General features: G+C 48.4%; 7 protein-coding genes across 23 annotated transcripts in view; 4 read left to right on the top strand and 3 right to left on the bottom strand.

The window, feature by feature from the left end:
• Positions 1–10,298, top strand: part of LOC308221180 (uncharacterized protein) — a gene marked incomplete at its 5' end in the record, with an annotated part of 19,648 nt that extends 9,350 nt beyond the window's left edge. The window contains 2 exons of the mRNA XM_080618142.1: positions 1–158; positions 2,009–10,298. The exon at positions 1–158 is cut by the window's left edge and continues 30 nt beyond it. The remainder of the gene's footprint in view (positions 159–2,008) is intronic.
• A 166-nt stretch (positions 10,299–10,464) lies between these two features.
• On the top strand, positions 10,465–28,636 carry LOC308221724 (uncharacterized protein). Of its 5 annotated transcripts, none has more exons than XM_080618916.1 (5): positions 10,465–10,767; positions 15,048–16,878; positions 21,509–21,616; positions 24,756–27,155; positions 28,512–28,636. In XM_080618916.1, the coding sequence occupies exons 1-3, from the start codon at positions 10,680–10,682 to the stop codon at positions 21,528–21,530; spliced, it is 1,941 nt and encodes a 646-aa protein (XP_080475042.1). In that variant the 5' UTR covers positions 10,465–10,679; the 3' UTR covers positions 21,531–21,616; positions 24,756–27,155; positions 28,512–28,636. The 5 variants fall into 5 exon arrangements, 4 of the variants coding, with proteins under 4 accessions (XP_080475042.1, XP_080475043.1, XP_080475041.1 ...); XM_080618917.1 differs by lacking the exon at positions 28,512–28,636 and having other exon boundaries at positions 24,756–26,791; positions 27,008–28,424; XM_080618915.1 differs by lacking the exon at positions 28,512–28,636 and having other exon boundaries at positions 24,756–28,424.
• LOC308221726 (uncharacterized protein) lies at positions 23,966–40,617 on the bottom strand. Of its 4 annotated transcripts, none has more exons than XM_080618925.1 (5): positions 40,479–40,617; positions 33,604–36,198; positions 32,410–32,603; positions 29,630–29,737; positions 23,966–24,101 (listed from the first exon to the last, which is right to left on the bottom strand). In XM_080618925.1, the coding sequence occupies exons 1-2, from the start codon at positions 40,564–40,566 to the stop codon at positions 34,364–34,366; spliced, it is 1,923 nt and encodes a 640-aa protein (XP_080475051.1). In that variant the 5' UTR covers positions 40,567–40,617; the 3' UTR covers positions 23,966–24,101; positions 29,630–29,737; positions 32,410–32,603; positions 33,604–34,363. The 4 variants fall into 4 exon arrangements, with proteins under 4 accessions (XP_080475051.1, XP_080475050.1, XP_080475049.1 ...); XM_080618923.1 differs by lacking the exon at positions 23,966–24,101 and adding an exon at positions 28,652–28,861; XM_080618924.1 differs by lacking the exon at positions 32,410–32,603.
• A 10,517-nt stretch (positions 40,618–51,134) lies between these two features.
• On the bottom strand, positions 51,135–67,611 carry LOC308221723 (uncharacterized protein). Of its 5 annotated transcripts, none has more exons than XM_080618911.1 (5): positions 67,376–67,611; positions 57,012–58,926; positions 52,272–52,379; positions 51,405–51,503; positions 51,135–51,270 (listed from the first exon to the last, which is right to left on the bottom strand). In XM_080618911.1, the coding sequence occupies exons 1-3, from the start codon at positions 67,461–67,463 to the stop codon at positions 52,358–52,360; spliced, it is 2,025 nt and encodes a 674-aa protein (XP_080475037.1). In that variant the 5' UTR covers positions 67,464–67,611; the 3' UTR covers positions 51,135–51,270; positions 51,405–51,503; positions 52,272–52,357. The 5 variants fall into 5 exon arrangements, with proteins under 5 accessions (XP_080475037.1, XP_080475038.1, XP_080475039.1 ...); XM_080618912.1 differs by having other exon boundaries at positions 51,153–51,286; XM_080618913.1 differs by lacking the exon at positions 51,135–51,270 and having other exon boundaries at positions 51,305–51,503; positions 56,248–58,926.
• Positions 67,612–73,500: 5,889 nt separating this feature from the next.
• Positions 73,501–77,504, bottom strand: LOC308221525 (uncharacterized protein; the record flags this gene model as incomplete). Its single annotated transcript, XM_080618558.1, has 2 exons — positions 76,973–77,504; positions 73,501–74,660 (listed from the first exon to the last, which is right to left on the bottom strand). Exon 2 carries the CDS (start codon positions 74,638–74,640, stop codon positions 73,501–73,503), a length of 1,140 nt encoding a protein of 379 aa, XP_080474684.1. The 5' UTR covers positions 74,641–74,660; positions 76,973–77,504.
• A 4,261-nt stretch (positions 77,505–81,765) lies between these two features.
• On the top strand, positions 81,766–131,430 carry LOC308221522 (uncharacterized protein). Of its 6 annotated transcripts, XM_080618550.1 has the most exons (8): positions 81,766–82,147; positions 86,855–86,962; positions 98,279–98,417; positions 107,485–108,014; positions 112,296–114,210; positions 118,843–118,950; positions 119,922–120,107; positions 123,454–131,430. In XM_080618550.1, exons 4-6 carry the CDS (start codon positions 107,927–107,929, stop codon positions 118,862–118,864), a joined length of 2,025 nt encoding a protein of 674 aa, XP_080474676.1. In that variant the 5' UTR covers positions 81,766–82,147; positions 86,855–86,962; positions 98,279–98,417; positions 107,485–107,926; the 3' UTR covers positions 118,865–118,950; positions 119,922–120,107; positions 123,454–131,430. The 6 variants fall into 6 exon arrangements, with proteins under 6 accessions (XP_080474676.1, XP_080474675.1, XP_080474677.1 ...); XM_080618549.1 differs by having other exon boundaries at positions 119,922–131,430; XM_080618551.1 differs by lacking the exon at positions 98,279–98,417 and adding an exon at positions 87,964–88,151 and having other exon boundaries at positions 119,922–131,430.
• Positions 131,431–131,915: 485 nt separating this feature from the next.
• On the top strand, positions 131,916–138,813 carry LOC308221523 (uncharacterized protein). Its single transcript, XM_080618555.1, has 2 exons — positions 131,916–132,820; positions 137,102–138,813. The coding sequence occupies exons 1-2, from the start codon at positions 132,733–132,735 to the stop codon at positions 138,673–138,675; spliced, it is 1,662 nt and encodes a 553-aa protein (XP_080474681.1). The 5' UTR covers positions 131,916–132,732; the 3' UTR covers positions 138,676–138,813.
• Positions 138,814–140,188: the final 1,375 nt, after the last annotated feature.

Below are 140,188 nucleotides of genomic sequence, written 5' to 3'. Positions count from 1 at the left end.
GGTCTAGTGGAGAGCAGTAGAGTCTGTGCCTGTACTAACTGAAACCCCAGGCAGAGAACTGGAGGAAGAGGAGCTGACATGGGCACCCTGCAGGAAGGAGAGGTGGGAGAGATCAGCCAGGGAGAGAGCCCAGTTCATGTAGGCTGTGCAGCCCCAAGGTAAGAGAGACCTGGGGAAAAGGGGGGGTGTCTACTGGGAGGATGGGCTGTGGGAAGGATCTGGTCTGGCCTCAGAGGGAGGGCTCCTGGTGGAGGGGAAAGGGGTGGCCAGTGATGAACCTCTTGTCTGTCAGGTCTATGGCAGGTATAGGGTGTGTGGGGGGACCTCTTAGGAAAGCCTTCTGCCACATGTGGTGAATTGTCAGGAATTTGGGATAGTTTTCTTCCCTGGCTTTCACATCACTTTTCCTCACCCACCTTTTTGTACATGAGCCGACTTCGTTATGTGAAAAGGACCAGGCTTGCCTCAAGTGGCATTCTAGTAGATGTTGTTACCCTCAGCGTACCGTGTATTTCTCTCTCAAGTACACACTTTATCCCTGAAAAATCTTCAGTCCTACTCACCAGTCTTAATATGGGAAAATAAGTAAGATCCCTTCCCTGCTTTTTTATTCTCTTTTAGGTACGACTTGCAGTTACAATCAAAGCATTTGTACTCAATTATTACGTCTTCAGTTAATGCGGCGTCACAGTTCAGTGCATGTAAATTACAGTCATTCAAATAACACTGTGTCATAAATACTGTTTAGTATGTTACGAAAAAATGTGAGGATGGAAGGCACGGACCCTGTGGTACAGTACAAGCTGGATCATTTACTACAAGGATCACACGATATTTATATGCTTCCAAGCAATTAACCAAGCACATCTATGTCTGCCTTGTGGTTACATTTACAACTTTGGGTCATGAATTATTTCTTACCATCCTTCTAATGAGTGAATTATTTCTTACCATCCTTCTAATTATTAGTTAGGTTGGCGACAGTGACTCCCGAACATCTGCTAGCTTAGAATACTCCTTGTCTGCCCATCCTGTTTGTCGTGGTTTAAGCCAGTCGGCAAGTCAGCCACGCAGTTTCTATCCGCCCCCCCTCCCGAAGGGATGGGGAGGAGAATCGAAAGAATGTAACTCCCATGGGTTGAGATAAGAACAGTCCAGTAACTAAGATACAACACAAATCACTACTGCTACCACCAATAATAATAATGACAGAGAAATAACAAGGGAAGAGTATATGATACCACCTGAAGAAACGAGCCTGACTGAGCAGAGAGTGCCCTTCCGGATAACTCCCAGTTACATCCCAGGCATGACGTGCTGTGGTATGGAATACCTCTTTGGCTAGTTTGGGTCAGGTGTCCTGTCCCTGCTTCCTCCCGGCTTCCCCTCCTCCCTGGCAGAGCATGAGACTCAGAAAGTCCTTGGTCAGGCTAAACATTTGAGCGGTAACTAAAAACATCGGTGTTATCAGCGCTGTTCCCAGGCCGAAAGTCAAAACCACAGCACTGCACCAGCTACCAAGAAGGAGAAAAAAATGACTGCTACTGCTGAACCCAGGACACTGTTCTGCTTGCAATGAATTTTGTACAAAGGTCACATTGGTCTAAATCTTTGCCAACAATCAGAAACTTACAGACAGGGCTGGTTTCAGCTGGTTTTGTGATTACTGGGGCATCCCACTGTGCCAAAGGTGAAAAGTGAGGAAGACTGCTTACTTGATCTTGAAGAGCCCTGCCCACAACCATCGGAGGGCAGTGTGCAAGCACCAAAAGGGAGGAGACTTATGATAATGAGTACCTAAAGTAATTGTAATATCACCGCCTGCTCTCTCTGGGGAACCTAATGAATATGCATGTTTGTGTGTAATAAATAGCTGCTTGCTTAACCCCTCGGTGTGCAAGTTAGGAGGAGCGGTCCCCCTTTCACCCGGTGCCCTAATAAACATACCTGCTTTATAACTCTCTTTGAGTTGTAGAGTCTGATTCTGTGCTTCTATTTGGCACCCCAGATGGGACAATCTCTGCCCGGCTGCGGGACCTACTGAGGACGGGACTCCTCTGGGCACCCCCGAGATTTCTTGGGAGGACTCCCCCACTCACTCAGATCACCGCAGGGGCAGACAAGGACCATCACCAGTGAATCATCAGGTATGTCTGCACCAGGTAAAGGGGATACCTATAAGTCGTAAGGAGACGTCCTACGTGAGGTAAAGAGCGCGGGTGCTAGCCCCAAGGGTTTGGTGTATCGATATGCAGGTGGTAGCTAAAGGCATATACCTGGCTGCTGGTGTACACCCGCAAGAAGCAGGGAGCATCTTGTGGTTTGGGTCCTACAACACACAGAGGGTGTCTTGTGGAAATGGTTTTGGGTCTTACTGGTTTTCGACTTATTTTGTGGCTTGTTACAGTAATGATTTTGGTCTTGTGACTTTGGTATTGGTGACAGGATGTTATAAGTGTGTTATTAATTGTTGTTTGATTGAATTTTAGTCTCTGTCTCAAGGGTTGTAAATGTGTGGAGTGTGTCTGTGGGATCCTGTGTGTGTGTGAATGTGAGACTGATAATGGGAAATCAGCAGAGTGGAGAGATCTTGAAAAAGAGTCCTTTAGGGTGCATTTGGGCACATTGGAAAGAACTGGGAGGGACTCCTGGGGGCTCAGTAAACAAGAAAACATTGGTAAAATATTGTAACCAATGGTGGCCTTTGTATACTTTGGAAGATCAGGAAAAATTGCCTAAAAATGGAATTCTGAACTATAATACATTGTTGCAATTAATGTTTTGAGGAGGCAAGGAAAATGAGATGAAGTAATGTATGCAGATATGGTTTTCACTTTAAGAAATCACCTGGTGTGACAGGTGGAATAAGAAATTAATATAGCTCCATCAGATCCCTTAATTTTGGCTTTAGAAAAGGACAGGGAAAACCAGAAAGCTAAGGTGGAGAGATGTTGTCCAGCCTGTGATATTGGGGGAATGATGTTTAAAGTTAGGAAAAAAAACAGAGCAATCAGGAAGATAGGTTGGAAAATTCTGTATCACAGGTACCTCTGAGGGAAGCACCCTCTGCATCTGTCCTATCTGATATTGATAAGAAGGAAGAGGTTGCTGTCACTGGCAACAAGCAGCAGATTCACATTCAGAGTTAAGAAAGGGTTAAAGCAGAAGTGCTGTTGCAGAGGCAGGCATCTGGAGCCCCTGCAGAGCAGGGTGAGCAACTGTGAGAGAAAAAAAGAGGGAAAACCAAGGGGGAAAGGAGGGGAGCTCGAGCAGCTCCTGTGTTTGAGCACAGGATGGGTGCTGGGGCAGGCAGACAAGTGGGAACAGACATGTTGACAGATGGGACTGAGGGGTTGTTGGATAAATGTGGACAGAAGTGAAGGAGGAAGCATGGAGGGCGCATAAGAGTCGGGAACAGGTAGAAAAGAAAAAGCTGAATCATGCTATAGCCATGGCTACCATGGTTGCTTTGAAACTGGTGGAGGAGGAATGTCAGGCAGAGGTGGGGGAGTGGGTTCTCCTCCTGTGGGACTGGGTCGGTGTGTGTGCTATAGGGAGTTTGAACATTGGAAGTGAGGCTGCCCGGGGGGAAGTGCCATGGGGTGGCCCCGGTGACTGAATTGGAACTAGACTGACAGGGACCTGGGGAATCTACCCCAGCAGATCCACTGGTTAAATTAAAACTAGGGACTAGAGGAAATAAAGTGGAATTTTAGTGGATACAGGAGCAACTTATTCAGTGTTAAACCAGAGGGAGAAGAATTTGTTACAGTTGTGGCCGCTACTCGCTGCCAAGGAAAAAAAAAAAAGGGCATTCTTTCTGAAACCTTTAGAGTACAAAAAGGGAAAACAAATAGGAATGCATAAATTCTTATGCATGCCAAATTCTCCAAAATCTTTATTAGGGCGAGAAGCAACATTTAAAGAAGGCAAAATGGAATTAAGAGTTAAAACCAATCAATTAATTACAGTTTTGAGTTTAATTCAACAGAAAAGCAAACAGGAGGACCTCCCTGAAATAGAATAAGTCCTTAATCAGGTATATCTGGGAATATGGGCATCTGAAGTTCCATCTGAAGTGGAAATAAAAGAGCGGGGCCTGCCCAATTAGAATACAACAATATCCCTTAAAATTAGAAGGTCAAAGGGAATCAAAGAAATCATTGATAAATTTTAAAATATGGATTATTAATTGAATGTGAATTGGAATATAAATACTTCTATCTTGCCAGTAAAGAAATATGATGGGAGAAGTTGCAGATTGGTTCAAGATCTTAGAGTAATCAGCAAAATTGAAGAGGATATTCATCCACTAGTAACTAATCTGTATACCTGATTGACTAAATTGAATAATAATCAGAAATAGTTTGCCATCTTGTATTTAAAGGACTCTCTCTTTTGCTTATCATTGGCCAAAGAAAGCCAGAATTTATTTGCCTTTGAATGGGACAATCCTGACACGGGAAGGAAAACTCAATTAACTTGGATGGTATTACCTCAAGGGTTTAAAAACAGTCCAACGATTTTTGGATATCAGCACTGGAAGTAGAATCACGGAACCCACCCACTCAGACAGGGACTCTGTTACAATATGTGGATGACCTATTAACTGCCACAGAAACAAAGGAAGAATGTGTCCAGTGGATGGTGGCATTATTGAATTTCCTGGGACTGACTGGTTATCAGGTATCCAGACAAAAGGCCCAACTAATTCAAACCTGAGTTTCCTGCCTAGGATATGAAATAACAGGAGGACAGAGAGAACATGGAGCTGCTAGAAAAGAAGCCATTTGCCAAACTCCACGACCATCAACTGTCAAGGAGCTCTGGATGTTCCTCGGAATGACTGTATGTCGCAGACTTTCGATCCATGATTATGGTGTTCTGGTAAGACCACTATATGAACTGTTGAAGAGAAACCCTCCCTCTTGAGAATGGACTGATTCAGCAGAGGTGGCTTTTAGAAATTTAAAAACAGAGCTAATGAGAGCTGCAGCTCTGGGACTTCCGGATATAAACAAACCCTTTGGGCTATATTCCTATGAAGAACAAGGAATAGCTTTGGGGGTCCTTGCTCAGAAACTAGGACCCTACAGAAGGGCAGTGGTGTATTTTTCAAAACAGCTGGATGAAGCGAGCAAAGGATGGCCCGAATGCCTAAGGGCTGTGGCGGCGATTATCACGAATACTGAAGAGGCTCGCAAATTCACCTTGGGACAAAAGATTACTGTACTAGTGTTCCATGTTGTATCAGCAGAATACAGATTCTGGAGCAGAAAGGAGCCCACGTTTGTTAAAATACCAGGCCACCCTTGTGGAACACGATGATATAGAAATTGCGGTCACTAATGTTGTGAATCCAGCATCCTTTTTGCAGGAACAACCAACAGAACCACTAACACACGACTGCTTGACCACCATAGAGACTGTCTATTCAAGCCGACCAGACTTGGAAGAAAAACCTCTGGAAGATGCTGATTCTTGGTTTACTGATGGTAGTATCTTCATGAAAAATGGTGAATGAAAGGCAGGATATGCCGTTAGCACCACTTCACAGGCAGTAGAAGCTAAACCTTTACCCGCGAACACCTCTGCCCAGAAGGCAGAAATAATAGCATTAACGAGAGCCCTGGAATTGGGTAAACAAAACAGGATAAATATTTGGACTGATTCTAAATATGCATTTGGTGTGGTCCACGCACATGGTGCTATCTGGAAAGAACGAGGACTTTTGAACACACAAGGAAAAAGATTAAGCATGCTACAGAAATTCTACAGCTACTGGAAGCTGTTCAGCTACTGCCCCCTACTGTAGAGGGCATCAGCAAGGTGACTCTGATCAGGAAATTGGAAACAATTTGGCGGATTTTGAAGCCAAACAAGCAGCTGAACAATCTAAAATCATGTCCTTAATCCCTGATGGCAAACTAACAATTGAGAACTCTAAACCTAGGTATTCAAAAGAGGATAGAAAATTAATTGAAGATCTAAAAGGACAGGAAAACAAAGAGGGTGTGGTTCAGATACCTGATGGGCGAATTGTAATCCCCTATAACCAACTCTGGAAGTTAGTTCAAGAGGAACATAATAAAACTCATTGGGGTAGTAACTCTTTGTATAAATACTTAAACAAACAAATTGTAGGAACAAATCTATATACTATAGTTCAATTAGTTACAAAACAGTGTCAGCTATGTCTTAAGAATAATCCTAAAACTGAAAATAGAAATCAAATTGGGACAATTGGGAGAGGAAGTTATCCGGGACAGCAGTGGCAAATAGATTTTTCTGAATTACCGGGAAAAGGAGGTTATCGATATTTGTTGGTGTTAACGGACACTTTTTCAGGCTGGCCAAAAGCATTCCCTTGTAGGATAAATAATGCAACACAAGTGATTAAAACATTATTTAATGAGATAATACCTCGTTTTGGGGTACCAGAGGCAATTTCTTCTGACCGGGCCTCGCATTTTAGTGCAAAATTGTTACAAGAAAATAGCAAAAAATTAGAAATTGATTGGCAACTACATGTTCTATACAGGCCTCAGGCCAGTGGGCAAGTAGAAAAGGTGAACCATTTGATCAAACAACAGATTAGTAAAATATGTCAGGAAATGAATTTATATTGGTACCAAGCTTTACCACTGGCTCTATTAAGAATTTGAACTAAACCTTGGTCGAAAGAAGGGGTTAGCCCATTTGAAATTTTATATGGAAGACCATATCAGTCCCAGTTTAAAGGAGAAAGTCTTCAGGAAGTGAGGGAAGGCTATCTCCGACAGTTTCTGATCAATCTGGGAAAACAATTAGCGGAAATAAATAAGAGAACATTAGGGACAAGAGCAATATATTTGGATTATCTGCCTCACCCTGTCAGATCTGGAGACTGGGTTTATGTTAAGAATTTTTCGGGAGATCCTCTACAGGAGAAGTGGAGCAGACCGTACCAGATATTATTGATCACCTTTACAGCAGCTAAGATAAAAGAACAAGCTGCTTGGATACATTATTCAAGAATAAAGAAAGCCCCCGAGCCAGAGAAGACATGGCAGATGGAACCTTCAGGACCCTTACGTATGAAATTGCATCGGTCATAATTTGGACTTATATGATAACTGGCATACAAGCTTGGGACCAAAACTTATACCTGAAATTAGTGCAGAATGTTACTAACATTTTTAATCATAGTGACTGTATGTGCACAGTTGCCTAAATCAGGAGGAAATCTGCACCTTCCGTTAATTGGAGTTCCAGTTCCTAATACTATCTCATGGACAAATTTTTGGGTGAACACTAGCAATCTACATCCAAGGGAAAGGTTAAAATTTGGGATAGTTAATCCTAATCCAGGTAATAAATATTATACCTGCGCACAAATATGTATTACTCTCATACTCTGGTTCCTGATGTATGCTTGTTTAAATGCCACAGGTGTAGATCACTATTCAAATTATAATTATGCTATTAATATAGATGGTATCATAGTTCAGTGGTGGCCCGTTCCTAAAGGGAAAGTATGGTATTGATTATGTGGAGAAAATGCTTATAAGACTCTACCCCTCAATTGGAAGGGGGCATGCACCTTAGGTGCTGTGATACCCAATCTTACCGTTATTGACATGTATTCTTCTGGAACCTGGGTTAGAAGTTTTGCTAAATGGATTAAGCAAGGGTTTAACCCTATTGCTGAGTGGAACACCGCATTTCATAGTTTTGTGAGATGGCTAATTCTATCTTTGTGAGTAAGTGAATTAGAGAAGGCAATTGTAAATATCACAGCAGCCATAGAGGAAATAAGAAGTAAAACCATTGATATAATCCAGGCGGAACAAAAAGAGATAACTAGCCTATCTAAAGTGGTATTACAAAACCGAATGGCTCTAGGGCATGTTACTGGCTTCACAAGGAGGGGTTTGTTCCATAATCAATGAACATTGTTGTTCCTATATAGATCAAAGTGGCAGAATTGAAACAGATCTGGAGGATATTTGGAAACAAACTAAAGTATTTCATGAAATGGCCATGGATGATACCTCCTGGGGTTTTGAAGAAATACGGAAAAAGTTAACTTCATGGTTACCTAATCTCTCGTGATTGAGGCAACTGGTTGCAGGAATATTGATATTAATGGTTTTAATATTGATTACTTGTGGTATGATACAATGTTCCTTTTGGTATTGTAAACAATCTATGATAAATTATGAAGATTGGAAGAGAAATGAAATCAAGCATCCAGTAGAAACGGGAAAGTATTTCAAAAAGACTTTAGACAGTAATGGTAGTATATAAAATGTTGCAAAAGAATTTGCAAAAGGACAGAAAAAGGGGGGATTTGAGACAAGGGGTGCACAAAATTACAAAATGGAATATATAAACTTTTACAATCAGTTTTCAGTAATGTTAAGTTTGACGGCTTTGTAACAGTAGCACTGGAAAATTACTGAGGTGCATGATACATAGAGGAAAGAAAAAGTAGAGTACAGCTAGAGAACATACTGAGAATTCTTGCATAAGATAAACTGTTAATGTAGTTTTAGGCCCTATGACCTTAGTACAAAATGAATGTAAGAAAAATAGGCTAGAAGAACAGGATGCAAGGATAAGGAGTATCTGGGAATGGCAGGTGTCCAGGATGGGCTGCAGTTAAACTAACTGATAAGTATGACAGGAGGACTGTTATGTCTGTGGTGTTAAGGAACCAATTAAGCTGGTATAAGCATCTACTGCGCATGCTGCAAAGTCTGCCAGAAGTGATGGATTACTGGAAGAAGTAAGCGACCCTCAGAGACCACAACCACAATTTTGTACGCAGGCGGGGAACTCTGGAAAATGCTGTAATCTATACGTAGCCTCATGAATATGTATGACTGCCCAGTGGCTATATAAGGACGGACTGTGTAGCAATACGGGAACACACCCGAGACACACGTGTCTCCCGGCGCCGCAATAAAGAATACCTGCTTGTCAACTTGAAAACTTTGCTCGAGAGTTTGTTCCTGGAGTTTTCTCCGAATCACCCCCGAGGTGGGCATTTGCTGTAGGCCTGGCACGGATGAGCCTTCCCAGCACGCAGAGCTGAAGCCTTCCACAGGTACCCCGAGAGAGACCCTTCTCCTGTGGGGACACCCTCCGGCAGCGCCGGCGCCTCATCCCGCTCCGGACACCCCGCCCGGGAGAGCAGACAGAGCTTCAGGGGCTCTGGCAGCAGGTGACCCACCTGCGGGGGGAGGCCGCGCCGGTGTCCGAGCGCGGGGGGAGCTGCCCTCGGTGATATAAGGAAAGCAAGTGCCTGGAAAACATAGGGTTAAAATACTTTTAACTTAATTTAGGTCTCAGATAGAGAACAACGTTTGTGTTGTAAGCCTGTGGTGTCATAACAGAATTTAATAGTCTTACTAACAAGAGTGAATTATTTCTTACCATCCTTCTAATTATCAGATTGGAGACAGTGACTCCCAAACATCTGCTAGCTTAGGATACTCCTTGTCTGCCCATCCTGTTCTGCTTGCAGTAGATTTTGTACGAAGGCCACACTGGTCTGAATCTTTGCCAGCAATCAGAAACTTACAGATAGGGCTGGTTTCAGCTGGTTTTGTGATTACTGGGGCATCCCACTGTGCCAAAGGTGAAAAGTGAGGAAGCCTGCTTACTTCATCTTGAAGAGCCCTGCCCACAACCATCGGAGGGCAGTGTGCAAGCGCCAAAAGGGAGGAGACTTATGATAATGAGTACCTAAAGTAATTGTAATATGTATATCCGCAAGACCCGATGGTGTTGGCTCTGGAGAAGGGTAATAGAAATGGAAGTTAAAGAGATGTTGTTCGGCATGTAGTATAGGGCAGAGCTGTACCAGACTGGAAGAGGCAGGGGACCCTGGAGCTGGGGATTTACCAGAACATTACAAAGCACCCGTGAGACAGGAACCACCACAAGAGGAAGGTGGGGATTCCGAATCAGACATCCCTCCAGGCAGTCCAGTATCCTCTCATACCCGAGGAAGGCAAGGGCAGGAAATACTGCAAGCAGAACAGGATGGGCAGACAACGAATATCCTAAGCTAGCAGATGTTCGGGAGCCAGTGTCTCCAAACTAACTGATAATTAGAAGGATGGTAAGAAATAATTCACTCATGTTAGTAAGACTACTAAATTGTGTTATGACACCACAGGCTTACAATGCAAACATTGTTCTCTAGCTTAGACCTACGTTAAAAGTATTTTAACCCTATGTTTTCCAGGCACTTGCTTTCCTTATAGCACTCGGTACCGACAGGCCAGCGGGGCCCCGCCGTAGGACGGCACCGTAGCCACCGGCAGCCCAGCGCCGCCATCTTCCTCCCTTCTCGGACGCGAAGGCACCGCCCGCCGCTGGTCGCTGCCGTCACGTGGCAGCGCCCCCTGGTGCGCCGGTCCAGCCGCTGAGGGCGGGCCTGGCCGGGCCGCAGGGACGGGGGCCTGACCCGGTAGGGCTTGGCCCGGAAGCCCGCCCCCCGCGGCCGCGTGAGCTTCCGTGGCAGGGGAGTGCTGCGGGGCCCGGTGCTCTCCGCTGCACGCGCCCTGGAGCCGGGGTCCCTGCTCGGCGCGGAGCCGGTGGCTCCCGAGCCGCGCCGCTGGTAGCGGGCGGTGAAAGCCCAGCTCGCCTGACCCTCTTGGTTTGTTTCCCCGGAGCTGGAGCCGGAGATGATCATCCACATGGATCAGAAGGAGGAACTGCGGTTGTGCCGTCTCCGCTCCTGCGAAGGGAAGACTGCTGTGAGCGGCAGCTCAGGTAAGGGCCATCAGCGTGAACCCGTCATGAGAAACGGTGCTCCAGGAGCACCAGCGCCCACAGGATGTACAAGGGCGGCGGTGCTGGGTTGGAGCAGGGCCCGTGCAGCTTCACCTGCTGCCTGTGACGAGGGTATTCATAGCGCCACAGGCCACCAGGCTGGGAGGGATCTCAAGGATCATCCGGTGCAACTTTTCCAGGCAGAGCATGCCCTGGACTGGATGTCGCAGTGCCCTGCCCAGCTGAGTCTTTAAAGTGTCCAGCACTGGGGAGTGCACCGCTTCCCTGGGGAGATTATTCCAATGGCTGGTTGTTCTCACTGGGAGAAATTTTCCTCTTGTGTCCAACCAGAATCTCCCCAGGAGTAACTTGTGCCCCTTGTCTTTTGCATGTGACTCCTTGTGGAAAAGGAGCCTCCGTCTTCTTCATAGCCACCCTTAAATACTGGACTGTGGTGGTCAGGTCTCCCCTGAGCCTTCTTTTCTGTAGGCAGAACAAGCCCAGCTCTCTCAGCCTTTCCTCATACAGCAGGCTGCCCAGCCTTTGATCAAGACCCAGAGAAGGGCAGACAAGCAGTGATGTGTCCCTGTATCCTTTCACAGGCCTGCGCCGTCTGTGGCTTCAGAAGCTCCTGAACTAGACACGTAATGTCTCAAGATCTGTCTTCTTGCCTTCTCAAGCTGCGCCCATTGTAGCATCCGTGGCAGCTTGCAGCAAGGAGTTTCACAGCTTATTTAGGTGCTTGATGAATTGCTGCCTCCTTCAGTTTGCTTTGAAAGTGCCTTTTACTGCTGCCAGGAGTTCTTAATTTAGAAGAGATGGTGCAGGATAGATGCCAAACCACCCCACAGGCCACTTGTGTTTTTATAGTCCTCTGTGATACCCCCTATCAGCTGTACCTTTTCCCAGCAGAATGGGCAGTTCACTCATCTCCTATACAGAAGCTGTTCTGTGCCTCTGATGGTTCCTGTCATGCCTCTATCTTCCTCAGCTCTATCAGAGTGTCTCTGACATGGGGGATCCGTCCTCCCCCTTGCACACAGTCAGAATGTGGGTTTTGAGCAGCAAGGCAGAATTACGTTCTCTTTTCTTCCCTATTTTTTCCCCCCGGCACTCATTGATGCTTGACTGGCTGTGTTGTGTGCCTAGGAGCTGCAGTTTTCACCCAGCTGCTCAGACTCCAAGGTGCTAATGCTGGATGATATGAAGAACATTCTAGGCCCATCGTGGTGTAAGTGCAAGCTGTAGAGGCTGTTCTCCTCTGAAGGTCTTTGTTTGCCTGCAGTGAACATCCCTGTCACCTGGTTGGTCAGTATCTTAAGGCTCTGCCACAGTTTGTAGTCAGCCTTTGTGTCTTTAACCCTGAGGAACACAAAATCATCAGCAAATGTTTCCACCTCCCTTTTCCCTTCCTTACTGCCCTGTGAGCTTCATTCATCCTACAGCAGCTTAGTTTCTTTACCAGTTGTGGTGAAGAACGAATGTCTTTTGGGATGCCTTTGGACCCCACATGTCCCTTTTGATAAAACTGGGGCCATCTCTGAAGAACTCCGAGTGGTTTGTGAAGTGAGACATCTCTTTCCAAAGGCCGTGCCAGGTCTTCCCCAGGCTGTCCTCTCGCCATCTGTCCATTAAGTCTTTTACTCAGATTTCTGTTTGTTTGCTCAGAATGTTGGGCCCCAGATCTCCCCTCCACCCCTTTCTGTGGCATCACATCAGCCACCTCCAGTCCCAACAGTGAGGTACCGGAGTCAGAAGTCCAGCAGCTTACTCTGCTTACCTGGAGCTTGCCTTGTAGCTATAGCACTGGCACTCTTGGGAATATCAGAGGTCTTGCCATCAACTCAAATTGGCATGTGCTGAGGAACAACCACATTCTTCATGTCTCTCTTGCTTATTCATTTTTGCCAGTTCAGCCTTATGCTTCTAGTATTAATTCCTCCTCATTGTGAACTTGCTCTCCTTCCACTTGAAATACTTCCAGTGAGTTCGTGTCTTGGTTTAGTTCAAACCCTTTACAGACAGCGTGTCCTAGTTGCCAGTGAAGGTACCTAGTAGCTCAGAAGTAACAGAAATGATTGTAGAAGCACTAGAGCCGTGACAATAATTGTAAAAAGAAGCTTGACACTCCTCATCTTCCCCCAAAAGTATAGAACACCATAGAAAACTTAATTGTCACGTACTTCTGAAGGCTTTTTCAAGGTCTATGTAAAGAACCAAAATTCTGTTTGAGTGCCAAAGTTAGCATCTCTTTGGGCACAACGGCAACAGAACAACTTTGCTAGCTCCACTGTCTACTCAGTACGTCTGACGAACTTGTCAAGAGCTTCATGCTGGCCTGCCAGGAACATCTTCTTTCCATCCTGTCTGTGGATATCACCTTTCTCTTTTCCTCGAGTCCTGGCTGGAGTAGCTGCAGAGAAATGGAAATGCCTTTGTGGTAACTAGCAAAATTGCATTTTCTGTTCCTCTCAAGGGATGGTTTTAATGAAAACTGTGTGAGGGAAGAAGTGGCATCACTGCCACAGCAAGCTGCCGGAGAAGGTATCTTAGGAGTTCACTGTGAAATCATATTGTGATGTTTTCTTGTGCTTCCCAGAAAGAGGAAGATGAAATATGTACATATATCAGTCTGGGGTTGAACTCCTAGACTCTCCTTCCTTTATTGCACACTTATGGTTCAGTAGCAACTCACGTCTTCCATGGCCTGCACTTCCTTATCACAGCTCTGCCAGACCACAGGAGGTGCCTGTGGTTTGTACAGCAATCCCATGTGACCGATATGGTACTGGTTTATTTCATAAGAGTGTTCAGAGACCCACAAGATATCTGTTGAATCTTTAAGCAGATCTGGAGATGTGCTTTGTGTGCATGTCACGCAGGTGCTGTCTTGCTCATTCAGCCTGCAAAGAGCTGTGTTTCCTGTGGACAGCAAAAGGCACAGCATTGTTGGGGGCACATGGTTCTGGACCTGCTACATGCTCATCAAACCACATTCAGAGCAGTGGGCTGGAAGGAGTCGCTGCTCTCTGTGAACACCCTAGAAACCAGCACAAGCCCCTTGTCTTGAACAGGCTTTCAGGTGAGCTTGGGTCTGCGCAGCGAACATTCATAGCAGTAACGCTTCTGCAAGACTTTATATACATAAGAGGGCAGGGATTTGTTCATTGCCTGTGTCCCAGGAGCCTCATAACTGTTCAGCTAGCGTTAATTTGACTTGCACCTACCTTCATCTTCTACCTGTGTTAGATTTCCTCAGTGCATAATCTGGAACCAGCCATGGGGGATCTTCAGTTCACCCACCACGTTGCACAACGGATTTGTTCTGCACCAGTGAAAGCATAAGGTTAATTTGCTTCTGCTCCAAGACTGGCATAAGCCAGGCTCCAGGCGGTCTCCGTGTCTCATGCCTCGTGCATCTTCTCTTTCTCTGCAGTACCAGCAGCACAAGAGCACGGAGATTACTGTTGCAACCCAAGTAATGTTCTGCTGAACAAAGCAGTTCTTTATGGCCTAACTCTGGCTCCCAGTTCAACTTTTAGTAACATCCTGTGGAGACAAGCAGAGAGAGCTGGGCTTGTTGAGCCTGGAGAAGAGAAGGCTCTGGGGAGATCATAGAGCAGCTTCCAGCACCTAAAGGGCCCAACAAGAAATGTGGAGAGGGGCTTTTGACAGGAGCAGGTAGGGACAGGACAAGGCGGAATGGCTTTAAACTGAGAGAGGGGAGATTTAGGCAAGGTGAAAGAAGTTCTTCCCTGTGAGGATGCTGAGGCGCTGGCACAGGTTGCCCAGAGGAGCTGTGGCTGTCCCATTCCGGGCAGTGTTCAAGGCCAGGTTGGATGGGGCTTGCAGCAACCTGGTCTAGTGCAAGGTGCCTGTGCACATGGCAGGAGGCTGGAACTGGGTGTGATCTGTAAGGTCCATTCCAGCTAAAACCGTCCTGTGGTTCTGTGATTTTCAGATACAACATCCTGGAAGAGCAAGCATCTTTCCCATTCAAGCAGTAAACCTTTGCCTCTAATATGCCAGTGATTCCAGGAGACTGAGGTTCTGGTGAAGCATGCAGGGCAATTTACAGCATTTGCTCCTGTGAACACTCTGAAAAATCCACTGTGTAGTTTGGAGGGAAATACCATGTCCTGAAGGCAGGATATAGCAGAATGTTTTATACTTAAAGTCAATCTGTCTGCTGAATTTTTAGAATTTGTCCCCTTGGGATTTGCCCTGTCCAAAGCTTCCAGTCCTGCCTGTGACTTGTCTGGATTCTCATTTTATTGCAGGTGAAGATGGGATTGTGAGCAAGAATGAAGACAATGCCCATCAAGGCATCTCCAGGCCAGTGGAGCCCAAGGGTTTATGCTCAGGACTCTCTGAGGAGAACAGTTCCCAGGGTCCTGCGCAGGACCCTGTTCTCCCACGCAGGTCAGAAAGGATTGAGAGATCCAAGAGCTTCCAGGTGAGCTCCAACCTCATCCAGCATCGGAGAATCCACACCGGAGAAAAACCCTTGACCTGCACCGAATGTGGGGAGAGTTTCTGGCAGCGGTCACGTCTCATCCAGCACCAGGGGATCCACACAGGGGAGCGGCCCTACAAGTGCTCTGAGTGTGGGAAGAGCTTCAGCGTGAGCTCGAAGCTGATCCTACACCAGGTAATCCACACGGGGGAGAAGCCCTACAAGTGTGCTGAGTGCGGGAAGAGCTTCTCCAAGAACTCGAAGCTCGTCCTGCACCAGCGCGTGCACACCGGGGAGAAACCCTATGAGTGTACAGAGTGTGGGAGGAGCTTCAGCGTGAGTTCAGAGCTGAGACGACACCAGCGGGTGCACACTGGGGAGAAGCCCTGCGAGTGCAGGACCTGCGGGAAGAGCTTCAGCGTGAGAGTGTCCCTGACACGACACGAGTGGATCCACACAGGGGAGAAGCCCTACAAATGTGCTGAGTGTGGGAAGAGCTTCTCTGAGAACTCGAAGCTCCTCTTGCACCAGCGCGTGCACACTGGGGAGAAACCCTACGAGTGCGGGACCTGCGGGAAGAGCTTCAGCTTGAGCACTGCCCTGATACGTCACCAGCGGGTCCACACCGGGGAGAAGCCCTACAGTTGTGCCGAGTGCGGGAAGTGCTTCACCGCGAGCTCCTCCCTGACACAACACCAGCGGGTCCACACTGGGGAGAAACCCTACGAGTGCTCCGAGTGTGGGAAGAGCTTCAGCGTGAGCTCGAAGCTGATCCGGCACCAGGTAACCCACACCGGGGAGAAGCCCTACAAGTGTGCCGAGTGCGGGAAGAGCTTCTGCGAGAACTTGCAGCTTGTCCGGCACCAGCGCGTGCACACTGGGGAGAACCGCTATGAGTGCACGGATTGTGGGAAGATCTTTGGCCGGAGCTCCACACTCATGAAACACCAGCGGATCCACACTAGGGAGAAGCCCTACAGGTGTTCTAAGTGCGGGAAGAGCTTCTCCAGGAATGCACACCTCATCCTGCACCAGCAGATGCACACCGGGGAGAAACCCTACAAGTGCTCCGTGTGTGGGAAGAGCTTCAGCGTGAGCTCACAGCTGATCCGGCACCAGGTAACCCACACCAGGGAGAAGCCCTTCAAGTGTGCCGAGTGCGGGAGGAGCTTCACCGGGAAGTCGCATCTCATCCAGCACAAGCGGGTGCACACTGGGGAGAAACCTTACGAGTGCAGGACCTGCGGGAAGAGCTTCAGCGTCAGCACAGGCCTGAAACGACACCTGCGGATCCACACTGGGGAGAAGCCCTACAAGTGTGCAGATTGCGGGAAGAGCTTCTCTGACAACTTGCAGCTCATCCGGCACCAGCGGATCCACACAGGGGAGAAGCCATACAAGTGCTCTGAGTGTGAGAAGAGATTCAGGGTGAGGTCAGCCCTGCTACAGCACCAGCGGGTCCATACGGGGGAGAGGCCCTATGCCTGTGCCTACTGCGGGAACAGCTTTCGGCGGAGTTCCCACCTCGTCCAGCACCTACGCATCCACACTGGGGAGCGTCCATACGTCTGTGCTGAGTGTGGGAAGGGCTTCCCCATGTGCTCAGCGCTCTTCCGGCACCAGCAGACCCACAGGGGTGGAGAGCCCCAGGTGGGGTGAGTGTGGGGAGCAGTGAGGTCTGATGCCCTGTGAGCAAAGCCCGGTGTCTCCCCCTCCCATTGACCACCCTGCTTGTGGAGGGTGAAAGAAGTTTCTTCCCCTAGGAATGAGCCCTCAGAGAGGAAGAAGGGGGGGGGCCGGTGGAGGGAGCTGATTGGAGGTTTGGGGCAAGTGCCAGGAGGAAGGTGCCAGACTCTTTTCAGTGGTGGCCACCCCAGGATGAGCAGCAGTGGCCATGAACTGAAACACCAGAGGTTTCACCTCGACAGGAGGAAGAACTTGTTCCGTTGCAGTGGCAGAGCACTGAACCGGCTGCGCAGGGGGATGTGGAGGCTCCGTCTCTGGGCACATCCAAGCCCCGGCTGGACACGTTCGGGTGTCCCTGCCCCGGCAGGGCTGGGACCGGGTGACCCCGGGGTCGGCTCCCACGGCTCGTGCCGCTCGCACTGACCCCGCGCAATAAACGTTCGTTGAACACCGCCGGGTTGCCTTCTCCGGACTGCGGCTGCGCGGGGACTCGCGCCGGCCGCCCGCCCGCCGGGATCTCGGTGGTAGCCGTTGGAGGGGGCGGGGACTTAGGGCCGCTGTGTGGCGTCTCGGCCTCCTCCAGCAATCGGCGGCTCGGGCTCGTGCCGCGGGCGGTTCCTGATTGGCTGCGCGGTCCCCACCCTGGGTGATAAATTCGGGGCGGCCGGGCCGGGCCTTTGTGTCACGTCGCGGGTCTGAGGGCGGGTCTCGGGGTCTGCGGCAGAGGCGGAGGGTGAGTGTTCGCGGCGCGTGTCCATGGCAACGCGGCGGGTCCGGCCCCGGGCTGAGGCCCTCGGGGTTACCCCCGGATTAACCCCTCACCTCCCGGGGGGCTCTGCTCCGCTGGGCCCGCCGCCTCTTCCCGTTCCCGCGGACATGTAGGCCCGGGACCTACGGCGCTCAACCGGCAAAGCCGTGTAGGCCGTATGAGGGCCGCGTCCGTGTGCCTTTGCCTCTCGAGGCCTGGGCCGTCGGTCCCGGGAGCAGCCTCCAGCCCGTGGCTCTGGCCTGGGCCTCAAGCTGTTCTGGGTCAGGTGCTGCCGTCTGCCAGCCGTGTGCTCGGGAGCAGCGGGGCTGTGTGCGGCTGTGCTGGGCCAGTGCTTGTCAGGCCTCCCACATCTCTTCCCTCGGCTCCTGCGGGCGAGCGTCCGCACAGCAGCTGGTGCCAGAGTGGCTGCCTCACACCCTGCAGTGGTTCCTGCACACAGCTCCTCCAGGAGGATGTCTGAGTGTTTCAGGACAGGAGCTGCACCCGGTTCTGCTGGTGCCCTGGGGGCACTTGGCTCTTCTCTGTCCTTGGCGGTGTTCAAGGCCAGGTTGGATGCGCCTTGGAGCAACCTCTGCTAGTGGAAGGCGTCCCTGCCCGTGCCAGGGTCTGGGAACTGGATGAGCTTTAAGGTCCCTTCCAACCCCAGCCATTCTATGGTTCTGTAACTCTTGATGCTGCTGAGCTCAATAAAGAGCTGGAAGGATGAAGGCCTATGAAGCCTATTGCTGTCCCAGCTCTTCCTTTGTTGGGTGACACAGATATCTTATTCAAGCCTCATAGAGCCTAGCCCAGCACTGCTTTACATACATCAGCTATAAGTGCCTGTCACTGGCCCTGCTTGGGGTGTCCTAGGCACAGCTGACTGCATGCTGGGATGGGCAGGGCAAGTAGTGGCTCTCCCCAGAGCAAAGGCTGTTCACCAAGTTCATGTGTGCCTGTCATACTCCTTTTCTGCTCTCCCCAGGTGTAAAGCTGGTTGACTGATGTGCCTCTTGTGCTGTTCTCCCAGGCAGACTGAGAAAACAGATTCTGGATGCACTGCCTGGCACAAGGGCTGATTACCGAAGTGCAGAACTGGACAAGATCTGTGAACTTACCAGGAGTTTCCCTCCTTGGTCACTTTGTTGAGGTGCTGGACAGTGGCTCTGGGGGACAGAGGTAGGGTTTACGTGGGCACCTCTAAAAGTGCCTTAGACTTGAATTATTTCCTAGATGTAGGCAACGTCCAGGTGAAGTCTTGACCCCACCTGGGATCAGGCAGTGTAAAAATTATTCTGTGAGGCTCCATTGGATTGTTGGGATTAAGTGTCTTCCTACCCTGAGAAGAATGGCTGTGCATCTTGAGTGTGAAACTTGCTGTGGAAATGTGTCTGGGGCAAACTAAGTGCTGGCTAGATGAGATAGGGATGTTTTCTCAGAGGGTTTGAACGCTGTTATTGGGAAAGAAATGTTTGGAGTGCTGAGGTGTTTTGTACTAAGCCTTGTCTCCTATTTCCCGCCTCACTACCTGCCTCGTGTAGCTGTTGGATTCTCCCAGGAGGCTGCTGGTAGGGCCCTGGGAAGGTATGTGTTTACGCTGAACATCAGCCAGGTCTTGATGAGCAGAGCTCATGAAGCAAATGAAATGACATTGCAGCCTCTGCAGTGGAAGTGGGCAGCTGCTCGAGCTGCCTGCTTGGTGAGTAGGACACTGCCTCTTCCAGGGGAGCAAAACCGTGAGAAATGAGGGCCCTGACCAGTGACCGTGTGGTGGGTTTTCAGCTACCAGATTTGGAGTAAAAGGGATGTGTAATGGTAAGAGATACAATGATTCTTACTTCCCTTCCTCCGAGTTCTCATGCGATACCCTAGTACTGAAAAGGACAGGGGTTTGATTTGTGCTGACTTGTCTCCTGAATTCACGGCTCATCCTGTCTATGCTGGATGGTATTGGGAAAGATCTCAGTTTCCATGTTGTCCTGTGTATGTACTGTCATCAGTACTGTCTGGAAGTATAAGATAAATTGGAACCAGTTTCTCCAGTTTAGTTTTGGAATCTGCATTTCTTGAGGAGTGCCTGACTTGAAGCCAGCTGCGCAGGAAGCCAGGATGCCATCAGGACTTGTGCAGCTGTGCTGGCAGGAGGCTGGCTGTGCTGTGAGGCAGACAGGCTGTTCCCCTGGGCCCGTGACCAGGTGCTGGCTCAGGCTGGGCAGGTTCTGCCCCTTTGCTTCAGTTTCCCTTCCCCATGGTGGGTGTTTGGAGCTGTGACAAGTTTGCTGAGCTGGTGTGGTGCTGCTGTCCAGTGAGTGATCAAAATGAAAATAGCGCCCTTGAACCTGGCTTCCCCTACCCTCTGGTTGGGGAGGCTGTGCTGTGTCCTATCCTGTGGTGCAGGGCCCTGGGGATGTGGGGCTGCTTCCCCTGTGACTTCTGTTACTGCAGTGGGCTGGCTGGCATGACAAAGTACTGTGTTGTGGTCAGTCTTTGCCCTGGGAAAGGCTCTGTCCCAGTGGACCCCAGGACTGTGTGATCACAGGGGAAACCTTCACCCTGGTGATGTGTCCTCCAAACTGGGTGCTCAGACCCAGCTCCCAGCGCTCCTGGCCGGGTCCTGTGCTGGAGTGTGGAAGGGCAGTGAAAGTGGCTGTAGAACAGGGCTTCAGAAAGTCGGGCTGAGGAGCCAGAGGGCAGTTAATTTATAGCTGGGGTGCTCCATGTGAGCTGGGAGCCAGCAGCTGCTGTGCTGGTGCTGGCCCTGTGCTGAGCTTGGTGAACCTGCAGCTGCCTGCCTGCTCTTCTAGCCCTGAGGAGGCTGACGTCGAATGGGAGAGTGTGAGGGATGGCTCTCTTTCAGTGAGTGCTTTCCAAGAGCCAGGAAGCAGCTTAGTTCCTTGTTCATCTGGCAAGGCTGCCTGTAGGGTGATGGTGCTGCTCTGCACAAAGCTGATTACAGGTCCATTTTGTAAATGAGGTGCCTGGATTTCTGCTTAAGAGGAAACTCAGCTATAAGCCAGGTGTCTCACTCCTGCTTCTGGGTAGGTCTTTGGGTGTCCTGCTACATCTCTGGAGATTTTTCTGTTTGTTTCCTTTTGCAGAAGAGGAGGGAGAACTCAGTTACTTCTGGGGGTTGAAGTAAACCCTGCTATGCATGAGGGGAGAGTGTGAGTGGTAGCAGGAACCATCTGCAGCAGCCGTTTTGACTCTTCCCATGCAGTACAGCCCAGAAAAGGCAGAGCAGTGAACTCTGTCCCTGCTTTGGAAGTTCCTCTGCATATACTCCGTTGCAGGGAAGGTGTTTGTCTCCCTGTGAGCTGCCTGACTCCTGCCCCAATTCACCACTGCTTTCCTCTAGGGAAAGCTCCGTATCACTGTGAAAATGAAGTAGCTCATTGTTCTCCATCGCGATTGAAGGAGAGGTGTTTCCCTTTGCTTCTGCCCAGCTCAGAGTCTGGCATTGGATGAAATGTTTGATAGCACCAGTGGCAAGCAGCTTGCTCACAGTCTCAGTGCAGCTAGCTAGTGTGGAGGTCTCTGATCATTTTCAGCCAGGAGCTATCCTGAAGTGGGAAACCAAATGCAGCGTGCTGTGTTGTAGGTCTCCTCTGAGGCCAACATTTGGTGAGCTGGGTGGTGGTAGTGTTGAGGTTCACTGGGGTAATTGAACTGAACAAGCAAGATTGCTTCCTTGAAAGAGCCTGCTGTGCCATGGAAATGGCCAGTGGCTGTTCCTCACCACCCTGCTTGGTGGAGCAGCTCAGAGGCTGCTTGCTGTATGGCTCAGCATTTCAGACCCATCCCTTCGTGAAGGCAGCTTCCCTCTAAAACCCCTCTCTGATTTTGCCTTTCAGGTTGTCTAATCTCCAGCGCTAACCAGCAATGCCACCTGCAATGGAGAGCGCAGAGAGGGGAGAAGGGGAAATGTTGTGCTATGAGGAAACAGAAGATGATAATGTCAGGTGAGTCCTGTCTCACAATGTGGCACAGACAGTATTGGGTAAGGCAGGAGACCTTCCAGGTTAAAGGGTGATCTTTCTCCTCATCTGAAAAGGGGTGGGGGACTCCAATAGCTGATTAATCAAATGTGTATGTGCCGTAAATCTGTTTAAATCAAAGTGTACCAGCAGGGATGGGAAGGAGCAGTGTGGCTAAAGCTGGCAGCAAGCAGTTGGGGTTTTTTGCCTTTACTATCACCTTGCACTTCAGAAATGCTTTGACCATTTGGCAGTTGTGTTTGTGCCTTCCTGGCCAAGGCGAGGCAGTTTTCCATGGTTTGCTGGGCAGACTCATGTGATAGCAGCTTCTTGTTTGGAAAGATGACCCTAGAGGTGAACTATGCTCTATGCCTCTCTTGCCTTTGAAGAATGCCCACCGGTTTAGGCAGGACTATTGTCTTGGAGGTTAGGTTAAACAACAAATTCACACACATGCTCTGAAAGTCGAGGCTTCAGACTTGGGAAGAGTGAGCAGGGTGCCTCCCAGAATACCTAGGTATTCCGTGCTGGTTGACTTCTCTTTGACTTGAGCCAGTTTCATGGTGCCTGGCTGCATGCCCACTCGGTGGGTCTGGAGTGCCTGTGTCTCTTGCAGCTATCTGTAGCAGACTAGTCAGAAAACCTGATCAGTGTCCTTTCCAAAGTGTTTTTAATATTAATTATATTAATATTAATTGTTTCTCCGTTTCTGTCATTGCTTCTAGCAGCAACTGTATGTCATTCCAATCTGGATTGTGTTGTTTCACTAGAAATTGCAAATGCCTTGTAACACCGACAGGGTCATTACGGTAATCTTTTGCAACCTTTTTCCATGCTTCTAGATCCAGGGTAGAAAAGGGTACTCTAATTAGCATTGTGGTTCCTTCAGGTCCTATTGCCTCTCTAAGAGGTGCCTGCAGGACAGGCTTCTGCCGGGTTCGCGAGGAGACCGGACTGCCTGGAGAAGTAACAGCATCATCCGAATCCATACTCTCCCGTCTTTTTGGTGGGGGTTTGACTATATCTACTAATTCCTGCTCTGTATCGTGGTGAATTTTATCCTGTTTAGTGCACCTTTGACCAATATCGCATGATGAACAACATCGTTTGGGCTTGTTTTGGCCCCAGCCCACATTCTGTCTGCCATTCAGGATGATTCCGAAGGGTAAAGAACATATCAGCATATGAAACTTCATCCCATTTTCCTTGTCGTCTCAAAAATAACATTAATTGTAATAAGGTAGTATAATTCAAAGTTCCATTAAAGGGACACTTTTCCCCATCTTCCAATTTACATAAAGGCCACCACTGATTACAACATTTGATCAGGGTTTTCTTACTCACAATTCCTCCCGGTGGCACCCCTATATCTTTCTAATGAGCTAAAATGCAACCTAACGGGCTCTTTCTGAGAATTCCCCCACTCTGTTGTCCTGTTGTCCTCCCATTGTAGTCCTTTAAAGATATACGACACGGTTAGCCTACAACAATAACATCTTACCCAGAGGAAAAGGTGTAACGGAGTGCGGCACCCACAACGGATACACCCAAATTCCAAACAGTTCTGTATAGAAACTGCTTGTCTCCCACCAAAAGGGATAATATATTTTGAACAAGCACGACACTTAGCTTGGATATACAAACAACAGTGATGACAGATAGGGCAAGGGCTAGTTCCAGCCCCGCGCCAGCGAGCTTGAACACTACTCTGACAATTAACCCCCATATTGCTCTACTGGCTCTTTAGTTCTCCCAGATTTCCACAAACTGCTCGTACTAATTCACACGAACGTTCAATCCGGTCCCAGTCGGACCAATTTCCCGGGCAATTAACACACGAAAAATCCCAACCAAATTTCACTGACACTTTATCCTCACAAACAAACCATTCAAAGACGAAAACTGGTTCACACACAATATCACGGTGGATAGGACACCAAAACTCAACAATAGGTTCAATTTCATGAGACATACACACTTTGTCTGTCTCCGGCCGCTCTCCTCACAGAGAACATGGAACCGCGGATCAGGACTCCACACTCGCTTCGTAGCTATGCCACGTCTCACTCACACAAAACACTCATTCACACAAGGGCCCGTCTCTCAGTCACCCACTTCACACAGAATGTCGTCTAAGCCAATAATTGTAAGACAGAAACCTTAAGCCAGTGTTTACTTGCCAAAGGCTCATAAAGCCGTTAGTACAGTTACCCTTGGATCGATAACCTATCAAACCAAACTAACCCATGGGGCGAGCACCCGTGCTCTTTACCTCACGTAGGACGTCTCAGTATGACTTACGGGTATCCCCTTTACCTGGTTTAAACATACCTGATGATTCACTGGTGATGGTCCTTGTCTGCCCCTGCGGTGATCTGAGTGAGTGGGGGAGTCCTCCCAAGAAATCTCGGGGGTGCCCAGAGGAGTCCCGTCCTCAGTAGGTCCCGCAGCCGGGCAGAGATTGTCCCATCTGGGGTGCCAAATAGAAGCACAGAATCAGACTCTACAACTCAAAGAGAGTTATAAAGCAGGTATGTTTATTAGGGCACCGGGTGAAAGGGGGACCGCTCCTCCTAACTTGCACACCGAGGGGTTAAGCAAGCAGATATTTATTACACACAAACATGCATATTCATTAGGTTCCCCAGAGAGAGCAGGCGGTGATATTACAATTACTTTAGGTACTCATTATCATAAGTCTCCTCCCTTTTGGTGCTTGCACACTGCCCTCCGATGGTTGTGGGCAGGGCTCTTCAAGATGAAGTAAGCAGTCTTCCTCACTTTTCACCTTTGGCACAGTGGGATGCCCCAGTAATCACAAAACCAGCTGAAACCAGCCCTATCTGTAAGTTTCTGATTGCTGGCAAAGATTTAGACCAGTGTGGCCTTCGTACAAAATCTACTGCAAGCAGAACAGGATGGGCAGACAAGGAGTATCCTAAGCTAGCAGATGTTTGGGAGTCACTGTCTCCAATCTGATAATTAGAAGGATGGTAAGAAATAATTCACTCTTGTTAGTAAGACTATTAAATTCTGTTATGACACCACAGGCTTACAACACAAACGTTGTTCTCTATCTGAGACCTAAATTAAGTTAAAAGTATTTTAACCCTATGTTTTCCAGGCACTTGCTTTCCTTATATCACCGAGGGCAGCTCCCCCCGCGCTCGGACACCGGCGCGGCCTCCCCCCGCAGGTGGGTCACCTGCTGCCAGAGCCCCTGAAGCTCTGTCTGCTCTCCCGGGCGGGGTGTCCGGAGCGGGATGAGGCGCCGGCGCTGCCGGAGGGTGTCCCCACAGGAGAAGGGTCTCTCTCGGGGTACCTGTGGAAGGCTTCAGCTCTGCGTGCTGGGAAGGCTCATCCGTGCCAGACCTACAGCAAATGCCCACCTCGGGGGTAATGTAGACCCTTCATGGCAGGAGGTCGATGAAGAAGACACGGCAGCAGCCAGCGCTTTCTAAGGAGAAAGCATCCAGAGGACACAAAGCAGAGCTCTGGAGATTGTAGGTAGACTGCCTGCGTTTCCAAGAGATGGGGACCCCGACAGGGCACTGCCAGGCTGCTGGAGCCTCCCAGGTCCCAAGAGTGGAGGCAGGCTGAGCTTAGGCACAAACTTAAACCTTCAGCGATCACTTAAATCCATAGGGAGAGAGCGTTCCTGAGCCATCTAAGCTTACAAGACTGCATCAGGGCAGCTGGAGAGGCAGGGAACCTGAGCAGAGAAACACTGCGGGTACCTCTGACTCCCTATGCAGGCAGGCCACGGCTCAAACGTGGTTTTGCTCAAGGCTGCATCACCTCTCCCATGTGCTTCATGTTTCATTACACAACAAGCAGCATATATGCAATGCCTCTGAAAGGAATTTTATGTGGGAATGATACTAAAACCATACAGGCACATTTGAAAGCCACTTCCAGAGCAGCTCCAGTCCCCTTGAAGAAGCACAGCAAGGATTGCTCTTGGATTTACCCCTTGGATACCTAAAAGCTGGCTCTCTAAGTGTAATCTGGTAGAAGGGGAAGGTGCATAAGTCACAACTCTGCTTTACAGCATTCCTGAACACTGCAGTTACACCGGCCCCTCCATGGGGCTTGGCCACAGCAGAGACCCTGGTGATGGATCGCACCCACTCAAGAAATGGCATTAAGACAGGGAATATGTTCTGAAATACGTGTACGCACGGAACTGTGCCTGCGTAAGAAAACAGCTCTCTTTTCAGATGCAAGATGCGAGAACATAGCTAAACATGTGAGCACAGCTTTTCAGAATAAACCTACAGAGGCTATTTTTTCAGGCAGCAAACATGACAGCACACAAATCAGCGTGGTGGTAGCTGCAAAGGATGACCCATAGGGCCGCTGATCATTTCACTGTCACAGTGAATTTATAAGCAGTGTGTTCCGAAGCTCACTCAGGGCTCACATGGTGTATATTGGCAAGACAAGCTTTGTACAATGCCGGTAACATACCTGCTCCTTTCTTTAGCTTGAAAAGCAATCAGTACCTGAGTTGAAAAGTTGGGTTTGGTTTGCTTTTTCTGCAGCCTTGGAAGTGTTAAACAGAAGTATCAAAATATTTTTGATAGCTGTTACTACACACTGGAAATAAAAATGAAAGCAATGTGTTTTCCAAGACAAATGAGCCTGCATTAGGAAGGCAAGAAAACACATGAATGTATACAAACAGAACTGGCTGGCAACACATCATCCCTGGCACATGGCAACACCGGTCCTAGCTTGGGAAGGCTGCCTTTGCTTACGGAGTAATGAAGCAGGGGATTGAATGATTTCTGTCAGGGAATTTGCAGTGCATGTCAGAAACGTCCTTGTGGTCTTTAAGGCCATAAAAGATTTTTAATCCTTTTCTCAGCATCTGAGGAAAGTTTTAGAATTACAAGAGACATCTCAGTTTGTCAGTGGCAGCACCAAGGAAGCACCAAGCCAAGCCCCCGCAAAGTAGTTACCTGCAAACCCTGACAGCACAGATGCGGTATTTAAGTCATCTTTCTGCATTAGGCAGAGACTGCCCTGGTGCAACGTTTAAGGGTGACAAAGACAGGAGGATGGAGACACTTTCAGTGATTAAAATTCACCATTATCTTGTGGGGCTTGGAATGCATCGCAACTGTCAGAGATCATGGGAAGGAGGAACTACAGCAGGTAAGTAAGAGTGACCCGTCCCTGACTGGTACTTGGAAGATGTTGGAACTGGCAAGGAATAAGGATGTCAGAACTTGATAGAGGATGTTGATGAGAAAAATCAGACAGACCTTTTGCCCGAAGTCGTAAATGTAACCGCAAGGCAGACACAGATGTGCTTGGCTAATTGCTTGGAAGCATATAAATATCGTGTAATCCTTGTCATAAACGATCCAGCTTGTACTCTACCTCTGGGTCCCTGCCTTCCATCCTCACAAATGGCGCCCGAACGGGGACTTGCTGAAGAGTGGTGACTCCGCGATCTGTGAGGACACCCAGCCGAACTCCAAAAGGCTGCAGCAATTAACCGATACCTCTGACTGAGGTAAGAGGCAGGGAACGGGAACATGGGAAACTCAGTATCCCCCGAGCACAAGTCAGTGTACAGAATACTAGTAAAATTCCTAGCGAAGAAGGGGGTTACTGTGAATGAAGACAGACTGAAAGACTTGTTAATATGGGTCTCGAGCCATGCCATTGAGGCGATATCAACTAATATTTAGCAGAAGGCAATATGGGACAAGATTGGGGTCTGCCTCTGGGATGCAGCCACAGGGGATGACGCGGCAGCCCCCAAACTGCTGGCCGTATGGCACTCAGTCTATGAGACACTTCACAGGGCAGCACAGGAGGCATCGGCACCATCAGTCCCTCCTGTCCCAACAAACGCCACTCCGGACCCTCTCGACCCAGGGCCAGTAGACCCAGAAATTGAGCCAGATCTATTCCCGCCTGATCCTGGCATTAGCTGTTGTGAGACACAAGCTTTGCCAGTGCTCATGCACCCTCCCACGCGTACTGATCGGTGGGAAGATATTCGCCGGCAGGATAGAGGATGTTGATGAGAAAAATCAGATAGACCTTTTGCCCGAAGTCGTAAATGTACCCGCAATGCAGACACAGATGTGCTTGGTTAATAGCTTGGAAGCATATAAATATCGTGTAATCCTTGTCATAAACGATCCAGCTTGTACTGTACCTCAGGGTCCGTGCCTTCCATCCTCACATTTTTTCATAACATACTAAACACTTCTTTATGACACAGTGTTATTTGAATGACTGTAATTTACATGCACTGAACTGTGACACCACATTAAGTCAAGATGTAATAATTGAGTACAAAAGCTTTGATTGTAAATACAAGGCGTACCTAAGAGAATAAAAAAGCTGGGAAGGGATCTTACTTATTTTCCCATATTAAGACTGGTGAGTAGGACTGAAGATTTTTCAGGGATAAAGTGTGTACTTGAGAGAGAAATACACGGTACGCTGAGGGTAACAACATCTGCTAGAATGCCACTTGAGGCAAGCCTTGTCCTTTTCACATAACAAAGTCTGCTCATGTACAAAAAGGTGGGTGAGGAAAAGTGATGTGAAAGCCAGGGAAGAAAACTATCCCAAATTCCTGACAATTCATCACATGTGGCAGAAGGCTTTCCTAAGAGGTCCCCCCACACACCCTATACCTGCCATAGACCTGACAGACAAGAGGTTCATCACTGGCCACCCCTTTCCCCTCCACCAGGAGCCCTCCCTCTGAGGCCAGACCAGACCCTTCCCACAGCCCATCCTCCCAGCTGACACCCCCCTTTTCCCCAGGTCTCTCTTACCTTGGGGCTGCACAGCCTACATGAACTGGGCTCTCTCCCTGACTGATCTCTCCCACCTCTCCTTCCTGCAGGGTGCCCATGTCAGCTCCTCTTCCTCCAGTTCTCTGCCTGGGGTTTCAGTTAGTACAGGCACAGACTCTACTGCTCTCCACTAGACCCAGTGGGGATGCTTAGAATGCACCCCCGACCTGTCATAAGACATTACTTATAATTTATCATTGGTACCTTTCAAATTGTTTATTGTATGTTATATAAATCAAATAAACTCAAAGATATATGGTATAAAAATAAAAATATTGACATGTTCCAAATATATAAATACTTTTAGAAATCCGGCTTCTTATTTTGAAGTGTTGAGTCCATTTTGTTCAGTAACACTCTGCAGACTCAGAACTGCCAGAACGACAAAAGTCAGAAGATGCTGTGAAAATAAATACGTAAAAGACGACAGTTTAGGGTCCAAGACTTCCCCGAGAGTCCCAGACAGTTTACAGCCTAACATCAGTCCACTTTGGAAAGGACACTGATCAGGTTTTCTGACTAGTCTGCTACAGATAGCTGCAAGAGACACAGGCACTCCAGACCCACCGAGTGGGCATGCAGCCAGGCACCATGAAACTGGCTCAAGTCAAAGAGAAGTCAACCAGCACGGAATACCTAGGTATTCTGGGAGGCACCCTGCTCACTCTTCCCAAGTCTGAAGCCTCGACTTTCAGAGCATGTGTGTGAATTTGTTGTTTAACCTAACCTCCAAGACAATAGTCCTGCCTAAACCGGTGGGCATTCTTCAAAGGCAAGAGAGGCATAGAGCATAGTTCACCTCTAGGGTCATCTTTCCAAACAAGAAGCTGCTATCACATGAGTCTGCCCAGCAAACCATGGAAAACTGCCTCGCCTTGGCCAGGAAGGCACAAACACAACTGCCAAATGGTCAAAGCATTTCTGAAGTGCAAGGTGATAGTAAAGGCAAAAAACCCCAACTGCTTGCTGCCAGCTTTAGCCACACTGCTCCTTCCCATCCCTGCTGGTACACTTTGATTTAAACAGATTTACCGCACATACACATTTGATTAATCAGCTATTGGAGTCCCCCACCCCTTTTCAGATGAGGAGAAAGATCACCCTTTAACCTGGAAGGTCTCCTGCCTTACCCAATACTGTCTGTGCCACATTGTGAGACAGGACTCACCTGACATTATCATCTTCTGTTTCCTCATAGCACAACATTTCCCCTTCTCCCCTCTCTGCGCTCTCCATTGCAGGTGGCATTGCTGGTTAGCGCTGGAGATTAGACAACCTGAAAGGCAAAATCAGAGAGGGGTTTTAGAGGGAAGCTGCCTTCACGAAGGGATGGGTCTGAAATGCTGAGCCATACAGCAAGCAGCTTCTGAGCTGCTCCACCAAGCAGGGTGGTGAGGAACAGCCACTGGCCATTTCCATGGCACAGCAGGCTCTTTCAAGGAAGCAATCTTGCTTGTTCAGTTCAATTACCCCAGTGAACCTCAACACTACCACCACCCAGCTCACCAAATGTTGGCCTCAGAGGAGACCTACAACACAGCACGCTGCATTTGGTTTCCCACTTCAGGATAGCTCCTGGCTGAAAATGATCAGAGACCTCCACACTAGCTAGCTGCACTGAGATTGTGAGCAAGCTGCTTGCCACTGGTGCTATCAAACATTTCATCCAATGCCAGACTCTGAGCTGGGCAGAAGCAAAGGGAAACACCTCTCCTTCAATCGCGATGGAGAACAATGAGCTACTTCATTTTCACAGTGATACGGAGCTTTCCCTAGAGGAAAGCAGTGGTGAATTGGGGCAGGAGTCAGGCAGCTCACAGGGAGACAAACACCTTCCCTGCAATGGAGTATATGCAGAGGAACTTCCAAAGCAGGGACAGAGTTCACTGCTCTGCCTTTTCTGGGCTGTACTGCATGGGAAGAGTCAAAACGGCTGCTGCAGATGGTTCCTGCTACCACTCACACTCTCCCCTCATGCATAGCAGGGTTTACTTCAACCCCCAGAAGTAACTGAGTTCTCCCTCCTCTTCTGCAAAAGGAAACAAACAGAAAAATCTCCAGAGATGTAGCAGGACACCCAAAGACCTACCCAGAAGCAGGAGTGAGACACCTGGCTTATAGCTGAGTTTCCTCTTAAGCAGAAATCCAGGCACCTCATTTACAAAATGGACCTGTAATCAGCTTTGTGCAGAGCAGCACCATCACCCTACAGGCAGCCTTGCCAGATGAACAAGGAACTAAGCTGCTTCCTGGCTCTTGGAAAGCACTCACTGAAAGAGAGCCATCCCTCACACTCTCCCATTCGACGTCAGCCTCCTCAGGGCTAGAAGAGCAGGCAGGCAGCTGCAGGTTCACCAAGCTCAGCACAGGGCCAGCACCAGCACAGCAGCTGCTGGCTCCCAGCTCACATGGAGCACCCCAGCTATAAATTAACTGCCCTCTGGCTCCTCAGCCCGACTTTCTGAAGCCCTGTTCTACAGCCACTTTCACTGCCCTTCCACACTCCAGCACAGGACCCGGCCAGGAGCGCTGGGAGCTGGGTCTGAGCACCCAGTTTGGAGGACACATCACCAGGGTGAAGGTTTCCCCTGTGATCACACAGTCCTGGGGTCCACTGGGACAGAGCCTTTCCCAGGGCAAAGACTGACCACAACACAGTACTTTGTCATGCCAGCCAGCCCACTGCAGTAACAGAAGTCACAGGGGAAGCAGCCCCACATCCCCAGGGCCCTGCACCACAGGATAGGACACAGCACAGCCTCCCCAACCAGAGGGTAGGGGAAGCCAGGTTCAAGGGCGCTATTTTCATTTTGATCACTCACTGGACAGCAGCACCACACCAGCTCAGCAAACTTGTCACAGCTCCAAACACCCACCATGGGGAAGGGAAACTGAAGCAAAGGGGCAGAACCTGCCCAGCCTGAGCCAGCACCTGGTCACGGGCCCAGGGGAACAGCCTGTCTGCCTCACAGCACAGCCAGCCTCCTGCCAGCACAGCTGCACAAGTCCTGATGGCATCCTGGCTTCCTGCGCAGCTGGCTTCAAGTCAGGCACTCCTCAAGAAATGCAGATTCCAAAACTAAACTGGAGAAACTGGTTCCAATTTATCTTATACTTCCAGACAGTACTGATGACAGTACATACACAGGACAACATGGAAACTGAGATCTTTCCCAATACCATCCAGCATAGACAGGATGAGCCGTGAATTCAGGAGACAAGTCAGCACAAATCAAACCCCTGTCCTTTTCAGTACTAGGGTATCGCATGAGAACTCGGAGGAAGGGAAGTAAGAATCATTGTATCTCTTACCATTACACATCCCTTTTACTCCAAATCTGGTAGCTGAAAACCCACCACACGGTCACTGGTCAGGGCCCTCATTTCTCACGGTTTTGCTCCCCTGGAAGAGGCAGTGTCCTACTCACCAAGCAGGCAGCTCGAGCAGCTGCCCACTTCCACTGCAGAGGCTGCAATGTCATTTCATTTGCTTCATGAGCTCTGCTCATCAAGACCTGGCTGATGTTCAGCGTAAACACATACCTTCCCAGGGCCCTACCAGCAGCCTCCTGGGAGAATCCAACAGCTACACGAGGCAGGTAGTGAGGCGGGAAATAGGAGACAAGGCTTAGTACAAAACACCTCAGCACTCCAAACATTTCTTTCCCAATAACAGCGTTCAAACCCTCTGAGAAAACATCCCTATCTCATCTAGCCAGCACTTAGTTTGCCCCAGACACATTTCCACAGCAAGTTTCACACTCAAGATGCACAGCCATTCTTCTCAGGGTAGGAAGACACTTAATCCCAACAATCCAATGGAGCCTCACAGAATAATTTTTACACTGCCTGATCCCAGGTGGGGTCAAGACTTCACCTGGACGTTGCCTACATCTAGGAAATAATTCAAGTCTAAGGCACTTTTAGAGGTGCCCACGTAAACCCTACCTCTGTCCCCCAGAGCCACTGTCCAGCACCTCAACAAAGTGACCAAGGAGGGAAACTCCTGGTAAGTTCACAGATCTTGTCCAGTTCTGCACTTCGGTAATCAGCCCTTGTGCCAGGCAGTGCATCCAGAATCTGTTTTCTCAGTCTGCCTGGGAGAACAGCACAAGAGGCACATCAGTCAACCAGCTTTACACCTGGGGAGAGCAGAAAAGGAGTATGACAGGCACACATGAACTTGGTGAACAGCCTTTGCTCTGGGGAGAGCCACTACTTGCCCTGCCCATCCCAGCATGCAGTCAGCTGTGCCTAGGACACCCCAAGCAGGGCCAGTGACAGGCACTTATAGCTGATGTATGTAAAGCAGTGCTGGGCTAGGCTCTATGAGGCTTGAATAAGATATCTGTGTCACCCAACAAAGGAAGAGCTGGGACAGCAATAGGCTTCATAGGCCTTCATCCTTCCAGCTCTTTATTGAGCTCAGCAGCATCAAGAGTTACAGAACCATAGAATGGCTGGGGTTGGAAGGGACCTTAAAGCTCATCCAGTTCCCAGACCCTGGCACGGGCAGGGACGCCTTCCACTAGCAGAGGTTGCTCCAAGGCCCATCCAACCTGGCCTTGAACACCGCCAAGGACAGAGAAGAGCCAAGTGCCCCCAGGGCACCAGCAGAACCGGGTGCAGCTCCTGTCCTGAAACACTCAGACATCCTCCTGGAGGAGCTGTGTGCAGGAACCACTGCAGGGTATGAGGCAGCCACTCTGGCACCAGCTGCTGTGCGGACACTCGCCCGCAGGAGCCGAGGGAAGAGATGTGGGAGGCCTGACAAGCACTGGCCCAGCACAGCCGCACACAGCCCCGCTGCTCCCGAGCACACGGCTGGCAGACGGCAGCACCTGACCCAGAACAGCTTGAGGCCCAGGCCAGAGCCACGGGCTGGAGGCTGCTCCCGGGACCGACGGCCCAGGCCTCGAGAGGCAAAGGCACACGGACGCGGCCCTCATACGGCCTACACGGCTTTGCCGGTTGAGCGCCGTAGGTCCCGGGCCTACACGTCCGCGGGAACGGGAAGAAGCGGCGGGCCCAGCGGAGCAGAGCCCCCCGGGAGGTGGGGGGTTAATCCGGGGGTAACCCCGAGGGCCTCAGCCCGGGGCCGGACCCGCCGCGTTGCCATGGACACGCGCCGCGAACACTCACCCTCCGCCTCTGCCGCAGACCCCGAGACCCGCCCTCAGACCCGCGACGTGACACAAAGGCCCGGCCCGGCCGCCCCGAATTTATCACCCAGGGTGGGGACCGCGCAGCCAATCAGGAACCGCCCGCGGCACGAGCCCGAGCCGCCGAGTGCTGGAGGAGGCCCGGACGCCACACAGCGGCCCTAAGTCCCCGCCCCCTCCAACGGCTACCACCGAGATCCCGGCGGGCGGGCGGCCGGCGCGAGTCCCCGCGCAGCCGCAGTCCGGAGAAGGCAACCCGGCGGCGTTCAACGAACGTTTATTGCGCGGGGTCAGTGCGAGCGGCACGAGCCGTGGGAGCCGACCCCGGGGTCACCCGGTCCCAGCCCTGCCGGGGCAGGGACACCCGAACGTGTCCAGCCGGGGCTTGGATGTGCCCAGAGATGGAGCCTCCACATCCCCCTGCGCAGCCGGTTCAGTGCTCTGCCACTGCAACGGAACAAGTTCTTCCTCATGTCGAGGTGAAACCTCTGGTGTTTCAGTTCATGGCCACTGCTGCTCATCCTGGGGTGGCCACCACTGAAAAGAGTCTGGCACCTTCCTCCTGGCACTTGCCCCAAACCTCCAATCAGCTCCCTCCACCGGCCCCCCCCCTTCTTCCTCTCTGAGGGCTCATTCCTAGGGGAAGAAACTTCTTTCACCCTCCACAAGCAGGGTGGTCAATGGGAGGGGGAGACACCGGGCTTTGCTCACAGGGCATCAGACCTCACTGCTCCCCACACTCACCCCACCTGGGGCTCTCCACCCCTGTGGGTCTGCTGGTGCCGGAAGAGCGCTGAGCACATGGGGAAGCCCTTCCCACACTCAGCACAGACGTATGGACGCTCCCCAGTGTGGATGCGTAGGTGCTGGACGAGGTGGGAACTCCGCCGAAAGCTGTTCCCGCAGTAGGCACAGGCATAGGGCCTCTCCCCCGTATGGACCCGCTGGTGCTGTAGCAGGGCTGACCTCACCCTGAATCTCTTCTCACACTCAGAGCACTTGTATGGCTTCTCCCCTGTGTGGATCCGCTGGTGCCGGATGAGCTGCAAGTTGTCAGAGAAGCTCTTCCCGCAATCTGCACACTTGTAGGGCTTCTTCCCAGTGTGGATCCGCAGGTGTCGTTTCAGGCCTGTGCTGACGCTGAAGCTCTTCCCGCAGGTCCTGCACTCGTAAGGTTTCTCCCCAGTGTGCACCCGCTTGTGCTGGATGAGATGCGACTTCCCGATGAAGCTCCTCCCGCACTCGGCACACTTGAAGGGCTTCTCCCTGGTGTGGGTTACCTGGTGCCGGATCAGCTGTGAGCTCACGCTGAAGCTCTTCCCACACTCGGAGCACTTGTAGGGTTTCTCCCCGGTGTGCATCTGCTGGTGCAGGATGAGGTGTGCATTCCTGGAGAAGCTCTTCCCGCACTTAGAACACCTGTAGGGCTTCTCCCTAGTGTGGATCCGCTGGTGTTTCATGAGTGCGGAGCTCCGGCCAAAGATCTTCCCACAATCCGTGCACTCATAGCGGTTCTCCCCAGTGTGCACGCGCTGGTGCCGGACAAGCTGCAAGTTCTCGCAGAAGCTCTTCCCGCACTCGGCACACTTGTAGGGCTTCTCCCCGGTGTGGGTTACCTGGTGCCGGATCAGCTTCGAGCTCACGCTGAAGCTCTTCCCACACTCGGAGCACTCGTAGGGTTTCTCCCCAGTGTGGACCCGCTGGTGTTGTGTCAGGGAGGAGCTCGCGGTGAAGCACTTCCCGCACTCGGCACAACTGTAGGGCTTCTCCCCGGTGTGGACCCGCTGGTGACGTATCAGGGCAGTGCTCAAGCTGAAGCTCTTCCCGCAGGTCCCGCACTCGTAGGGTTTCTCCCCAGTGTGCACGCGCTGGTGCAGGAGGAGCTTCGAGTTCTCAGAGAAGCTCTTCCCACACTCAGCACATTTGTAGGGCTTCTCCCCTGTGTGGATCCACTCGTATCGTGTCAGGGACACTCTCACGCTGAAGCTCTTCCCGCAGGTCCTGCACTCGTAGGGCTTCTCCCCAGTGTGCACCCGCTGGTGTCGTCTCAGCTCTGAACTCACGCTGAAGCTCCTCCCACACTCTGTACACTCATAGGGTTTCTCCCCGGTGTGCACGCGCTGGTGCAGGACGAGCTTCGAGTTCTTGGAGAAGCTCTTCCCGCACTCAGCACACTTGTAGGGCTTCTCCCCCGTGTGGATTACCTGGTGTAGGATCAGCTTCGAGCTCACGCTGAAGCTCTTCCCACACTCAGAGCACTTGTAGGGCCGCTCCCCTGTGTGGATCCCCTGGTGCTGGATGAGACGTGACCGCTGCCAGAAACTCTCCCCACATTCGGTGCAGGTCAAGGGTTTTTCTCCGGTGTGGATTCTCCAATGCTGGATGAGGTTGGAGCTCACCTGGAAGCTCTTGGATCTCTCAATCCTTTCTGACCTGCGTGGGAGAACAGGGTCCTGCGCAGGACCCTGGGAACTGTTCTCCTCAGAGAGTCCTGAGCATAAACCCTTGGGCTCCACTGGCCTGGAGATGCCTTGATGGGCATTGTCTTCATTCTTGCTCACAATCCCATCTTCACCTGCAATAAAATGAGAATCCAGACAAGTCACAGGCAGGACTGGAAGCTTTGGACAGGGCAAATCCCAAGGGGACAAATTCTAAAAATTCAGCAGACAGACTGACTTTAAGTATAAAACATTCTGCTATATCCTGCCTTCAGGACATGGTATTTCCCTCCAAACTACACAGTGGATTTTTCAGAGTGTTCACAGGAGCAAATGCTGTAAATTGCCCTGCATGCTTCACCAGAACCTCAGTCTCCTGGAATCACTGGCATATTAGAGGCAAAGGTTTACTGCTTGAATGGGAAAGATGCTTGCTCTTCCAGGATGTTGTATCTGAAAATCACAGAACCACAGGACGGTTTTAGCTGGAATGGACCTTACAGATCACACCCAGTTCCAGCCTCCTGCCATGTGCACAGGCACCTTGCACTAGACCAGGTTGCTGCAAGCCCCATCCAACCTGGCCTTGAACACTGCCCGGAATGGGGCAGCCACAGCTCCTCTGGGCAACCTGTGCCAGCGCCTCAGCATCCTCACAGGGAAGAACTTCTTTCACCTTGCCTAAATCTCCCCTCTCTCAGTTTAAAGCCATTCCGCCTTGTCCTGTCCCTACCTGCTCCTGTCAAAAGCCCCTCTCCACATTTCTTGTTGGGCCCTTTAGGTGCTGGAAGCTGCTCTATGATCTCCCCAGAGCCTTCTCTTCTCCAGGCTCAACAAGCCCAGCTCTCTCTGCTTGTCTCCACAGGATGTTACTAAAAGTTGAACTGGGAGCCAGAGTTAGGCCATAAAGAACTGCTTTGTTCAGCAGAACATTACTTGGGTTGCAACAGTAATCTCCGTGCTCTTGTGCTGCTGGTACTGCAGAGAAAGAGAAGATGCACGAGGCATGAGACACGGAGACCGCCTGGAGCCTGGCTTATGCCAGTCTTGGAGCAGAAGCAAATTAACCTTATGCTTTCACTGGTGCAGAACAAATCCGTTGTGCAACGTGGTGGGTGAACTGAAGATCCCCCATGGCTGGTTCCAGATTATGCACTGAGGAAATCTAACACAGGTAGAAGATGAAGGTAGGTGCAAGTCAAATTAACGCTAGCTGAACAGTTATGAGGCTCCTGGGACACAGGCAATGAACAAATCCCTGCCCTCTTATGTATATAAAGTCTTGCAGAAGCGTTACTGCTATGAATGTTCGCTGCGCAGACCCAAGCTCACCTGAAAGCCTGTTCAAGACAAGGGGCTTGTGCTGGTTTCTAGGGTGTTCACAGAGAGCAGCGACTCCTTCCAGCCCACTGCTCTGAATGTGGTTTGATGAGCATGTAGCAGGTCCAGAACCACGTGCCCCCAACAATGCTGTGCCTTTTGCTGTCCACAAGAAACACAGCTCTTTGCAGGCTGAATGAGCAAGACAGCACCTGCGTGACATGCACACAAAGCACATCTCCAGATCTGCTTAAAGATTCAACAGATATCTTGTGGGTCTCTGAACACTCTTATGAAATAAACCAGTACCATATCGGTCACATGGGATTGCTGTACAAACCACAGGCACCTCCTGTGGTCTGGCAGAGCTGAGATAAGGAAGTGCAGGCCATGGAAGACGTGAGTTGCTACTGAACCATAAGTGTGCAATAAAGGAAGGAGAGTCTAGAAGTTCAACCCCAGACTGATATATGTACATATTTCATCTTCCTCTTTCTGGGAAGCACAAGAAAACATCACAATATGATTTCACAGTGAACTCCTAAGATACCTTCTCCGGCAGCTTGCTGTGGCAGTGATGCCACTTCTTCCCTCACACAGTTTTCATTAAAACCATCCCTTGAGAGGAACAGAAAATGCAATTTTGCTAGTTACCACAAAGGCATTTCCATTTCTCTGCAGCTACTCCAGCCAGGACTCGAGGAAAAGAGAAAGGTGATATCCACAGACAGGATGGAAAGAAGATGTTCCTGGCAGGCCAGCATGAAGCTCTTGACAAGTTCGTCAGACGTACTGAGTAGACAGTGGAGCTAGCAAAGTTGTTCTGTTGCCGTTGTGCCCAAAGAGATGCTAACTTTGGCACTCAAACAGAATTTTGGTTCTTTACATAGACCTTGAAAAAGCCTTCAGAAGTACGTGACAATTAAGTTTTCTATGGTGTTCTATACTTTTGGGGGAAGATGAGGAGTGTCAAGCTTCTTTTTACAATTATTGTCACGGCTCTAGTGCTTCTACAATCATTTCTGTTACTTCTGAGCTACTAGGTACCTTCACTGGCAACTAGGACACGCTGTCTGTAAAGGGTTTGAACTAAACCAAGACACGAACTCACTGGAAGTATTTCAAGTGGAAGGAGAGCAAGTTCACAATGAGGAGGAATTAATACTAGAAGCATAAGGCTGAACTGGCAAAAATGAATAAGCAAGAGAGACATGAAGAATGTGGTTGTTCCTCAGCACATGCCAATTTGAGTTGATGGCAAGACCTCTGATATTCCCAAGAGTGCCAGTGCTATAGCTACAAGGCAAGCTCCAGGTAAGCAGAGTAAGCTGCTGGACTTCTGACTCCGGTACCTCACTGTTGGGACTGGAGGTGGCTGATGTGATGCCACAGAAAGGGGTGGAGGGGAGATCTGGGGCCCAACATTCTGAGCAAACAAACAGAAATCTGAGTAAAAGACTTAATGGACAGATGGCGAGAGGACAGCCTGGGGAAGACCTGGCACGGCCTTTGGAAAGAGATGTCTCACTTCACAAACCACTCGGAGTTCTTCAGAGATGGCCCCAGTTTTATCAAAAGGGACATGTGGGGTCCAAAGGCATCCCAAAAGACATTCGTTCTTCACCAAAACTGGTAAAGAAACTAAGCTGCTGTAGGATGAATGAAGCTCACAGGGCAGTAAGGAAGGGAAAAGGGAGGTGGAAACATTTGCTGATGATTTTGTGTTCCTCAGGGTTAAAGACACAAAGGCTGACTACAAACTGTGGCAGAGCCTTAAGATACTGACCAACCAGGTGACAGGGATGTTCACTGCAGGCAAACAAAGACCTTCAGAGGAGAACAGCCTCTACAGCTTGCACTTACACCACGATGGGCCTAGAATGTTCTTCATATCATCCAGCATTAGCACCTTGGAGTCTGAGGAGCTGGGTGAAAACTGCAGCTCCTAGGCACACAACACAGCCAGTCAAGCATCAATGAGTGCCGGGGGGAAAAAATAGGGAAGAAAAGAGAACGTAATTCTGCCTTGCTGCTCAAAACCCACATTCTGACTGTGTGCAAGGGGGAGGACGGATCCCCCATGTCAGAGACACTCTGATAGAGCTGAGGAAGATAGAGGCATGACGGGAACCATCAGAGGCACAGAACAGCTTCTGTATAGGAGATGAGTGAACTGCCCATTCTGCTGGGAAAAGGTACAGCTGATAGGGGGTATCACAGAGGACTATAAAAACACAAGTGGCCTGTGGGGTGGTTTGGCATCTATCCTGCACCATCTCTTCTAAATTAAGAACTCCTGGCAGCAGTAAAAGGCACTTTCAAAGCAAACTAAAGGAGGCAGCAATTCATCAAGCACCTAAATAAGCTGTGAAACTCCTTGCTGCAAGCTGCCACGGATGCTACAATGGGCGCAGCTTGAGAAGGCAAGAAGACAGATCTTGAGACATTACGTGTCTAGTTCAGGAGCTTCTGAAGCCACAGACGGCGCAGGCCTGTGAAAGGATACAGGGACACATCACTGCTTGTCTGCCCTTCTCTGGGTCTTGATCAAAGGCTGGGCAGCCTGCTGTATGAGGAAAGGCTGAGAGAGCTGGGCTTGTTCTGCCTACAGAAAAGAAGGCTCAGGGGAGACCTGACCACCACAGTCCAGTATTTAAGGGTGGCTATGAAGAAGACGGAGGCTCCCTTTCCACAAGGAGTCACATGGAAAAGACAAGGGGCACAACTTACTCCTGGGGAGATTCTGGTTGGACACAAGAGGAAAATTTCTCCCAGTGAGAACAACCAGCCATTGGAATAATCTCCCCAGGGAAGCGGTGCACTCCCCAGTGCTGGACACTTTAAAGACTCAGCTGGACAGGGCACTGCGACATCCAGTCCAGGGCATGCTCTGCCTGGAAAAGTTGCACCGGATGATCCTTGAGATCCCTCCCAGCCTGGTGGCCTGTGGCGCTATGAATACCCTCGTCACAGGCAGCAGGTGAAGCTGCACGGGCCCTGCTCCAACCCAGCACCGCCGCCCTTGTACATCCTGTGGGCGCTGGTGCTCCTGGAGCACTGTTTCTCATGACGGGTTCACGCTGATGGCCCTTACCTGAGCTGCCGCTGACAGCAGTCTTCCCTTCGCAGGAGCGGAGACGGCACAACCGCAGTTCCTCCTTCTGATCCATGTGGATGATCATCTCCGGCTCCAGCTCCGGGGAAACAAACCAAGAGGGTCAGGCGAGCTGGGCTTTCACCGCCCGCTACCAGCGGCGCGGCTCGGGAGCCACCGGCTCCGCGCCGAGCAGGGACCCCGGCTCCAGGGCGCGTGCAGCGGAGAGCACCGGGCCCCGCAGCACTCCCCTGCCACGGAAGCTCACGCGGCCGCGGGGGGCGGGCTTCCGGGCCAAGCCCTACCGGGTCAGGCCCCGGTCCCTGCGGCCCGGCCAGGCCCGCCCTCAGCGGCTGGACCGGCGCACCAGGGGGCGCTGCCACGTGACGGCAGCGACCAGCGGCGGGCGGTGCCTTCGCGTCCGAGAAGGGAGGAAGATGGCGGCGCTGGGCTGCCGGTGGCGATGGTGCCGTCCTACGGCGGGGCCCCGCTGGCCTGTCGGTACCGAGTGCTATAAGGAAAGCAAGTGCCTGGAAAACATAGGGTTAAAATACTTTTAACGTAGGTCTAAGCTAGAGAACAATGTTTGCATTGTAAGCCTGTGGTGTCATAACACAATTTAGTAGTCTTACTAACATGAGTGAATTATTTCTTACCATCCTTCTAATTATCAGTTAGTTTGGAGACACTGGCTCCCGAACATCTGCTAGCTTAGGATATTCGTTGTCTGCCCATCCTGTTCTGCTTGCAGTATTTCCTGCCCTTGCCTTCCTCGGGTATGAGAGGATACTGGACTGCCTGGAGGGATGTCTGATTCGGAATCCCCACCTTCCTCTTGTGGTGGTTCCTGTCTCACGGGTGCTTTGTAATGTTCTGGTAAATCCCCAGCTCCAGGGTCCCCTGCCTCTCCCAGTCTGGTACAGCTCTGCCCTATAGTACATGCCGAACAACATCTCTTTAACTTCCATTTCTATTACCCTTCTCCAGAGCCAACACCATCGGGTCTTGCGGATATACATATTACAATTACTTTAGGTACTCATTATCATAAGTCTCCTCCCTTTTGGCGCTTGCACACTGCCCTCCGATGGTTGTGGGCAGGGCTCTTCAAGATGAAGTAAGCAGTCTTCCTCACTTTTCACCTTTGGCACAGTGGGATGCCCCAGTAATCACAAAACCAGCTGAAACCAGCCCTATCTGTAAGTTTCTGATTGCTGGCAAAGATTCAGACCAGTGTGGCCTTCGTACAAAATCTACTGCAAGCAGAACAGGATGGGCAGACAAGGAGTATCCTAAGCTAGCAGATGTTTGGGAGTCACTGTCTCCAATCTGATAATTAGAAGGATGGTAAGAAATAATTCACTCTTGTTAGTAAGACTATTAAATTCTGTTATGACACCACAGGCTTACAACACAAACGTTGTTCTCTATCTGAGACCTAAATTAAGTTAAAAGTATTTTAACCCTATGTTTTCCAGGCACTTGCTTTCCTTATATCACCGAGGGCAGCTCCCCCTGCGCTCGGACACCGGCGCGGCCTCCCCCCGCAGGTGGGTCACCTGCTGCCAGAGCCCCTGAAGCTCTGTCTGCTCTCCCGGGCGGGGTGTCCGGAGCGGGATGAGGCGCCGGCGCTGCCGGAGGGTGTCCCCACAGGAGAAGGGTCTCTCTCGGGGTACCTGTGGAAGGCTTCAGCTCTGCGTGCTGGGAAGGCTCATCCGTGCCAGGCCTACAGCAAATGCCCACCTCGGGGGTGATTCGGAGAAAACTCCAGGAACAAACTCTCGAGCAAAGTTTTCAAGTTGACAAGCAGGTATTCTTTATTGCGGCGCCGGGAGACACGTGTGTCTCGGGTGTGTTCCCGTATTGCTACACAGTCCGTCCTTATATAGCCACTGGGCAGTCATACATATTCATGAGGCTACATATAGATTACAGCATTTTCCAGAGTTCCCCGCCTGCGTACAAAATTGTGGTTGTGGTCTCTGAGGGTCGCTTACTTCTTCCAGTAATCCATCACTTCTGGCAGACTTTGCAGCACGCGCAGTAGATGCTTATACCAGCTTAATTGGTTCGTTAACACCACAGACATAACAGTCCTCCTGTCATACTTATCAGTTAGTTTAACTGCAGCCCATCCTGGACACCTGCCATTCCCAGATACTCCTTATCCTTGCATCCTGTTCTTCTAGCCTATTTTTCTTACATTCATTTTGTACTAAGGTCATAGGGCCTAAAACTACATTAACAGTTTATCTTATGCAAGAATTCTCAGTATGTTCTCTAGCTGTACCCTACTTTTTCTTTCCTCTATGTATCATGCACCTCAGTAATTTTCCAGTGCTACTGTTACAAAGCCGTCAAACTTAACATTACTGAAAACTGATTGTAAAAGTTTATATATTCCATTTTGTAATTTTGTGCACCCCTTGTCTCAAATCCCCCCTTTTTCTGTCCTTTTGCAAATTCTTTTGCAACATTTTATATACTACCATTACTGTCTAAAGTCTTTTTGAAATACTTTCCCGTTTCTACTGGATGCTTGATTTCTCTTCCAATCTTCATAATTTATCATAGATTGTTTACAATACCAAAAGGAACATTGTATCATACCACAAGTAATCAATATTAAAACCATTAATATCAATATTCCTGCAACCAGTTGCCTCAATCACGAGAGATTAGGTAACCATGAAGTTAACTTTTTCCGTATTTCTTCAAAACCCCAGGAGGTATCATCCATGGCCATTTCATGAAATACTTTAGTTTGTTTCCAAATATCCTCCAGATCTGTTTCAATTCTGCCACTTTGATCTATATAGGAACAACAATGTTCATTGATTATGGAACAAACCCCTCCTTGTGAAGCCAGTAACATGCCCTAGAGCCATTCGGTTTTGTAATACCACTTTAGATAGGCTAGTTATCTCTTTTTGTTCCGCCTGGATTATATCAATGGTTTTACTTCTTATTTCCTCTATGGCTGCTGTGATATTTACAATTGCCTTCTCTAATTCACTTACTCACAAAGATAGAATTAGCCATCTCACAAAACTATGAAATGCGGTGTTCCACTCAGCAATAGGGTTAAACCCTTGCTTAATCCATTTAGCAAAACTTCTAACCCAGGTTCCAGAAGAATACATGTCAATAACGGTAAGATTGGGTATCACAGCACCTAAGGTGCATGCCCCCTTCCAATTGAGGGGTAGAGTCTTATAAGCATTTTCTCCACATAATCAATACCATACTTTCCCTTTAGGAACGGGCCACCACTGAACTATGATACCATCTATATTAATAGCATAATTATAATTTGAATAGTGATCTACACCTGTGGCATTTAAACAAGCATACATCAGGAACCAGAGTATGAGAGTAATACATATTTGTGCGCAGGTATAATATTTATTACCTGGATTAGGATTAACTATCCCAAATTTTAACCTTTCCCTTGGATGTAGATTGCTAGTGTTCACCCAAAAATTTGTCCATGAGATAGTATTAGGAACTGGAACTCCAATTAACGGAAGGTGCAGATTTCCTCCTGATTTAGGCAACTGTGCACATACAGTCACTATGATTAAAAATGTTAGTAACATTCTGCACTAATTTCAGGTATAAGTTTTGGTCCCAAGCTTGTATGCCAGTTATCATATAAGTCCAAATTATGACCGATGCAATTTCATACGTAAGGGTCCTGAAGGTTCCATCTGCCATGTCTTCTCTGGCTCGGGGGCTTTCTTTATTCTTGAATAATGTATCCAAGCAGCTTGTTCTTTTATCTTAGCTGCTGTAAAGGTGATCAATAATATCTGGTACGGTCTGCTCCACTTCTCCTGTAGAGGATCTCCCGAAAAATTCTTAACATAAACCCAGTCTCCAGATCTGACAGGGTGAGGCAGATAATCCAAATATATTGCTCTTGTCCCTAATGTTCTCTTATTTATTTCCGCTAATTGTTTTCCCAGATTGATCAGAAACTGTCGGAGATAGCCTTCCCTCACTTCCTGAAGACTTTCTCCTTTAAACTGGGACTGATATGGTCTTCCATATAAAATTTCAAATGGGCTAACCCCTTCTTTCGACCAAGGTTTAGTTCAAATTCTTAATAGAGCCAGTGGTAAAGCTTGGTACCAATATAAATTCATTTCCTGACATATTTTACTAATCTGTTGTTTGATCAAATGGTTCACCTTTTCTACTTGCCCACTGGCCTGAGGCCTGTATAGAACATGTAGTTGCCAATCAATTTCTAATTTTTTGCTATTTTCTTGTAACAATTTTGCACTAAAATGCGAGGCCCGGTCAGAAGAAATTGCCTCTGGTACCCCAAAACGAGGTATTATCTCATTAAATAATGTTTTAATCACTTGTGTTGCATTATTTATCCTACAAGGGAATGCTTTTGGCCAGCCTGAAAAAGTGTCCGTTAACACCAACAAATATCGATAACCTCCTTTTCCCGGTAATTCAGAAAAATCTATTTGCCACTGCTGTCCCGGATAACTTCCTCTCCCAATTGTCCCAATTTGATTTCTATTTTCAGTTTTAGGATTATTCTTAAGACATAGCTGACACTGTTTTGTAACTAATTGAACTATAGTATATAGATTTGTTCCTACAATTTGTTTGTTTAAGTATTTATACAAAGAGTTACTACCCCAATGAGTTTTATTATGTTCCTCTTGAACTAACTTCCAGAGTTGGTTATAGGGGATTACAATTCGCCCATCAGGTATCTGAACCACACCCTCTTTGTTTTCCTGTCCTTTTAGATCTTCAATTAATTTTCTATCCTCTTTTGAATACCTAGGTTTAGAGTTCTCAATTGTTAGTTTGCCATCAGGGATTAAGGACATGATTTTAGATTGTTCAGCTGCTTGTTTGGCTTCAAAATCCGCCAAATTGTTTCCAATTTCCTGATCAGAGTCACCTTGCTGATGCCCTCTACAGTAGGGGGCAGTAGCTGAACAGCTTCCAGTAGCTGTAGAATTTCTGTAGCATGCTTAATCTTTTTCCTTGTGTGTTCAAAAGTCCTCGTTCTTTCCAGATAGCACCATGTGCGTGGACCACACCAAATGCATATTTAGAATCAGTCCAAATATTTATCCTATTATGTTTACCCAATTCCAGGGCTCTCGTTAATGCTATTATTTCTGCCTTCTGGGCAGAGGTGTTCGCGGGTAAAGGTTTAGCTTCTACTGCCTGTGAAGTGGTGCTAACGGCATATCCTGCCTTTCATTCACCATTTTTCATGAAGATACTACCATCAGTAAACCAAGAATCAGCATCTTCCAGAGGTTTTTCTTCCAAGTCTGGTCGGCTTGAATAGACAGTCTCTATGGTGGTCAAGCAGTCGTGTGTTAGTGGTTCTGTTGGTTGTTCCTGCAAAAAGGATGCTGGATTCACAACATTAGTGACCGCAATTTCTATATCATCGTGTTCCACAAGGGTGGCCTGGTATTTTAACAAACGTGGGCTCCTTTCTGCTCCAGAATCTGTATTCTGCTGATACAACATGGAACACTAGTACAGTAATCTTTTGTCCCAAGGTGAATTTGCGAGCCTCTTCAGTATTCGTGATAATCGCCGCCACAGCCCTTAGGCATTCGGGCCATCCTTTGCTCGCTTCATCCAGCTGTTTTGAAAAATACGCCACTGCCCTTCTGTAGGGTCCTAGTTTCTGAGCAAGGACCCCCAAAGCTATTCCTTGTTCTTCATAGGAATATAGCCCAAAGGGTTTGTTTATATCCAGAAGTCCCAGAGCTGCAGCTCTCATTAGCTCTGTTTTTAAATTTCTAAAAGCCACCTCTGCTGAATCAGTCCATTCTCAAGAGGGAGGGTTTCTCTTCAACAGTTCATATAGTGGTCTTACCAGAACACCATAATCATGGATCGAAAGTCTGCGACATACAGTCATTCCGAGGAACATCCAGAGCTCCTTGACAGTTGATGGTCGTGGAGTTTGGCAAATGGCTTCTTTTCTAGCAGCTCCATGTTCTCTCTGTCCTCCTGTTATTTCATATCCTAGGCAGGAAACTCAGGTTTGAATTAGTTGGGCCTTTTGTCTGGATACCTGATAACCAGTCAGTCCCAGGAAATTCAATAATGCCACCATCCACTGGACACATTCTTCCTTTGTTTCTGTGGCAGTTAATAGGTCATCCACATATTGTAACAGAGTCCCTGTCTGAGTGGGTGGGTTCCGTGATTCTACTTCCAGTGCTGATATCCAAAAATCGTTGGACTGTTTTTAAACCCTTGAGGTAATACCATCCAAGTTAATTGAGTTTTCCTTCCCGTGTCAGGATTGTCCCATTCAAAGGCAAATAAATTCTGGCTTTCTTTGGCCAATGATAAGCAAAAGAGAGAGTCCTTTAAATACAAGATGGCAAACTATTTCTGATTATTATTCAATTTAGTCAATCAGGTATACAGATTAGTTACTAGTGGATGAATATCCTCTTCAATTTTGCTGATTACTCTAAGATCTTGAACCAATCTGCAACTTCTCCCATCATATTTCTTTACTGGCAAGATAGAAGTATTTATATTCCAATTCACATTCAATTAATAATCCATATTTTAAAATTTATCAATGATTTCTTTGATTCCCTTTGACCTTCTAATTTTAAGGGATATTGTTGTATTCTAATTGGGCAGGCCCCGCTCTTTTATTTCCACTTCAGATGGAACTTCAGATGCCCATATTCCCAGATATACCTGATTAAGGACTTATTCTATTTCAGGGAGGTCCTCCTGTTTGCTTTTCTGTTGAATTAAACTCAAAACTGTAATTAATTGATTGGTTTTAACTCTTAATTCCATTTTGCCTTCTTTAAATGTTGCTTCTCGCCCTAATAAAGATTTTGGAGAATTTGGCATGCATAAGAATTTATGCATTCCTATTTGTTTTCCCTTTTTGTACTCTAAAGGTTTCAGAAAGAATGCCCTTTTTTTTTTTTCCTTGGCAGCGAGTAGCGCCCACAACTGTAACAAATTCTTCTCCCTCTGGTTTAACACTGAATAAGTTGCTCCTGTATCCACTAAAATTCCACTTTATTTCCTCTAGTCCCTAGTTTTAATTTAACCAGTGGATCTGCTGGGGTAGATTCCCCAGGTCCCTGTCAGTCTAGTTCCAATTCAGTCACCGGGGCCACCCCATGGCACTTCCCCCCGGGCAGCCTCACTTCCAATGTTCAAACTCCCTATAGCACACACACCGACCCAGTCCCACAGGAGAAGAACCCACTCCCCCACCTCTGCCTGACATTCCTCCTCCACCAGTTTCAAAGCAACCATGGTAGCCATGGCTATAGCATGATTCAGCTTTTTCTTTTCTACCTGTTCCCGACTCTTATGCGCCCTCCATGCTTCCTCCTTCACTTCTGTCCACATTTATCCAACAACCCCTCAGTCCCATCTGTCAACATGTCTGTTCCCACTTGTCTGCCTGCCCCAGCACCCATCCTGTGCTCAAACACAGGAGCTGCTCGAGCTCCCCTCCTTTCCCCCTTGGTTTTCCCTCTTTTTTTCTCTCACAGTTGCTCACCCTGCTCTGCAGGGGCTCCAGATGCCTGCCTCTGCAACAGCACTTCTGCTTTAACCCTTTCTTAACTCTGAATGTGAATCTGCTGCTTGTTGCCAGTGACAGCAACCTCTTCCTTCTTATCAATATCAGATAGGACAGATGCAGAGGGTGCTTCCCTCAGAGGTACCTGTGATACAGAATTTTCCAACCTATCTTCCTGATTGCTCTGTTTTTTTTCCTAACTTTAAACATCATTCCCCCAATATCACAGGCTGGACAACATCTCTCCACCTTAGCTTTCTGGTTTTCCCTGTCCTTTTCTAAAGCCAAAATTAAGGGATCTGATGGAGCTATATTAATTTCTTATTCCACCTGTCACACCAGGTGATTTCTTAAAGTGAAAACCATATCTGCATACATTACTTCATCTCATTTTCCTTGCCTCCTCAAAACATTAATTGCAACAATGTATTATAGTTCAGAATTCCATTTTTAGGCAATTTTTCCTGATCTTCCAAAGTATACAAAGGCCACCATTGGTTACAATATTTTACCAATGTTTTCTTGTTTACTGAGCCCCCAGGAGTCCCTCCCAGTTCTTTCCAATGTGCCCAAATGCACCCTAAAGGACTCTTTTTCAAGATCTCTCCACTCTGCTGATTTCCCATTATCAGTCTCACATTCACACACACACAGGATCCCACAGACACACTCCACACATTTACAACCCTTGAGACAGAGACTAAAATTCAATCAAACAACAATTAATAACACACTTATAACATCCTGTCACCAATACCAAAGTCACAAGACCAAAATCATTACTGTAACAAGCCACAAAATAAGTCGAAAACCAGTAAGACCCAAAACCATTTCCACAAGACACCCTCTGTGTGTTGTAGGACCCAAACCACAAGATGCTCCCTGCTTCTTGCGGGTGTACACCAGCAGCCAGGTATATGCCTTTAGCTACCACCTGCATATCGATACACCAAACCCTTGGGGCTAGCACCCGCGCTCTTTACCTCACGTAGGACGTCTCCTTACGACTTATAGGTATCCCCTTTACCTGGTGCAGACATACCTGATGATTCACTGGTGATGGTCCTTGTCTGCCCCTGCGGTGATCTGAGTGAGTGGGGGAGTCCTCCCAAGAAATCTCGGGGGTGCCCAGAGGAGTCCCGTCCTCAGTAGGTCCCACAGCCGGGCAGAGATTGTCCCATCTGGGGTGCCAAATAGAAGCACAGAATCAGACTCTACAACTCAAAGAGAGTTATAAAGCAGGTATGTTTATTAGGGCACCGGGTGAAAGGGGGACCGCTCCTCCTAACTTGCACACCGAGGGGTTAAGCAAGCAGCTATTTATTACACACAAACATGCATATTCATTAGGTTCCCCAGAGAGAGCAGGCGGTGATATTACAATTACTTTAGGTACTCATTATCATAAGTCTCCTCCCTTTTGGTGCTTGCACACTGCCCTCCGATGGTTGTGGGCAGGGCTCTTCAAGATGAAGTAAGCAGTCTTCCTCACTTTTCACCTTTGGCACAGTGGGATGCCCCAGTAATCACAAAACCAGCTGAAACCAGCCCTATCTGTAAGTTTCTGATTGTTGGCAAAGATTTAGACCAATGTGACCTTTGTACAAAATTCATTGCAAGCAGAACAGTGTCCTGGGTTCAGCAGTAGCAGTCATTTTTTTCTCCTTCTTGGTAGCTGGTGCAGTGCTGTGGTTTTGACTTTTGGCCTGGGAACAGCGCTGATAACACCGATGTTTTTAGTTACCGCTCAAATGTTTAGCCTGACCAAGGACTTTCTGAGTCTCATGCTCTGCCAGGGAGGAGGGGAAGCCGGGAGGAAGCAGGGACAGGACACCTGACCCAAACTAGCCAAAGAGGTATTCCATACCACAGCACGTCATGCCTGGGATGTAACTGGGAGTTATCCGGAAGGGCACTCTCTGCTCAGTCAGGCTCGTTTCTTCAGGTGGTATCATATACTCTTCCCTTGTTATTTCTCTGTCATTATTATTATTGGTGGTAGCAGTAGTGATTTGTGTTGTATCTTAGTTACTGGACTGTTCTTATCTCAACCCATGGGAGTTACATTCTTTCGATTCTCCTCCCCATCCCTTCGGGAGGGGGGGCGGATAGAAACTGCGTGGCTGACTTGCCGACTGGCTTAAACCACGACAAACAGGATGGGCAGACAAGGAGTATTCTAAGCTAGCAGATGTTCGGGAGTCACTGTCGCCAACCTAACTAATAATTAGAAGGATGGTAAGAAATAATTCACTCATTAGAAGGATGGTAAGAAATAATTCATGACCCAAAGTTGTAAATGTAACCACAAGGCAGACATAGATGTGCTTGGTTAATTGCTTGGAAGCATATAAATATCGTGTGATCCTTGTAGTAAATGATCCAGCTTGTACTGTACCACAGGGTCCGTGCCTTCCATCCTCACATTTTTTCGTAACATACTAAACAGTATTTATGACACAGTGTTATTTGAATGACTGTAATTTACATGCACTGAACTGTGACGCCGCATTAACTGAAGACGTAATAATTGAGTACAAATGCTTTGATTGTAACTGCAAGTCATACCTAAAAGAGAATAAAAAAGCAGGGAAGGGATCTTACTTATTTTCCCATATTAAGACTGGTGAGTAGGACTGAAGATTTTTCAGGGATAAAGTGTGTACTTGAGAGAGAAATACACGGTACGCTGAGGGTAACAACATCTACTAGAATGCCACTTGAGGCAAGCCTGGTCCTTTTCACATAACGAAGTCGGCTCATGTACAAAAAGGTGGGTGAGGAAAAGTGATGTGAAAGCCAGGGAAGAAAACTATCCCAAATTCCTGACAATTCACCACATGTGGCAGAAGGCTTTCCTAAGAGGTCCCCCCACACACCCTATACCTGCCATAGACCTGACAGACAAGAGGTTCATCACTGGCCACCCCTTTCCCCTCCACCAGGAGCCCTCCCTCTGAGGCCAGACCAGATCCTTCCCACAGCCCATCCTCCCAGCAGACACCCCCCCTTTTCCCCAGGTCTCTCTTACCTTGGGGCTGCACAGCCTACATGAACTGGGCTCTCTCCCTGGCTGATCTCTCCCACCTCTCCTTCCTGCAGGGTGCCCATGTCAGCTCCTCTTCCTCCAGTTCTCTGCCTGGGGTTTCAGTTAGTACAGGCACAGACTCTACTGCTCTCCACTAGACCCAGTGCGGATGCTTAGAATGCACCCCCGACCTGTCATAAGACATTACTTACAATTTATCATTGGTACCTTTCAAATTGTTTATTGTATGTTATATAAATCAAATAGACTCAAAGATATATGGTATAAAAATAAAAATATTGACATGTTCCAAATATATAAATACTTTTAGAAATCCGGCTTCTTATTTTGAAGTGTTGAGTCCATTTTGTTCAGTAACACTCTGCAGACTCAGAACTGCCAGAACGACAAAAGTCAGAAGATGCTGTGAAAATAAATACGTAAAAGATGACAGTTTAGGGTCCAAGACTTCCCCGAGAGTCCCAGACAGTTTACAGCCTAACATCAGTCCACTTTGGAAAGGACACTGATCAGGTTTTCTGACTAGTCTGCTACAGATAGCTGCAAGAGACACAGGCACTCCAGACCCACCGAGTGGGCATGCAGCCAGGCACCATGAAACTGGCTCAAGTCAAAGAGAAGTCAACCAGCACGGAATACCTAGGTATTCTGGGAAGCACCCTGCTCACTCTTCCCAAGTCTGAAGCCTCGACTTTCAGAGCATGTGTGTGAATTTGTTGTTTAACCTAACCTCCAAGACAATAGTCTTGCCTAAACCGGTGGGCATTCTTCAAAGGCAAGAGAGGCATAGAGCATAGTTCACCTCTAGGGTCATCTTTCCAAACAAGAAGCTGCTATCACATGAGTCTGCCCAGCAAACCATGGAAAACTGCCTCGCCTTGGCCAGGAAGGCACAAACACAACTGCCAAATGGTCAAAGCATTTCTGAAGTGCAAGTGATAGTAGAGACTAAAAAACCCCAACTGCTTGCTGCCAGCTTTAGCCACACTGCTCCTTCCCATCCCTGCTGGTACACTTTGATTTAAACAGATTTACCGCACATACACATTTGATTAATCAGCTATTGGAGTCCCCCACCCCTTTTCAGATGAGGAGAAAGATCACCCTTTAACCTGGAAGGTCTCCTGCCTTACCCAATACTGTCTGTGCCACATTGTGAGACAGGACTCACCTGACATTATCATCTTCTGTTTCCTCATAGCACAACATTTCCCCTTCTCCCCTCTCTGCGCTCTCCATTGCAGGTGGTATTGCTGGTTAGCACTGGAGATTAGACAACCTGAAAGGCAAAATCAGAGAGGGGTTTTAGAGGGAAGCTGCCTTCACGAAGGGATGGGTCTGAAATGCTGAGCCATACAGCAAGCAGCCTCTGAGCTGCTCCACCAGGCACGGTGGTGAGGAGCAGGCACTGGCCATTTCCACGGCACAGCAGGCTCTTTCAAGGAAGCAATCTTGCTTGTTCAGTTCAATTACCCCAGTGAACATCAACACTAACACCACCCAGCTCACCAAATGTTAGCCTCAGAGGAGACCTACAACACAGCACGCTGCATTTGGTTTCCCACTTCAGGACAACTCCTGGCTGAAAATGATCAGAGACCTCCACACTAGCTAGCTGCACTGAGATTGTGAGCAAGCTGCTTGCCACTGGTGCTATCAAACATTTCATCCAATGCCAGACTCTGAGCAGGGCAGAAGCATTGGGAAACACCTCTCCTTCAATCGCGATGGAGAACAACAAGCTACTTCATTTTCACAGTGATACAGAGCTTTCCCTAGAGGAAAGCAGTGGTGAATTGGGGCAGGAGTCAGGCAGCTCACAGGGAGACAAACACCTTCCCTGCAACGGACTATATGCAGAGGAACTTCCAAAGCAGGGACAGAGTTCACTGCTCTGCCTTTTCTGGGCTGTACTGCATGGGAAGAGTCAAAACGGCTGCTGCAGATGGCTCCTGCTACCTCTAACACTCCTCTCCTGCCTAGCAGGGTTTACTTCAACCCCCAGAAGTAACTGAGTTCTCCCTCCTCTTCTGCAAAAGGAAACAAACAGAAAAATCTCCAGGGATGTAGCAAGACACCCAAAGACCTACCCAGAAGCAGGAGTGAGACACCTGGCTTATAGCTGAGTTTCCTCTTAAGCAGAAATCCAGGCACCTCATTTACAAAATGGACCTGTAATCAGCTTTGTGCAGAGCAGCACCATCACCTTACAGGCAGCCTTGCCAGATGAACAAGGAACTAAGCTGCTTCCTGGCTCTTGGAAAGCACTCACTGAAAGAGAGCCATCCCTCACACTCTCCCATTCGACGTCAGCCTCCTCAGGGCTAGAAGAGCAGGCAGGCAGCTGCAGGTTCACCAAGCTCAGCACAGGGCCAGCACCAGCACAGCAGCTGCTGGCTCCCAGCTCACATGGAGCACCCCAGCTATAAATTAACTGCCCTCTGGCTCCTCAGCCCGATTTTCTGAAGCCCTGTTCTACAGCCACTTCCACTGCCCTCCACACTCCAGCACAGGACTCCGCCAGGAGCGCTGGGAGCTGGGTCTGAGCACCCAGTTTGGAGAACACATCACCAGGGTGAAGGTTTCTCCTGTGATCACACAGTCCTGGGGTCCACTGGGACAGAGCCTTTCCCAGGGCAAAGACTGACCACAACACAGTACTTTGTCATGCCAGCCAGCCCACTGCAGTAACAGAAGTCACAGGGGAAGCAGCCCCACATCCCCAGGGCCCTGCACCACAGGATAGGACACAGCACAGCCTCCCCAACCAGAGGGCAGGGGAAGCCAGGTTCAAGGGCGCTATTTTCATTTTGATCACTCACTGGACAGCAGCACCACACCAGCTCAGCAAACTTGTCACAGCTCCAAACACCCACCATGGGGAAGGGAAACTGAAGCAAAGGGGCAGAACCTGCCCAGCCTGAGCCAGCACCTGGTCACGGGCCCAGGGGAACAGCCTGCCTGCCTCACAGCACAGACAGCCTCCTGCCAGCACAGCTGCACAAGTCCTGATGGCATCCTGGCTTCCTGCGCAGCTGGCTTCAAGTCAGGCACTCCTCAAGAAATGCAGATTCCAAAACTAAACTAGAGAAACTGGTTCCAATTTATCTTATACTTCCAGACAGTACTGATGACAGTACATACACAGGACAACATGGAAACTGAGATTTTTCCCAATACCATCCAGCATAGACAGGATGAGCCGTGAATTCAGGAGACAAGTCAGCACAAATCAAACCCCTGTCCTTTTCAGTACTAGCGTACCACATGAGAACTCGGAGGAAGGGAAATTAGAATCATTGTATCTCTTACCATTACACATCCCTTTTACTCCAAATCTGGTAGCTGAAAGCCCACCACACGGTCACTGGTCAGGGCCCTCATTTCTCACGGTTTTGCTCCCCTGGAAGAGTCAGCATCCTACTCACCAAGCAGGCAGCTCGAGCAGCTGCCCACTTCCACTGCAGAGGCTGCAACGTCATTTCATTTGCTTCATGAGCTCTGCTCATCAAGACCTGGCTGATGTTCAGCGTAAACACATACCTTCCCAGTGCCCTACCAGCAGCCTCCTGGGAGAATCCAACAGCTACAAGAGGCAGGTAGTGAGGCGGGAAATAGGAGACAAGGCTTAGTACAAAACACCTCAGCACTCCAAACATTTCTTTCCCAATAACAGTGTTCAAACCCTCTGAGAAACATCCCTATCTCATCTAGCCAGCACTTAGTTTGCCCCAGACACATTGCCACAGCAAGTTTCACACTCAAGATGCACAGCCATTCTTCTCAGGGTAGGAAGACACTTAATCCCAACAATCCAATGGAGCCTCACAGAATAATTTTTACACTGCCTGATCCCAGGTGGGTTCAAGACTTCACCTGGACGTTGCCTACATCTGGGAAATAATTCAAGTCTAAGGCACTTTTAGAGGTGCCCACGTAAATGCTACCTCTGTCCCCCAGAGCCACTGTCCAGCACCTCAACAAAGTGACCAAGGAGGGAACTCCTGGTAAGTTCACAGATCTTGTCCAGTTCTGCACTTCGGTAATCAGCCCTTGTGCCAGGCAGTGCATCCAGAATCTGTTTTCTCAGTCTGCCTGGGAGAACAGCACAAGGGGCACATCAGTCAACCAGCTTTACACCTGGGGAGAGTAGGAAAGGAGTGTGACAGGCACACATGAACTTGGTGAACAGCCTTTGCTCTGGGGAGAGCCACTACTTGCCCTGCCCATCCCAGCATGCAGTCAGCTGTGCCTAGGACACCCCAAGCAGGGCCAGTGACAGGCACTTATAGCTGATGTATGTAAAGCAGTGCTGGGCTAGTCTCTATGAGGCTTGAATAAGATATCTGTGTCACCCAACAAAGGAAGGGCTTGGACAGCAATAGGCTTCACAGGCCTTCATCCTTCCAGCTCTTTATTGAGCTCAGCAGCATCAAGAGTTACAGAACCATAGAATGGCTGGGGTTGGAAGGGACCTTAAAGCTCATCCAGTTCCCAGACCCTGGCACGGGCAGGGACACCTTCCACTAGCAGAGGTTGCTCCAAGGCCCATCCAACCTGGCCTTGAACACCGCCAGGGACAGAGAAGAGCCAAGTGCCCCCAGGGCACCAGCAGAACCGGGTGCAGCTCCTGTCCTGAAACACTCAGACATCCTCCTGGAGGAGATGTGTGCAGGAACCACTGCAGGGTATGAGGCAGCCACTCTGGCACGCTCCCTCAGCTGCTGTGCGGACGCTCGCCCGCAGGAGCCGAGGGAAGAGATGCGGGAGGCCTGACAAGCACTGGCCCAGCACAGCCGCACACAGCCCCGCTGCTCCCGAGCACACGGCTGGCAGACGGCAGCACCGGACCCAGAACAGCTTGACACCCAGGCCAGAGCCACGTGTCGGGCGCTGCCCTCAGGACCGGCCGCCCAGGCCTCGCGGGGCAAAGGCACACGGACGCGGCCCTCATACGGCCTACACGACTTTGCCAGTTGAGCGCCGTAGGTCCCGGGCCTACATGTCCGCGGGAACGGGAAGAGGCGGCGGGCCCAGCGGAGCAGAGCCCCCCGGGAGGTGGGGGGTTAATCCGGGGGTAACCCCGAGGGCCTCAGCCCGGGGCCGGACCCGCCGCGTTGCCATGGACACGCGCCGCGAACACTCACCCTCCGCCTCTGCCGCAGACCCCGAGACCCGCCCTCAGACCCGCGACGTGACACAAAGGCCCGGCCCGGCCGCCCCGAATTTATCACCCAGGGTGGGGACCGCGCAGCCAATCAGGAACCGCCCGCGGCACGAGCCCGAGCCGCCGAGTGCTGGAGGAGGCCCGGACGCCATACAGCGGCCCTAAGTCCCCGCCCCCTCCAACGGCTACCACCGAGATCCCGGCGGGCGGGCGGCCGGCGCGAGTCCCCGCGCAGCCGCAGTCCGGAGAAGGCAACCCGGCGGCGTTCAACGAACGTTTATTGCGCGGGGTCAGTGCGAGCGGCACGAGCCGTGGGAGCCGACCCCGGGGTCACCCGGTCCCAGCCCTGCCGGGGCAGGGACACCCGAACGTGTCCAGCCGGGGCTTGGATGTGCCCAGAGACGGAGCCTCCACATCCCCCTGCGCAGCCGGTTCAGTGCTCTGCCACTGCAACGGAACAAGTTCTTCCTCATGTCGAGGTGAAACCTCTGGTGTTTCAGTTCATGGCCACTGCTGCTCATCCTGGGGCTGGCCACCACTGAAAAGAGTCTGGCACCTTCCTCCTGGCACCTGCCCCAAACCTCCAATCAGCTCCCTCCACCGGCCCCCCCCTTCTTCCTCCCTGAGGGCTCATTCCTAGGGGAAGAAACTTCTTTCACCCTCCACAAGCAGGGTGGTCAATGGGAGGGGGAGACACCGGGATTTGCTCACAGGGCATCAGACCTCACTGCTCCCCACACTCACCCCACCTGGGGCTCTCCACCCCTGTGGGTCTGCTGGTGCCGGAAGAGTGCCGAGCTTATGGTGAAGGCCTTCCCACACTCAGCACAGACGTATGGACGCTCCCCAGTGTGGATGCGTAGGTGCTGGACGAGGTGGGAACTCCGCCGAAAGCTGTTCCCGCAGAAGGCACAGGCATAGGGCCTCTCCCCCGTATGGACCCGCTGGTGCTGTAGCAGGGCTGACCTCACCCTGAATCTCTTCTCACACTCAGAGCACTTGTACGGCTTCTCCCCTGTGTGGATCCGCTGGTGCCGGATGAGCTGCAAGCTGTCAGAGAAGCTCTTCCCGCAATCTGCACACTTGTAGGGCTTCTCCCCAGTGTGGATCCGCAGGTGTCGTTTCAGGGCTGTGCTCACGCTGAAGCTCTTCCCGCAGGTCCTGCACTCATAAGGTTTCTCCCCAGTGTGCACCCGCTGGTGCTGGACGAGATGCGACTTCCCGATGAAGCTCTTCCCGCACTCGGCACACTTGTAGGGCTTCTCCCCGGTGTGGGTTACCTGGTGCCGGATCAGCTGTGAGCTCACGCTGAAGCTCTTCCCACACTCGGAGCACTTGTAGGGTTTCTCCCCGGTGTGCATCTGCTGGTGCAGGATGAGGTGTGCATTCCTGGAGAAGCTCTTCCCGCACTTAGAACACCTGTAGGGCTTCTCCCCAGTGTGGATCCGCTGGTGTTTCATGAGTGCAGAGCTCCGGCCAAAGATCTTCCCACAATCCGTGCACTCATAGCGGTTCTCCCCAGTGTGCACGCGCTGGTGCCGGACAAGCTGCAAGTTCTCGCAGAAGCTCTTCCCGCACTCAGCACACTTGTAGGGCTTCTCCCCGGTGTGGGTTACCTGGTGCCGGATCAGCTTCGAGCTCACGCTGAAGCTCTTGCCACACTCGGAGCACTCATAGGGTTTCTCCCCAGTGTGGACCCGCTGGTGTTGTGTCAGGGAGGAGCTCACGCTGAAGCACTTCCCGCACTCGGCACAACTGTAGGGCTTCTCCCCGGTGTGGACCCGCTGGTGACGTATCAGGGCAGTGCTCAAGCTGAAGCTCTTCCCACAGGTCCCGCACTCGTAGGGTTTCTCCCCAGTGTGCACGCGCTGGTGCAGGAGGAGCTTCGAGTTCTCAGAGAAGCTCTTCCCACACTCGGCACATTTGTAGGGCTTCTCCCCTGTGTGGATCCACTCGTGTCGTGTCAGGGATACTCTCACGCTGAAGCTCTTCCCGCAGGTCCTGCACTCGTAGGGCTTCTCCCCAGTGTGCACCCGCTGGTGTCGTGTCAGGGCTGAGCTCAAGCTGAAGCTCTTCCCGCAGGTCCTGCACTCGTACGGTTTCTCCCCAGTGTGCACCCGCTGGTGTCGTCTCAGCTCTGAACTCACGCTGAAGCTCCTCCCACACTCTGTACACTCATAGGGTTTCTCCCCGGTGTGCACGCGCTGGTGCAGAACGAGCTTCGAGTTCTTGGAGAAGCTCTTCCCGCACTCAGCACACTTGTAGGGCTTCTCCCCCGTGTGGATTACCTGGTGTCGGATCAGCTTCAAGCTCACGCTGAAGCTCTTCCCACACTCGGAGCACTTGTAGGGCCGCTCCCCTGTGTGGATCCCCTGGTGCTGGATGAGACGTGACCGCTGCCAGAAACTCTCCCCACATTCAGTGCAGGTCAAGGGTTTTTCTCCGGTGTGGATTCTCCGATGCTGGATGAGGTTGGAGCTCACCTGGAAGCTCTTGGATCTCTCAATCCTTTCTGACCTGCGTGGGAGAACAGGGTCCTGCGCAGGACCCTGGGAACTGTTCTCCTCGGAGAGTCCTGAGCATAAACCCTTGGGCTCCACTGGCCTGGGGATGCCTTGATGGGCATTGTCTTCATTCTTGCTCACAATCCCATCTTCACCTGCAATAAAATGAGAATCCAGACAAGTCACAGGCAGGACTGGAAGCTTTGGACAGGGCAAATCCCAAGGGGACAAATTCTAAAAATTCAGCAGACAGATTGACTTTAAGTATAAAACATTCTGCTATATCCTGCCTTCAGGACATGGTATTTCCCTCCAAACTACACAGTGGATTTTTCAGAGTGTTCACAGGAGCAAATGCTGTAAATTGCCCTGCATGCTTCACCAGAACCTCAGTCTCCTGGAATCACTGGCATATTAGAGGCAAAGGTTTACTGCTTGAATGGGAAAGATGCTTGCTCTTCCAGGATGTTGTATCTGAAAATCACAGAACCACAGGACGGTTTTAGCTGGAATGGACCTTACAGATCACATCCAGTTCCAGCCTCCTGCCATGTGCACAGGCACCTTGCACTAGACCAGGTTGCTGCAAGCCCCATCCAACCTGGCCTTGAACACTGTCAGGAATGGGGCAGCCACAGCTCCTCTGGGCAACCTGTGCCAGCGCCTCAGCATCCTCACAGGGAAGAACTTCTTTCACCTTGCCTAAATCTCCCCTCTCTCAGTTTAAAGCCATTCCGCCTTGTCCTGTCCCTACCTGCTCCTGTCAAAAGCCCCTCTCCACATTTCTTGTTGGGCCCTTTAGGTGCTGGAAGCTGCTCTATGATGTCCCCAGAGCCTTCTCTTCTCCAGGCTCAACAAGCCCAGCTCTCTCTGCTTGTCTCCACAGGATGTTACTAAAAGTTGAACTGGGAGCCAGAGTTAGGCCATAAAGAACTGCCTTGTTCAGCAGAACATTACTTGGGTTGCAACAGTAATCTCCGTGCTCTTGTGCTGCTGGTACTGCAGAGAAAGAGAAGATGCACGAGGCATGAGACACAGAGACCGCCTGGAGCCTGGCTTATGCCAGTCTTGGAGCAGAAGCAAATTAACCTTATGCTTTCACTGGTACAGAACAAATCCGTTGTGCAACATGGTGGGTGAACTGAAGATCCCCCATGGCTGGTTCCCGATTATGCACTGAGGAAATCCAATACATGAAAAAGATTAAGGTAGGTGCAAGTTGGATTAACGCTAGCTGAACAGTTATGAATGGCTCCTGGGACACAGGCAATTGTCGTTGCGCACGGAGGGAACACATGCACAATCAATATGATTGATAAAAGTGATCCGTTTATTGTGCTCAAATAATGGGTATATATAGTGTCAAACTGCCATGTACACACAGCTTCCCATAGTGATTGGTTGGCATATACAGCATTGGGTACATTCCAGGTGCATTTCGGTGATTTTCCCCTGCTCATATACACATCCTCCTCTCAAGGTCTCTGCTCCTAGTTCACAGACAATTTTTAGCTACAAGGTAGGCCAGCTGGTCTTCTATCTCTATTGGTTAACTTCCAGGGTTTTTCCACTGCTGGCAACTGTACACAACTGGTGTTTTTTCTCACTTTCACAGAATCTGTGCTTAATTTAACTCAGACATGGGAACGTGACCTTTGCTTGCTAACCATGTCTCCACAATTCCCCCTTTTTCTTTTTTAGCAAGCCAAATGGACGCTACACTTTTCTTAGGCATTGATATCACACATCTCAGCATACAACTTGCTATGAATACGAATAAGACTACTGCACATAGTATAGTTGCACCTCGCAGAAGCAAATCTTTAAGCCATCCAGAAATTCCCCATCCTCTAAAGAGTTTTGTCAGCCAATCCAATCCATCATCCTTTATTAGTCGTTTGACCCCTTCTCTTAATTGTTTTATACTTTTATAGATTGATTCCAAATGATCTGACAAATTCATACAACACATCCCTTCAAACTCTGCGCAACCATGTCCTTGTGCCAACAACAAAAAATCTATTGCTGCTCAATTCTGTAAGGTGGCATGACGAATACTATTGATATCAGTCAAGAGTCCACTTAGTGCAAGCATAGTAGCATTTGTCTGTTTCGCAAGTCAACAACCTAGTTTATTTAAGGTTGCTAAAGCTTGAGCTCTAGCTACTTTGGGAGCTAAAGATGAGGCAGCTATTATTTCACCCATGTTCCAAAAATTTACTTTGTCATCACAGCTCAAATGAAAAGCATGCTTTGACCTTCAAGAACACAATCCTCTTTTGTATATTATCATAGTGCTATTAGGGATAAACATGCCTAAGATATCTACTGTACATGGGCAATTATATGGGACTTTATATGGGACGGCACCCCCTGCCAGGCCCAATCCTGTGGCAACTAAGGCACTGACTCCGTTTCTGGCTACAAACAAAATCCCTTATTGAGTGAGCTTACAGGCTTTTATAGTATTCTGCCTAGTGGTTAGCAGTGGTTAGTTCCTTTGGTACTTTTCCATCACGAAACAATCTTATTGATCACGCACTTTCTCAGCTAATCACATTACTGTCCACGCACTTTTGCTTGACCAATTATTTCTAAACATAGTTCTTTGCCATCACTACTCATTATATCGAAACTTTCACTTCCCCTTGACTACACATTCTTTATCATGTCTTAAGCATCCTCCTGTTTCCAAATTTACAGTCCTCAGAAATTATCTTGCTGTTCTCTCTTCGGTTCCACCCGATGTTCTTTCTCCGGTTCTTCCCACCTTGTCCCTTTCACTTCTTTCAAGGTTTATGGTTGATAAGAGTCCAAATGTTCAGGCTCTTGTCCAGGTCTACTGGTGCAGCTTCTTGTGCAGCGTGTTGAAGACGGCTTTTTTTTTTTTTTTTTTTTCCTCCACCCTCTTTATTTGTTCCATTACCTGCTTTATAACACTACCATTGTATAACAATCTTTCTAGTTTTTGTCTTAGCATTTTCTAGTAGCTAATGCAAATTTGCATATTCTAACATCTTTTACAAGTAACAAATCCACACAGTACAAGGTATAGTTTCTCATTAGTAACTGGCTAGTAAATACAGGTGGTTTTATACACAAAATCACAGCCTCTAATAATAGCTACGTTACAAGCACACATATTCAAGTTGTTACTTTTCAGTTACCCCCAAGTGATGTCCTGCAATCATTTATTTTTCTCTTCCTCTATCTCATTCTGCTCGGGGTATTCACTGTCAGCTCCTATAGCTGAAGTATCAGGTTTCTCCAGTTGTCTGTCCAGCTTATGGTAAGGGTTAACAAACTTTGCAGGTAGCCACCATGGATCTTTAGGTAGGAGGATACAAACATACCCCCTATCCTACACTATCATCTCCTGAGAAGGAGCTGGGTTAAAGTGATTCAAAGGCATTCTGATGGGAAAAGAATGTGAAGCTACAGCTGCCTGCCTGTTTAGCAGCAGCCATAAATACCTGCCAGCAACAGCACTCTGCATTAACCCTTTCTTGTCCAAAATGTTCATCTGCTACCCATTAAAGCTTTTATACAAACCCAACAACAAAAAATACACAGAACACTGTCTGCCCTCAACACACACACACACACACACACGGGATCCCACAAGCACACTCCATACAACTACAATATTCAAAACACAAAGCCCAGACAATCATTACTTCCACTACACAGTCCCTCATATGGAACGTGGCGTAAGGACCCTGTGAAGACAATCAAAAATCAGCTCCAAGCAGCATCATCGCAGTGTGAGGCTGCAGGCTCAACTTTAGCGGGCATCCCCGCAGAGGCTCCGCCTCCCCACATCGCATGAGCCTTGGGCTTTTACACTGACCAAAATGCACACTCATTCCGATGCAGGTGGCCAGCCTACATTGGAAGAAGTGGTCAGCAATATCCTTAAAAAGCCTCCAAAGGCTAATAGAAACACAAATATACATGGATATATATTTCCCAACTTCTAATACATGTGGATAACAAAGAGACTATCAAATGAGTTGTATATGGGGTTTCAAGTCCACAGCCTGCCACAGTACTCATATAACATATTCAAAAGGCTATAAGGGTACTTTTTCTTTATTTTTTTTTCGTTTCTTTTTTTTTTTTTTTTTCTGTAGGGGCCAATTTGTCGTCAGCAGGGAGGATTCCCCCAGGGTAGGCTTTGAGGGTTGCTGTCGCTCGTTGTGGGGAACCCCCCCTGTCCCTCGCCCTGTTGCACAAAGGGGGAGTGTTACCAGGGCTCACAACGCTCCACTTCCCGTTTTCCTGCTGCTGCCGTTGTTGCTGTTGCCGTTGCCGCGGTTTCTGACAGCCGCGCTGCAGCTCTGGCACTGCCCGCTCGGCCGCGCGGCCCGAGAGCTCCGGCCGTGCCTCCCGGGGCACCTTCCTCCACAGCTCCCACACTTGCACCCGCGGCTCCTCCACTCGCAGCGCCTCAGTGTCTCGCAGCCGCTCCAGCAGCTCGTCTCCTAGAGATAACTTTCTCGATAGCACCCCACGTCTCCTTCCATAATCAAAGAGGGCAGTAAGCCCTTTTCCTAGATCCCGCTTCTCTAAGAAGCACTTAAATAAATCAAAGGCCACTTGTCTTTTCATTTTTCACTACTCTCTCTTTTTTAAGTTTTGGTACCAATGCAGCTCACCAGCAAGCAGGCCAACTCAGCGGGCGGCAGAGGCTCCTTCTTCGTCCTCCAGGGTCAGAGGCTCAATTCTCTTTCAGGATTGACCTCTGTCTCTTCTCCGGGCTTTACCTTAGGACTACTTAGTAGAACGATTCTTTTTTTTTTTTTTTATCATAGGCTCCTGTTCTCTTTCAGGATTGGCCTCTTTTTTCTTCTTTCACTGCCCGTTCTCTGCCCGGCATCTTCGACCAGCAAAACAGAGTATTTTTTCTTCTTTCAGCCCTCCGAATGCTGCTTCTCCGGTGCTTTCCCGCTCCGTGCGCAATTCTCCCAGCCACTACGGGTACCCGGGTTCCTCTGTTGGTCGCTGTTCGGGCGCCAATATGTCATTGCGCACGGAGGGAACACATGCACAATCAATATGATTGATAAAAGTGATCCGTTTATTGTGTTCAAATAATGGGTATATATAGTGTCAAACTGCCATGTACACACAGCTTCCCGCAGTGATTGGTTGGCATATACAGCATTGGGTACATTCCAGGTGCATTTCGGTGATTTTCCCCTGCTCATATACACATCCTCCTCTCAAGGTCTCTGCTCCTAGTTCACAGACAACTTTTAGCTACAAGGTAGGCCAGCTGGTCTTCTATCTCTATTGGTTAACTTCCAGGGTTTTTCAACTGCTGGCAACTGTACACAACTGGTGTTTTTTCTCACTTTCACAGAATCTGTGCTTAATTTAACTCAGACATGGGAACATGACCTTTGCTTCCTAACCATGTCTCCACAGGCAATGAACAAATCCATGCCCTCTTATGTATATAAAGTCTTGCAGAAGCGTTACTGCTATGAATGTTCGCTGCGCAGACCCAAGCTCACCTGAAAGCCTGTTCAAGACAAGGGGCTTGTGCTGGTTTCTACGGTGTTCACAGAGAGCAGCGACTCCTTCCAGCCCACTGCTCTGAATGTGGTTTGATGAGCATGTAGCAGGTCCAGAACCACGTGCCCCCAACAACGCTGTGCCTTTTGCTGTCCACAGGAAACACAGCTCTTTCAGGCTGAATGAGCAAGACAGGACCTGCGTGACATGCACACAAAGCACATCTCCAGATCTGCTTAAAGATTCAACAGATATCTTGTGGGTCTCTGAACACTCTTATGAAATAAACCAGTACCATATCGGTCACATGGGATTGCTGTACAAACCACAGGCACCTCCTGTGGTCTGGCAGAGCTGTGATAAGGAAGTGCAGGCCATGGAAGACGTGAGTTGCTACTGAACCATAAGTGTGCAATAAAGGAAGGAGAGTCTAGAAGTTCAACCCCAGACTGATATATGTACATATTTCATCTTCCTCTTTCTGGGAAGCACAAGAAAACATCACAATATGATTTCACAGTGAACTCCTAAGATACCTTCTCCGGCAGCTTGCTGTGGCAGTGATGCCACTTCTTCCCTCACACAGTTTTCATTAAAACCATCCCTTGAGAGGAACAGAAAATGCAATTTTGCTAGTTACCACAAAGGCATTTCCATTTCTCTGCAGCTACTCCAGCCAGGACTCGAGGAAAAGAGAAAGGTGATATCCACAGACAGGATGGAAAGAGGATGTTCCTGGCAGGCCAGCATGAAGCTCTTGACAAGTTCGTCAGACGTACTGAGTAGACAGTGGAGCTAGCAAAGTTGTTCTGTTGCCGTTGTGCCCAAAGAGATGCTAACTTTGGCACTTACACAGAATTTTGTTCTTTACATAGACCTTGAAAAAGCCTTCAGAAGTACGTGACAATTAAGTTTTCTATGGTGTTCTATACTTTTGGGGGAAGATGAGGAGTGTCAAGCTTCTTTTTACAATTATTGTCACGGCTCTAGTGCTTCTACAATCATTTCTGTTACTTCTGAGCTACCAGGTACCTTCACTGGCAACTAGGACACACTGTCTGTAAAGGGTTTGATCTAAACCAAGACACGAACTCACTGGAAGTATTTCAAGTGGAAGGAGAGCAAGTTCACAATGAAGAGGAATTAACACTAGAAGCATAAGGCTGAACTGGCAAAAATGAATAAGCAAGAGAGACATGAAGAATGTGGTTGTTTCTCAGCACATGCCAATTTGGGTTGACCCCAAAGGGTTAAATCTCTGATATTCCCAAGAGTGCCAGTGCTATAGCTACAAGGCAAGCTCCAGGTAAGCAGAGTAAGCTGCTGGACTTCTGACTCCGGTACCTCACTGTTGGGACTGGAGGTGGCTGATGTGATGCCACAGAAAGGGGTGGAGGGGAGATCTGGGGCCCAACATTCTGAGCAAACAAACAGAGATCTGAGTAAAAGACTTAATGGACAGATGGCGAGAGGACAGCCTGGGGAAGACCTGGCACGGCCTTTGGAAAGAGATGTCTCACTTCACAAACCACTCGGAGTTCTTCAGAGATGGCCCCAGTTTTATCAAAAGGGACATGTGGGGTCCAAAGGCATCCCAAAAGACATTCATTCTTCACCAAAACTGGTAAAGAAACTAAGCTGCTGTAGGATGAATGAAGCTCACAGGGCAGTAAGGAAGGGAAAAGGGAGGTGGAAACATTTGCTGATGATTTTGTGTTCCTCAGGGTTAAAGACACAAAGGCTGACTAAAACTATGGCAGAAACTTAAGATACTGACCAACCAGGTGACAGGGATGTTCACAGCAGGCAAACAAAGACCTTCAGAGGAGAACAGCCTCTACAGCTTGCACTTACACCACGATGGGCCTAGAATGTTCTTCATATCATCCAGCATTAGCACCTTGGAGTCTGAGCAGCTGGGTGAAAACTGCAGCTCCTAGGCACACAACACAGCCAGTCAAGCATCAATGAGTGCCGGGGGGAAAAATAGGGAAGAAAAGAGAACGTAATTCTGCCTTGCTGCTCAAACCTCACATTCTGACTGTGTGCAAGGGGGAGGACGGATCCCCCATGTCAGAGACACTCTGATAGAGCTGAGGAAGATAGAGGCATGACAGGAACCATCAGAGGCACAGAACAGCTTCTGTATAGGAGATGAGTGAACTGCCCATTCTGCTGGGAAAAGGTACAGCTGATAGGGGGTATCACAGAGGACTATAAAAACACAAGTGGCCTGTGGGGTGGTTTGGCATCTATCCTGCACCATCTCTTCTAAATTAAGAACTCCTGGCAGCAGTAAAAGGCACTTTCAAAGCAAACTAAAGGAGGCAGCAATTCATCAAGCACCTAAATAAGCTGTGGAACTCCTTGCTGCAAGCTGCCACGGATGCTACAATGGGCGCAGCTTGAAAAGGCAAGAAGACAGATCTTGAGACATTACGTGTCTAGTTCAGGAGCTTCTGAAGCCACAGACGGCGCAGGCCTGTGAAAGGATACAGGGACACATCACTGCTTGTCTGCCCTTCTCTGGGTCTTGATCAAAGGCTGGGCAGCCTGCTGTATGAGGAAAGGCTGAGAGAGCTGGGCTTGTTCTGCCTACAGAAAAGAAGGCTCAGGGGAGACCTGACCACCACAGTCCAGTATTTAAGGGTGGCTATGAAGAAGACGGAGGCTCCCTTTCCACAAGGAGTCACATGGAAAAGACGAGGGGCACAACTTACTCCTGGGGAGATTCTGGTTGGACACAAGAGGAAAATTTCTCCCAGTGAGAACAACCAGCCATTGGAATAATCTCCCCAGGGAAGCGGTGCACTCCCCAGTGCTGGACACTTTAAAGACTCAGCTGGGCAGGGCACTGCGACATCCAGTCCAGGGCATGCTCTGCCTGGAAAAGTTGCACCGGATGATCCTTGAGATCCCTCCCAGCCTGGTGGCCTGTGGCGCTATGAATACCCTCGTCACAGGCAGCAGGTGAAGCTGCACGGGCCCTGCTCCAACCCAGCACCGCCGCCCTTGTACATCCTGTGGGCGCTGGTGCTCCTGGAGCACCGTTTCTCATGACGGGTTCACGCTGATGGCCCTTACCTGAGCTGCCGCTCACAGCAGTCTTCCCTTCGCAGGAGCGGAGACGGCACAACCGCAGTTCCTCCTTCTGATCCATGTGGATGATCATCTCCGGCTCCAGCTCCGGGGAAACAAACCAAGAGGGTCAGGCGAGCTGGGCTTTCACCGCCCGCTACCAGCGGCGCGGCTCGGGAGCCACCGGCTCCGCGCCGAGCAGGGACCCCGGCTCCAGGGCGCGTGCAGCGGAGAGCACCGGGCCCCGCGGCACTCCCCTGCCACGGAAGCTCACGCGGCCGCGAGGGGCGGGCTTCCGGGCCAAGCCCTACCGGGTCAGGCCCCGGTCCCTGCGGCCCGGCCAGGCCCGCCCTCAGCGGCTGGACCGGCGCACCAGGGGGCGCTGCCACGTGACGGCAGCGACCAGCGGCGGGCGGTGCCTTCGCGTCCGAGAAGGGAGGAAGATGGCGGCGCTGGGCTGCCGGTGGCGATGGTGCCGTCCTACGGCGGGGCCCCGCGGGCCTGTCGGTACCGAGTGCTGTAAGGAAAGCAAGTGCCTGGAAAACATAGGGTTAAAATACTTTTAACTTAGGTCTAAGCTAGAGAACAATGTTTGCATTGTAAGCCTGTGGTGTCATAATGATACGCGGAGAGACTCGACAACTCGTAAAACTTGTAAAGTAGGTATGCTTTTATTCAGCGCTGAGGTGCATCGGGATCGCTCCTTCAAAGTATGCACACCTCAGTGTCGTTTTCCCGCTACATTTATCCTCCAAAGTTACACGCCTATACATATTCATGATCTATCCCCGCTTCGTATTATAATGAGCTAAAAAGTCCTTTGCACATGCGCAGTGCCTCCCCATGGTCATGGGTGAGGGTCTCAGGATGAAGTAAATGAGTCTTCCTCTTGTGGGCAGGGGTCTTCAGGATGAAGTAAACGAGTCTTCCTCTTCTTAAACTTTTCACCTTTGTCACATCTGGATGCCCCAGTGATTACACAAGTAGCTGAAACCAGCCATATCTGTCTGTCTTTGGATTAACTGATAAGTAGAGAAGAATGAGCAACTGATATGTAGATGTGGTGAGGAGAAGGAGAAGAATGGTTAACTGATAAGGAGGATGTAGAAGACAATTCATGTTTAGTGGGACCCCTAAATTCCACAGACTTCCAGGCGCTAGCGTTTCTTATATCAAGCCCCCTGTATCAGTCCCCCCTTTTCTATAAAGTGAGTAAATTCTTTTACTATTTAATGATTATTATTTACAACAGAGCTATCCATGTTCCTTCTATTGATTTATGGAATAACTTCAATATATATTGTATTACACACGGTACAATCATTAAAATGAATAATACTATCACTAAGATTAGAAGACCTTGTTTAAGTATGTCCTTGAACCATCCAGTAATTCCTAGGCTATTTAGCCATTTATCCAGTCCGCCTCCAACAATTCTAAGCTCTTGCATATTTTCCTGTAATTTTCGTAGCTTAGCATGAATTGATTCAGAATGATCAGATAAGTTCATGCAGCACATACCTTCGAAATCCTCACACCCATGTCCATGGGCTAATAATAAGAAATCAATTGCTGCTCGATTTTGTAAAGATGCGTGTCTCACGCTATCTAGGTCTGTGGCAAGTGAGGATATCACGTCTGAAGTTATATTTAACTGTTTAGCTGCCCAGCATGCTAAGTGATGTATGTCTGCCAGTGCTTTTCCGGCAGCTAAATTTGGTACAAATAACGCTGCCAAAAATCTTGCTGTGTGGTTCCAAAGGTTTAAAGTAGAATCACAATTCGGGCCTAATTGCTCAATGGATCGTTTGTCTCTACGGAGGCTGTTTTTTATGTCTTGGACTAAATGTCTTTTGGAGGCTGCAAACAGGGACAATTTACCTAGATAACATAGTCCCCCAAAAGGTTTGGAAGGAATTCCTGGCCATGCACGGCCTCCACATATCAAGAAATATCCTGGGGTAGAGCTTTGGGTATTTCATCATTGTATCGTAACACTGGAGATGATCCTGAGCAGTAAGCGGTTATATTATGATACCATGTCTTCCCGGTAGTTACCTTAGTCTCAGGGACTTCGTTTGACCATGTACTAAAAGTTATGCAGCTCTGATTGGTTCTGTCAGATCCCAGGAGTTGGAGTTCTTGCATCGGGATAGTGGAATGGTTTAAGTATTTTATTATTCCACCCGTTTGGGCTGACGCAACTGTCCAACTGGTTCCTCGAGCCCTTTTGACCGTTTCAGTCACCTTGGTAAAATTTAGAATCGAGTCATCCCTTACCCATCCCCGAAAATCAAAGGGACTCAGGTATGGTACACCAATTAAGCATGTTTGAAAAGGATTTCCCACCCGTGCCAAGGTCAAACAGAAATCAGTAACCCCCATTTTGTTTGCGCATGTGAGCCAAATATTTGTGTTTGACCCCAGTATTGATGTTTCTTTTTCTATGGCTTGGACCATGGTATGGATATAAGGGGTTAATATAAATAGCAATTTCATTTTAACTAGCTATGCAAGCTTATCCAGGTAGTAAGTGATACCCAGGCGTATATTCTGATTACAATCATAACATTATACTAACATCCATAGAACACTCTATTTTTCACGAGTTAGTTTTAGTTTCAGTCCGTTATTACCACTTGATGTAATTTTCCAAGGAGCCTTTGGAGCCTTCTTGACTCGAGTATGATGAATCCAGGCGTTTTGTTCTTTAATTTTGATAGCTGTGAAAGCTGTGAGTAGTACTTGGAATGGCCCTTTCCACCTTGGCTCGAGATCTTCTTCCCCCGTGGGTCTGAAAGATTTTATATACACATAGTCTCCAGGTTGTATGTTATGTACGGGACTATCCAGTCCTCTGCTTCGAGTTCCAGCCACATGTTTTTCAATTTTTCTGAGTTGTTTTCCTAGCTCTATTACATAGTTATTCATAGTTTCTTCTCCCACTTGGGGAGACGTTCCCTGTTGAACCCCATATGGTCTTCCATACAGAATTTCGAAAGGACTTAATCCTTCTCGAGTTCTTGGTTTAGTTTGAATTCTCAGCAGAGCTAATGGAAGTGCCTGGGCCAAGGTAGACTGGCCTCCTGACCCAATTTCACAATTTGTTGTTTAATTAAATGGTTCATTTTCTCCACCTGACCACTTGACTGAGGGTGGTAGGGAGTATGAAGTTGCCAATCGATACCTAAATGTTTGTTAATTTGTTGTACCACATTTGAAATAAAATGTGGTCCTCTGTCTGAAGATATAGTGGCTGGAACTCCGTATCGTGGTATTATCTCCTGTAACAATATCTTAGTTACCTCCCGAGCCTTTGCACTTCTTGTTGGAAAGGCTTCTGGCCAACCTGAAAAGGTGTCTGTTAGGACTAACAAATGTCTATACCCCCCTTTTCGTGGCAGTTCTGTGAAGCCGATCTGCCATTGTTGACCTGGTCCATTACCTCTTCCAATTTGACCTATTTTAAGTTTGGGGGTATTTTGGGGGTTTGTTTGAAGGCAAAGGTCACATTGTTGAGTTACTTGTTGAATGGTAGCATACAAATTTCTAGCCATGATTTTGTTTAGTAGATACTTATGTAAGGCATCCACTCCCCAGTGTGTTTTCTGATGCTCATTTCTTACTAATGCCCATAACAAAGAAGAGGGGACAACTATTTTCCCTTCCGGTGTGCGAGCCCACCCCTCCTTATTTAGTATTCCATCCTGATCTGTAATTAGTTTCTGATCCTCCTTACTGTAATTTGGCTTACCTTCCAAAGGAATTTTCCCATCAGAAATTAGGGCTCCTTCAATAATTACCTCTCCTTTTGCTGCCTTTGCCTCTCTGTCCGCCAGCTCATTTCCTTCTTCCTGCTTCGAACTCACCTTCTGGTGTGCCTTAATGTGCATAATTGCTACCTTCTCAGGTAGTTGGACTGCTTCCAACAATCTCACTACCTCTTATGCATGTTTGATGTTTTTTCCGTGCGAATTCAACAGTCCTCTTTCTTTCCAGATGGCTCCATGTGCATGCACAACTCCAAATGCGTATCTTGAGTCTGTATAGATGTTTATATCCTTTCCTTTTGCTAGTTCTAAAGCTCTAATTAGTGCGATCAGTTCTGCCTCTTGTGCGGAAGTGTTCATTGGTAGTGGTCCAGATTCTATTACTTCTCTGCAAGTGGTGATCGCATATCCAGCGTGTCGTTTCCCACTGATGACATAGCTGCTTCCATCAGTAAACCAGGTTTCTGCGTTGTCCAAAGGGGTATCTTTCAGGTCTGGACGGCTGGAGTATGTGTCCTCAGTGGTTTTCAGACAGTCATGATGTATAGGTTCTCCTTCGTTTCTGCTGAGAAAAGAAGCTGGATTGACAATGTTAGTTGTTACTATTTCTATATCATCTTGTTCCACCAGGATGGCTTGATATCTCAGGAACCTCTGATGGGAGAGCCAATGTCCGCCTTTTACTTCCAGTACTGCAGACACTGTATGGGACACTAACACTGTTATTTTCTGGCCCAGGGTGAATTTGCGTGCTTCTTGGACATTCAGCACGACTGCCGCCACTGCTCTAAGGCACCCAGGCCACCCTTTAGCCGTAGAGTCCAATTGCTTAGAAAAATAAGCAACTGCTCGCCGATATGGGCCCAAGTCCTGAGCTAGTGTTCCCAAGGCAATTCCCTGTTTCTCGTGAGAAAACAAAAAGAATGGTTTACTCACGTCTGGAAGTCCTAGGGCCGGAGCTGACATGAGAGCATTCTTTAGTTGGTTGAAGGCTTGAGTAGCCTCTTTTGTCCATTGAAGATCTCTGTTACCATCAGCAATGAGTGCATATAGAGGCTTTACATGTAACCCATAGTTGTAAATCCACAGCCTACACCATCCTGTCATTCCCAGGAAGGTTCGTAGTTCTTTTATTGTCTGAGGTTTTGGGGTCTGGCATATTGCCTCTTTACGGCTCCGTCCCAAAGTTCGCTGTCCAGCACTTATCTCATAGCCCAAATAAATTACCTTTTGTTTCACTATTTGGGCCTTTTTCTTGGATACTCTGTATCCCTGAAGTCCCAAAAAGTTTAAAAGGCTTACCGTCCAGGCCACACAGGCTTTTTCTGTTTGGGTAGCGATTAAGATGTCATCTACGTACTGCAATAGTTTTCCTTCTTCAGGTGGGGCCTCCCAGGATTCTAGATCTTTTGCCAGTTGTTCTCCAAACAGAGTGGGGCTGTTTTTGAATCCCTGAGGCAGCACCGTCCATGTGAGGTGAGTTCTGCGTCCACTCCTAGGGTTTTCCCATTCAAATGCAAAGATTTTCTGGCTGGCTTCGTGGAGAGGGAGGCAAAAGAAGGCATCTTTCAAATCTAAAACAGTAAACCAAGTTAGCTCTGGTGCTAGGCATGTTAACAAGGTATATGGATTTGCTACCACAGGGTAAAGATCTTCGGTTACTTTGTTGACAGCTCTTAAGTCCTGTACTATCCGGTATGTCCCGTCAGGTTTACGGACTGGTAAAATAGGGGTGTTAAAATCAGACTGGCACTCCTTTAATAGCCCTATCTGCAAGAAGTTTTCAATTATCGGGCAGATTCCTTCCCTGTCTTCCTTTTTCAAAGGGTATTGTTTGATCCTAACTGCCTGTTTCCCTTTCTTGAGCTTGACCTGTATCGGGGGTGCGTTTTTGGCTTTTCCAGGTATATCTGTAGCCCATACACCTGGAAATACTTGGTCTAATACATCCTCTCTAATCTTTTCCTCTGTTTGGTGTGTAACTAAAGTTAAACTTAGTACTTCTATGTATTGCTGGTCATTTACCTTTAAGGTGATCTCACCTTCATTGAAGGTGATAACTGCCCCCAATTGTTCTAATAAATCCCTTCCCAAGAGGGCTTTTGGGGAGTTGGGCATATATAAAAATTTGTGAATGCCCCATTGTTTCCCTAATTGGTATTTTAATGGTTTACAAAAATACGCCTTTTCACTTTGGCCAGTTGCCCCTTTTACAGTAATATATTCATTCCCTAAAGGTATCAGGGCTTTATTTAAAACCGAATATGTTGCGCCCGTGTCAATCAAAAATTCCACTTCCTCTTCATCCCCTAGCTTCATTATAACCAGTGGATCTGCTAGGGAAGATTCCCCCGGTTCCCGTCATTCTTCTTTCACATGTGCAATCATTCTCCCCTTTCTGATTTTGTTTGTACGGCAGTTTCTTTTATTTTCCGGACACTCACTTTTCCAATGTCCAAATTTCTTGCACAATGCACACTGATCTTTGCCTAGTCGAGGCCCTTGTTTTTGTTCCCTTCTTCCCCCTTCTTCCACCACTGCCACTAATCTCCGCATTCCTTGTTTGTAACTTTCCTCTCGATTACTAAATACTCGCCATGCTTCATCCAAGGGAACTTCTAAATTTCTTCCCTCCGTTGGTCGTAGTTTTGGAAGTTTTTTCCTAATATCCCCCGTAGATTGTCCCAAAAAGAGAGATACTAATTGCTGTATTCCCACCTCTGAGCCCGGATCTAGTGGTGTATTACGGCGCATTGTTTCCCTTAAGCGATCTAGGAATTCGGATGGCGATTCTGAAGGGCCCTGTTTTACCTCATACAAGACTGACCAATTTATAGTTTTCGGGATGGCCCTTTCTACCCCTTTAACAATCCATTCTTGGTATGCCTGCAGTTTTTCCCGCTCTGCTGATCGATTTGGGTCCCACTTAGGATCTTGGAGCGGAAAAAATTCCTTTACATCCTGTCGTTTCGCTCGATAGTAGTCCTCAGCTAGATCCCCTGCTGTTTTTAATATTAATTGTTTCTCCGTTTCTGTCATTGCTTCTAGCAGCAACTGTATGTCATTCCAATCTGGATTGTGTTGTTTCACTAGAAATTGCAAATGCCTTGTAACACCGACAGGGTCATTACGGTAATCTTTTGCAACCTTTTTCCATGCTTCTAGATCCAGGGTAGAAAAGGGTACTCTAATTAGCATTGTGGTTCCTTCAGGTCCTGTTGCCTCTCTAAGAGGTGCCTGCAGGACAGGCTTCTGCCGGGTTCGCGAGGAGACCGGACTGCCTGGAGAAGTAACAGCATCATCCGAATCCATACTCTCCCGTCTTTTTGGTGGGGGTTTGACTATATCTACTAATTCCTGCTCTGTATCGTGGTGAATTTTATCCTGTTTAGTGCACCTTTGACCAATATCGCATGATGAACAACATCGTTTGGGCTTGTTTCTATTTCCTCTCCCATCCCTTTCCAGGGCCATCACCAAGGGATCCTGGGGCGGTATCATTCCACAGGCTCTTTGCCATTCTGTGTGGTTTCGGAGAGTGAAGAACATATCTGCATATGATACTTCATCCCACTTCCCTTCCCTCCTTAAAAATAACATTAGTTGTAACATAGTATTATAGTCCAATGTCCCATTAAGTGGCCACTTCGCCCCATCTTCTAATTTATAGAGAGGCCACCATTGATTACAGTACTTAATTAGGGTTCTCTTGTTTTCCGTGCCCCCAGGTCCTGTAATTTCTTTCCAATGTACCAAAATACACCCTAAGGGGCTTTTTCTTAATATTTCCTTACTTTGGTTTGTTCCCATTTTATCTTCTTCTTTTTAACCACGCCTCCTCAAATTTCTCTGATACTTTTTTTTTTACAAATCCTTTCCCAGTTTTCCCTTTCTAACTTCCCGGTGGTCCTCCGGGACTTTGTGGCTTACTCCACAAAGTAATCGTTTTATTTCTGGTCCCAAAGAATAACCGATTGGGAGACTATAATTCCCCCCCCCCCCCCGCCAGAGTTTCGTAAGACACAGCCATATCTGTCTGTCTTTGGATTAACTGATAAGTAGAGAAGAATGAGCAACTGATATGTAGATGTGGTGAGGAGAAGGAGAAGAATGGTTAACTGATAAGGAGGATGTAGAAGACAATTCATGTTTAGTGGGACCCCTAAATTCCACAGACTTCCAGGCGCTAGCGTTTCTTATATCAAGCCCCCTGTATCAATAACACAATTCAGTAGTCTTAGTAACATGAGTGAATTATTTCTTACCATCCTTCTAATTATCAGTTAGTTTGGAGACACTGGCTCCCGAACATCTGCTAGCTTAGGATACTCCTTGTCTGCCCATCCTGTTCTGCTTGCAGTATTTCCTGCCCTTGCCTTCCTTGGGTATGAGAGGATACTGGACTGCCTGGAGGGATGTCTGATTCGGAATCCCCACCTTCCTCTTGTGGTGGTTCCTGTCTCACGGGTGTTTTATAATATTCTGGTAAATCCCCAGCTCCAGGGTCCCCTACCTCTCCCAGTCTGGTACAGCTCTGCCCTATACTTACATGCCGAACAACATCTCTTTAACTTCCATTTCTATTACCCTTCTCCAGAGCCAACACCATCGGGTCTTGCGGAGGCCCCAGCCCACATTCTGTCTGCCATTCAGGATGATTCCGAAGGGTAAAGAACATATCAGCATATGAAACTTCATCCCATTTTCCTTGTCGTCTCAAAAATAACATTAATTGTAATAAGGTAGTATAATTCAAAGTTCCATTGAAGGGACACTTTTCCCCATCTTCCAATTTACATAAAGGCCACCACTGATTACAACATTTGATCAGGGTTTTCTTATTCACAATTCCTCCCGGTGGCACCCCTATATCTTTCTAATGAGCTAAAATGCAACCTAACGGGCTCTTTCTGAGAATTCCCCCACTCTGTTGTCCTGATGTCCTCCCATTGTAGTCCTTTAAAGATATACGACACGGTTAGCCTACAACAATAACATCTTACCCAGAGGAAAAGGTGTAACGGAGTGCGGCACCCACAACGGATACACCCAAATTCCAAACAGTTCTGTATAGAAACCGCTTGTCTCCCACCAAAAGGGATAATATATTTTGAACAAGCACGACACTTAGCTTGGATATACAAACAACAGTGATGACAGATAGGGCAAGGGCTAGTTCCAGCCCCGCGCCAGCGAGCTTGAACACTACTCTGACAATTAACCCCCATATTGCTCTACTGGCTCTTTAGTTCTCCCAGATTTCCACAAACTGCTCGTACTAATTCACACGAACGTTCAATCCGGTCCCAGTCGGACCAATTTCCCGGGCAATTAACACACGAAAAATCCCAACCAAATTTCACTGACACTTTATCCTCACAAACAAACCATTCAAAGACGAAAACTGGTTCACACACAATATCACGGTGGATAGGACACCAAAACTCAACAATAGGTTCAATTTCATGAGACATACACACTTTGTCTGTCTCCGGCCGCTCTCCTCACAGAGAACACGGAACCGCGGATCAGGACTCCACACTCGCTTCGTAGCTATGCCACGTCTCACTCACACAAAACACTCATTCACACAAGGGCCCGTCTCTCAGTCACCCACTTCACACAGAATGTCGTCTAAGCCAATAATTGTAAGACAGAAACCTTAAGCCAGTGTTTACTTGCCAAAGGCTCATAAAGCCGTTAGTACAGTTATCCTTGGATCGATAACCTATCAAACCAAACTAACCCATGGGGCGAGCACCCGTGCTCTTTACCTCACGTAGGACGTCTCAGTATGACTTACGGGTATCCCCTTTACCTGGTTTAAACATACCTGATGATTCACTGGTGATGGTCCTTGTCTGCCCCTGCGGTGATCTGAGTGAGTGGGGGAGTCCTCCCAAGAAATCTCGGGGGTGCCCAGAGGAGTCCCGTCCTCAGTAGGTCCCGCAGCCGGGCAGAGATTGTCCCATCTGGGGTGCCAAATAGAAGCACAGAATCAGACTCTACAACTCAAAGAGAGTTATAAAGCAGGTATGTTTATTAGGGCACCGGGTGAAAGGGGGACCGCTCCTCCTAACTTGCACACCGAGGGGTTAAGCAAGCAGATATTTATTACACACAAACATGCATATTCATTAGGTTCCCCAGAGAGAGCAGGCGGTGATATTACAATTACTTTAGGTACTCATTATCATAAGTCTCCTCCCTTTTGGCGCTTGCACACTGCCCTCCGATGGTTGTGGGCAGGGCTCTTCAAGATGAAGTAAGCAGTCTTCCTCACTTTTCACCTTTGGCACAGTGGGATGCCCCAGTAATCACAAAACCAGCTGAAACCAGCCCTATCTGTAAGTTTCTGATTGCTGGCAAAGATTCAGACCAGTGTGGCCTTCGTACAAAATCTACTGCAAGCAGAACAGGATGGGCAGACAAGGAGTATCCTAAGCTAGCAGATGTTTGGGAGTCACTGTCTCCAATCTGATAATTAGAAGGATGGTAAGAAATAATTCACTCTTGTTAGTAAGACTATTAAATTCTGTTATGACACCACAGGCTTACAACACAAACGTTGTTCTCTATCTGAGACCTAAATTAAGTTAAAAGTATTTTAACCCTATGTTTTCCAGGCACTTGCTTTCCTTATATCACCGAGGGCAGCTCCCCCCGCGCTCGGACACCGGCGCGGCCTCCCCCCGCAGGTGGGTCACCTGCTGCCAGAGCCCCTGAAGCTCTGTCTGCTCTCCCGGGCGGGGTGTCCGGAGCGGGATGAGGCGCCGGCGCTGCTGGAGAGTGTCCCCACAGGAGAAGGGTCTCTCTCGGGGTACCTGTGGAAGGCTTCAGCTCTGCGTGCTGGGAAGGCTCGTCCGTGCCAGACCTACAGCAAATGCCCACCTCGGGGGTAATGTAGACCCTTCATGGCAGGAGGTCGATGAAGAAGACACGGCAGCAGCCAGCGCTTTCTAAGGAGAAAGCATCCAGAGGACACAAAGCAGAGCTCTGGAGATTGTAGGTGGACTGCCTGCTGTGAAATATGAGGTCACTCCTCTAAACGAGGTAACAGGGTTTTGTTGAGGGACAAAGTCAATAAAGCAAAAGCAGCAGCGCTGGGCGTGTTAACCGTATCCAGGGGCGCACTGATTAGCATTTGTTACAGGTTTATATACTTTCACTATAGCATTAGCCATATGTGGGTGATGGATAGAAAAAGTTATCGAAATGGATCGAGGCGTTATCGCCCTGGTCTCGCTTAAGCCTTGGGAGCTGTGAAGAAAACACCAGGTGTCAATACCCTGGTCGGGCCTAACCCTTGGGAACTCTAAAGAGAACAATGAAGGGTAGAGATTGGTTAGCAAAACAAAGCAGGCGGTTTGCAGATAAAGCAGGATGTGCATCTCAAAGACAGACCAAACAGTGTGAATATTTGTAACCCTTAATAGTTTTTCTAAATTCGGATGGTAAGGGAGTAAAAGAGTGGAAAGTTACTGCTTAGCACTCAGTAGAGTATAAAAGGGATGCGAGACACGAAATAAAGGTCTTCGGACTTCACCAGAACTGGAGTCCATCTTTGATAGGCCACAAATGGTGCCCGAACAGGAGAAACTCAGGCTAATCCATTGGAGCCGGTGGCTTAGCTTGGCTGAACTCAGAGGAGTCCGGTGGGAGAGCACCGGAGTCGTCCGGACACGAACCTATCACCCGGGAGCAGTGAGGAGGGCTGTGGGGGAGCACCGAAGAGGTCCGGACATACAATCATAGAATCGTAGAATGGGTAGGGTTGGAAAGGACCTTAAGATCACCTGGAAAAGGTGAGCAGCTGAGAACGGGACTATGGGGGGCAGTATTACTAAGGAAGAAGCCTCCGTTTTATGGATGTTTGCAGTCCTTCTTAAGGTGAAGGGAGCAACCTTGAAAGAGACAGACTTAATGTTGAAATGGTTGAAGACGCGTTATCCAGAGATTGATGAGTCCACCGTATTTGAGGTCTCTTTGTGGAATGGGGCAGGAGTTAAATTGAGGGACGCAGCCACAAAAGGTGATAACGCTGTGAAAAATTTGTTAGTCATTTGGAGAACTATTTTAGAGACGTTACAGTCAAAAAATGAGACCGTGGAGCCCAGTGCCCCCCCCCCCCACGCCCCTCCCGAACCTCCGGCAGTTGCTGCCATGGCTGCCAAGACTGAGGACAGAGATGAAGATGAATCCTTTTGACCCAGGCCCTACTGACCCCGAGAAGGAGCCCATGCATGTTCATCAGACTGCTGTTGTTGCTGCTCCTGATGTTCTGATCCCTGATAATTCTGATGCTGACCTGGATGGTCCTTTTGACCTGGGGCTTATTGATCTGGAAAGGAGCCTGATTTATATCCCCCAGATCCTCATCATAAATGGGCAGCTGTAAAGGGAGAAACGGGACAGGTGGGGGATGCAGATGTATTGTGTGCTTTCCCGGTGGTGTATGTGCCTGATCAAGACCCACGATGGGAAGGTCTCTCATATGCTCTTATCGGGGATATTGGGCGGACCATGGACGTGGGACCCCATATCCAAGTCATTTGGTACAGTCTGTCTGTGATACTCATGTACTACAAGTTGGCAAATATAAGTATGCCCATGTTTCTGTCGACCCTTTGAGACCTTTATAGATACTGCTGGCCACTTCTTCCAACGTAGGCTGGGCACCTGTGTCAGAATGAGTGTGCATTTTGGTCAGTATAAAAGCCCAAGCCTCATGTGATGTGGGGGAGGCAGAGCCTCTGCGGGGACACCCGCTAAGGTTGAGCCTGCAACCTCCCACTGCGATGATGCTGCTCGGAGCTGGTTTCCTGATAGTCTTCACAGGATCCTTGCACCACGTTCTGTACGTGGGACCGTGTAGTGGGAGTAATGATTGCCTGGATTTTGTGTTTCAGATATTGTAGTTGTGTGGAGTGTGTTTGTGGGATCCCATGCATGTGTGTGTGTTGAGGGCAGACAGTGTTCTGTGTATTTTTTGTTGTTGGGTTCACGTAATAGTTTTTAACAGGTACCAGATTAACATTTCGGGCAAGAAAGGGTTAATGCAGGAGTGCGGTTGCTGGCAGGTATTTATGGCTGCTGCTGAGCAGGCAGGCAGCTGTAGCTGCTGCTGAGCAGGCTGGCATTTGTAGCCGTGCAAAGCAAGGTGAGCGACTTGTTATTTGATGAGTGTTCGGTCCCCACGTTCAAACAAAGCTGCCCTCCGATTCGGCTCCCGGTGCTCCACCGGTGGCATGGCCAGGATGGACACGGGAGCCAAGGAGTGGGGAAAAAAAAGCCACAAAAAACCCCCCCAACCTCTCGATCTATTGAAGCATTGGGGCAGTTTGTAGAGGCACCACAAACAAAGCCTAAAGAGCGCCTGCAACAGGCTGGGTGCATGGTAGGAGTCTTGCTTAGTATGTGTAACGTAACCTGGGGGTGAATCCAAGACTTGGAGGAACAGATAGATCGGTTGAAACAAGAACTGCTAACTGAAAAAGCGAGAGCGGTAGGGAAACCACAAGCTTTATCAGCCGTCACTCAAGCAGCATCAGGGTGTCACAGAAAGAAGGTAAAAAAATGGGTGATGACACAGCAAACTGCTTGACTGTTAACAGTGTGCAGTTTACTTCTGCAGCTGCTTCACATTCCTTTTGCATCAGAATGCTTCTGCTTTAAGGAATCGCTTTAACCTGTCTACTTCTCAAGAACTGATAACCTGGGGGAGGGAGTATATTTGTGTCCTACCTACAGGTTCGTGGCTGCTGCCTGCAAAGTTTGTCAAGCCTTGCCATGAGCTGGACAGACGAGTGGAGGAGCCCAATGCCTCAGCTACAGGAGCTGACAGTGAATGCCCCGAGCAGAATGAGATAGAGGAAGAGAAAAATGAATGATTGCAAAACATCACTTGGGGGCAACTGAAAAGTAACAACTTGAATATGTGTGCTTGTAACGTAGCTATTATTAGAGGCTGTGATTTTGTGTATAAACCCCCCTGTATTTACTAGCCAGTTGCTAATAAGAAACTACACCTTGTATTGTATGGATTTGTCACTTGTAAAAGAGATGTTAGAGCATGCAAATTTGCAGCAGCTGCTAGAAAATGCTAAGGCAAATGTTGGAAAGATTCTAATACGATGGTAGTGTTATAAAGCAGGTAATGGAACAAATTAAGAGGGTGAGAGAACTCCACTGGTAAGAAATTTCTTTGGCTAGTCCCTCGCTGCCATCAGCATCTTCAACATGCTGCTGCACCCTGTAATAGTTACTCTGGTAATGTAAATCTGTATGTGCTTTGCCACAGTAGCGACTTGTTACCGGATGAAGCAGGTGGAATTCTGCATTGACAACAAGGTGCAAGGACTGAGGCTGGCCAAATGCCTGCTACCACAGTCAAGGGCAAGACTGGGTTGGCCTCTGTGTTTGCCACCAAGAAGAACCTTTAGCTCCGCTGCTGACTGCAACCCAGCAGTCGTGGAGCTGTGGGGACACATGCCATGCCAGACCTCGATGTGAGGGATGGCCTCCCCTATTATCAGAGAGCCATCCAAGAGAGAAGGGCAGACCCAGCAGCCTGTGATTGGCATATGTTGGAGATATGATCTAGTCCAAATCCCCTGCTCAAGGAGGGTCATCTAAAAGACATACAAAAAAAAAAAAGGGGAATGCAAGGATTTTCTCCACATGGACAGTTAGCAAAAGCACAATTTGCACTGAATTCTTTAAATTGTCTAGTTTTGATTCTCTTTCCGCAATACAGCGATTGTGACATCTGACGGACAATTTCTTGCCCAAACCACTGGTTCTATATAAAGACCTACATGATAACGAGTGGAAAGGACCAGTGCCATTGCTGACATGGATGGGTTCAAGACTTCACCTGGACGTTGCCTACATCTGGGAAATAATTCAAGTCTAAGGCACTTTTAGAGGTGCCCACATAAACCCTACCTCTGTCCCCCAGAGCCACTGTCCAGCACCTCAACAAAGTGACCAAGGAGGGAAACTCCTGGTAAGTTCACAGATCTTGTCCAGTTCTGCACTTTGGTAATCAGCCCTTGTGCCAGGCAGTGCATCCAGAATCTGTTTTCTCATTCTGCCTGGGAGAACAGCACAAGGGGCACATCAGTCAACCAGCTTTACACCTGGGGAGAGCAGGAAAGGAGTATGACAGGCACACATGAACTTGGTGAACAGCCTTTGCTCTGGGGAGAGCCACTACTTGCCCTGCCCATCCCAGCATGCAGTCAGCTGTGCCTGGGACACCCCAAGCAGGGCCAGTGACAGGCACTTATAGTTGATGTATGTAAAGCAGTGCTGGGCTAGACTCTATGAGACTTGAATAAGACACAAGTACAGGGTGCCTGGACAGGTGCTGTGCCGCCACCTCAGGGAGTGCCGGAGTGGACGTGGCAACAGCAATAGATGTCACACTTACCTCTCAAGAAGTCAAAGAGATAGATTCTGATAAAAAGGGGCCTATAGGCTATGGCCTAAGTGCATTATTATTAGGAAGATCTTCTACTACAAGACAAGGAATTTTTGTATTACCAGGAGTAATTGATGCTGATTACACGGGCGTTGTTAAGATCATGCTTTATACAATAACACCTCCAGGGTCCATCCCAACTGGAAGTAAAATTGCCCAATTAATTCCATTTAAATCACAGGTTCCCCATTCACTCGATGTTGTTCGAGGAGAAAAAGGATTTGGCTCCACTGGGAACACTCAAGTATTATTTGCTCTAGACATCAAAAAGGGAAAGCCAGAAGAGAAAATAAGACCTGAGCATCCAAATGGAGAGCAATTGATATTATCTATGATTATAGACACAGGAGCAGATGTCACTATCATTCTGGCCATGAAATGGCCTGCTAACTGGCCTGTGGTCAATCCACAATCAGGGATTTTTGGTATTGGCAGAGTTCAGGCTACTCAAATGAGTAAAGATGTAATTACCTTTAACTTTAGAGATGGATCAACAGTCTCAACCCCCCCATGTGTTACACATACCAGTTGCCCTTATTGGCAGAGATTTACTTAGTCAGATGAGTGCCAAAATTGTTACACAACCTTTTTAGGAGTGGCCATTGATCGAGGGCAGCCTGTGTTAAAAATTTCGTGGAAAACAGACAAACCAATTGGTTTGGAAATGGAGCCTCACAGAATAATTTTTACACTGCCTGTATTCTGTGAGGCTCCATTTCCAACACCAAAAACCTCCCCAGGGGAGGAGGAGAAGGTGTGAAGCTCTTCTGATGTGAGTGCCAGGTTACCATTGTGATGGCTCTTCAAGCTGCTAGGCCTGGGGATTGTCTCTACTGCAGTGATGCTTGGGTAGGTTCAGCCACATTCTGCTGCTGCTTGTTAAAGCAAAGATGCAAGTTCTGCATGTGGGGAAATAGCCTGAAGTTGTAAACTAGTTGAACTGCAAACTTGAACTTTGTACCACCTGGGTGTTTGCAAACTACTGAGCTTCTCCCAAGGGTGCCAAAGCAAAGCCAGGGCTTCAGTCCTGCTTCCCTGTAACAGCAGTGTCTACTGCCTTCAGAAGACACTGGATTGTTGGGATTAAGTGTCTTCCTACACTGAGAAGAATGGCTGTGCATCTTGAGTGTGAAACTTGCTGTGGCAATGTGTCTGGGGCAAACTAAGTGCTAGCTAGATGAGATAGGGATGTTTCTCAGAGGGTTTGAACACTGTTATTGGGAAAGAAATGTTTGGAGTGCTGAGGTGTTTTGTACTAAGCCTTGTCTCCAATCTCCAGCCCCACTATCCTGCCTCTTGTAGATGTACGTCTGTACAGCGTCCTCCCAGGAGGCTGCTGATAGGGCCCTGGGAAGGTATGTGTTTACCCTGAACATCAGCCAGGTCTTGATGAGCAGAGCTCATGAAGCAAATGAAATGACATTGCAGCCTCTGCAGTGGAAGTGGGCAGCTGCTCGAGCCGCCTGCTTGGTGAGTAGGACACTGCCTCTTCCAGGGGAGCAAAACCGTGAGAAATGAGGGCCCTGACCAGTGACCGTGTAGTGGGTTTTCAGCTACCAGTTTCTGAATAAAAGGGATGTGTAATGGTAAGAGATACAATGATTCTTACTTCCCTTCCTCCAAGTTCTCATGTGATACGCTAGTACTGAAAAGGACAGGGGTTTGATTTGTGCTGACTTGTCTCCTGAATTCACGGCTCATCCTGTCTGTGCTGGATGGTATTGGGGAAAATCTCAGCTTCCATGTTGTCCTGTGTATGTACTGTCGTCACCTTGGCCTGAAGGGACTGGTGTCACTGTCCTGCCTATCTCTGTAGAGGTGATCATGTCATATGGAGCATCTGCAGAAACAGTTGTAGAAGATACAAGTCTGACTGCACCAAAGTCCTTAAATGACTGTTTCTGTGCTAGCCCCTTCTTCCAGCAGCAGACACTGCTGCTCTGAGTTGTTTTTCTACAACAGTAGTTAGAGGTTTGGGTAAAGGCTTCTGAGACCCCAGCAGATGCTCTGTGGCCTGGAGAGCAAAGTCCCAGTGCTGGTGAGTGCTGCTAAACATGAGTGTGTTGCAAGACATGGGTGCAGAGGCTCTGTCAAGTGAGTTAGCAGATGTGTCTTGTAGAACGATGATCTCTGGAGTCACGCTGTGTATGTCTGGCCATTGGGAGCCTTGAGCCACTGCTGCTGCTGTTAACTACTCATGTCTGAGGCTTGATCTGGTGGCTTCCTTTGGATTGGATGTAATGTCAAGCAACCTCCAGGCCTCTTCCTGTCTGCAGGGTGGTGCTGAAGTGCTCTTTGTAGCTCTGCTCTCACCTGCTCCTCTGTTGCAGTGGCTGCAGGCCTGGCAGCATGCAGAGGCAGCACTCCCTACCTGCAGGACTCTGCCTGTCTGGAAGTAGAAGATAAATTGGAACCAGTTTCTCCAGTTTAGTTTTGGAATCTGCATTTCTTGAGGAGTGCCTGACTTGAAGCCAGCTGCGCAGGAAGCCAGGATGCCATCAGGACTTGTGCAGCTGTGCTGGCAGGAGGCTGTCTGTGCTGTGAGGCAGGCAGGCTGTTCCCCTGGGCCCGTGACCAGGTGCTGGCTCAGGCTGGGCAGGTTCTGCCCCTTTGCTTCAGTTTCCCTTCCCCATGGTGGGTGTTTGGAGCTGTGACAAGTTTGCTGAGCTGGTGTGGTGCTGCTGTCCAGTGAGTGATCAAAATGAAAATAGCGCCCTTGAACCTGGCTTCCCCTGCCCTCTGGTTGGGGAGGCTGTGCTGTGTCCTATCCTGTGGTGCAGGGCCCTGGGGATGTGGGGCTGCTTCCCCTGTGACTTCTGTTACTGCAGTGGGCTGGCTGGCATGACAAAGTACTGTGTTGTGGTCAGTCTTTGCCCTGGGAAAGGCTCTGTCCCAGTGGACCCCAGGACTGTGTGATCACAGGGGAAACCTTCACCCTGGTGATGTGTCCTCCAAACTGGGTGCTCAGACCCAGCTCCCAGCGCTCCTGGTGGAGTCCTGTGCTGGAGTGTGGAGGGCAGTGGAAGTGGCTGTAGAACAGGGCTTCAGAAAGTCGGGCTGAGGAGCCAGAGGGCAGTTAATTTATAGCTGGGGTGCTCCATGTGAGCTGGGAGCCAGCAGCTGCTGTGCTGGTGCTGGCCCTGTGCTGAGCTTGGTGAACCTGCAGCTGCCTGCCTGCTCTTCTAGCCCTGAGGAGGCTGACGTCGAATGGGAGAGTGTGAGGGATGGCTCTCTTTCAGTGAGTGCTTTCCAAGAGCCAGGAAGCAGCTTAGTTCCTTGTTCATCTGGCAAGGCTGCCTGTAAGGTGATGGTGCTGCTCTGCACAAAGCTGATTACAGGTCCATTTTGTAAATGAGGTGCCTGGATTTCTGCTTAAGAGGAAACTCAGCTATAAGCCAGGTGTCTCACTCCTGCTTCTGGGTAGGTCTTTGGGTGTCCTGCTACATCCCTGGAGATTTTTCTGTTTGCTTCCTTTTGCAGAAGAGGAGGGAGAACTCAGTTACTTCTGGGGGTTGAAGTAAACCCTGCTAGGCAGGAGAGGAGTGTTAGAGGTAGCAGGAGCCATCTGCAGCAGCCGTTTTGACTCTTCCCATGCAGTACAGCCCAGAAAAGGCAGAGCAGTGAACTCTGTCCCTGCTTTGGAAGTTCCTCTGCATATACTCCATTGCAGGGAAGGTGTTTGTCTCCCTGTGAGCTGCCTGACTCCTGCCCTAATTCACCACTGCTTTCCTCTAGGGAAAGCTCCGTATCACTGTGAAAATGAAGTAGCTCGTTGTTCTCCATCGCGATTGAAGGAGAGGTGTTTCCTTTTGCTTCTGCCCTGCTCAGAGTCTGGCATTGGTGAAATGTTTGATAGCACCAGTGGCAAGCAGCTTGCTCACAATCTCAGTGCAGCTAGCTAGTGTGGAGGTCTCTGATCATTTTCAGCCAGGAGCTATACTGAAGTGGGAAACCAAATGCAGCGTGCTGTGTTGTAGGTCTCCTCTGAGGCCAACATTTGGTGAGCTGGGTGGTGTTAGTGTTGAGGTTCACTGGGGTAATTGAACTGAACAAGCAAGATTGCTTCCTTGAAAGAGCCTGCTGTGCCGTGGAAATGGCCAGTGCCTGCTCCTCACCACCCTGCTTGGTGGAGCAGCTCAGAGGCTGCTTGCTATATGGCTCAGCATTTCAGACCCATCCCTTCGTGAAGGCAGCTTCCCTCTAAAACCCCTCTCTGATTTTGCCTTTCAGGTTGTCTAATCTCCAGCGCTAACCAGCAATACCACCTGCAATGGAGAGCGCAGAGAGGGGAGAAGGGGAAATGTTGTGCTATGAGGAAACAGAAGATGATAATGTCAGGTGAGTCCTGTCTCACAATGTGGCACAGACAGTATTGGGTAAGGCAGGAGACCTTCCAGGTTAAAGGGTGATCTTTCTTCTCATCTGAAAAGGGGTGGGGGACTCCAATAGCTGATTAATCAAATGTGTATGTGCAGTAAATCTGTTTAAATCAAAGTGTACCAGCAGGGATGGGAAGGAGCAATGTGGCTAAAGCTGGCAGCAAGCAGTTGGGGTTTTTTAGTCTCTACTATCACTTGCACTTCAGAAATGCTTTGACCATTTGGCAGTTGTGTTTGTGCCTTTCTGGCCAAGGCGAGGCAGTTTTCCATGGTTTGCTGGGCAGACTCATGTGATAGCAGCTTCTTGTTTGGAAAGATGACCCTAGAGGTGAACTATGCTCTATGCCTCTCTTGCCTTTGAAGAATGCCCACCGGTTTAGGCAAGACTATTGTCTTGGAGGTTAGGTTAAACAACAAATTCACACACATGCTCTGAAAGTCGAGGCTTCAGACTTGGGAAGAGTGAGCAGGGTGCTTCCCAGAATACCTAGGTATTCCGTGCTGGTTGACTTCTCTTTGACTTGAGCCAGTTTCATGGTGCCTGGCTGCATGCCCACTCGGTGGGTCTGGAGTGCCTGTGTCTCTTGCAGCTATCTGTAGCAGACTAGTCAGAAAACCTGATCAGTGTCCTTTCCAAAGTGGACTGATGTTAGGCTGTAAACTGTCTGGGACTCTCGGGGAAGTCTTGGACCCTAAACTGTCGTCTTTTACGTATTTATTTTCACATCATCTTCTGACCTTTGTCGTTCTGGCAGTTCTGAGTCTGCAGAGTGTTACTGAACAAAATGGACTCAACACTTCAAAATAAGAAGCTGGATTTCTAAAAGTATTTATATATTTGGAACATGTCAATATTTTTATTTTTATACCATATATCTTTGAGTTTATTTGATTTATATAACATACAATAAACAATTTGAAAGGTACCAATGATAAATTATAAGTAATGTCTTATGACAGGTCGGGGGTGCATTCTAAGCATCCGCACTGGGTCTAGTGGAGAGCAGTAGAGTCTGTGCCTGTACTAACTGAAACCCCAGGCAGAGAACTGGAGGAAGAGGAGCTGACATGGGCACCCTGCAGGAAGGAGAGGTGGGAGAGATCAGCCAGGGAGAGAGCCCAGTTCATGTAGGCTGTGCAGCCCCAAGGTAAGAGAGACCTGGGGAAAAGGGGGGTGTCTGCTGGGAGGATGGGCTGTGGGAAGGGAATGGTCTGAGCTCAGAGGGAGGGCTCCTGGTGTTAGCGTCAGGACAAACACATAACCATTGGAATGGTTATATGAGGTGCTTTATTAAAGCACCGAGAACCAGGGGTACGCACCCAAATCTGGTTCTAACCCCGTCACATCGCGTTCGCAATTTATACGTTAGAAGTTTCGCAATAAGTATCGGGGATTACTTCATCAGTCCTTTACGACATCAGCCTCTCCTGTGCTTGCGCAGCCGCCTCTGGTGGTCGTCCTGATTAAGTAAGGAGTCTTCCTCACTCTGTCCTCTTTTTACCTTGTTCTTTGGACAAATCCCAACCATTATGTGGATACAGCATTCTCTTATCTTCCCTTGGTATGTGGTTCAGGCTTACTTAATCTTTGGTTCTGCTAAGTTGGAGTTTCACAGTATATTCTTTTCTACATTCCCTTTATTTTACAAGGTTATATTTGTTTCTATTCCTAAAGTCACCATTGTAGCGTTTAGTTATAAGGTAGCTAGGATACAAACCAGCGCAATTGCAGTATTCAGTGTATGAAGCTTCTCTATTGATTTATGATTTCTAAACACAATCACCTACTGGAACGGTAACTAAAATACAGAACAGCAAAGTTACAAAATTTTAACATATGCACAAAGGCTTTCTTTGCAAACTGCAAACTTTTCAAATATAATCACTGCTAGAATGGTTTCAGAAATTTTCACCCTCCTCTAACATTTCCCCCCTTTGAAAATACTTCATCTTAGCAAGTGTTTTCACTTTTCAATTTAAGTGGTCATTTCCTGATATGTAGGTGCGGGTGTTGGATAAGTTGGATACTCTCTTGTCACCGCCCCTATTATTCGATGAGTCCATGCTTTATTGCGGGTTAGTTCCTTTCGAATGCAGAAATACATCAGATATATCAGTAAAAACACAATTAGTATCGTGATTACAGTTTGTATGAGAGAATGAATCCATCCAGTAAGATGAAGGCCCAAACTGTCAAATAATGCTCCAATCCAATTTTGTTCAATTTCTTTCCTTTCTTTTTCTGTTTCTTGTTCAATTTTGGTCAACTGGGAAATACCGTGCTCTATGTCTGCAGTCACATTGGGAATGTGAACACAACAATGGTCCACCCTATCTTTCAAATATCCACAGACACCATGTTCTTTAAGTAAAAACATGTCTAATGCTATTCTATTCTGCAAAGTCATTTTGGTTGCTGCTTGTAATTGCAAACTTAAGTCTCTGAATCCCTTTTTTGTTGTTCTAGCTAACCTTTCCGTTTGTCCTATTAATTTATCAACCATTTCTCTATTTCGATATGTTGTTACCTGGGCAAAAAAATAAGGATTCTAGAGCCCACCCTAATTTGACTCCTGTAGAAGGTTCCTGCCAAGTGTCTTCATCATCACTATCATTATTATTTATATTTCTTTTCATTCGAATTTGTAGGGTCTCTAATTTGCCTCTGAATGGACACTTTTTCCAAATTGGGCAAAGGGTGGGTAGTCCTAAGGTAATTTCTTTAACTGGACCTTCCATGGCTAAATGGGTAGTCCAAGTTCCATCACTAGTTGCCCAAACAAAGTGTCCCATACTATAAATTGTAGGATATTTGCAGCCCATGTGATCATCTGGGGTATTAATCGTTTTTCCTTTAACTTTTAGTCCCCGACACGCACATCCGGCCATTAGAGCAATCTTTACTGGAAGTAATTTCTCCAGGGTCAGTATCACAGTCTAAAATCTTTGTGTAGTTCCACCAAGGAACATTTTTGACAATCTCTTCGCTAACTTTATTTTGAGATAGTAAAGCATTCATGTTGTCTGAGATATTTTGTTTTCCTGTCCATCTAAAACACCAAGATGTGTTTCCAATGTATTGGAACTTTTGCAGAATACTCATTGACCAGACTGTGTCCCAACTATTTACCTTTTCGCATTCCCATATTTTGTTTTTTTCTTGTCTGTCCACCTTAACTGTTTTATTATAAATACATTTTCCCATTCAATTGATTCTCCTGCTGCTTTTGGTATCGGCAAGCATGTCGTTATTCTGCTTGTATTTTTATTTTTGCAAAATCCTTGATTAGGCCTATCATTAAGTTTTCCTCAGGATTTTGGCGATATAATTGGACTGTCTGTGTTGGATCTACCGATCTTTTAACTCTCTTTTCTGTAACTTTGATTTCATTGTAACTGATAGCAGATTTGATAAATAATGTTCTTTCTGCATAATCTGCGCTTCCATTTATTTCTACAATGCATCAGTATCTGCCCTGATCTTCAAAAGTTAAGTTTGATAGCTTTAGTCCTGTTTCTCCTTCATTCTGGTTTTGTTCACAGAATCTATTCTCAAATTCTACCTTTCAACTTCCATTCGCCTTGCAATTGAGCCTCATATTTGTTGTCAAAGATAAGGTCTGGGTTTTTGGAAAGATCATTTACCTTTTCCCAAATGACCCTTATTGGCATTAATCCTACTGGAATGGTATTAGTGAACCTGCAAATTAGAGTGGCATCCTGTCCGACAAATTGTGTCAAAGTATCTCTTTTCTGTGGAATTTCAAGAAAGGGAACAACCATCAATGGTATCAGTGACCAGACAACAATGAAAGTTTTATAAACAAACCCAGACATCTTACTTACATTTCAGCTTAAGTTTTATGGGACTCAGTACCTGTGTTTCCCAGATCTTTGGGACCTTTTTCACTCGTGTATAATGTATCCAAGAACCCACCCCTTCTACCTTTACTGCAGTGAATGTTGTTAACAGCACTTGATAAGGCTCGTCCCACCGTTCTTTCAGTGGTTCTTCATTCCAGTTTCGGACATATACCTGATATCCTGGTTGGATGTCATGTAGTGGATTTTTCAAGGATAGTGGTCTGTTCCACACCAAAGCGCTCCGAAGTCGAGCTAAAGTTCTACCAAGAGACAGCACATAATTTTAAACATCCTGATTCCCTTTAATGTGGGTATTAGGATTGGGGTCTGGTGCCTCATATGGTTTTCCATAGAGGATCTCATAGGGGCTTACTGACATCCCATTTCTGGGTTTTATTCTGATTCATAGTAGAGCTATGGGTAGAGCTTGTGGCCATTTTATTTTGGCCTCCTGACATATTTTACTGATTTGTCTTTTTATTGTTTGATTCATTTTCTCTACCTGTCCAGTGGATTGGGGTTTCCAGGGAGTATGTAAGTTCCATGATATTCCTAACAGTTTACTAACTTCCTGTACTATGGCTGCAACAAAATGTGGGCCCCTATCCGACGATATCCCTAAAGGGACTCCAAATCGTGGAATGATTTCTTTAAGCAACCACTTTATTGTCTCCTTTGCCTGACTGGTGCGACAGGGAAGGGCCTCCGGCCATCCAGAAAAAGTGTCAACCCCCACCAATAGATACTTGTACCCTTGTACCTTTGGTAATTCCACAATGTCAACCTGCCAATAGTCTCCTGGCTCTACCCCTACTCTGATTCTCCCCATCTCAACTTGTCTCCTTACTATTGGGTTATTTTTCAAACAAATTTCGCATTTTGACCCTACTGTTTTCGCCATGGTTAACATCTGTGTGGAAATTATTCCTCGTTTTAAATAGGTTACCAATGCTTCTGCACCCCAATGACACCTCTGATGTTCAGTCTGTAGAATTTTCCGCATTACTGCTGGCGGCACTATTACTTGTCCAGTCGTTGTTGTGTACCACCCGTCAGAATTCTTTTGAGTTTTTAAGAGTCCTGCCAATTTCTCATCTTCTTTTGAATAATTTGGTTCTTGTGAGAGATAGGTATGGAGTGGGCTTGCCTTAAGAGGTATCAAAGCCATCATGCTCCATACCTTCTGGGCTACTTGTCGAGCTGTCCGGTCTGCCAATGTATTTCCTTCAGATATCTTTGAAGTTCCTCCTTGGTGCGCTTTGCAATGCATAATGGCCACCTGTTTAGGCTTTTGCACAGCAATTATTAATTCCAAGATCTCTTTTTGATATTTTATATTAGTCCCTTGTGAGGATAACAGTCCTCGTTCCTTCCATAATGCTCCGTGTATACGTACTACACCAAACACATACTTTGAATCTGTCCACACATTTACCTTTTTGTCGTCACTCAGTTCCAGCACTCTTGTAAGCACTGTCAGTTCTGCCTGTTGAGCCGATGTCCCTGGAGATAAGGCTTTTGCTTCAATTACCTCTTGTTGTGTTGTTATAGCATATCCTGCATACCGTGTCCCATTTTCCACAAAGCTGCTTCCATCTGTGAAAAGTTCCCAGTCCCATTTTCCACAAAGCTGCTTCCATCTGTGAAAAGTTCCCAGTCAGGTTGTTCAAGAGGTACATCTTTCAAATCTGTTCTGGTTGCATATGTATGCTCGATGACCTCTACGCAGTTATGTTCTAGGGTTCCTTCCTCTGGGTTCGTTCCTAGAAAAGCTGCTAGATTCAACAGGTTAGTAGTTTTTAAACTCACATCATCTTGTTCTGTCAAAATTGCTTGATACTTCATCATTCTGCTAGGGGATAACCAATACCCCCCTTTCTGTTCCAAAACAGTTGTTACCATATGTGACACAAAAACTTCAATGTGTTTTCCCAGAGTCAGTTTTCTGGCCTCCTGCATCAGAACAATAGTTGCTGCTACTGCTCTTAAACATGAAGGCCATCCCGCACTTACCAGATCCAGTTGTTTTGAAAAATATCCCACTGGTCTTTTCCAGCTTCCAAGCTTCTGAGTTAACACTCCCAGCGCTAATCTCTGTCTCTCATGGACAAATAAATGAAAGTTTTTTGTTAGATCTGGGAGTCCCAGTGCTGGGGAGTTCGTTAACGCCTCCTTCAGTTTCCTAAAGGCCTCTTTCTGTGGTTTATCCCAGATAAAAGCAGGTGATTTTTGGGCTTCATACAGGGGTTTAGCAATGAGTCCATAGTCCATTATCCACAGTCTGCACCACCCTGCCATACCCAAAAATGTTCTTAGCTCAGGTAGGTTCCGCGGTTCTGAAATGGCACAAATTGCCTCTATGCGATTTATCCCCAGCTTCTGCTGCCCTTGTGAAATTTCACATCCTAAATACAACACAGTTGTGCATGCAATTTGTGCCTTTTCCTTCAAGACCTTGTAGCCATTCAGATCTAGCTGGTTCAAGATTTCAATAGTTACTTTTATGCACAACGACTCTTGTTCTGTTGCAATAAAGATGTCATCTACATATTGCAATAAGAGGTATTGTGACCTCTGTACCTGTACCTTTCCTTGGGTAGTCCATATTTCCAGTTCCTTGGCTATCTGGTTCCCAAAGAGAGTTGGGCTGTTCTTAAATCCTTGTGGAAGTCTGGTCCATGTTAGCTGTGTCTTTTGTCTATTCTGTGGGTTTTCCCATTCAAATGCAAACAGTTTCCTGCTACTTTTATCAAGAGGAATGCAGAAGAAGGCATCTTCTAAATCAATCACTGTAAACCCTTTATACTTTTCCTTCACAGATATTAACAATGTATAAGAGCTTGCTACCACCGGGTGGATATCTTTTGTTATTTCATTTATGGCCCTCAAATCCTGTACTAACCTATACTCAGCATTTGGTTTCTTCACAGGGAAAATTGGTGTGTTATATTCTGATTCACATTCTTCCAAGATTTGATATTTTAAAAATTTCTCAATTGTTTTTATAATCCCATACCTCGCTTCTAATTTCAGGGGATATTGTTTAACTCTTACTGGCCTAGCTCCATCCTTTAGTTCCACTATCACTGGCTGAGCTGTTTTTGATTTTCCCGGAATTTCTGTTTCCCAAACTGTCGGTATCACAGCCTGCTCTACCTCCACTGGGATCCTAGCAATGGGCTTATCTTTGAGAACCAAAACCTGTCCTGCTTTTGATTCGGGAATTTGCATTGTTAATTCACCATTTTCAAAGATAATCACTGCATCCAATTTAGCTAATAAATCTCGTCCTAAAAGGGGAATAGGGCATTCAGGTACATACAGAAATTTGTGTATCAATTCTTTCCCCTCTAAATCGCAGGTCTAGGGGCTGCAGGAATGGCCGTGTTTCCTCCTTCGCTGTGGCTCCTACAACTGTCGTAGTTTTCTTTCCTAGCCTCCCGTGTAAGTCATTTAAAACTGAATAGGTAGCCCCTGTATCTACCAGAAATTTCACTTCTTTTCCTCCCAATTGTATTTTCACAAGGGGTTCCTCATTTTCATTACACGAGCTACTTTATCGGGGTTTTCTCTATACGTTCCTGCTGATTGTTTCCAGATAACTAAATCCCCAGGCGAGAAGGGTACTTCAGCGTTTACCGGTCCTTCTGTTCCGAATCCCTGTCTTAAAGGCGCAAGCACTGCACCAGGCGTCTGAGCCTGCACTTTTCTCCCTTGTCCTTCCCTTTGACGAGTTCGATGTGAGACCGGAGTAACGGGAACATCTACCTTCTGATCCCCCTTGCATTCATTGTCACTCTCAAGATCACTTTCACTACCATCCTCCTCCCCCCTTTCCTCTCTTACCGGCGGGGCTGATGGGGCTACAACCAAATCAAGATTTTCATCATCCTTCTGGCGCTGCAAACTGTTTTCTAAAGCAAGACACGCAATACACTTTTTCTCAGCAACGCATCCCTTACATTGTTCATTTGCATTTGTTTTAACAACCATAATTCCACAGGATTTTTGCCATTCCTTATTATCTCTTAAAGTAAAGATCTACATATGGCACTTCATCCCATTTTCCTTCCCTTTTGCAAAACAATATTAATTGCAATATAGTATTATGCTGTAAACTTCCATTTTTAGGCCATTTTAGTTCCATTTTAGGCCTTTTCAATTATAATCACTGCTAGAATGGTTTCAGAAATTTTCACCCTCCTGTAACACTGGTAGAGGGGAAAGGTGTGGCCAGTGATGAACCTCTTGTCTGTCAGGTCTATGGCAGGTATAGTGTGTGTGGGGGGACCTCTAAGCCAACCCTTCTGCCACATGTGGTGAATTGTCAGGAATTTGGGATACTTTTCTTACCTGGCTTTCACATCACTTTTCCTCACCCACTTTCTTGTGCAAGAGCCAACATTGTTATGTGAAAAGGACAAGGCTTGCCTCAAGTGGCATTCCAGTAAATGTTGTTACCCTCAACGTACCGTGTATTTCTCTCTCAAGTACACACTTCATCCGATTCATGAACACTTCAACGATTACATGATATTTATATGCTTCCAAGCAATTAGCCAAGCACATCTGTGTCTGCCTTGCGGTTACATTTACGACTTCAGGCAAAAGGTCTGTCTGATTTTTCTCATCAACATCCTCTATCAAGTTCTGACATCCTTATTCCTTGCCAGTTCCAACATCTTCCAAGTACCAGTCAGGGACGGGTCACTCTTACTTACCTGCTGTAGTTCCTTCTTCCCATGATCTCTGACAGTTGCGATGCATTCCAAGCCCCACAAGATAATGGTGAATTTTAATCACTGAAAGTGTCTCCATCCTCCTGTCTTTGTCACCCTTAAACGTTGCACCAGGGCAGTCTCTGCCTAATGCAGAAAGATGACTTAAATACCGCATCTGTGCTGTCAGGGTTTGCAGGTAACTGCTTTGCAGGGGCTTGGCTTGGTGCTTCCTTGGTGCTGCCATTGACAAACTGAGATGTCTCTTGTAATTCTAAAACTTTCCTCAGATGCTGAGAAAAGGATTAAAAATCTTTTATGGCCTTAAAGACCACAAGGACGTTTCTGACATGCACTGCAAATTCCCTGACAGAAATCATTCAATCCCCTGCTTCATTACTCCGTAAGCAAAGGCAGCCTTCCCAAGCTAGGACCGGTGTTGCCATGTGCCAGGGATGATGTGTTGCCAGCCAGTTCTGTTTGTATACATTCATGTGTTTTCTTGCCTTCCTAATGCAGGCTCATTTGTCTTGGAAAACACATTGCTTTCATTTTTATTTCCAGTGTGTAGTAACAGCTATCAAAAATATTTTGATACTTCTGTTTAACACTTCCAAGGCTGCAGAAAAAGCAAACCAAACCCAACTTTTCAACTCAGGTACTGATTGCTTTTCAAGCTAAAGAAAGGAGCAGGTATGTTACTGGCATTGTACAAAGCTTGTCTTGCCAATATACACCATGTGAGCCCTGAGTGAGCTTCGGAACACACTGCTTATAAATTCACTGTGACAGTGAAATCATCAGCGGCACTATGGGTCATCCTTTGCAGCTACCACCACGCTGATTTGTGTGCTGTCATGTTTGCTGCCTGAAAAAATAGCCTCTGTAGGTTTATTCTGAAAAGCTGTGCTCACATGTTTAGCTATGTTCTCGCATCTTGCATCTGAAAAGAGAGCTGTTTTCTTACACAGGCACAGTTCCGTGCGTACACGTATTTCAGAACATATTCCCTGTCTTAATGCCATTTCTTGAGTGGGTGCGATCCATCACCAGGGTCTCTGCTGTGGCCAAGCCCCATGGAGGGGCCGGTGTAACTGCAGCGTACAAGAATACTGTAAAGCAGAGTTGTGACTTACGCACCTTCCCCTTCTACCAGATTACACTTAGAGAGCCAGCTTTTAGGTATCCAAGGGGTAAATCCAAGAGCAATCCTTGCTGTGCTTCTTCAAGGGGACGGGAGCTGCTCTGGAAGTGGCTTTCAAATGTGCCTGTATGGTTTTAGTATCATTCCCACATAAAATTCCTTTCAGAGGCATTGCATATATGCTGCTTGTTGTGTAATGAAACATGAAGCACATGGGAGAGGTGATGCAGCCTTGAGCAAAACCACATTTGAGCCGTGGCCTGCCTGCATAGGGAGTCAGAGGTACCCGCAGTGTTTCTCTGCTGAGGTTCCCTGCCTCTCCAGCTGCCCTGATGCAGTCTTGTAAGCTTAGATGGCTCAGGAACGCTCTCTCCCTATGGATTTAAGTGATCGCTGAAGGTTTAAGTTTGTGCCTAAGCTCAGCCTGCCTCCACTCTTGGGACCTGGGAGGCTCCAGCAGCCTGGCAGTGCCCTGTCGGGGTCCCCATCTCTTGGAAACGCAGGCAGTCTACCTACAATCTCCAGAGCTCTGCTTTGTGTCCTCTGGATGCTTTCTCCTTAGAAAGCGCTGGCTGCTGCCGTGTCTTCTTCATCGACCTCCTGCCATGAAGGGTCTACATTACCCCCGAGGTGGGCATTTGCTGTAGGTCTGGCACGGACGAGCCTTCCCAGCACGCAGAGCTGAAGCCTTCCACAGGTACCCCGAGAGAGACCCTTCTCCTGTGGGGACACCCTCCGGCAGCGCCGGCGCCTCATCCCGCTCCGGACACCCCGCCCGGGAGAGCAGACAGAGCTTCAGGGGCTCTGGCAGCAGGTGACCCACCTGCGGGGGGAGGCCGCGCCGGTGTCCGAGCGCGGGGGGAGCTGCCCTCGGTGATATAAGGAAAGCAAGTGCCTGGAAAACATAGGATTAAAATACTTTTAACTTAATTTAGGTCTCAGATAGAGAACAACGTTTGTGTTGTAAGCCTGTGGTGTCATAACAGAATTTAATAGTCTTACTAACAAGAGTGAATTATTTCTTACCATCCTTCTAATTATCAGATTGGAGACAGTGACTCCCAAACATCTGCTAGCTTAGGATACTCCTTGTCTGCCCATCCTGTTCTGCTTGCAGTAGATTTTGTACGAAGGCCACACTGGTCTGAATCTTTGCCAGCAATCAGAAACTTACAGATAGGGCTGGTTTCAGCTGGTTTTGTGATTACTGGGGCATCCCACTGTGCCAAAGGTGAAAAGTGAGGAAGACTGCTTACTTCATCTTGAAGAGCCCTGCCCACAACCATCGGAGGGCAGTGTGCAAGCGCCAAAAGGGAGGAGACTTATGATAATGAGTACCTAAAGTAATTGTAATATCACCGCCTGCTCTCTCTGGGGAACCTAATGAATATGCATGTTTGTGTGTAATAAATATCTGCTTGCTTAACCCCTCGGTGTGCAAGTTAGGAGGAGCGGTCCCCCTTTCACCCGGTGCCCTAATAAACATACCTGCTTTATAACTCTCTTTGAGTTGTAGAGTCTGATTCTGTGCTTCTATTTGGCACCCCAGATGGGACAATCTCTGCCCGGCTGTGGGACCTACTGAGGACGGGACTCCTCTGGGCACCCCCGAGATTTCTTGGGAGGACTCCCCCACTCACTCAGATCACCGCAGGGGCAGACAAGGACCATCACCAGTGAATCATCAGGTATGTTTAAACCAGGTAAAGGGGATACCCGTAAGTCATACTGAGACGTCCTACGTGAGGTAAAGAGCACGGGTGCTCGCCCCATGGGTTAGTTTGGTTTGATAGGTTATCGATCCAAGGGTAACTGTACTAACGGCTTTATGAGCCTTTGGCAAGTAAACACTGGCTTAAGGTTTCTGTCTTACAATTATTGGCTTAGACGACATTCTGTGTGAAGTGGGTGACTGAGAGACGGGCCCTTGTGTGAATGAGTGTTTTGTGTGAGTGAGATGTGGCATAGCTACGAAGGGAGTGTGGAGTCCTGATCCGCGGTTCCGTGTTCTCTGTGAGGAGAGCGGCCGGAGACAGACAAAGTGTGTATGTCTCATGAAATTGAACCTATTGTTGAGTTTTGGTGTCCTATCCACCGTGATATTGTGTGTGAACCAGTTTTCGTCTTTGAATGGTTTGTTTGTGAGGATAAAGTGTCAGTGAAATTTGGTTGGGATTTTTCGTGTGTTAATTGCCCGGGAAATTGGTCCGACTGGGACCGGATTGAACGTTCGTGTGAATTAGTACGAGCAGTTTGTGGAAATCTGGGAGAACTAAAGAGCCAGTAGAGCAATATGGGGGTTAATTGTCAGAGTAGTGTTCAAGCTCGCTGGCACGGGGCTGGAACTAGCCCTTGCCCTATCTGTCATCACTGTTGTTTGTATATCCAAGCTAAGTGTCGTGCTTGTTCAAAATATATTATCCCTTTTGGTGGGAGACAAGCGGTTTCTATACAGAACTGTTTGGAATTTGGGTGTATCCGTTGTGGGTGCCGCACTCCGTTACACCTTTTCCTCTGGGTAAGATGTTATTGTTGTAGGCTAACCGTGTCGTATATCTTTAAAGGACTACAATGGGAGGACATCAGGACAACAGAGTGGGGGAATTCTCAGAAAGAGCCCGTTAGGTTGCATTTTAGCTCATTAGAAAGATATAGGGGTGCCACCGGGAGGAATTGTGAATAAGAAAACCCTGATCAAATGTTGTAATCAGTGGTGGCCTTTATGTAAATTGGAAGATGGGGAAAAGTGTCCCTTCAATGGAACTTTGAATTATACTACCTTATTACAATTAATGTTATTTTTGAGACGACAAGGAAAATGGGATGAAGTTTCATATGCTGATATGTTCTTTACCCTTCGGAATCATCCTGAATGGCAGACAGAATGTGGGCTGGGGCCTCCGCAAGACCCGATGGTGTTGGCTCTGGAGAAGGGTAATAGAAATGGAAGTTAAAGAGATGTTGTTCGGCATGTAAGTATAGGGCAGAGCTGTACCAGACTGGGAGAGGTAGGGGACCCTGGAGCTGGGGATTTACCAGAATATTATAAAACACCCGTGAGACAGGAACCACCACAAGAGGAAGGTGGGGATTCCGAATCAGACATCCCTCCAGGCAGTCCAGTATCCTCTCATACCCAAGGAAGGCAAGGGCAGGAAATACTGCAAGCAGAACAGGATGGGCAGACAAGGAGTATCCTAAGCTAGCAGATGTTCGGGAGCCAGTGTCTCCAAACTAACTGATAATTAGAAGGATGGTAAGAAATAATTCACTCATGTTACTAAGACTACTGAATTGTGTTATTGATACAGGGGGCTTGATATAAGAAACGCTAGCGCCTGGAAGTCTGTGGAATTTAGGGGTCCCACTAAACATGAATTGTCTTCTACATCCTCCTTATCAGTTAACCATTCTTCTCCTTCTCCTCACCACATCTACATATCAGTTGCTCATTCTTCTCTACTTATCAGTTAATCCAAAGACAGACAGATATGGCTGTGTCTTACGAAACTCTGGCGGGGGGGGGGGGGGAATTATAGTCTCCCAATCGGTTATTCTTTGGGACCAGAAATAAAACGATTACTTTGTGGAGTAAGCCACAAAGTCCCGGAGGACCACCGGGAAGTTAGAAAGGGAAAACTGGGAAAGGATTTGTAAAAAAAAAAGTATCAGAGAAATTTGAGGAGGCGTGGTTAAAAAGAAGAAGATAAAATGGGAACAAACCAAAGTAAGGAAATATTAAGAAAAAGCCCCTTAGGGTGTATTTTGGTACATTGGAAAGAAATTACAGGACCTGGGGGCACGGAAAACAAGAGAACCCTAATTAAGTACTGTAATCAATGGTGGCCTCTCTATAAATTAGAAGATGGGGCGAAGTGGCCACTTAATGGGACATTGGACTATAATACTATGTTACAACTAATGTTATTTTTAAGGAGGGAAGGGAAGTGGGATGAAGTATCATATGCAGATATGTTCTTCACTCTCCGAAACCACACAGAATGGCAAAGAGCCTGTGGAATGATACCGCCCCAGGATCCCTTGGTGATGGCCCTGGAAAGGGATGGGAGAGGAAATAGAAACAAGCCCAAACGATGTTGTTCATCATGCGATATTGGTCAAAGGTGCACTAAACAGGATAAAATTCACCACGATACAGAGCAGGAATTAGTAGATATAGTCAAACCCCCACCAAAAAGACGGGAGAGTATGGATTCGGATGATGCTGTTACTTCTCCAGGCAGTCCGGTCTCCTCGCGAACCCGGCAGAAGCCTGTCCTGCAGGCACCTCTTAGAGAGGCAACAGGACCTGAAGGAACCACAATGCTAATTAGAGTACCCTTTTCTACCCTGGATCTAGAAGCATGGAAAAAGGTTGCAAAAGATTACCGTAATGACCCTGTCGGTGTTACAAGGCATTTGCAATTTCTAGTGAAACAACACAATCCAGATTGGAATGACATACAGTTGCTGCTAGAAGCAATGACAGAAACGGAGAAACAATTAATATTAAAAACAGCAGGGGATCTAGCTGAGGACTACTATCGAGCGAAACGACAGGATGTAAAGGAATTTTTTCCGCTCCAAGATCCTAAGTGGGACCCAAATCGATCAGCAGAGCGGGAAAAACTGCAGGCATACCAAGAATGGATTGTTAAAGGGGTAGAAAGGGCCATCCCGAAAACTATAAATTGGTCAGTCTTGTATGAGGTAAAACAGGGCCCTTCAGAATCGCCATCCGAATTCCTAGATCGCTTAAGGGAAACAATGCGCCGTAATACACCACTAGATCCGGGCTCAGAGGTGGGAATACAGCAATTAGTATCTCTCTTTTTGGGACAATCTACGGGGGATATTAGGAAAAAACTTCCAAAACTACGACCAACGGAGGGAAGAAATTTAGAAGTTCCCTTGGATGAAGCATGGCGAGTATTTAGTAATCGAGAGGAAAGTTACAAACAAGGAATGCGGAGATTAGTGGCAGTGGTGGAAGAAGGGGGAAGAAGGGAACAAAAACAAGGGCCTCGACTAGGCAAAGATCAGTGTGCATTGTGCAAGAAATTTGGACATTGGAAAAGTGAGTGTCCGGAAAATAAAAGAAACTGCCGTACAAACAAAATCAGAAAGGGGAGAATGATTGCACATGTGAAAGAAGAATGACGGGAACCGGGGGAATCTTCCCTAGCAGATCCACTGGTTATAATGAAGCTAGGGGATGAAGAGGAAGTGGAATTTTTGATTGACACGGGCGCAACATATTCGGTTTTAAATAAAGCCCTGATACCTTTAGGGAATGAATATATTACTGTAAAAGGGGCAACTGGCCAAAGTGAAAAGGCGTATTTTTGTAAACCATTAAAATACCAATTAGGGAAACAATGGGGCATTCACAAATTTTTATATATGCCCAACTCCCCAAAAGCCCTCTTGGGAAGGGATTTATTAGAACAATTGGGGGCAGTTATCACCTTCAATGAAGGTGAGATCACCTTAAAGGTAAATGACCAGCAATACATAGAAGTACTAAGTTTAACTTTAGTTACACACCAAACAGAGGAAAAGATTAGAGAGGATGTATTAGACCAAGTATTTCCAGGTGTATGGGCTACAGATATACCTGGAAAAGCCAAAAACGCACCCCCGATACAGGTCAAGCTCAAGAAAGGGAAACAGGCAGTTAGGATCAAACAATACCCTTTGAAAAAGGAAGACAGGGAAGGAATCTGCCCGATAATTGAAAACTTCTTGCAGATAGGGCTATTAAAGGAGTGCCAGTCTGATTTTAACACCCCTATTTTACCAGTCCGTAAACCTGACGGGACATACCGGATAGTACAGGACTTAAGAGCTGTCAACAAAGTAACCGAAGATCTTTACCCTGTGGTAGCAAATCCATATACCTTGTTAACATGCCTAGCACCAGAGCTAACTTGGTTTACTGTTTTAGATTTGAAAGATGCCTTCTTTTGCCTCCCTCTCCACGAAGCCAGCCAGAAAATCTTTGCATTTGAATGGGAAAACCCTAGGAGTGGACGCAGAACTCACCTCACATGGACGGTGCTGCCTCAGGGATTCAAAAACAGCCCCACTCTGTTTGGAGAACAACTGGCAAAAGATCTAGAATCCTGGGAGGCCCCACCTGAAGAAGGAAAACTATTGCAGTACGTAGATGACATCTTAATCGCTACCCAAACAGAAAAAGCCTGTGTGGCCTGGACGGTAAGCCTTTTAAACTTTTTGGGACTTCAGGGATACAGAGTATCCAAGAAAAAGGCCCAAATAGTGAAACAAAAGGTAATTTATTTGGGCTATGAGATAAGTGCTGGACAGCGAACTTTGGGACGGAGCCGTAAAGAGGCAATATGCCAGACCCCAAAACCTCAGACAATAAAAGAACTACGAACCTTCCTGGGAATGACAGGATGGTGTAGGCTGTGGATTTACAACTATGGGTTACATGTAAAGCCTCTATATGCACTCATTGCTGATGGTAACAGAGATCTTCAATGGACAAAAGAGGCTACTCAAGCCTTCAACCAACTAAAGAATGCTCTCATGTCAGCTCCGGCCCTAGGACTTCCAGACGTGAGTAAACCATTCTTTTTGTTTTCTCACGAGAAACAGGGAATTGCCTTGGGAACACTAGCTCAGGACTTGGGCCCATATCGGCGAGCAGTTGCTTATTTTTCTAAGCAATTGGACTCTACGGCTAAAGGGTGGCCTGGGTGCCTTAGAGCAGTGGCGGCAGTCGTGCTGAATGTCCAAGAAGCACGCAAATTCACCCTGGGCCAGAAAATAACAGTGTTAGTGTCCCATACAGTGTCTGCAGTACTGGAAGTAAAAGGCGGACATTGGCTCTCCCATCAGAGGTTCCTGAGATATCAAGCCATCCTGGTGGAACAAGATGATATAGAAATAGTAACAACTAACATTGTCAATCCAGCTTCTTTTCTCAGCAGAAACGAAGGAGAACCTATACATCATGACTGTCTGAAAACCACTGAGGACACATACTCCAGCCGTCCAGACCTGAAAGATACCCCTTTGGACAACGCAGAAACCTGGTTTACTGATGGAAGCAGCTATGTCATCAGTGGGAAACGACACGCTGGATATGCGATCACCACTTGCAGAGAAGTAATAGAATCTGGACCACTACCAATGAACACTTCCGCACAAAAGGCAGAACTGATCGCACTAATTAGAGCTTTAGAACTAGCAAAAGGAAAGGATATAAACATCTATACAGACTCAAGATACGCATTTGGAGTTGTGCATGCACATGGAGCCATCTGGAAAGAAAGAGGACTGTTGAATTCGCACGGAAAAAACATCAAACATGCATAAGAGGTAGTGAGATTGTTGGAAGCAGTCCAACTACCTGAGAAGGTAGCAATTATGCACATTAAGGCACACCAGAAGGTGAGTTCGAAGCAGGAAGAAGGAAATGAGCTGGCGGACAGAGAGGCAAAGGCAGCAAAAGGAGAGGTAATTATTGAAGGAGCCCTAATTTCTGATGGGAAAATTCCTTTGGAAGGTAAGCCAAATTACAGTAAGGAGGATCAGAAACTAATTACAGATCAGGATGGAATACTAAATAAGGAGGGGTGGGCTCGCACACCGGAAGGGAAAATAGTTGTCCCCTCTTCTTTGTTATGGGCATTAGTAAGAAATGAGCATCAGAAAACACACTGGGGAGTGGATGCCTTACATAAGTATCTACTAAACAAAATCATGGCTAGAAATTTGTATGCTACCATTCAACAAGTAACTCAACAATGTGACCTTTGCCTTCAAACAAACCCCCAAAATACCCCCAAACTTAAAATAGGTCAAATTGGAAGAGGTAATGGACCAGGTCAACAATGGCAGATCGGCTTCACAGAACTGCCACGAAAAGGGGGGTATAGACATTTGTTAGTCCTAACAGACACCTTTTCAGGTTGGCCAGAAGCCTTTCCAACAAGAAGTGCAAAGGCTCGGGAGGTAACTAAGATATTGTTACAGGAGATAATACCACGATACGGAGTTCCAGCCACTATATCTTCAGACAGAGGACCACATTTTATTTCAAATGTGGTACAACAAATTAACAAACATTTAGGTATCGATTGGCAACTTCATACTCCCTACCACCCTCAGTCAAGTGGTCAGGTGGAGAAAATGAACCATTTAATTAAACAACAAATTGTGAAATTGGGTCAGGAGGCCAGTCTACCTTGGCCCAGGCACTTCCATTAGCTCTGCTGAGAATTCAAACTAAACCAAGAACTCGAGAAGGATTAAGTCCTTTCGAAATTCTGTATGGAAGACCATATGGGGTTCAACAGGGAACGTCTCCCCAAGTGGGAGAAGAAACTATGAATAACTATGTAATAGAGCTAGGAAAACAACTCAGAAAAATTGAAAAACATGTGGCTGGAACTCGAAGCAGAGGACTGGATAGTCCCGTACATAACATACAACCTGGAGACTATGTGTATATAAAATCTTTCAGACCCACGGGGGAAGAAGATCTCGAGCCAAGGTGGAAAGGGCCATTCCAAGTACTACTCACAGCTTTCACAGCTATCAAAATTAAAGAACAAAACGCCTGGATTCATCATACTCGAGTCAAGAAGGCTCCAAAGGCTCCTTGGAAAATTACATCAAGTGGTAATAACGGACTGAAACTAAAACTAACTCGTGAAAAATAGAGTGTTCTATGGATGTTAGTATAATGTTATGATTGTAATCAGAATATACGCCTGGGTATCACTTACTACCTGGATAAGCTTGCATAGCTAGTTAAAATGAAATTGCTATTTATATTAACCCCTTATATCCATACCATGGTCCAAGCCATAGAAAAAGAAACATCAATACTGGGGTCAAACACAAATATTTGGCTCACATGCGCAAACAAAATGGGGGTTACTGATTTCTGTTTGACCTTGGCACGGGTGGGAAATCCTTTTCAAACATGCTTAATTGGTGTACCATACCTGAGTCCCTTTGATTTTCGGGGATGGGTAAGGGATGACTCGATTCTAAATTTTACCAAGGTGACCGAAACGGTCAAAAGGGCTCGAGGAACCAGTTGGACAGTTGCGTCAGCCCAAACGGGTGGAATAATAAAATACTTAAACCATTCCACTATCCCGATGCAAGAACTCCAACTCCTGGGATCTGACAGAACCAATCAGAGCTGCATAACTTTTAGTACATGGTCAAACGAAGTCCCTGAGACTAAAGTAACTACCGGGAAGACATGGTATCATAATATAACCGCTTACTGCTCAGGATCATCTCCAGTGTTACGATACAATGATGAAATACCCAAAGCTCTACCCCAGGATATTTCTTGATATGTGGAGGCCGTGCATGGCCAGGAATTCCTTCCAAACCTTTTGGGGGACTATGTTATCTAGGTAAATTGTCCCTGTTTGCAGCCTCCAAAAGACATTTAGTCCAAGACATAAAAAACAGCCTCCGTAGAGACAAACGATCCATTGAGCAATTAGGCCCGAATTGTGATTCTACTTTAAACCTTTGGAACCACACAGCAAGATTTTTGGCAGCGTTATTTGTACCAAATTTAGCTGCCGGAAAAGCACTGGCAGACATACATCACTTAGCATGCTGGGCAGCTAAACAGTTAAATATAACTTCAGATGTGATATCCTCACTTGCCACAGACCTAGATAGCGTGAGACACGCATCTTTACAAAATCGAGCAGCAATTGATTTCTTATTATTAGCCCATGGACATGGGTGTGAGGATTTCGAAGGTATGTGCTGCATGAACTTATCTGATCATTCTGAATCAATTCATGCTAAGCTACGAAAATTACAGGAAAATATGCAAGAGCTTAGAATTGTTGGAGGCGGACTGGATAAATGGCTAAATAGCCTAGGAATTACTGGATGGTTCAAGGACATACTTAAACAAGGTCTTCTAATCTTAGTGATAGTATTATTCATTTTAATGATTGTACCGTGTGTAATACAATATATATTGAAGTTATTCCATAAATCAATAGAAGGAACATGGATAGCTCTGTTGTAAATAATAATCATTAAATAGTAAAAGAATTTACTCACTTTATAGAAAAGGGGGGACTGATACAGGGGGCTTGATATAAGAAACGCTAGCGCCTGGAAGTCTGTGGAATTTAGGGGTCCCACTAAACATGAATTGTCTTCTACATCCTCCTTATCAGTTAACCATTCTTCTCCTTCTCCTCACCACATCTACATATCAGTTGCTCATTCTTCTCTACTTATCAGTTAATCCAAAGACAGACAGATATGGCTGGTTTCAGCTACTTGTGTAATCACTGGGGCATCCAGATGTGACAAAGGTGAAAAGTTTAAGAAGAGGAAGACTCGTTTACTTCATCCTGAAGACCCCTGCCCACAAGAGGAAGACTCATTTACTTCATCCTGAGACCCTCACCCATGACCATGGGGAGGCACTGCGCATGTGCAAAGGACTTTTTAGCTCATTATAATACGAAGCGGGGATAGATCATGAATATGTATAGGCGTGTAACTTTGGAGGATAAATGTAGCGGGAAAACGACACTGAGGTGTGCATACTTTGAAGGAGCGATCCCGATGCACCTCAGCGCTGAATAAAAGCATACCTACTTTACAAGTTTTACGACTTGTCGAGTCTCTCCGCGTATCATTATGACACCACAGGCTTACAATGCAAACATTGTTCTCTAGCTTAGACCTAAGTTAAAAGTATTTTAACCCTATGTTTTCCAGGCACTTGCTTTCCTTACAGCACTCGGTACCGACAGGCCCGCGGGGCCCCGCCGTAGGACGCCACCATCGCCACCGGCAGCCCAGCGCCGCCATCTTCCTCCCTTCTCGGACGCGAAGGCACCGCCCGCCGCTGGTCGCTGCCGTCACGTGGCAGCGCCCCCTGGTGCGCCGGTCCAGCCGCTGAGGGCGGGCCTGGCCGGGCCGCAGGGACCGGGGCCTGACCCGGTAGGGCTTGGCCCGGAAGCCCGCCCCTCGCGGCCGCGTGAGCTTCCGTGGCAGGGGAGTGCTGCGGGGCCCGGTGCTCTCCGCTGCACGCGCCCTGGAGCCGGGGTCCCTGCTCGGCGCGGAGCCGGTGGCTCCCGAGCCGCGCCGCTGGTAGCGGGCGGTGAAAGCCCAGCTCGCCTGACCCTCTTGGTTTGTTTCCCCGGAGCTGGAGCCGGAGATGATCATCCACATGGATCAGAAGGAGGAACTGCGGTTGTGCCGTCTCCGCTCCTGCGAAGGGAAGACTGCTGTGAGCGGCAGCTCAGGTAAGGGCCATCAGCGTGAACCCGTCATGAGAAACGGTGCTCCAGGAGCACCAGCGCCCACAGGATGTACAAGGGCGGCGGTGCTGGGTTGGAGCAGGGCCCGTGCAGCTTCACCTGCTGCCTGTGACGAGGGTATTCATAGCGCCACAGGCCACCAGGCTGGGAGGGATCTCAAGGATCATCCGGTGCAACTTTTCCAGGCAGAGCATGCCCTGGACTGGATGTCGCAGTGCCCTGCCCAGCTGAGTCTTTAAAGTGTCCAGCACTGGGGAGTGCACCGCTTCCCTGGGGAGATTATTCCAATGGCTGGTTGTTCTCACTGGGAGAAATTTTCCTCTTGTGTCCAACCAGAATCTCCCCAGGAGTAAGTTGTGCCCCTCGTCTTTTCCATGTGACTCCTTGTGGAAAGGGAGCCTCCGTCTTCTTCATAGCCACCCTTAAATACTGGACTGTGGTGGTCAGGTCTCCCCTGAGCCTTCTTTTCTGTAGGCAGAACAAGCCCAGCTCTCTCAGCCTTTCCTCATACAGCAGGCTGCCCAGCCTTTGATCAAGACCCAGAGAAGGGCAGACAAGCAGTGATGTGTCCCTGTATCCTTTCACAGGCCTGCGCCGTCTGTGGCTTCAGAAGCTCCTGAACTAGACACGTAATGTCTCAAGATCTGTCTTCTTGCCTTTTCAAGCTGCGCCCATTGTAGCATCCGTGGCAGCTTGCAGCAAGGAGTTCCACAGCTTATTTAGGTGCTTGATGAATTGCTGCCTCCTTTAGTTTGCTTTGAAAGTGCCTTTTACTGCTGCCAGGAGTTCTTAATTTAGAAGAGATGGTGCAGGATAGATGCCAAACCACCCCACAGGCCACTTGTGTTTTTATAGTCCTCTGTGATACCCCCTATCAGCTGTACCTTTTCCCAGCAGAATGGGCAGTTCACTCATCTCCTATACAGAAGCTGTTCTGTGCCTCTGATGGTTCCTGTCATGCCTCTATCTTCCTCAGCTCTATCAGAGTGTCTCTGACATGGGGGATCCGTCCTCCCCCTTGCACACAGTCAGAATGTGAGGTTTGAGCAGCAAGGCAGAATTACGTTCTCTTTTCTTCCCTATTTTTTCCCCCCGGCACTCATTGATGCTTGACTGGCTGTGTTGTGTGCCTAGGAGCTGCAGTTTTCACCCAGCTGCTCAGACTCCAAGGTGCTAATGCTGGATGATATGAAGAACATTCTAGGCCCATCGTGGTGTAAGTGCAAGCTGTAGAGGCTGTTCTCCTCTGAAGGTCTTTGTTTGCCTGCTGTGAACATCCCTGTCACCTGGTTGGTCAGTATCTTAAGTTTCTGCCATAGTTTTAGTCAGCCTTTGTGTCTTTAACCCTGAGGAACACAAAATCATCAGCAAATGTTTCCACCTCCCTTTTCCCTTCCTTACTGCCCTGTGAGCTTCATTCATCCTACAGCAGCTTAGTTTCTTTACCAGTTTTGGTGAAGAATGAATGTCTTTTGGGATGCCTTTGGACCCCACATGTCCCTTTTGATAAAACTGGGGCCATCTCTGAAGAACTCCGAGTGGTTTGTGAAGTGAGACATCTCTTTCCAAAGGCCGTGCCAGGTCTTCCCCAGGCTGTCCTCTCGCCATCTGTCCATTAAGTCTTTTACTCAGATTTCTGTTTGTTTGCTCAGAATGTTGGGCCCCAGATCTCCCCTCCACCCCTTTCTGTGGCATCACATCAGCCACCTCCAGTCCCAACAGTGAGGTACCGGAGTCAGAAGTCCAGCAGCTTACTCTGCTTACCTGGAGCTTGCCTTGTAGCTATAGCACTGGCACTCTTGGGAATATCAGAGGTCTTGCCATCAACTCAAATTGGCATGTGCTGAGGAACAACCACATTCTTCATGTCTCTCTTGTTTATTCATTTTTGCCAGTTCAGCCTTATGCTTCTAGTATTAATTCCTCCTCATTGTGAACTTGCTCTCCTTCCACTTGAAATACTTCCAGTGAGTTCGTGTCTTGGTTTAGTTCAAACTCTTTACAGACAGTGTGTCCTAGTTGCCAGTGAAGGTACCTGGTAGCTCAGAAGTAACAGAAATGATTGTAGAAGCACTAGAGCCGTGACAATAATTGTAAAAAGAAGCTTGACACTCCTCATCTTCCCCCAAAAGTATAGAACACCATAGAAAACTTAATTGTCACGTACTTCTGAAGGCTTTTTCAAGGTCTATGTAAAGAACCAAAATTCTGTGTAAGTGCCAAAGTTAGCATCTCTTTGGGCACAACGGCAACAGAACAACTTTGCTAGCTCCACTGTCTACTCAGTACGTCTGACGAACTTGTCAAGAGCTTCATGCTGGCCTGCCAGGAACATCCTCTTTCCATCCTGTCTGTGGATATCACCTTTCTCTTTTCCTCGAGTCCTGGCTGGAGTAGCTGCAGAGAAATGGAAATGCCTTTGTGGTAACTAGCAAAATTGCATTTTCTGTTCCTCTCAAGGGATGGTTTTAATGAAAACTGTGTGAGGGAAGAAGTGGCATCACTGCCACAGCAAGCTGCCGGAGAAGGTATCTTAGGAGTTCACTGTGAAATCATATTGTGATGTTTTCTTGTGCTTCCCAGAAAGAGGAAGATGAAATATGTACATATATCAGTCTGAGGTTGAACTTCTAGACTCTCCTTCCTTTATTGCACACTTATGGTTCAGTAGCAACTCACGTCTTCCATGGCCTGCACTTCCTTATCACAGCTCTGCCAGACCACAGGAGGTGCCTGTGGTTTGTACAGCAATCCCATGTGACCGATATGGTACTGGTTTATTTCATAAGAGTGTTCAGAGACCCACAAGATATCTGTTGAATCTTTAAGCAGATCTGGAGATGTGCTTTGTGTGCATGTCACGCAGGTCCTGTCTTGCTCATTCAGCCTGCAAAGAGCTGTGTTTCCTGTGGACAGCAAAAGGCACAGCATTGTTGGGAGCACGTGGTTCTGAACCTGCTACATGCTCATCAAACCACATTCAGAGCAGTGGGCTGGAAGGAGTCGCTGCTCTCTGTGAACACCCTAGAAACCAGCACAAGCCCCTTGTCTTGAACAGGCTTTCAGGTGAGCTGGGGTCTGCGCAGCGAACATTCATAGCAGTAACGCTTCTGCAAGACTTTATATACATAAGAGGGCAGGGATTTGTTCATTGCCTGTGTCCCAGGAGCCATTCATAACTGTTCAGCTAGCGTTAATTTGACTTGCACCTACCTTCATCTTCTACCTGTGTTAGATTTCCTCAGTGCATAATCGGGAACCAGCCATGGGGGATCTTCAGTTCACCCACCACGTTGCACAACGGATTTGTTCTGCACCAGTGAAAGCATAAGGTTAATTTGCTTCTGCTCCAAGACTGGCATAAGCCAGGCTCCAGGCGGTCTCCATGTCTCATGCCTCATGCATCTTCTCTTTCTCTGCAGTACCAGCAGCACAAGAGCACGGAGATTACTGTTGCAACCCAAGTAATGTTCTGCTGAACAAGGCAGTTCTTTATGGCCTAACTCTGGCTCCCAGTTCAACTTTTAGTAACATCCTGTGGAGACAAGCAGAGAGAGCTGGGCTTGTTGAGCCTGGAGAAGAGAAGGCTCTGGGGAGATCATAGAGCAGCTTCCAGCACCTAAAGGGCCCAACAAGGAATGTGGAGAGGGGCTTTTGACAGGAGCAGGTAGGGACAGGACAAGGCGGAATGGCTTTAAACTGAGAGAGGGGAGATTTAGGCAAGGTGAAAGAAGTTCTTCCCTGTGAGGATGCTGAGGCGCTGGCACAGGTTGCCCAGAGGAGCTGTGGCTGCCCCATTCCTGGCAGTGTTCAAGGCCAGGTTGGATGGGGCTTGCAGCAACCTGGTCTAGTGCAAGGTGCCTGTGCACATGGCAGGAGGCTGGAACTGGGTGTGATCTGTAAGGTCCATTCCAGCTAAAACCGTCCTGTGGTTCTGTGATTTTCAGATACAACATCCTGGAAGAGCAAGCATCTTTCCCATTCAAGCAGTAAACCTTTGCCTCTAATATGCCAGTGATTCCAGTAGATTGAGGTTCTGGTGAAGCATGCAGGGCAATTTACAGCATTTGCTCCTGTGAACACTCTGAAAAATCCACTGTGTAGTTTGGAGGGAAATACCATGTCCTGAAGGCGGGATATAGCAGAATGTTTTATACTTAAAGTCAATCTGTCTGCTGAATTTTTAGAATTTGTCCCCTTGGGATTTGCCCTGTCCAAAGCTTCCAGTCCTGCCTGTGACTTGTCTGGATTCTCATTTTATTGCAGGTGAAGATGGGATTGTGAGCAAGAATGAAGACAATGCCCATCAAGGCATCCCCAGGCCAGTGGAGCCCAAGGGTTTATGCTCAGGACTCTCCGAGGAGAACAGTTCCCAGGGTCCTGCGCAGGACCCTGTTCTCCCACGCAGGTCAGAAAGGATTGAGAGATCCAAGAGCTTCCAGGTGAGCTCCAACCTCATCCAGCATCGGAGAATCCACACCGGAGAAAAACCCTTGACCTGCACCGAATGTGGGGAGAGTTTCTGGCAGCGGTCACGTCTCATCCAGCACCAGAGGATCCACACAGGGGAGCGGCCCTACAAGTGCTCTGAGTGTGGCAAGAGCTTCAGCGTGAGCTTGAAGCTGAAACGACACCAGGTAATCCACACGGGGGAGAAGCCCTACAAGTGTGCTGAGTGCGGGAAGAGCTTCTCCAAGAACTCGAAGCTCGTCCTGCACCAGCGGGTGCACACCGGGGAGAAACCCTATGAGTGTACAGAGTGTGGGAGGAGCTTCAGTGTGAGTTCAGAGCTGAGACGACACCAGCGGGTGCACACTGGGGAGAAACCGTACGAGTGCAGGACCTGCGGGAAGAGCTTCAGCTTGAGCTCCGCCCTGACACGACACCAGCGGGTGCACACTGGGGAGAAGCCCTACGAGTGCAGGACCTGCGGGAAGAGCTTCAGCGTGAGCTCCGCCCTGACACAACACCAGCGGGTGCACACAGGGGAGAAGCCCTACAAATGTGCCGAGTGCGGGAAGAGCTTCTCTGAGAACTCGAAGCTCCTCCTGCACCAGCGCGTGCACACTGGGGAGAAACCCTACGAGTGCGGGACCTGCGGGAAGAGCTTCAGCTTGAGCACTGCCCTGGTACGTCACCAGCGGGTCCACACCGGGGAGAAGCCCTACAGTTGTGCCGAGTGCGGGAAGTGCTTCAGCGTGAGCTCCTCCCTGACACAACACCAGCGGGTCCACACTGGGGAGAAACCCTATGAGTGCTCCGAGTGTGGCAAGAGCTTCAGCGTGAGCTCGAAGCTGATCCGGCACCAGGTAACCCACACCGGGGAGAAGCCCTACAAGTGTGCCGAGTGCGGGAAGAGCTTCTGCGAGAACTTGCAGCTTGTCCGGCACCAGCGCGTGCACAGTGGGGAGAACCGCTATGAGTGCACGGATTGTGGGAAGATCTTTGGCCGGAGCTCCGCACTCATGAAACACCAGCGGATCCACACTGGGGAGAAGCCCTACAGGTGTTCTAAGTGCGGGAAGAGCTTCTCCAGGAATGCACACCTCATCCTGCACCAGCGGGTGCACACCGGGGAGAAACCCTACAAGTGCTCCGAGTGTGGGAAGAGCTTCAGCGTGAGCTCGCAGCTGATCCGGCACCAGGTAACCCACACTGGGGACAAGCCCTACAAGTGTGCTGAGTGTGGGAAGAGCTTCATCGGGAAGTCGCATCTCGTCCAGCACCAGCGGGTGCACACTGGGGAGAAACCTTATGAGTGCAGGACCTGCGGGAAGAGCTTCAGCGTGAGCGCAGCCCTGAAACGACACCTGCGGATCCACACTGGGGAGAAGCCCTACAAGTGTGCAGATTGCGGGAAGAGCTTCTCTGACAGCTTGCAGCTCATCCGGCACCAGCGGATCCACACAGGGGAGAAGCCGTACAAGTGCTCTGAGTGTGAGAAGAGATTCAGGGTGAGGTCAGCCCTGCTACAGCACCAGCGGGTCCATACGGGGGAGAGGCCCTATGCCTGTGCCTTCTGCGGGAACAGCTTTCGGCGGAGTTCCCACCTCGTCCAGCACCTACGCATCCACACTGGGGAGCGTCCATACGTCTGTGCTGAGTGTGGGAAGGCCTTCACCATGAGCTCGGCACTCTTCCGGCACCAGCAGACCCACAGGGGTGGAGAGCCCCAGGTGGGGTGAGTGTGGGGAGCAGTGAGGTCTGATGCCCTGTGAGCAAAGCCCGGTGTCTCCCCCTCCCATTGACCACCCTGCTTGTGGAGGGTGAAAGAAGTTTCTTCCCCTAGGAATGAGCCCTCAGAGAGGAAGAAGGGGGGGGGCCGGTGGAGGGAGCTGATTGGAGGTTTGGGGCAGGTGCCAGGAGGAAGGTGCCAGACTCTTTTCAGTGGTGGCCACCCCAGGATGAGCAGCAGTGGCCATGAACTGAAACACCAGAGGTTTCACTTCGACATGAGGAAGAACTTGTTCCGTTGCAGTGGCAGAGCACTGAACCGGCTGCGCAGGGGGATGTGGAGGCTCCGTCTCTGGGCACATCCAAGCCCCGGCTGGACACGTTCGGGTGTCCCTGCCCCGGCAGGGCTGGGACCGGGTGACCCCGGGGTCGGCTCCCACGGCTCGTGCCGCTCGCACTGACCCCGCGCAATAAACGTTCGTTGAACACCGCCGGGTTGCCTTCTCCGGACTGCGGCTGCGCGGGGACTCGCGCCGGCCGCCCGCCCGCCGGGATCTCGGTGGTAGCCGTTGGAGGGGGCGGGGACTTAGGGCCGCTGTGTGGCGTCCGGGCCTCCTCCAGCACTCGGCGGCTCGGGCTCGTGCCGCGGGCGGTTCCTGATTGGCTGCGCGGTCCCCACCCTGGGTGATAAATTCGGGGCGGCCGGGCCGGGCCTTTGTGTCACGTCGCGGGTCTGAGGGCGGGTCTCGGGGTCTGCGGCAGAGGCGGAGGGTGAGTGTTCGCGGCGCGTGTCCATGGCAACGCGTCGGGTCCGGCCCCGGGCTGAGGCCCTCGGGGTTACTCCCGGGTCTTCCGCACCTCCCGGGGGGCTCTGCTCCGCTGGGCCCGCTGCCTCTTCCCGTTCTCGCGGACATGTAGGCCCGGGACCTGCGGCGCTCCACTGGCAAAGTCGTGTAGGCCGTATGAGGGCCGCGTCCGTGTGCCTTTGCCCCGCGAGGCCTGGGCAGCCGGTCCTGAGGGCAGCGCCCGGCCCGTGGCTCTGGCCTGGGTGTCAAGCTGTTCTGGGTCTGGTGCTGCCGTCTGCCAGCCGTGTGCTCGGGAGCAGCGGGGCTGTGTGCGGCTGTGCTGGGCCAGTGCTTGTCAGGCCTCCCACATCTCTTCCCTCAGCTCCTGCGGGCGAGCGTCCGCACAGCAGCTGAGGGAGCGTGCCAGAGTGGCTGCCTCATACCCTGCAGTGGTTCCTGCACACAGCTCCTCCAGGAGGATGTCTGAGTGTTTCAGGACAGGAGCTGCACCCGGTTCTGCTGGTGCCCTGGGGGCACTTGGCTCTTCTCTGTCCCTGGCGGTGTTCAAGGCCAGGTTGGATGGGCCTTGGAGCAACCTCTGCTAGTGGAAGGTGTCCCTGCCCGTGCCAGGGTCTGGGAACTGGATGAGCTTTAAGGTCCCTTCCAACCCCAGCCATTCTATGGTTCTATAACTCTTGATGCTGCTGAGCTCAATAAAGAGCTGGAAGGATGAAGGCCTGTGAAGCCTATTGCTGTCCCAGCCTTTCCTTTGTTGGGTGACACAGATATCTTATTCAAGCCTCATAGAGCCTAGCTCAGCACTGCTTTACATACATCAGCTATAAGTGCCTGTCACTGGCCCTGCTTGGGGTGTCCCAGGCACAGCTGACTGCATGCTGGGATGGGCAGGGCAAGTAGTGGCTCTCCCCAGAGCAAAGGCTGTTCACCAAGTTCATGTGTGCCTGTCACACTCCTTTCCTGCTCTCCCCAGGTGTAAAGCTGGTTGACTGATGTGCCCCTTGTGCTGTTCTCCCAGGCAGAATGAGAAAACAGATTCTGGATGCACTGCCTGGCACAAGGGCTGATTACCGAAGTGCAGAACTGGACGAGATCTGTGAACTTACCAGGAGTTCCCTCCTTGGTCACTTTGTTGAGGTGCTGGACAGTGGCTCTGGGGGACAGAGGTAGGGTTTACGTGGGCACCTCTAAAAGTGCCTTAGACTTGAATTATTTCCTAGATGTAGGCAACGTCCAGGTGAAGTCTTGAACCCACCTGGGATCAGGCAGTGTAAAAATTATTCTGTGAGGCTCCATTGGATTGTTGGGATTAAGTGTCTTCCTACCCTGAGAAGAATGGCTGTGCATCTTGAGTGTGAAACTTGCTGTGGCAATGTGTCTGGGGCAAACTAAGTGCTGGCTAGATGAGATAGGGATGTTTTCTCAGAGGGTTTGAACACTGTTATTGGGAAAGAAATGTTTGGAGTGCTGAGGTGTTTTGTACTAAGCCTTGTCTCCAATCTCCAGCCCCACTATCCTGCCTCTTGTAGCTGTTGGATTCTCCCAGGAGGCTGCTGGTAGGGCCCTGGGAAGGTATGTGTTTACCCTGAACATCAGCCAGGTCTTGATGAGCAGAGCTCATGAAGCAAATGAAATGACGTTGCAGCCTCTGCAGTGGAAGTGGGCAGCTGCTTGAGCCGCCTGCTTGGTGAGTAGGACACTGCCTCTTCCAGGGGAGCAAAACCGTGAGAAATGAGGGCCCTGACCAGTGACCGTGTGGTGGGCTTTCAGCTACCAGATTTGGAGTAAAAGGGATGTGTAATGGTAAGAGATGCAATGATTCTAACTTCCCTTCCTCTGAGTTCTCATGTGATATGCTAGTACTGAAAAGGACAGGGGTTTGATTTGTGCTGACTTGTCTCCTGAATTCACGGCTCATCCTGTCTATGCTGGATGGTATTGGGGAAAATCTCAGCTTCCATGTTGTCCTGTGTATGTACTGTCATCAGTACTGTCTGGAAGTATAAGATAAATTGGAACCAGTTTCTCCAGTTTAGTTTTGGAATCTGCATTTCTTGAGGAGTGCCTGACTTGAAGCCAGCTGCGCAGGAAGCCAGGATGCCATCAGGACTTGTGCAGCTGTGCTGGCAGGAGGCTGGCTGTGCTGTGAGGCAGGCAGGCTGTTCCCCTGGGCCCGTGACCAGGTGCTGGCTCAGGCTGGGCAGGTTCTGCCCCTTTGCTTCAGTTTCCCTTCCCCATGGTGGGTGTTTGGAGCTGTGACAAGTTTGCTGAGCTGGTGTGGTGCTGCTGTCCAGTGAGTGATCAAAATGAAAATAGCGCCCTTGAACCTGGCTTCCCCTGCCCTCTGGTTGGGGAGGCTGTGCTGTGTCCTATCCTGTGGTGCAGGGCCCTGGGGATGTGGGGCTGCTTCCCCTGTGACTTCTGTTACTGCAGTGGGCTGGCTGGCATGACAAAGTACTGTGTTGTGGTCAGTCTTTGCCCTGGGAAAGGCTCTGTCCCAGTGAGCCCGAGGACTGTGTGATCACAGGGGAAACCTTCACCCTGGTGATGTGTTCTCCAAACTGGGTGCTCAGACCCAGCTCCCAGCGCTCCTGGCCGAGTCCTGTGCTGGAGTGTGGAGGGCAGTGGAAGTGGCTGTAGAACAGGGCTTCAGAAAGTCGGGCTGAGGAGCCAGAGGGCAGTTAATTTATAGCTGGGGTGCTCCATGTGAGCTGGGAGCCAGCAGCTGCTGTGCTGGTGCTGGCCCTGTGCTGAGCTTGGTGAACCTGCAGCTGCCTGCCTGCTCTTCTAGCCCTGAGGAGGCTGACGTCGAATGGGAGAGTGTGAGGGATGGCTCTCTTTCAGTGAGTGCTTTCCAAGAGCCAGGAAGCAGCTTAGTTCCTTGTTCATCTGGCAAGGCTGCCTGTAAGGTGATGGTGCTGCTCTGCACAAAGCTGATTACAGGTCCATTTTGTAAATGAGGTGCCTGGATTTCTGCTTAAGAGGAAACTCAGCTATAAGCCAGGTGTCTCACTCCTGCTTCTGGGTAGGTCTTTGGGTGTCCTGCTACATCCCTGGAGATTTTTCTGTTTGTTTCCTTTTGCAGAAGAGGAGGGAGAACTCAGTTACTTCTGGGGGTTGAAGTAAACCCTGCTAGGCAGGAGAGGAGTGTTAGAGGTAGCAGGAGCCATCTGCAGCAGCCGTTTTGACTCTTCCCATGCAGTACAGCCCAGAAAAGGCAGAGCAGTGAACTCTGTCCCTGCTTTGGAAGTTCCTCTGCATATAGTCCGTTGCAGGGAAGGTGTTTGTCTCCCTGTGAGCTGCCTGACTCCTGCCCCAATTCACCACTGCTTTCCTCTAGGGAAAGCTCTGTATCACTGTGAAAATGAAGTAGCTCGTTGTTCTCCATCGCGATTGAAGGAGAAGTGTTACCCAATGCTTCTGCCCTGCTCAGAGTCTGGCATTGGATGAAATGTTTGATAGCACCAGTGGCAAGCAGCTTGCTCACAATCTCAGTGCAGCTAGCTAGTGTGGAGGTCTCTGATCATTTTCAGCCAGGAGCTGTCCTGAAGTGGGAAACCAAATGCAGCGTGCTGTGTTGTAGGTCTCCTCTGAGGCTAACATTTGGTGAGCTGGGTGGTGTTAGTGTTGAGGTTCACTGGGGTAATTGAACTGAACAAGCAAGATTGCTTCCTTGAAAGAGCCTGCTGTGCCGTGGAAATGGCCAGTGCCTGCTCCTCACCACCGTGCCTGGTGGAGCAGCTCAGAGGCTGCTTGCTGTATGGCTCAGCATTTCAGACCCATCCCTTCGTGAAGGCAGCTTCCCTCTAAAACCCCTCTCTGATTTTGCCTTTCAGGTTGTCTAATCTCCAGCGCTAACCAGCAATACCACCTGCAATGGAGAGCGCAGAGAGGGGAGAAGGGGAAATGTTGTGCTATGAGGAAACAGAAGATGATAATGTCAGGTGAGTCCTGTCTCACAATGTGGCACAGACAGTATTGGGTAAGGCAGGAGACCTTCCAGGTTAAAGGGTGATCTTTCTCCTCATCTGAAAAGGGGTGGGGGACTCCAATAGCTGATTAATCAAATGTGTATGTGCGGTAAATCTGTTTAAATCAAAGTGTACCAGCAGGGATGGGAAGGAGCAATGTGGCTAAAGCTGGCAGCAAGCAGTTGGGGTTTTTTAGTCTCTACTATCACTTGCACTTCAGAAATGCTTTGACCATTTGGCAGTTGTGTTTGTGCCTTCCTGGCCAAGGCGAGGCAGTTTTCCATGGTTTGCTGGGCAGACTCATGTGATAGCAGCTTCTTGTTTGGAAAGATGACCCTAGAGGTGAACTATGCTCTATGCCTCTCTTGCCTTTGCAGAATGCCCACCGGTTTAGGCAAGACTATTGTCTTGGAGGTTAGGTTAAACAACAAATTCACACACATGCTCTGAAAGTCGAGGCTTCAGACTTGGTAAGAGTGAGCAGGGTGCTTCCCAGAATACCTAGGTATTCCGTGCTGGTTGACTTCTCTTTGACTTGAGCCAGTTTCATGGTGCCTGGCTGCATGCCCACTCGGTGGGTCTGGAGTGCCTGTGTCTCTTGCAGCTATCTGTAGCAGACTAGTCAGTGATCAGTGTCCTTTCCAAAGTGGTCTGATGTTAGGCTGTAAACTGTCTGGGACTCTCGGGGAAGTCTTGGACCCTAAACTGTCGTCTTTTACGTATTTATTTTCACAGCATCTTCTGACTTTTGTCGTTCTGGCAGTTCTGAGTCTGCAGAGTGTTACTTAACAAAATGGACTCTTTCTAAAAGTATTTATATATTTGGAACATGTCAATATTTTTATTTTTATACCATATATCTTTGAGTTTATTTTATTTATATAACATACAATAAACAATTTGAAAGGTACCAATGATAAATTATAAGTAATGTCTTATGACAGGTCGGGGGTGCATTCTAAGCATCCCTACTGGGTCTAGTGGAGAGCAGTAGAGTCTGTGCCTGTACTAACTGAAACCCCAGGCAGAGAACTGGAGGAAGAGGAGCTGACATGGGCACCCTGCAGGAAGGAGAGGTGGGAGAGATCAGTCAGGGAGAGCCCAGTTCATGTAGGCTGTGCAGCCCCAAGGTAAGAGAGACCTGGGGAAAAGGGGGGTGTCTACTGGGTGGATGGGCTGTGGGAAGGGTCTGGTCTGGCCTCAGAGGGAGGGCTCCTGGTGGAGGGGAAAGGGGTGGCCAGTGATGAACCTCTTGTCTGTCAGGTCTATGGCAGGTATAGTGTGTGTGGGGGGACCTCTTAGGAAAGCCTTCTGCCACATGTGGTGAATTGTCAGGAATTTGGGATAGTTTTCTTCCCTGGCTTTCACATCACTTTTCCTCACCCACCTTTTTGAGCCGACTTTGTTATGTGAAAAGGACAAGGCTTGCGTCAAGTGGCATTCTAGCAGATGTTGTTACCCTCAGCGTACCGTGTATTTCTCTCTCAAGTACACACTTTATCCCTGAAAAATCTTCAGTCCTACTCACCAGTCTTAATATGGGAAAATAAGTAAGATCCCTTCCCAGCTTTTTTATTCTCTTAGGTACGCCTTGTATTTACAATCAAAGCTTTTGTACTCAATTATTACATCTTGACTTAATGTGGTGTCACAGTTCAGTGCATGTAAATTACAGTCATTCAAATAACACTGTGTCATAAAGAAGTGTTTAGTATGTTATGAAAAAATGTGAGGATGGAAGGCACGGACCCTGAGGTACAGTACAAGCTGGATCGTTTATGACTAGGATTACACCATATTTATATGCTTCCAAGCTATTAACCAAGCACATCTGTGTCTGCATTGCGGGTACATTTACGACTTCGGGCAAAAGGTCTATCTGATTTTTCTCATCAACGTCCTCTATCCTGCCGGCGAATATCTTCCCACCGATCAGTACGCGTGGGAGGGTGCATGAGCACTGGCAAAGCTTGTGTCTCACAACAACTAATGCCAGGATCAGGCGGGAATAGATCTGGCTCAATTTCTGGGTCTACTGGCCCTGGGTCGAGAGGGTCCGGAGTGGCGTTTGTTGGGACAGGAGGGGCTGATGGTGCCGATGCCTCCTGTGCTGCCCTGTGAAGTGTCTCATAGACTGAGTGCCATATGGCCAGCAGTTTGGGGGCTGCCGCGTCATCCCTTGTGGCTGCATCCCAGAGGCAGACCCCAATCTTGTCCCATATTGCCTTCTGCTAAATATTAGTTGATATCGCCTCAATGGCATGGCTCGAGACCCATATTAACAAGTCTTTCAGTCTGTCTTCATTCACAGTAACCCCCTTCTTCGCTAGGAATTTTACTAGTATTCTGTACACTGACTTGTGCTCGGGGGATACTGAGTTTCCCATGTTCCCGTTCCCTGCCGCTTACCTCAGTCAGAGGTATCGGTTAATTGCTGCAGCCTTTTGGAGTTCGGCTGGGTGTCCTCACAGATCGCGGAGTCACCGCTCTTCAGCAAGTCCCCGTTCGGACGCCATTTGTGAGGATGGAAGGCAGGGACCCAGAGGTAGAGTACAAGCTGGATCATTTATGACAAGGATTACACGATATTTATATGCTTCCAAGCAATTAGCCAAGCACATCTGTGTCTGCCTTGCGGTTACATTTACGACTTCAGGCAAAAGGTCTGTCTGATTTTTCTCATCAACATCCTCTATCAAGTTCTGACATCCTTATTCCTTGCCAGTTCCAACATCTTCCAAGTACCAGTCAGGGACGGGTCACTCTTACTTACCTGCTGTAGTTCCTCCTTCCCATGATCTCTGACAGTTGCGATGCATTTCAACCCCCACAAGATAATGGTGAATTTTAACCACTGAAAGTGTCTCCATCCTCCTGTCTTTGTCACCCTTAAACGTTGCACCAGGGCAGTCTCTGCCTAATGCAGAAAGATGACTTAAATACCGCATCTGTGCTGTCAGGGTTTGCAGGTAACTGCTTTGCAGGGGCTTGGCTTGGTGCTTCCTTGGTGCTGCCATTGACAAACTGAGATGTCTCTTGTAATTCTAAAACTTTCCTCAGATGCTGAGAAAAGGATTAAAAATCTTTTACGGCCTTAAAGACCACAAGGACGTTTCTGACATGCACTGCAAATTCCCTGACAGAAATCATTCAATCCCCTGCTTCATTACTCTGTAAGCAAAGGCAGCCTTCCCAAGCTAGGACCGGTGTTGCCATGTGCCAGGGATGATGTGTTGCCAGCCAGTTCTGTTTGTATACATTCATGTGTTTTCTTGCCTTCCTAATGCAGGCTCATTTGTCTTTGAAAACACATTGCTTTCATTTTTATTTCCAGTGTGTAGTAACAGCTATCAAAAATATTTTGATACTTCTGTTTAACACTTCCAAGGCTGCAGAAAAAGCAAACCAAACCCAACTTTTCAACTCAGGTACTGATTGCTTTTCAAGCTAAAGAAAGGAGCAGGTATGTTACCGGCATTGTACAAAGCTTGTCTTGCCAATATACACCATGTGAGCCCTGAGTGAGCTTTGGAACACACTGCTTATAAATTCACTATGACAGTGAATTCATCAGCGGCACTATGGGTCATCCTTTGCAGCTACCACCATGCTGATTTGTGTGCTGTCATGTTTGCTGCCTGAAAAAATAGCCTCTGTAGGTTTATTCTGAAAAGCTGTGCTCACATGTTTAGCTATGTTCTCGCATCTTGCATCTGAAAAGAGAGCTGTTTTCTTACACAGGCACAGTTCCGTGCGTACACATATTTCAGAACATATTCCCTGTCTTAATGCCATTTCTTGAGTGGGTGCGATCCATCACCAGGGTCTCTGCTGTGGCCAAGCCCCATGGAGGGGCCGGTGTAACTGCAGCGTACAAGAATACTGTAAAGCAGAGTTGTGACTTACGCACCTTCCCCTTCTACCAGATTACACTTAGAGAGCCAGCTTTTAGGTATCCAAGGGGTAAATCCAAGAGCAATCCTTGCTGTGCTTCTTCAAGGGGACTGGAGCTGCTCTGGAAGTGGCTTTCAAATGTGCCTGTATGGTTTTAGTATCATTCCCACATAAAATTCCTTTCAGAGGCATTGCATATATGCTGCTTGTTGTGTAATGAAACATGAAGCACATGGGAGAGGTGATGCAGCCTTGAGCAAAACCACATTTGAGCCGTGGCCTGCCTGCATAGGGAGTCAGAGGTACCCGCAGTGTTTCTCTGCTGAGGTTCCCTGCCTCTCCAGCTGCCCTGATGCAGTCTTGTAAGCTTAGATGGCTCAGGAACGCTCTCTCCCTATGGATTTAAGTGATCGCTGAAGGTTTAAGTTTGTGCCTAAGCTCAGCCTGCCTCCACTCTTGGGACCTGGGAGGCTCCAGCAGCCTGGCAGTGCCCCGTCGGGGTCCCCATCTCTTGGAAACGCAGGCAGTCTACCTACAATCTCCAGAGCTCTGCTTTGTGTCCTCTGGATGCTTTCTCCTTAGAAAGCGCTGGCTGCTGCCGTGTCTTCTTCATCGACCTCCTGCCATGAAGGGTCTACATTACCCCCGAGGTGGGCATTTGCTGTAGGTCTGGCACGGATGAGCCTTCCCAGCACGCAGAGCTGAAGCCTTCCACAGGTACCCCGAGAGAGACCCTTCTCCTGTGGGGACACCCTCCGGCAGCGCCGGCGCCTCATCCCGCTCCGGACACCCCGCCCGGGAGAGCAGACAGAGCTTCAGGGGCTCTGGCAGCAGGTGACCCACCTGCGGGGGGAGGCCGCGCCGGTGTCCGAGCGCGGGGGGAGCTGCCCTCGGTGATATAAGGAAAGCAAGTGCCTGGAAAACATAGGGTTAAAATACTTTTAACTTAATTTAGGTCTCAGATAGAGAACAACGTTTGTGTTGTAAGCCTGTGGTGTCATAACAGAATTTAATAGTCTTACTAACAAGAGTGAATTATTTCTTACCATCCTTCTAATTATCAGATTGGAGACAGTGACTCCCAAACATCTGCTAGCTCAGGATACTCCTTGTCTGCCCATCCTGTTCTGCTTGCAGTAGATTTTGTACGAAGGCCACACTGGTCTAAATCTTTGCCAGCAATCAGAAACTTACAGATAGGGCTGGTTTCAGCTGGTTTTGTGATTACTGGGGCATCCCACTGTGCCAAAGGTGAAAAGTGAGGAAGCCTGCTTACTTCATCTTGTAGAGCCCTGCCCACAACCATCGGAGGGCAGTGTGCAAGTGCCAAAAGGGAGGAGACTTATGATAATGAGTACCTAAAGTAATTGTAATATGTATATCCGCAAGACCCGATGGTGTTGGCTCTGGAGAAGGGTAATAGAAATGGAAGTTAAAGAGATGTTGTTCGGCATGTAGTATAGGGCAGAGCTGTACCACACTGGGAGAGGTAGGGGACCCTGGAGCTGGGGATTTACCAGAACATTACAAAGCACCCGTGAGACAGGAACCACCACAAGAGGAAGGTGGGGATTCCGAATCAGACATCCCTCCAGGCAGTCCAGTATCCTCTCATACCCAAGGAAGGCAAGGGCAGGAAATACTGCAAGCAGAACAGGATGGGCAGACAACGAATATCCTAAGCTAGCAGATGTTCGGGAGCCAGTGTCTCCAAACTAACTGATAATTAGAAGGATGGTAAGTGTTACTGACGAGTGAGCCAATTTCGTTTTAAAATATAAATTTATTAATTTGAGCAAGCGATAGCAGATAAAAAAAACAGCGCTGGGTGCGCCGGGAGGCTCCGCTCCGCCCCCCCTCAGAACGCACACCGGGTCCTTTTGGAGGCTGTCCCTTATACCTTTTCGGCTCGGGACTTCAGCCAATCGTGTGGTCCCCCCCACCCGGACATCCTGACGTGGCTCCTTTCCACTGGTTCTCCCCACCGCTGGGGTCTCACCATCGAGAAACTTCGAGATGTTTCCAGAAGCCTCGCAAAGCTCCCAGAAGTTTCGAGAAGTCTGCTGGAAGTTTCAAGGAGCTCCCGCCCCCAGCTCAGTTGTCATAGCAACCTCCATCCCCCATATGCTGTAACAAGATACTACCTCAAACTACTCAACCCCCCCCTTTTTCCCTCTCACAATCCCCTGCAGTAACACAACTGACTTCTCCCTCCCAATACAGAAGTCATAATGCAGAAATACAACAGCTACAAAACAAAAGAAAACATGTTTCTACAGAAAGTGACAGTCACAGAGAGCTTCCCAAAATGTAACAAACAATATCCTCCTTTAAAACTTTTGATGAACAAACTCTACACATTACAATTTCCCCCTTTTTCATCATTTTTGTTCATCAAATCGTTGCAACACATCTTGGCTTAACAGCAATGAACCCTCTTGTTCCATAGGTTCACATTCAGCCCCAATCAGCATTAGGCGAGCTGCTTCAAGTCCATTTCACACAATTTCCAATACTTTACCAAAGATACATGGTCCAAATGTTAATCCCAACATCAGGGCACGTATGGAATCCCAGATACTTCCAACATCGGGGTCTCTGGACAAGCTGACATAAAGTCGCATTAAAGCTTGGTCCTCCCGGTGTTATTTGGGTTGTGATAACCTGTCTATCCTTAAATCGAAGTAGGGTCCACTTAAAGGGCTGATGGGGTTGGCAATTTATCCCCTTAGCCCACATTTGAGGTAGATATAAGTAGAATGAACAGTTCGTCTAGGATGTGCCGAAAAGGGTGGAATCTTTTCCATTTCCCTGTTGTTAGTAATTTTGGATTAATTGTACTAATATTATCCCTCCAATTAGAACTTCTGGTATGTTTTCTGTAAGGGGCTTTCAAGTCCCTTTGAGCACTGAGGCGGTTCTTCCAGCACTCCCGTGTAGCTCCAATGACAGGAGTCAGTTCTCCACAGTATTTTACCTCTCTACCTCACTCGTCGACTCGGTTGCCTCGAGCCACGAGGGATAACATCTTCTCGGTAGCAGGGGTAGTCTTCAGGAGAGGGAGTGCTATTTCGGGTGTTTGCCTCTGATTATATAGCTCTCTTGCCCAGCTCCTTTTTTGGAGCAACATTTTAATTTATATATATAATCCGATGTAGTCTATTACCACCGTTCTCGGCACTCCTGTAGATAACTAATTTTACACCAATATCAAAATGTTAGCGTTATTATTACATATCCTAGTCCCCTTTATGTCCATTTAAACCTTCTTGAGAGTGACTTTCAGGTCTCCAGGTGGGCTCACAACTTCCTAAGACTGTTCTGAATCTCTGATAGGTCCTTTCACATGGCTTGCGTGAGTCCAACCCTTCTCTGCTGTCCGGATGGCAGTTTCTGTAGTGAGTAAAACAAGATATGGTCCCTCCCAACGAGGGGTTAATGAGGATTCCTTCCAAGTTTTAATTAACACTGTATCTCCTGGTTTTATTGAATGAATATACGTATTTAAAGGAGGTCGTTGAGATATCATACCTCTTTTATGCAACTCCTCCCTTCGTTTGGTTAGATGAATTAGATATGGTTTTAACATAACATCTTCAACTATTGGCATGTTCAACTGGCATTTCCATATTATAAGACATACCATATAACATTTCAAAGGAGGAGACTCCCAAGTCAGACCTGGGTTGTGTCCTGATATTTAACAAAGCTAATGGTAGACATTTAATCCAAGAGAGTTTTGTTTCTATCATGATTTTAGTTAACTGTTTCTTAATTTCTCCATTCATTCTTTCCACCCGTCCCGAGCTTTGGGGATGCCACGGAGTGTGATACTCCCATTTTATGCCCAATTGATTCATTGTTTCCTTAATTATTTTTGAAGTAAAATGTGGTCCTTTATCTGAGTCTATGACTTCAACAATTCCATATCTTGGAATTATTAGTTCTAGAAGAATTTTTACCACAGTCTGTGTCGTTGCCCGGGAGGTAGGAAATGCCTCCACAAAATGGGTTAAATGATCTACCATCACTAAGAGGTATTTATACCTACCAATCTTAGGCATTTCAGTGAAATCAATCTGTATTCGTGAAAAGGGTCTTACAGCTAATTCACGACCTCCTGGGATTGTTTTTCGTTGATGTTGTTTGTTCACCTTTTGACAAGTTAAACAAGATCTTATTATTTCCTTTGCTATATCATATATTCCTATACACATATATTGTAGGGTAAATTGGTCGACAAGGGCTTGGGTTCCCCAATGTGTTTTTTCATGTATTCTCATCATAATTTGGCGGGCTAAGGTCTTTGGGACAACTTGTCTCCCATCTTTTAATTTCCATTTTCCCTGTTGTTCTTTTAGACCCATTTTAGCCAATTTTTCTTTTTCTGCTTGAGTAAACTTATGTGCATCGTTTATTTTCTCAGACTCCATAGGAGAGTTTTGCATTATTTTTATGACTCCCAGAGCTGCCCGTTTTGCCTCTATGTCTGCTAAATTGTTTCCTCTTATTTCAAACGTTGTTCCCTTTTGATGTCCTTTTATATGGACTACTGCAATGCTTTCAGGTTCTCTCAGGGCCTGGAGGATTTGAATTATTAGCTCTGCATGGATTAGGCCTCTTCCCTGAGAATTTATCAATCCTCTTTCCTCCCAAATTTTTCCAAAAGTATGTATTACACCATATGCATATTTGGAGTCTGTATATATCGTGCCCCGTCTACTCTTTAATAGTTTCAAGGCCTGTAATATTGCATATAGCTCACATGCCTGCGCAGACCAACTGGGATTAAGGGGTCCCGATTGCACAACGCTGAAGTCTTTCCCATCTATAATGGCATATCCTGACTTCCTTTTCCCTTCTATCACTCTTGAAGAACCATCTACAAAGAGTTTTTCGCCCCCTATTAATTCCTCTTCCTCCAAATCTGGGCGTATTTTTACTTGTTCTTCTATATTGTGTATACAATCATGTGATAATTCTTGAGTCAGTTCCCCATATAAAAATTGGGCGGGGTTTTGAAGGCTCGTACTTTCCAATTCCAATCTAGGAGAAGAAATTAGAATTCCTTCATATTTGAGGAGCCTAGCATCGGTAATCCATTTGTCAGCTTTCTGCTGTAATATTCCCCGGATGTTGTGGGGCGATAGCACTTTCAATTCCCCCCCGAAAGTAATTTTTCTTGCTTCTTCTACCAGAAGTGCAGTAGCCACCACGGCTTGTAAGCAGGTCGGCCACCCTCTACTGACTGGATCTAACAATTTTGATAGATATCCTACAGGTTTTCTCCGTCCTGCCCAATCCTGTGCTAAAACCCTATATCCTGTACCCTCATCTACATTTACAAACAAATAAAAAGGTCTTTTCAGATCAGGTAAACTTAGAACAGGTGCATTAACTAAATCCTGTTTCAGCTCCTGTAACTGAGTCTCATCTGATTCAGTCCATTTTAACAGGCCATCCTTGGTTAACTTTTCATATAAAAACTTAACCTTTTTACTATAATCTTCTATCCATTGTCTACAATAGCCAAATAAGCCGAGTAGTTGCCGCACCTGTGTCTTAGTAGTTGGAGCTTTCAGAGATAATATACCAGTGACTCTTTCTGGATCTAGCTTTTTTGTTCCCTTGCTGAGCCAGTGTCCCAGATATTTTACTTCCTCCTCCACAAACTGTAACTTCGATTCAGACACTTTTAATCCCTGTAAACTTAAAAAAATTAATAATCTAATACTTTCTCACCGAACATCCTCTTCTTGTGCTCCTGCTAATAACAAATCATCAACATATTGTACTAATGTCACATTACTCCCCTTTTCATATTTTTGTAATATCTGCTCTAAAGCTTGTCCAAATAGATTAGGGGATTCCGTGAAGCCCTGAGGAAGAACTGTCCACCTTAATTGCTGCTTTCGATGTGTCCCAGGGTCTTCCCATTCAAAAGCAAAGAAATCTCTACAATCCTCTTGTAAGGGACAAGCCCAAAACGCATCTTTTAGATCTATTACACTATACCAACAATCCTTGGGATTTATTTTGCTCAGGATTGTATATGGATTTGCTACTACAGGGAATCTAGAAACAGTTCCTTTATTTATTTCTCTCAGGTCATGGACCAACCTGTATTTTCCATCTGCCTTTTTTACAGGTAATATTGGAGTATTAAAAGGGGACATACAGGGTTCCAACAGTCCCTTTTTAAGTAAACGATCTATTTCAGGTTTTAATCCCCACCAGCCGTCTTCCGAGAGAGGATATTGTTTGATCCTGACAGGTTTATCTGGGTCTCTAATTGTTACTGAAAAGGGTTCAATGTCCAATTTTCCTATTGTGTCAGGATTATACCATACTTCTGGATTTATCTTCTCTCGGTCCACTAATCGAAGGGAACATAATTTTACTTGTAATTCCTCATCTTGAACTTCTAAACTAACCCCTAATTCTATCATTAGATCTCTTCCCAAAAGATTATAGTCTGCCTCAGGTACAAGCAGAAGCGACCCTACCCCAATTTTAGAACCTGTTTCAAACATCACGTCTTTAATTACAGGTACCCCAAAGGGTTCCCCTTTTGCCCCTATAACCTGTACAATTTCTGTAGACTTTTTACAGCCCCAAGGAAGTCTTTGAACAGTCGACCGTTCCGCCCCTGAGTCCACAAGGAACTCGATTTCCTGTTGCCAGGGACCCACTTTAAGTTTTATCAAGGGCTCTTTAGTTTCTCGAGTCCCCAGCAAATAGAGCCCCTGACCTCCTCAGTCCTCCTTCCACATCTTCTCATCAGCTATACGCTTCCTACATTCATGTCTCATGTGGCCTGTTCCTCCACAATAGAAACATATCACCTGTTCCCTCTCTTCTTCCCTGGGAGGGCCTTTAAATCTTCGATCCTGCTTATACTCAGGCTTTCTCCCGGACATTCCCCTTCCCAATTCCTTTTGTCCCTCTCTAACAGCCGCCACTAACATTTGTGCTTGTCTCCTGTGAGTTTCTTCTAACACTCTGGCCTGTCTCTTATTCGCTTCTTCTTCTCGTCTTACATATACCTTCTGAGCTTCTCTCAATAATTCATCAAGCCCTCTAGCCTGCCAGTCATCCAGTTTTTCCAATTTCTTCCTAATATCTATCCATGAACTAGCTACAAATTGAGCCTTAATCAACGCCTGCCCAACAGGCGTATTGGGGTCTATTCCTGAATACAGCTGGAAACTCTTTCGCAAACGCTCCAGCCATTCTGTGGGAGTTTCATCCTTTTTCTGATGTTCTCTAAAAGCCTTATTGATATTCTGGCCTCTGGGGACTGAGTCTCTTATACCTTGGATTATTATAGTCCTCAGATCCTGCATATGACCCCTGTGTATTTCGTTTTGGTTATTCCAATTAGGTCTCTGTAGAGGCCATTTTTTATCAGCTGTGGGACCCTGTTGGTGTTGTTGGTCCCATATTCTCATACCAGCTCTCCTAATCATATCCCTCTCTTCGGCTGTAAACAAAATTCCCAGTATAGCCTGCAACTCTTCCCAGGTATATATATTAGGTCCTAGGAACTGATCTACTCTCTCTGCGACCCCTAGAGGATCTTCCAACAAATTCCCCATTTCCTTCTTGAATTCTTTAACATCTGCTGAATTCAAGGGTACCGAAACATATCCCATTTCTGGATGTGCCCCCCCCCATTGATATTTCCCTTAAAGGGTATAGCGGGGCTTCAGTCTGTTTCTTTCTTTTACTTCGTGTGACCGGCCCCTCGGACTCAAGGGTATCAGAGGGTGCCTCCGGGTCCCTCGGAGCACTTGGCACGTTAGAGGGATTCTCGAGTGGAGGCGAAGGCTGAGGCAGAGGAGGGGGAGGTATATACGGTGGGGGCGACATAGGAACCTCTTCCTCTGCCCTAGTCTTTCTTCGTCCCCCTGTTTCTTTTAAAGGATATAGATTGACCGTAGTCTCTGATCCTATCCACAATTGGGCATATTCACTTTCTTCCAAATCAAAAAGCTCTTCCGAATTGACATATATATTCAGGGCCTGACATATCCAATTTTCAAAAGACCCATATACTGGCCAATATAGGTGATCGGCTCTAATCTGTTTACCTCCTCATACTTCCATACAATAATGTATCATTTTTGCCCTATCCTTCCCTTTCCTGGAGGGATAATCATTCCAATGCTTAATCATTAAACCTAAAAGACTATCTGGAGGTATCTGAGGTAACTCTAACCCCTCCTCAGGACCCCCCATGGGACCAGAAACCTTGCTCTTTTTCTGTCCCATCTTCCAGTGTGCCTTCTTTCACTCAGTCTTTCGTATGCCCTCTCCTCATGGCCCAGTCCCTCGCGGGAAATAGGAACCGCACTACTAAGGGGTCCGCACTCGCTTCGTCCGTACCTGGACGTCTCACTCATGCACACACCAGGATTCCCAACCCCGACCGAACGGATCCCAGTTTCGCAATATACTCACGTGTCCCCGTGTCTGTCCTCTTCGTTCGGGCTTCGTGCACAAAGATTAAGGGGTTTGCGGGCTTTACCTTTTATCTGCTACCGAATTTAGGTTCGTCGGTGGAGAAAGGACTGAAACACAAACAGGAGGCCACTCCTGGGAGTGGGGCGCCCCCTCCTGGGATGTGAATCCCGTCAAAATTTCTCTATCTGAGTCACGACACCAATTTGTTATTGACAAGTGAGCCAATCTCGTTTCAAAATATAAATTTATTAATTTGAGCAAGCGATAGCAGATAAAAAAAACAGCGCTGGGTGCGCCGGGAGGCTCCGCTCCGCCCCCCCTCAGAACGCACAACGGGTCCTTTTGGAGGCTGTCCCTTATACCTTTTCGGCTCGGGACTTCAGCCAATCGTGTGGTCCCCCCCACCCGGACATCCTGACGTGGCTCCTTTCCACTGGTTCTCCCCACCGCTGGAGTCTCACCGTCGAGAAACTTCGAGATGTTTCCAGAAGCCTCGCGAAGCTTCCAGAAGTTTCGAGAAGTCTGCTGGAAGTTTCAAGGAGCTCCCGCCCCCAGCTCAGTTGTCATAGCAACCTCCATCCCCCATATGCTGTAACAAGACACTACTTCAAACTACTCAACCCCCCCCTTTTTCCCTCTCACAATCCCCTGCAGTAACACAACTGACTTCTCCCTCCCAATACAGAAGTCATAATGCAGAAATACAACAGCTACAAAACAAAAGAAAACATGTTTCTACACAAAGTGACAGTCACAGAGAGCTTCCCAAAATGTAACAAACAATATCCTCCTTTAAACCTTTTGATGAACAAACTCTACACATTACAGTAAGAAATAATTCACTCATGTTAGTAAGACTACTAAATTGTGTTATGACACCACAGGCTTACAATGCAAACATTGTTCTCTAGCTTAGACCTAAGTTAAAAGTATTTTAACCCTATGTTTTCCAGGCACTTGCTTTCCTTACAGCACTCGGTACCGACAGGCCCGCGGGGCCCCGCCGTAGGACGCCACCATCGCCACCGGCAGCCCAGCGCCGCCATCTTCCTCCCTTCTCGGACGCGAAGGCACCGCCCGCCGCTGGTCGCTGCCGTCACGTGGCAGCGCCCCCTGGTGCGCCGGTCCAGCCGCTGAGGGCGGGCCTGGCCGGGCCGCAGGGACCGGGGCCTGACCCGGTAGGGCTTGGCCCGGAAGCCCGCCCCTCGCGGCCGCGTGAGCTTCCGTGGCAGGGGAGTGCTGCGGGGCCCGGTGCTCTCCGCTGCACGCGCCCTGGAGCCGGGGTCCCTGCTCGGCGCGGAGCCGGTGGCTCCCGAGCCGCGCCGCTGGTAGCGGGCGGTGAAAGCCCAGCTCGCCTGACCCTCTTGGTTTGTTTCCCCGGAGCTGGAGCCGGAGATGATCATCCACATGGATCAGAAGGAGGAACTGCGGTTGTGCCGTCTCCGCTCCTGCGAAGGGAAGACTGCTGTGAGCGGCAGCTCAGGTAAGGGCCATCAGCGTGAACCCGTCATGAGAAACAGTGCTCCAGGAGCACCAGCGCCCACAGGATGTACAAGGGCGGCGGTGCTGGGTTGGAGCAGGGCCCGTGCAGCTTCACCTGCTGCCTGTGACGAGGGTATTCATAGCGCCACAGGCCACCAGGCTGGGAGGGATCTCAAGGATCATCCGGTGCAACTTTTCCAGGCAGAGCATGCCCTGGACTGGATGTCGCAGTGCCCTGCCCAGCTGAGTCTTTAAAGTGTCCAGCACTGGGGAGTGCACCGCTTCCCTGGGGAGATTATTCCAATGGCTGGTTGTTCTCATTGGGAGAAATTTTCCTCTTGTGTCCAACCAGAATCTCCCCAGGAGTAAGTTGTGCCCCTTGTCTTTTCCATGTGACTCCTTGTGGAAAGGGAGCCTCCGTCTTCTTCATAGCCACCCTTAAATACTGGACTGTGGTGGTCAGGTCTCCCCTGAGCCTTCTTTTCTGTAGGCAGAACAAGCCCAGCTCTCTCAGCCTTTCCTCATACAGCAGGCTGCCCAGCCTTTGATCAAGACCCAGAGAAGGGCAGACAAGCAGTGATGTGTCCCTGTATCCTTTCACAGGCCTGCGCCGTCTGTGGCTTCAGAAGCTCCTGAACTAGACACGTAATGTCTCAAGATCTGTCTTCTTGCCTTCTCAAGCTGCGCCCATTGTAGCATCCGTGGCAGCTTGCAGCAAGGAGTTCCACAGCTTATTTAGGTGCTTGATGAATTGCTGCCTCCTTTAGTTTGCTTTGAAAGTGCCTTTTACTGCTGCCAGGAGTTCTTAATTTAGAAGAGATGGTGCAGGATAGATGCCAAACCACCCCACAGGCCACTTGTGTTTTTATAGTCCTCTGTGATACCCCCTATCAGCTGTACCTTTTCCCAGCAGAATGGGCAGTTCACTCATCTCCTATACAGAAGCTGTTCTGTGCCTCTGATGGTTCCTGTCATGCCTCTATCTTCCTCAGCTCTATCAGAGTGTCTCTGACATGGGGGATCCGTCCTCCCCCTTGCACACAGTCAGAATGTGGGGTTTGAGCAGCAAGGCAGAATTACGTTCTCTTTTCTTCCCTATTTTTTCCCCCCGGCACTCATTGATGCTTGACTGGCTGTGTTGTGTGCCTAGGAGCTGCAGTTTTCACCCAGCTGCTCAGACTCCAAGGTGCTAATGCTGGATGATATGAAGAACATTCTAGGCCCATCGTGGTGTAAGTGCAAGCTGTAGAGGCTGTTCTCCTCTGAAGGTCTTTGTTTGCCTGCAGTGAACCTCCCCGTCACCTGGTTGGTCAGTATCTTAAGTTTCTGCCACAGTTTTAGTCAGCCTTTGTGTCTTTAACCCTGAGGAACACAAAATCATCAGCAAATGTTTCCACCTCCCTTTTCCCTTCCTTACTGCCCTGTGAGCTTCATTCATCCTACAGCAGCTTAGTTTCTTTACCAGTTTTGGTGAAGAACGAATGTCTTTTGGGAATGCCTTTGGACCCCACATGTCCCTTTTGATAAAACTGGGGCCATCTCTGAAGAACTCCGAGTGGTTTGTGAAGTGAGACATCTCTTTCCAAAGGCCATGCCAGGTCTTCCCCAGGCTGTCCTCTCGCCATCTGTCCATTAAGTCTTTTACTCAGATTTCTGTTTGTTTGCTCAGAATGTTGGGCCCCAGATCTCCCCTCCACCCCTTTCTGTGGCATCACATCAGCCACCTCCAGTCCCAACAGTGAGGTACCGGAGTCAGAAGTCCAGCAGCTTACTCTGCTTACCTGGAGTTTGCCTTGTAGCTATAGCACTGGCACGCTTGGGAATATCAGAGGTCTTGCCATCAACTCAAATTGGCATGTGCTGAGGAACAACCACATTCTTCATGTCTCTCTTGTTTATTCATTTTTGCCAGTTCAGCCTTATGCTTCTAGTATTAATTCCTCCTCATTGTGAACTTGCTCTCCTTCCACTTGAAATACTTCCAGTGAGTTCGTGTCTTGGTTTAGTTCAAACTCTTTACAGACAGTGTGTCCTAGTTGCCAGTGAAGGTACCTGGTAGCTCAGAAGTAACAGAAATGATTGTAGAAGCACTAGAGCCGTGACAATAATTGTAAAAAGAAGCTTGACACTCCTCATCTTCCCCCAAAAGTATAGAACACCATAGAAAACTTAATTGTCACGTACTTCTGAAGGCTTTTTCAAGGTCTATGTAAAGAACAAAATTCTGTGTAAGTGCCAAAGTTAGCATCTCTTTGGGCACAACGGCAACAGAACAACTTTGCTAGCTCCACTGTCTACTCAGTACGTCTGACGAACTTGTCAAGAGCTTCATGCTGGCCTGCCAGGAACATCCTCTTTCCATCCTGTCTGTGGATATCACCTTTCTCTTTTCCTCGAGTCCTGGCTGGAGTAGCTGCAGAGAAATGGAAATGCCTTTGTGGTAACTAGCAAAATTGCATTTTCTGTTCCTCTCAAGGGATGGTTTTAATGAAAACTGTGTGAGGGAAGAAGTGGCATCACTGCCACAGCAAGCTGCCGGAGAAGGTATCTTAGGAGTTCACTGTGAAATCAGATTGTGATGTTTTCTTGTGCTTCCCAGAAAGAGGAAGATGAAATATGTACATATATCAGTCTGGGGTTGAACTTCTAGACTCTCCTTCCTTTATTGCACACTTATGCTTCAGTAGCAACTCACGTCTTCCATGGCCTGCACTTCCTTATCTCAGCTCTGCCAGACCACAGGAGGTGCCTGTGGTTTGTACAGCAATCCCATGTGACCGATATGGTACTGGTTTATTTCATAAGAGTGTTCAGAGACCCACAAGATATCTGTTGAATCTTTAAGCAGATCTGGAGATGTGCTTTGTGTGCATGTCACGCAGGTCCTGTCTTGCTCATTCAGCCTGCAAAGAGCTGTGTTTCCTGTGGACAGCAAAAGGCACAGCGTTGTTGGGGGCACGTGGTTCTGGACCTGCTACATGCTCATCAAACCACATTCAGAGCAGTGGGCTGGAAGGAGTCGCTGCTCTCTGTGAACACCCTAGAAACCAGCACAAGCCCCTTGTCTTGAACAGGCTTTCAGGTGAGCTTGGGTCTGCGCAGCGAACATTCATAGCAGTAACGCTTCTGCAAGACTTTATATACATAAGAGGGCAGGGATTTGTTCATTGCCTGTGTCCCAGGAGCCATTCATAACTGTTCAGCTAGCATTAATTTGACTTGCACCTACCTTCATCTTCTTCATGTATTGGATTTCCTCAGTGCATAATCGGGAACCAGCCATGGGGGATCTTCAGTTCACCCACCACGTTGCACAATGGATTTGTTCTGCACCAGTGAAAGCATAAGGTTAATTTGCTTCTGCTCCAAGACTGGCATAAGCCAGGCTCCAGGCGGTCTCCGTGTCTCATGCCTCGTGCATCTTCTCTTTCTCTGCAGTACCAGCAGCACAAGAGCACGGAGATTACTGTTGCAACCCAAGTAATGTTCTGCTGAACAAGGCAGTTCTTTATGGCCTAACTCTGGCTCCCAGTTCAATTTTTAGTAACATCCTGTGGAGACAAGCAGAGAGAGCTGCGCTTGTTGAGCCTGGAGAAGAGAAGGCTCTGGGGAGATCATAGAGCAGCTTCCAGCACCTAAAGGGCCCAACAAGAAATGTGGAGAGGGGCTTTTGACAGGAGCAGGTAGGGACAGGACAAGGCGGAATGGCTTTAAGCTGAGAGAGGGGAGATTTAGGCAAGGTGAAAGAAGTTCTTCCCTGTGAGGATGCTGAGGCGCTGGCACAGGTTGCCCAGAGGAGCTGTGGCTGCCCCATTCCGGGCAGTGTTCAAGGCCAGGTTGGATGGGGCTTGCAGCAACCTGGTCTAGTGCAAGGTGCTTGTGCACATGGCAGGAGGCTGGAACTGGGTGTGATCTGAAAGGTCCATTCCAGCTAAAACCGTCCTGTGGTTCTATGATTTTCAGATACAACATCCTGGAAGAGCAAGCATCTTTCCCATTCAAGCAGTAAACCTTTGCCTCTAATATGCTAGTGATTCCAGGAGACTGAGGTTCTGGTGAAGCATGCAGGGCAATTTACAGCATTTGCTCCTGTGAACACTCTGAAAAATCCACTGTGTAGTTTGGAGGGAAATACCATGTCCTGAAGGCGGGATATAGCAGAATGTTTTATACTTAAAGTCAATCTGTCTGCTGAATTTTTAGAATTTGTCCCCTTGGGATTTGCCCTGTCCAAAGCTTCCAGTCCTGCCTGTGACTTGTCTGGATTCTCATTTTATTGCAGGTGAAGATGGGATTGTGAGCAAGAATGAAGACAATGCCCATCAAGGCATCCCCAGGCCAGTGGAGCCCAAGGGTTTATGCTCAGGACTCTCTGAGGAGAACAGTTCCCAGGGTCCTGCACAGGACCCTGTTCTCCCACGCAGGTCAGAAAGGATTGAGAGATCCAAGAGCTTCCAGGTGAGCTCCAACCTCATCCAGCATCGGAAAATCCACACCGGAGAAAAACCCTTGACCTGCACCGAATGTGGGGAGAGTTTCTGGCAGCGGTCACATCTCATCCAGCACCAGAGGATCCACACAGGGGAGCGGCCCTACAAGTGCTCCGAGTGTGGCAAGAGCTTCAGAGTGAGCTTGAAGCTGATCCGACACCAGGTAATCCACACGGGGGAGAAGCCCTACAAGTGTGCTGAGTGCGGGAAGAGCTTCTCCAAGAACTCGAAGCTCGTCCTGCACCAGCGCGTGCACACCGGGGAGAAACCCTATGAGTGTACAGAGTGTGGGAGGAGCTTCAGCGTGAGTTCAGAGCTGAGACGACACCAGCGTGTGCACACTGGGGAGAAACCGTACGAGTGCAGGACCTGCGGAAAGAGCTTCAGCTTGAGCTCAGCCCTGACACAACACCAGCGGGTGCACACTGGGGAGAAGCCCTACGAGTGCAGGACCTGCGGGAAGAGCTTCAGCGTGAGAGTATCCCTGACACGACACGAGTGGATCCACACAGGGGAGAAGCCCTACAAATGTGCCGAGTGTGGGAAGAGCTTCAGCTTGAGCACTGCCCTGATACGTCACCAGCGGGTCCACACCGGGGAGAAGCCCTACAGTTGTGCCGAGTGCGGGAAGTGCTTCACCGCGAGCTCCTCCCTGACACAACACCAGCGGGTCCACACTGGGGAGAAACCCTACGAGTGCTCCGAGTGTGGCAAGAGCTTCAGGGTGAGCTCGAAGCTGATCCGGCACCAGGTAACCCACACCGGGGAGAAGCCCTACAAGTGTGCTGAGTGCGGGAAGAGCTTCTGCGAGAACTTGCAGCTTGTCCGGCACCAGCGCGTGCACAGTGGGGAGAACCGCTATGAGTGCACGGATTGTGGGAAGATCTTTGGCCGGAGCTCCGCACTCATGAAACACCAGCGGATCCACACTAGGGAGAAGCCCTACAGGTGTTCTAAGTGCGGGAAGAGCTTCTCCAGGAATGCACACCTCATCCTGCACCAGCGGGTGCACACCGGGGAGAAACCCTACAGTTGTGCCGAGTGCGGGAAGAGCTTCACCGCGAGCTCCTCCCTGACTCAACACCAGCGGGTCCACACCGGGGAGAAACCCTACGAGTGCTCCCAGTGTGGGAAGAGCTTCAGCGTGAGCTCAAAGCTGATCCGGCACCAGGTAACCCACACCAGGGAGAAGCCCTACAAGTGTTCTGAGTGCGGGAAGAGCTTCTGCAAGAACTTGCAGCTTGTCCGGCACCAGCGCGTGCACACTGGGGAGAACCGCTATGAGCGCACGGTTTGTGGGAAGATCTTTGGCCAGAGCTCCGCACTCATGAAACACCAGCGGATCCACACTGGGGAGAAGCCCTAACAGGTGTTCTAAGTGCGGGAAGAGCTTCTCCAGGAATGCACACCTCATCCTGCACCAGCGGGTGCACACCGGGGAGAAACCCTACAAGTGCTCCGAGTGTGGGAAGAGCTTCAGTGTGAGCTCGCAGCTGATCCGGCACCAGGTAACCCACACTGGGGACAAGCCCTACAAGTGTGCTGGGTGCGGGAAGAGCTTCATCGGGAAGTCGCATCTCGTCCAGCACCAGCGGGTGCACACTGGGGAGAAACCTTATGAGTGCAGGACCTGCGGGAAGAGCTTCAGCGTGAGCGCAGCCCTGAAACGACACCTGCGGATCCACACTGGGGAGAAGCCCTACAAGTGTGCAGATTGCAGGAAGAGCTTCTCTGACAGCTTGCAGCTCATCCGGCACCAGCGGATCCACACAGGGGAGAAGCCGTACAAGTGCTCTGAGTGTGAGAAGAGATTCAGGGTGAGGTCAGCCCTGCTACAGCACCAGCGGGTCCATACGGGGGAGAGGCCCTATGCCTGTGCCTTCTGCGGGAACAGCTTTCGGCGGAGTTCCCACCTCGTCCAGCACCTACGCATCCACACTGGGGAGCGTCCATACGTCTGTGCTGAGTGTGGGAAGGCCTTCACCATGAGCTCGGCACTCTTCCGGCACCAGCAGACCCACAGGGGTGGAGAGCCCCAGGTGGGGTGAGTGTGGGGAGCAGTGAGGTCTGATGCCCTGTGAGCAAATCCCGGTGTCTCCCCCTCCCATTGACCACCCTGCTTGTGGAGGGTGAAAGAAGTTTCTTCCCCTAGGAATGAGCCCTCAGAGAGGAAGAAGGGGGGGGCCGGTGGAGGGAGCTGATTGGAGGTTTGGGGCAGGTGCCAGGAGGAAGGTGCCAGACTCTTTTCAGTGGTGGCCAGCCCCAGGATGAGCAGCAGTGGCCATGAACTGAAACACCAGAGGTTTCACTTCGACATGAGGAAGAACTTGTTCCGTTGCAGTGGCAGAGCACTGAACTGGCTGCGCAGGTGGATGTGGAGGCTCCGTCTCTGGGCACATCCAAGCCCCGGCTGGACACGTTCGGGTGTCCCTGCCCCGGCAGGGCTGGGACCGGGTGACCCCGGGGTCGGCTCCCACGGCTCGTGCCGCTCGCACTGACCCCGCGCAATAAACGTTCGTTGAACACCGCCGGGTTGCCTTCTCCGGACTGCGGCTGCGCGGGGACTCGCGCCGGCCGCCCGCCCGCCGGGATCTCGGTGGTAGCCGTTGGAGGGGGCGGGGACTTAGGGCCGCTGTGTGGCGTCTCGGCCTCCTCCAGCAATCGGCGGCTCGGGCTCGTGCCGCGGGCGGTTCCTGATTGGCTGCGCGGTCCCCACCCTGGGTGATAAATTCGGGGCGGCCGGGCCGGGCCTTTGTGTCACGTCGCGGGTCTGAGGGCGGGTCTCGGGGTCTGCGGCAGAGGCGGAGGGTGAGTGTTCGCGGCGCGTGTCCATGGCAACGCGGCGGGTCCGGCCCCGGGCTGAGGCCCTCGGGGTTACC

The sequence above is a fragment of the Psittacula echo genome (genome assembly GCF_963264785.1).
Source record: "Psittacula echo genome assembly, chromosome: 5".
In the NCBI taxonomy this organism is placed as follows: domain Eukaryota; kingdom Metazoa; phylum Chordata; class Aves; order Psittaciformes; family Psittacidae; genus Psittacula; species Psittacula echo.
This window is presented reverse-complemented; position numbering and strand designations above follow the sequence as displayed.

What these genes read in the sequence shown, in the direction of transcription:
- LOC308221724 (XM_080618916.1), top strand. Translation starts at nt 10,680, where the DNA reads ATGATCATCCACATGGATCAGAAGGAGGAACTGCGGTTGTGCCGTCTC. An exon ending in TGCTGTGAGCGGCAGCTCAG is followed by an intron (nt 10,768 to 15,047) that starts GTAAGGGCCATC and finishes ATTTTATTGCAG; the next exon opens with GTGAAGATGGGATTGTGAGC. An exon ending in GGTGGAGAGCCCCAGGTGGG is followed by an intron (nt 16,879 to 21,508) that starts GTGAGTGTGGGG and finishes TTTGCCTTTCAG; the next exon opens with GTTGTCTAATCTCCAGCGCT.
- LOC308221726 (XM_080618925.1), bottom strand. Translation starts at nt 40,566, where the DNA reads ATGATCATCCACATGGATCAGAAGGAGGAACTGCGGTTGTGCCGTCTC. An exon ending in TGCTGTCAGCGGCAGCTCAG is followed by an intron (nt 36,199 to 40,478) that starts GTAAGGGCCATC and finishes ATTTTATTGCAG; the next exon opens with GTGAAGATGGGATTGTGAGC.
- LOC308221723 (XM_080618911.1), bottom strand. Translation starts at nt 67,463, where the DNA reads ATGATCATCCACATGGATCAGAAGGAGGAACTGCGGTTGTGCCGTCTC. An exon ending in TGCTGTGAGCGGCAGCTCAG is followed by an intron (nt 58,927 to 67,375) that starts GTAAGGGCCATC and finishes ATTTTATTGCAG; the next exon opens with GTGAAGATGGGATTGTGAGC. An exon ending in GGTGGAGAGCCCCAGGTGGG is followed by an intron (nt 52,380 to 57,011) that starts GTGAGTGTGGGG and finishes TTTGCCTTTCAG; the next exon opens with GTTGTCTAATCTCCAGTGCT.
- LOC308221522 (XM_080618550.1), top strand. Translation starts at nt 107,927, where the DNA reads ATGATCATCCACATGGATCAGAAGGAGGAACTGCGGTTGTGCCGTCTC. An exon ending in TGCTGTGAGCGGCAGCTCAG is followed by an intron (nt 108,015 to 112,295) that starts GTAAGGGCCATC and finishes ATTTTATTGCAG; the next exon opens with GTGAAGATGGGATTGTGAGC. An exon ending in GGTGGAGAGCCCCAGGTGGG is followed by an intron (nt 114,211 to 118,842) that starts GTGAGTGTGGGG and finishes TTTGCCTTTCAG; the next exon opens with GTTGTCTAATCTCCAGCGCT.
- LOC308221523 (XM_080618555.1), top strand. Translation starts at nt 132,733, where the DNA reads ATGATCATCCACATGGATCAGAAGGAGGAACTGCGGTTGTGCCGTCTC. An exon ending in TGCTGTGAGCGGCAGCTCAG is followed by an intron (nt 132,821 to 137,101) that starts GTAAGGGCCATC and finishes ATTTTATTGCAG; the next exon opens with GTGAAGATGGGATTGTGAGC.